This window comes from Cryptomeria japonica, chromosome 5 (genome assembly GCF_030272615.1).
Source record: "Cryptomeria japonica chromosome 5, Sugi_1.0, whole genome shotgun sequence".
NCBI lineage: Eukaryota > Viridiplantae > Streptophyta > Pinopsida > Cupressales > Cupressaceae > Cryptomeria > Cryptomeria japonica.
Window position 1 is genome coordinate 155,289,796 of NC_081409.1, and position 144,179 is coordinate 155,433,974.

General features: G+C 36.3%; 1 protein-coding gene across 1 annotated transcript; it reads left to right on the forward strand.

Annotated features, from left to right (window-relative positions):
- The first annotated feature begins 25,511 nt into the window (after positions 1-25,511).
- LOC131067633 (ABC transporter B family member 13) lies at positions 25,512-93,173 on the forward strand. The gene is made up of 11 exons (XM_058002725.2): positions 25,512-26,200; positions 41,639-41,693; positions 41,990-42,165; positions 79,705-79,905; positions 89,030-89,289; positions 89,403-89,716; positions 89,989-90,212; positions 90,303-90,682; positions 90,774-91,204; positions 91,361-91,602; positions 91,701-93,173. The coding sequence occupies exons 1-11, from the start codon at positions 25,880-25,882 to the stop codon at positions 92,916-92,918; spliced, it is 3,822 nt and encodes a 1,273-aa protein (XP_057858708.2). The 5' UTR covers positions 25,512-25,879; the 3' UTR covers positions 92,919-93,173.
- The last annotated feature ends 51,006 nt before the right edge of the window (positions 93,174-144,179 follow it).

A 144,179-nucleotide genomic window follows, 5' to 3' on the forward strand; every position in this document is an offset into this window, starting at 1 on the left:
ATGTGTTATTTCTCTAGAAAAATGAGCAATATTACCTTCAATATTGCCTTATTGAAAAGCCAAATATAAATTTTCTTGAAGGCAAATGAACAAATGCTATGATGGTGTTAGGGTTTCTATAATAAATAATATTTGCCATATTCAAATGAAAGAGCCTAATTTGTGCTCTCATGGTCGCAACCTGAGATAAATGTTTCTATTTATACAAGAATAAAGCCATCATAAATAAGAAAATGTATAGGGTATAGCCACGACCTATGATGGAGAACATATAGAAATTTTCCAAATGTTTTCACAGAACGATGAGCTCATGCTCATTTTGAATTTCTTACAACACAAAATCAATGGTAATACAAAGATTCAAATGATAGAGTCTTACCTCCATGTTTGTTGAGAGAAGAATACACATGAGGCCGCGGATTTCTCTAGTTTTCTTCCTTCAAACAAGGATCTTAAATGGTGGCCAAAGAAAAGGGAAGCATCCATAGAAAGACAAAAGCACAAAAATGCATTAGAAAACCCACAGTAGTTGAGGCCATGGAGGCTGAAAAACTTCAAGGATGGAGACTATTATTTAGATTTTGTTTCAAAACAACTTACCCGATGATCTTCTGAGAAAAATTGATAAGAAAATGGTATGAATGGATGACTTCCAGAGGTCGAAACCCTAAACTTCCATGGCAGCTTAGTGCAAAGTCTTTTCCCAAGGATGGTCAAATTTTAAATGAAGAGAGAAAGGGGTTGAGTGGAGTTTTGATATTAGGGTTTCCTTATGCCCTAATTTGGGTTTGGCATTTTATCACAATGTTTGAAAAAAAAATCAAATACCAAACTAATACCTTGGTGCCTCATGTTTTCCTTTTCATGTTTGCCAAACTTAGATTTTGAGAATTTGATTTATTTCATGACCTTGACAAAATCAAGTCGATGCCCTTGAGTTTGTCTAAGTGTTGAATGCCCTAGGTTGTTGGCATTATAACAGACAAGGGAGATTGTTGGCATTCCAATTACAATAAGAGATTGTTGGTATTTCAATAAGGATATTGAGAAGGTTGTTGATGACTATGGATATAACTGATTAAGGATGTTCATTGTCTTAATATTATTATTTTGTCATTGATGTCAAGAAATTGATTTTTTGATTCAGTATGATGTTGCCATATCTTAAGAAGTATGTTTTGAAAAGAGTTAAGATCTCGATAAAAGACACAGAAAGAATGTAATGAATAAGGGGAGGAATAAGTTATTCAATGGACAACTATTACCGAGTTAGACAATGATGAGATCATGATGTTTAGATTGTTTTGATATCCTACATATTCTATTGTTTGTAAGGTTAATACTATACTATGTTACCGAGCAAAGAACCTAGTCGGTAAACCCTAAGGTTATCGCTATCGGTTAATGAAGGCAGAATGTCTACCGAGTAAAGTTTAGTATTCACCAAGTTGCAACCGAGTAATAACAGAATGCATTGAATGTATAAAAGCATTATTTAATGAAGGAAGCTGATGAGCTGGAGTTGATTAAATGATTGGTAAGTCATGTATGAAGTTTGTTAAAGAATCTATGGCAATGAAAGATCGGTAGGAAGATCTACAGCTCAAATTGAACCACAATACCTTAGCACAAGTTCCAAGAAATATATGCAAGTTCCAAGGTGAGGTAAAACGTTTTCAGATCGAAGGATACATTGAACCTGGTCGAGTTTGAAGATCTGATGGCTATGATTGATCATGGGAAATGTGATCAAGGAGATTATGTGGTTGGCAAAATTGTTTATAAATAAAGAACTGTTGATAAACAATGTATGTGGGCAAGTGTAAGCACAAGAATGCTACATAGTGATTACCGAGCACAGAAGCTTGAAGATCTATTTTGATAACAGAGTATAGAGCCCAGCAAAGGGACAAGATAAGTCTTATGACTAAGATTGTATTGAGCAAATAAGAATCTGCTTTAGCATTTGTAGATGTGAAGTTGCAGATATATTTTATTACTGTTATTTTGTGAAGTGACAGAAAATCTCTTAACTGAGTGGACTTAACAGTCTTATTTGTAAAACCCTCTAGCAAGGTGACATTCAGATTGAGTGTTTGAAATCCTTTAACAATGTCACCTCTAACAAGGTGAAGATCCTAACAGATCTGAGGGAAATCCCTTAACCGGGTCACATCTAGCAATGTGTTTGTAATCTTTAATAGGATTTGCTTTTAACCAAGCATACTCTAGAAGAGTATATTTCTTAGTGGGTCCGAAATCCCACAGTGGTTTTTCCCTATTTGAGTTTCCATGTTAAATCTAGTGCTATATGTTGTGTGATCTTATCTGTTTATGAGTCTACATGCTTTACAGTTTTTCTGATAAGTTTACCGAGGTTGAATCTGTTGTTTTTATGGAAGATTAAGTTTGTATGATTCACCCCCCCCCCCCCTCTCATCTTGTTAGCTTGGCATCTGTACTAATCATATTAGTATCAGAACTATCATAGGTTTCCCTTTAAGCTTTGAGTGAAAATAATATGACAAGTGCCTAAAATCTTTTTATGATTTTTTTAGAAAAATCAAATATATTAAGGACCTTAGCATATTATTTTGATTTTTTTGCAAAGTATCAAAATTTTATCTTTAGTGCAACGATCAGGATAATTGGAGTCAAGTTGTAAAAAAAATCAAGACTAAGGTGAAGCTTGCTATATTGTAATTCTAAAACTGCAAATGATGTAAAACATCATTAAGGTAATGTTTCTATAAATTACCTTGATGTTTGTTATTTTCTAAATAATGCAGTTAGTACTTTTGAGTTCTCATTGAAACTTTTCATTTCTGAGTTTGAGCTCTTGGGCAGATTTGGAAAAAAGTGGGCGAACTAAACTTCTATTTTCAATTTTGAAGCATTTTGGGCATGATTTTGTGGCTCTTTAGGTTCAACCTTCTAGAGATAGAAAGTTGTTATCTTTGTCATGCAGTTTGGAGTAGTTTGGGGCACTATTTTGGAGGCTTTTCTTTTGAGCTTGAAAATTGGAAGAGGTTGCTATTCTAAGATGTAGTTTCAGCCAATTTTTTTTATTTTTCACTCTTGGAGATGTATCGGGAAAGAAGATTGTCTCTCTCTCTCTCTCTGGCACATTTAAAAGGAGGGTTGGTAAACATCTTAAGGGGATTTTTTTTGGTTTCTCTTTCTCTGGCTCTTTTTACAGAGAGAGTTGTGAACATTTTGTACTCAAGCCTTGTTTGGATACTCCTTCAGCTTAATAAAACAATAGAACATTCTTATCTCCAATTTAAGTCTGATTTTGCAGTTATAGTTTGATGTCGTTATTGTGATTTTGATGTTCAAAATCCTTTTTATGTCCTATTATTGCAAATTGTCTAGTGTAGAAAGTTCATATGATGCAAATTGCACGTTGTGTTTGAGTTTAAACCTTCACACAAATCAATTTTGTGTTATGTGTTCATGTGAGGTTGTGGGAGTTATTGTTTTCTAAGAGTTGTTTGTGAGTAAATTGTCAAAGTCATCTTAAAATACTCGTGAATCACTCTAAGTTTTAGGATTTTATTTTCAGTTACCTCTCTAAACCCTTATCTCAGAAAAGTATTTTAGATTAGGTGATCTTCGAAGGGAACCAACCCGCTTTGGAGATTCTCTCTCACCATATACCCCCCACAATTTGAGAGTGTTTCCATGTTTCAATAGGATAGTTAATATTATATTGGCTAAAGGTTCAATCCTAATTGACAACACCAATCTAGGACCTTAAAAACTTCCAAGTTGTTATTGACTCTATGCAACTTCACATGATTCACATGTTTGGGATTCATTATTTCAAGCTCGAGTGAATAGATTGGAAATGGTATCTTGAGACATTATTGCATGATTGCACTTGTCTCATAAGGGCTATTCATGGTTGTCTAAATTTTTTTTCTATAACATTTATTTTAAACCAGAGACAATATCCTCCTTGAATGCTTGGTATCACAGGTTTCAAATTGTTTGGTTGGCCATTCTAGAGTTGAAGCTTTCTTGTTTTGACTTATGTATTCTTTCCCAAGGTCTTCTAGTTGGCTCCAAATTAACTAATATGGGGATCCGAGGTTTGCAATGCCCATTTTGTGGTCATCTAGAAACTATCAAACACCTCTTCTAATTTTATCTTAGAGTTAAGTTTGTGTGGGCTTGGATTGATGATTTTTTCAAACCCTTTTACCCTAACCCATTCAATCACGAGGGGGGTGGCTTAGAATCTCCTCCATATATTCTTTTAAGGTAGAAATTATTTTTAACATATGGATGAACATGAATTCTACTTTTTTTTTGGATGTTTAGTTGATACCAACTTCTCACTTTACACTAAAGTTGTGATTTGTTCTAATGTACTTATGCAAATTTAAGTAAAAGACAACAAAGTTGCACACCTTCAAGTGGTCTTAAATCAGTGGAGTAATATCCCATGCACTATTGATAAAGTCCCTCTAAATCCTAACTCTCGCTAAGGTCATTCTTTGCCTCAAGGGCATTATTGAGGATGTAGGCCCTTTGCTTGTGATGAACAAAATGCACACTCTTATGAATCCCGACCTTGTGCTGCAAGAGCTAGGTATCAATCTCAAAGAGGATAGCTTTGAGACACCTATGTCCATTTTATCTCTCTGTAGGCTCATAGTTATGAGTCTGAAGGCTAACAAAACTCTAGAAAATTCTTTCAGCTTGATCTTGCTATATTATTTATTCATGACACTTAGCATCTAGGTGAAGAAAAAAAAGATTATAGATATATTGGTTTGGGAGCCTCTCATGGATACTCTAGACCTCATTGATATTTAGGGTGAAATAGATTATTGGGATCCTTCTCCTCCTATTAGTGTTTTAGCTTACTACACAGCGACCTATTATTGTATTTTTTTTGCGTTTTACCCTTGTTTGGACTTTGATGTGTGCCTTCTTCCATGCACCTATTCTTGTGAATACATATAGTATTATTTTATAAATAGTAATATAGACACTTATTCATCCAATAGATATATTTTAAAAAGTCACCATTCTTTATCTGAACATTTTTTAATTTTAATTTTAGTTTAAAATGGGAGATGGAGGTTGGAGTGAGCTATGAGGTCTAGTTAGAAGATGAACAATCTGTTGGATATTGTTGAGAAGTTTGTTCTAACAATGTTTTGTCATTGATGACAACATATTCATCTATGTGTTCTAGTGTTGCAGTCAGATTAAATGAGTTGGTTTGGCCAGTGTGTTGCAGATGAGCTATTGCGGTTTAAAGGGTTTTGAGATAACTATCTCCAGTTGATTTAGTAGAAGTTTCATTGGTCCGCATGATGGTTTGATCAAGTTATGAGGTCCAGTATTGAGGTTAGTTTTTCAATTGTTTAGTATTCTGTATTTTGCTCCGCATTGCTCCAAAATTGCAATATCTTGGTTTACGTATTTGGCAGTGTTTGAGACGTTCTGGTGTGTCCTCAATCTAGATGGTTCATGATTTGGAGGTCCGCAAGTGAATTTTTTAGTTTGACAGTCAGTTTAGTGAGTGTTCTTGAGGTTCGATGTAATGATGGTGAAGATTCTAGTAGGTGGTGATGTTGTAGTTGTTGTTGTGGTAATACACATTGCTTGTGGATGTTTCTAAATCGTGTTCTATCCATGTTGTTGGTCCACATTGATCGTTGTGCATGTTATTGATCATTTTCTTGATCCGGTGGTGTTCTTCATGTTATGCGACATTCATGTTGATTGTAGCATGTTGCAGATGTTAGAAGATTAATTCTTGGAGTTGTTTCTTGTTTGCGGTGTTGATTTGGGTCCAGACTATGTCTTTGCCGACATCATTTTGGTCTCCATGTGTTTTTGTAGCGTGTATGGTCATATTTTGTAATTTGTGTTGTGGGTTGAGCCAACCTTGAAATATATGTTGATGATATGTATAAATTGATGTAATATCTTGTTGCCAACAATTGGTATCAGAGCTAGATCCTCTAGAAGAAGCTTGGTCACTTGAGGAGATCCAAGATGACAACCTATACTTTCAAGAAGGATAGTCTGAGATTTGATGGAACAAATTACACTCTCTGGAAGAACCAGATGGAATGTCTTTTGAGATGCATTGGTGGAGATTACTAAGAATGTGTATAATGTTCCTTAGAATGGTCCTACTACTCCAGATGAGATTAAGAAAGCTGAATTACATATTAGAGCAAAGGAAGCATTGTTGAGTGCCTTGTCTGATTTTGAGATGACTAATGTAATGGATTTGTAGATTGCTCATGAGATCTGGAGGAAGCTAGAGACTTTATATGAATGTGATAGACATGTGAAAGTTGCTAAGTTGCAGAGATTGAAGGGAAAGTATGAGATGGTGAGGATGGGCAAAGATGCGAATTACCTCCTTTATGCAGAAAGTGAATGAGCTTGTGTTGAATATCAAATGTGTCGGTGGAGTATTGGAAGAATTTGAGATAGTTGCTAAGGTGTTGAGATCCTTACCTCTTGCTTACAAACATAAAGTTGTTTCTATTAAGGAGATCCAGACGGTGACTGATGTGACTAGAGACATGCTGATTGGAAAGATTGTTGCCTTTGAGTTGAGTAAATTTGGTGAATCTCTTCCTAAGTTTGAATTTGCATTCAAAGCCACTATTTCTGGGAAGCAAAAGTATGATTTGGGATAAAGTTCTACAAGGGTGTCCAGATATGAGAAAGAGATGAGAGAACTTGAAGAAGAAGAAAATGAGCTTGAGGATCTTGAAGCCTTGATTGCCAGAAGATTGCCTAAAGGTGTCGATAAGTATGAAGGTAAATTGCCTCTTAAATACTTTTCATGTAATAAGATAGGACATTTTGCTTCAAGGTGTCCGAAAAGAGTTCCTAAGAAGCCACATAAGCCTTACAAGCCTAAATATCAGAAGAAATGCTATTATGTTGCTGATGAAGGTGTGACAGATGATGAGTCTGAGAAGGGAAATTCAGGAGATGAGTGGGTGTTGATTGTTATCAAGGAAGATGATCTAGTGACTACTAATTCTACTAGCAACATTATTGAGGAGAAAGCTTTGGTTTCTAAAGTTGAAGAGAAAGATGAATGGGTTATTGACAGTGGTTGCTCTCATCATATGACAGGTGATAAGAGTAAGTTTGTGAGTATCAAAAAGTATGATGGTGGTGTAGTAAGATTTGGTGATGACAAAGATGGTATAATCCATGGTAAAGGTTGTATTTCTCTTGATAGTAAGCAAAACACTGAAGATGTCTTATATGTTGAAGGTCTAAAGAATAATGTTTTGAGTGTTGGACAGATGGTTGATAAGGGATATGATTTGCAATTCAAAAATGGCAAGTGTAAGATCTTGAGTGGCTTCAGAATTGAGATTGCATCAAGTACTAAGACTAAAGGTAATATCTTTCACTTGAATGCTGGTGGTAAAAGTTGTTTGATTGCTTGGGTTGATGAAAGCTGGTTGTGGCATAGAAGGACGTGTCATGTGAATTTTGATTTAATGATTAAGATAAGTTCTACTCAAGCAGTAAGAGATTTGCCTAAGTCGGTAAATCCTACTAATCTAGTATGTAAGGAATGTCAATTAGGGAAGCAAACAACAGTTACTTTAAACAACAAATAATATAGTTCTAATGGATTATTGGATCTTGTGCATACTAATTTGTGTGGTCCTTCTAGAGAGAGAAGCTTGCAAGGTGACAGGTATTTCATGTTGTTGATTGATGATTATTCAAGGATTATATGGGTTACTTTCCTAAGGGAGAAATCTGAAGTGTTGGAGAAGTTCAAGATTTTCAAAGCTATGGTTGAGACTGAGACTGGATTGAAGGTGGAGTGTATGAGATATGACAAATATGGTGAATTTACTTCTGGTGATTTTAATGCATTTTGTGAAAAACATGGGGTAAAGAGACAATTATCTACTCCGCGAACCCCTCAGTAGAATGGTGTTGTGGAGAGGAAGAACAAGACAATTCAGGAAGTTGCTAGAACCATGATGATTGAAGAAAATGTTCCACATATCTATTAGAGAGAAGTTGTGAGTAATGTTGTATATACTCTTAATTGGGTGAACATTAAAGGTGATACCAATAAGACTCCTTATGAGTTATGGTCTGGTCATGCTCCTATAGTTAGATATTTTAGAATTTTTGGTAGTAAATGCTATATTAGAAGAGATGGAGATCTAGGGAAATTTGATGCTAGATGTGATGAAGGAATCTTTCTTGGTTATTCCACTAAGAGAAAATCCTATCGGTGTTATAACAAGAGATTGAGGAAGATAGTTGAAAGTGCTAATGTGAAGGTTGATGGATGCAATGAAAGACATATTAGATCTTGTGGATATGATTTGGATGATCAGGATGTCAGTTTAGATAAAGGAAAGAAAGTGTAGACCCAGAATAAAATTTAGAGTGTTATGAAAAATCCAGTGAATAAAGGAGAAGGTACACGTGCTAGTGCAGAAGAAAGAATTCAAGAGTCCAAAAATCAAGAAGAATCATAAGACTCCCAGGTATGTAAGATTGAATCATTCAAATTATAGGTGATAAGAATAAAGGTGTGCTGACTAGGAGAAGAATTGCTGAAGAGTATTGCTTAATTTATAAGATTGAACCTAAAGATGTTGATAAATCATGGAAAGACAAAAATTGGGTTAAAGAAATGGAAGAAGAATTGAATTAGATTGAAAAGAACAATACATGGATTCTTGTTCCCAGACCTAAGGATAAGAATGCAATTGGAAATAAGTGGGTCTTTCAGAATAAATTGAATGAACAAGGTGAAGTTGTTAGGAATAAAGCTAGACTTGTTTGTAAAGGATATTCTCAGATGGAAGGTATTAGTTTTGAGGAGACTTTTGCTCCGGTAGCTAGAATTGAAGCTGTTAGATTATTTCTTGCTTATGCTGCTTACAGAGATTTTAAAGTTTATCAGATGGATGCCAAGTCAACCTTTCTCAATTGTGAGCTGGAAGAAGAAGTTTACATTGAGCAACTAGATGGTTTTCAGTTGACAGATTAAAAAGACATGGTTTGCAGATTGAAGAAAGCATTGTATGGACTGAAAAAAGCCCCTAGAGCTTGGTATGCTAGATTGGATAGGTATTTGATGAAGCTTGAATTCAATACATGTATTGCTAACAGTAATTTGTATTTCAATATTGATGATGAGAACATTTTGATTGTTGAAGTATTTGTTGATGACATTATTTTTGGTGGAGATGATAGTTTGTGCAAGAAGTTTGTTGATGATATGCAGAATGAGTTTGAAATGTCTATGATTGGTGAGATGAAATTATTTTTGGGATTGAAAAATTCTTAGTTAGGTAAAGGTATTTTTATATCTCAATCTAAGTATGGGAAGGAATTGTTGAAGAATTTTGGTTTAGATGATGCAAAGCTAGTTGGTACTCCTATGATGATCGGATGTAAGTTGACTAAGGATGATGATTCTCCGAAAGAAAATCAGACTAGATACAGGTCTATGATTGGTGGATTTATTTTTTTGACTCATACTAGGTTGGATATAATGAATGTTGTATGTCTTGTTGATAGATTTCAAGTTGATCCTAAAGAATCTCATGTTGTAGCTGTGAAGAGGATTTTTATATATTTGAAAGGGATTGCTGATTTTGGTTTGTGGTATCCTAAAGATGATGACTTTACTTTGAGTGCATTTATTGATGTTGATTGGGCAGGTGATGTTGATGACCATAAGAGTACTAGTGGTGGTGCATTTCTCTTGGGTAAGAGACCGGTTTCATGGATGAGTAAGAAGCAAAATGCTATTTCCTTATCTACTGCAGAGGCTGAATACATTGTTGCTACTAGCATCTATACTCAAGTAATTTGGATGAAGTAGATGTTGAAGGATATCAGAGTTGTTTTTGATGTGCCTACTGCTATATATTGTGATAATTCAAGTGCTATCAATATTTCTAAGAATCTGGTATTGCATTCAAAGACTAAGCATATATCAATCAAGTTTCATTTCTTGAGAGAGAAGGTGAATGAGAAGGAAGTCAGATTTGAGTATGTGTCTACAAAGGAACAAATTGTAGATATCTTCACGAAGTCTTTGCCTAAAGATACCTTTGAGTATCTCATAGGGAAGCTAGGGGTAGTTGCCCCTCTTGATGAAAACTAAGATGCATAGAGTTGCATCTCTGGTAGATTTCACAGAGATATCTTGTGATCCAGATTGATGTGGTGGTTGCTACTTAGGTGGAGTAGTCATAAATATTGGTGTTCAAAGGTTAAGATTTGATGTTCAGTTGTGGAGAGAGAGTTTTGTGCAGTATGTGTCTTTAGCATTGATGTCAAAGTGGGAGAGAGAATCATGTGAAAAACTGTCATATCATGTGCTGATCTTAGGGGGAGAGAGAGTATATATGTATTTATATGGGGAGATTGTTGGTAGTTGTTTTCTTTCTTTGCATTGATTTTTTTTCACATTCATATGTTACCATCAATACCAAAGGGGGAGATTGTTAGATATTGTTGAGAAGTTTGCTGGAACAATGTTTTGTCATTGATGTCAACATATTCCTTTGTGTGTTCCATTGTTGCAGTCATATTAAATGAGTTGGTTTGGCCAGTTTGTTACATATGAGCTATTGCAGTTTAAAGGGTTTTGAGATAAGTATCTCTATTTGATCCAACATAAGTTTTAGTGGTCCGCATGATGATTTGATCGAGTTATGAGGTTTGGTATTAAGGTTAGTTTTTCAGTTGTTCAGTGTTCTGGATTTTGCTTCGAAGTTGTAATATCTTGGTTTGTAGATTTTGAAAAGTGTTTGGGATGTTCTGGTGTGTCCTCAATCTAGATGGTTCATGATTTGGAGGTCTGCAAGTGAATTTTTCAGTTTGACAGTCAGTTTAGTGAGTGTTCTTGAGGTTCGGTGTAATGATGATGAAGATTCTAGTAAGTGGTGATGTTGCGGTTGTTGTTGTGGTAATTCACATTTCTTGTGGATGTTTCTAGATTGTGTTTTATTCATGTTGTTGGTCCGCATTGATCGTTGTGCACGTTATTGATCATTTTCTTGATTTGATGGTGTTTTTCGTGTTATGTGACATTCGTGTTGATTGTAGCATGTTGTGGATGTTCGAGACTTAATTATTTGAGGTGTTTCTTGTTTGCAGTGTTGATATAGGTCAAGACTATGTCTTAACCAACATCGTTTTGGTCTGCATGTGCTTTTGTAGTGTGTGTGGTCATATTTTGTAGTTTGTGTTGTGGGTTGAGCCAACCTTGAAATATAGGTTGATGATATGTATAAATTGATGTAATATCTTGTTGCCAACACAATCATAATCAATTGCTAACCCGCCATGACATTTCTCTAGCCTCTTGATTGGTCTTTGTGCCTTTCATATGCCTTGTGGATCAATTTTGTTATTTTGTGTTCTGGTTTGAATTTGCTTTTCTACATTTCTTTTTCCCTTTTTGTTTCTTGTTTCTCCAATTTTTGAATTGGTAATATCTGTTCTATTCACTTGAGGTTCCTAACATTCACATTTAATGCTCAAGGAAATGAGGTTTTGAAGGAGTCGCTCAAGGAGCCAAAGGAAAAAGGGAATTTGTTTGCCACTAATGCATTTGGTAGGTCCTTTAAGGAATCGGTTATAGATGAGGTTGATAAAATTCTGACCACATCTAAATTTGAATTTTGAATGATGAAGCATGGAGGTTTTGATCGAAGTCCAAAAGCCAAATGAGAAGAAGGTAAGCATCCCTCTTTTGACCTTAGCTCCTTGCTTGCCAAACGTAATGCTGATATGGTATATGCATGGAATAAGGAAAAATGTATAGCCTTAAGAATGTCACTATATTTTTTATGGCACTTGATAACAATAATACTCCTACAAGGAAATTTTTAGATGAAACTGGATTTATAATGTACAAGGAAAAAAAATTGAATTTCATCTTTCATTTTCTAGAATGGTGCAAAAGGGTTTATTTAAATTATTCTTCAAGAACCACTCCATGCAAGAGAGTGTAATGTCCCCATTTTTTGAAGGCAAAATAATTAATTAATTAAATTATTTAAGTTGTCCCAACTAATGATATTTCTTAAGGATAGCTTAATTGATTATTTTAATTAAAAGTATTAAGTTAATTATTTATAAAGTTATCAAATAAATAAAAATTAAAAGGTAACTTTATATTTAATTAATTTAATAAAGTGACTTAAATTAATATTATATTATAAAAGTCACTTAAGTGAAATAATATTATTTTTAGAAGCTTCTCGAAAGGCTGGAGAAAAAGTATAAAAGAAGGTCAAGTTAAGCTTCTAATCATTGAAGATTTGATATTTAGTTTTGAGATCTTGTTTGGAGAAGGAACTAGTTTGGGTTTCTGCCATTATTGAGCCTTTGGGAATAAAATCTCTCATAGATTAAGCAATTTTGAGGTTGTGAAACTATCAACTGAGATTATTGCAAATTGGGAAGGATAACTCAGTCCTTTCATTGGAGCTTAATTGGTGGCCAAGGGCCAAATATTGCTAGGGTTCGATTTGGAGAACATTGGAGACATTTTGAGGTTAGGAGTCTTCATCAATTTTACTACCTAAGAGTTGGCTGCATCTATCATTTTCTAAGTTCTCATCACAAATCATTTTCAGACTTTACATTAGCTGGAGGAATACCATGATTTTGTTCATATGGCCTCATTCAGATGTTGTTTCTTTGTGGGTATTTGAGCATTCATCTTGGGAGGTCCTAGCAATAATTTTGGAGTATCTTGGAGGAGATATTAGCTTGCTGATAATTAAATCTAGGGGTTTGATAAACCACTGCTAAGGTATCACCAAAAACATATTTTATTCATATCTTCACTTGGAGGCATCCTTTGGTTTTGGGTATTTGAGGAATCAATTGTTATTGTCCTGGCAATCATTTTTATACCAATTTGGAGACCTTTTATTGGTGCATTTATTTATTTTAAAAGTTTCCAGGCAAGAATAGGGGTGGCATATGTAGAGGCATAATTTGAGCTTAAGGAAGATGTTTGAGGACTATTTGGTGGCTATCATATCATCATTAGTATATGTGCTGCAATAAACCAAGGTTTTCATGTTACTTTGCATCCATTTATGATTACATTAAATAGTTGTAGCGGCTTCCATTTGTACTCAGATTGTAGAAGTGCCTTTCATTGTAAAGCCAAGAGTCTTGGTTATTCTAATCAGCACATTGTCATCTAATCTTGTAACCAATCCATTACAAACTAGTATTTCAATTTGAATAAGAAGGATTGAAACCAATTTTGCATGCCATATGTTTGTCTAAATGCCTATTGGTTGTAAAGTGACTATTTTCATGGAGTTTTACATGTCAAGACAAAGTGTTGTTGTTGTACCTTCATTTTGGAGTTGAATAAATAAATCAATTGTGAGCTTTATATGTGTTGTAATAAGTTTGGTTTTTAAATTTGAGGATGCAAGACAATTGTTTGACAAAATATCAATTAGTTGAATAGGACAATGGTATGCTTTCTTTATTAGTAATTCATTTCAGTTCATTGCATTCATATGTTCAATAAGCAAAAACCAAAGAAAACTATATCATAATCAATAACACACAGAGTTATGCAAAGTTGTCCAGTGTCAATAACATGCAGGGTTATCTAGTCTGAAAATTAGAACAACATATTGAAGGTTGGAAGATAACTGTTTGCCAATATTCCTTGCACATTTCAGTCTTATAACAACAGGGGATATTGCAGATAGAACCCTAGATAAGTTTTGAAATGTCGGTAGCTCTATGTTTAGGACTAATGCATGGTCCCTAGATGTCCTTAATGAAAAAGTCATGAACTTATTTGTCCCTAGGTGGGTTGCAATGAAAAAATTTCCACCACATTTATGGTCTAGACTACCTTACTTCACACATGGATGCTAGAGTTTTAATATCTCTTTCTCTCTAGATGTGGAATTTCTTGACCGAATTGGGGTTGAACTTAGGGGTAACTTGTTGATTTACGAATTGGAAATGTTGGGGGATTTAAAATTCTTGCTTCATGTGTAAGAAAGAGAGGCATCAAAAAATATTTTTCCCTAATCTTAAATCAAGACTCGTCGAAGACCCTAAGTTTCACATGAAATCTAATATCTCCAACCCTAGTTGTACTTCTAATGTGGCTTTTGCAAAAGACAATGAGTTAGTTGAGGTTGAAATTATTGATAAAGATAAGGTTGATCCAAATAACTTGGCTAACAAGAACCTTCCTACTCAAGACAATGCTCCTAAAATTGATAGCACTGGCACTACCTCAGAAAAACTTCCTAAGATGCCCAATGCCAACCCCAAACACAAAAAGAATGCTCATGAATTGGTATTAGACAAAATTAGTATGAATTTTGATGAGGCTAAAAAGAAAATTGTGCAAGACTTGATACAATAGGTAGAACCAAAGGGGATGACATGGTCTTTAGTTAATAAGTTCACCCTAGAGGACAATGTTGACAATGCTATGGATAACTCTCCATTTTCTAGTGAAGATGATCCTTTAAAATAAATTGATAAAAATATTTATTTAATTGAAGAGAAAGAGGAAAAGAAAAAGAGAGGAAACATTTGAGTAGAGGAGATAGTGACTCTAAATAAAAAAAGAAAGGTAAAGAAGATAAATTGCCTAAATGTTTTGATAAATTAAGGAATTCTAAAGAAGATGATCACACCCTAAATGATAATGATGTTGAGTTGCATTATATAGAATGTTAGGGGAATTGAGTCTCCTCGCAGAAAATATATTATCAGTTATTTTGGACTCAACACATAAGCATTGATTTGGTTTTTCTCCATGAGGTGAAAATAGTGGGTTTCACTCTTGAGACCAATTTGAATTTTATTTGGAAGGATTCAATCCATTTCTACACTAACCATGATAAGGACATACGATTGTTATTCCATTAAGTAATAAATGAACTTAATTTATGTTTGATATTGTGGTTTCTCCCTGCAATAGGTTTGTATGGGTCATCCTTAAGTTTGAGAAATAGAACAAATGGTATTTTTTAAATATATGCACCTAAAAATTACAATGAAAGGATTGAGCTTTGGAAATGGCTTTATAACCTTCCCAATATTCCTTGGATTGTTGGTGAGGACTTCAATATGATAGAGAACATTGAGGATAAAATTGGTGGCCTTGATATGGGGCGGGAGGGTAATGAAAAATAATTTTAGCTCAAAATGAGGAAGATATTAAATATTTTTGATCCTCCATAAGGTGTAAGAAAGGAAAGTAATAATATATATGGTTTACTTAGTGTAATTCATAAAAAGGTTCAAAGAGGATATATTGGAGGCTTTAATTGATTCTATGTTGACTAGTATTTCTTTAGTTTTGAGCAATCTATGGAGGGTTGAAAAGTGAGAGTGCACCCTTGATCTCTCTTTGACCACCACCCTATTGAAGTCAAGATTCAACTTCACAAATATAGACATAGATACATCAATAAGAACGTTAGTTCTATGCTTAATACCTTCTTGCTTAATTGTGAAGACTGTAATGATGTCATTTTTACATTGAGAGAGATTAATAAAATAATCTTGAGGAACAATTATGTAATTAAGAATTGGAATGCTAATGCCAACAGTTGAACTATTATTTTCCAAACCATTGGAAAGAAAAGGGCCATGAACCGTAGTAATTTTGAGAGTGAACTCCAAAATAGGTTATGTCTTTTGGAAGTTGAGTTGCAATACAACCCATGTAATGAAAGAGTTGATGATGAGTTGGTTATTGTTAAGCATAGCCTTAGCTCTCTTCAAACAAAAAAGATCCAAGATCTGAAAGTTAGATCTAAGTTGAACTGGCTTAGTTTTAGTGACAAAAGATCTAAGTTTTTCTTCATATTCATTAAGTAGAGGGACATTAAAGAAAAGTTTGATTGTATCTTAATTGATGGTGCTATGGTAAATAATTTGGAGGAGGTCAAGAATCAATTTTCATATTTGACAAGGCTCTTTTCTCCTCTTAAGGGGATATACCTAAGTGTGAAGCTACTAAGAATTATTGTAAAATGCTTATTCCAAAGAAAATTATAAGGGAAGATTTTGAAATGTTAAGTATGGATATATCAAAGGATGAAGTTATAAGGGTCATTCAAAACCTTAAGAATGATAAATATTTAGGTATTGATGATCTTCTTTCAAAGTTCTACAAAAAAAATGTTTAGTGGATCAATTAGGATTTGGTGCAACTCTGCTATGAAGCTATCAACAATGGATCCTTGGGGAGGATTATTAGACTCCTTCCAAAAGATGGAGACAAGTCCTTGATCAAGAACTAGAGACCCATCATCGGAGCCTTAATGCCTCCTTTAAGATATTTTCAAAGATCTTAGTCTAGAGGTTAAAGAATCTGCTTCCAACCTAATAATACCCAAATTTGGGTTTATTAGAGGGAGGTACATTTAGAAAATTTGATAGCAAGTTGTGAAGCAATAGAATGGGCAAGGGTTTGAAATCAAGAAGTAGGCATGTTCCATATTGATTTTGAAAAGCATATGATAGAATAGAAAGGTATTTCATTTTTATGGCTCTTGGGGCAATTGGTTTTCTTCTAAATTTTTGCCAAATGGTTAATACCCTTCTCTAGGATGTTGTTACTTAGGTTGATGTGATGGGTCCTTGTCTGAGTCCTTTTCTCTTCAAAGATCAATTATGCAGGGATACCCCCTTGCTCCTACTCTATTTTTCATAGCTTTCGATGCTATTTTTTACTTGTTAAGAGACTCTAGCCTATGCCATAGGGTTAAAGGGGTGATCTTTCCTAATTAGTAAGATCTCCTCAATATTTGGTTTGCATATGATACTACTTTTTTTGTGCTTATTGAAGAAAATTAAAATTTACAATCTAATGCATAGGCTTGATACGTTTTGTGAGCCTTGAGTTGCACTATTTTTCTTTGCTAAATCCTTGGTCCTTGGTTGGAAGGATTCCCCTCATAACCGACTTAGTAAGTTTTAACTTTCTGTGAGTGGCCCTAATAAATAGGTTAGATATTTTGGCATAGCTTTTGTTGTTAAACCCTCTCTTAAATACATGTAAAATTGGATTAAGGACAAGATTAAAATTAATATTGCAAAATGGAATAGGCAACATTTGTCCTTGGCTAGAAGACTTCAAGTTTGCTAAAAAAATTCTCTCCTCATATAGCCTGTATTACTCTTTTGTTTGGCTTTTCAGTAGTTTTCAAGTTAATGTTATTCGAAAAAAAGTAAGAGCCTTTTTGTGGTTTGATGGTAAAGGTAAAAGGAAAAAATATGTTGTGAAGTGGGATTGGTATTGTCTTGGTAAGAATATAGATGGTTTAGGTCTCAAAGACCAAAAGGTTCAAGGTAATTTCGTGACTACTAAATGGATTTTAAAGGCTTTAGTAAGTAATGAGCCTTGCAAAGTTCTAAATAAAAATAAAATTCAGTTGGCCTATCCTAAACATACTAAGTTATGGAAATATATTCACCTGTATGATTCCCTGCTTGGAAAATTCTTTGTCACCCCCTTTGGTTCTAATATTTTTAAGGGTATCTAGAGAGTTTGGGAGCTTGTAAAATGTTTAGTCGATGACTGATACTTTTATAATAAAGTGGGAAATAGTTTTGTTGTTTGAGATCTATTTGGTGGAACTTAACACATAAGGATAAGCCTTTGACACTTTTGCAAGGTTGTTCTTCTATGTTCAGAGAAAAAAAGGCATTGATGAGCTTAACGATATTCTTGAAAATGATAAATTGAGATCTTGGTCTTCTTTAAGTACAAAGTTTGAGGTTCCTCACACTCATTGGAGAACCTACTATGTGCTTAGAGAAGCTTGTAGGATTTTGCATTTTCCTATGCATGGTGTATTAGATTTAGATAATGATTAGTAATGCTAAATGGCGTGATAGTACTATGTTACACAAAGTTGATCTAGCAAGTTGGTTTATAACACTCTTGTGAACTCCTAGGAAGTGTTCATGCATCTCAAATTGTGTTGGAATTTTAAGCTTGACCCTAAATTTTGTTCTAAAGTCTTTAATCACTTTTGGTATGAGGTGCTTAAGCCAAAAAAAATCCTACTTTAAATGGTTGTTTCTTTTGAAAAATCCACCCCTGTCCATGTCTTCTACAAATCCTAATTTTTTTATTTGTTCTATTTACAAGGTACTTGAAAGTATTGATCAATTTTTTTTTATTGCTTCTTTGCTAGATAATTTTTACCTCTCTTTTCTTGTTTAGATTGGGTGATGGGGAATAAATGATAATCTATCTAAGTTTCAAATCCTATTTGGTTTTGTGGATAGCATGAGTAAATCTTGTAATTTTTTGGCATAATTATCTATCTAAATTCTTTGGTCTATATAGAAGTATACTTATGAGGATTGGTTCCAAGGCAAGAAGAGGTTGCTTATCGAGTCTTCTCGAAGATTCATATTTCATATTATTTCTATGCAGATTACTATTACCATGGAGATTTCCAAAGAGAAATTCCAAGAGTTGATTGACACATTTAGGCTATCTTCAATAAATCATAAGTCAAATATGCCAAACATTGGCCATTTTCTAGGGAGGGTAATGAAGAATTTGTGACAAAGTGACTATAATTTTAGAAGAGATTAAACAAGTATTCCAAGAAGGGTTTGATGGAAGATTTGGGTTTCAAAGACAAACTATTTGCTTATGATGATGATGTAGCAATAGAAGTTGCTAGATCAAATGATGTATAATATTTGAAATCGATCCTCTAATTGAATGGAATAAAATGGATATCTATAATGAAACTTGTAATATGTAATTGTTTCATTGCTAGGCTTATGTGGGAACTATATGGCCTATATGTAAACTTCCATTTTGAGAACCTCTATTATGCTTTGACTATTGATTTGCTATTGTAAGCAAACATATCTTTTTAAATCATTTTAGTAATCTATTACCAATTAAAAAATTAGTTTCATTTCTTTGTATTAATATATATTTTAAAATTTTGATGTCTTTATATTTAACAAATAATAACTTTTCTACTAAATAAAAATTAAATAATTTATAATATATTTATTATTGATAAAATAGAATAAAAATATATTTTATTTTGTTTTATGTTTATGTGTTTTATTTCTAAATTAACCATGTGAATTATAATTTATTTTTAAAAATATATATTAATTATATTTTAATTTTGCATATACGACTTCATGATATAAGGCTCCATGCCATGCTACTATTTTAACTAAATATTGTATTGATTTTAAAAGTATTTTAATCATTCTCATGACACTTGTTAAATTCATCTAATAATTTATGGCTTCATTTCTATGGTGGGTCATTTTGCTTTTGGAGTCCCCCAAATTATTAGTTTATGTAGCGCACACACTTTCACTAAAAGAGGTCAAATAACTAGACAATGTAAAGTGTAGATTCATTCCATATAGCTCGGAGTGAATCTTTTGAATATTATATGATCTTTAGAAACATCAGATTTCCATAGTCCATACTGATTAGCACATCTTTTTTGGATTCAAGTGCGTAAAGTTTGTTTGGATCACACTATGTGATCCATCATTAGAGTGAAAGATAACTCTAGGAGAAAAAGATAGATCATGGAGTATGATCTGAAACGTTGATCCAAATAAATTTTACACAACTGAATTCAGAAACAAGACGTGCTAATTACTATAAGACATGTAAAAAACTCCTACCAACAATTAACAAATACCTACTATAATTGAATATGTTTGTTAATTGTTGGTATGAATTTTTTACATGTCTTATATATAGAAAACAAGCATGTCAAATTATGCTATAGTGTTTGTTGACACTATAATTTTGGTTGTCAAGTTGTGCATGTGGATAAACAAGTAAAAAGCTACAAAAATTTTAATATATAATTTTTTTAGGGGAACTGATAATCATACGACACTAGGAAACTACAAAGCAATCATTAAAAATAATTAAATTGAAATGATAAATCCTTGATATATACAAAGTTTGTTAGGATTCCCACAGATACTGAGAGGCGGGGGGGGGGGGTGAATCAGTATCTAACCGGTTTGAGCAATTTCTTAACTTAAAACATGCAGAACATATTAAAACTATATATCGGTAAACAGAAAGTAATGCAATAAACAGAGATAACAACAACCACATAAAAGGCACACCATAACACAATATTTTAACGAGGAAACCCGGTGTGGGAAAAACCTTGATGGGATTTGTAACCCACAATATTCACTTATTGGCCAATAAGAGAATATTACTGCTACAATAGGGGCTTGCACATGCAGGAAGGCCAAGTGCCTAGAGCTCATTGCTCAATTACAAAATGGGAAGTCACACTGACTTACAAAATGGATTATATAAATCCAGTGTCTTGTACTGCTTCAAAATAGCATCTACTATGCCAGATCTAGTACCAGTTTCTGCTCTGCTTCTTACATAAACCCTTAACCTATAATTCGCATAATAGGTCTGCCTTATTTCGCCTAATTACATTTCTCCATGCTTACTTAAATGTTCTACAATGGTCTCTTATATATATGAGTCATTTTACAATTTGCAAAGTCGGCTTACAATGATTTTTCAATAATTAACAAAATATATTACAAACAAAATTCTTGTCAGCTTTTGTGCCGGTATGCTTCCTTTCATTGCCGGTGCCGGTGGTCTGTGTGCCAGTGTAGAATCTGATCTTGCTAGTGCCGGTGGATTGCCTTGCCGGTGTCATAGAATTGTAAGGTTGCCATCAATGACAAAACCTTCAATCACCTACAATGTCTCATTGGAGTGTGCATTTGCCAACAAAGTTTTATAATGTAACCTTCTTGTAGGCTTCCATGAGAGAATTAGTATGCAAAATGGGTGTTAAGTTCATTTCTTATGAGGTTATGATGGGGGACAATATCTCTTTTCTAAAAAGTCCATGTCATGTAGGAGAATATAAGGTTACTTGAAGGCCATATTAAAAAACAAAGTTGGTAAGATATGTATATGCAAATTGATATACGTAAATTAATATTGGAAAAATATTTTTATTAGTTAATTAAAGGGTTTGTTGAATCTTTACTTTTTAAAAATAGATTAAATAAGGTTAGGTTAAAATAAAAAGAAAAAATATTTAAAACAAAAATATTACATTTAAGTTGTATAAAAGATAGGAGGTTTGTTTATAATGAAAATTTGTATTTGAATGTGTAATCCAGTTTTAGTGGATGATACGTAGGAAGCAAAATTAGGTGTAGAAGCCAATCAAAAAATTACTTACATTGCAGCTATCATGGAACTAATTGAATAAGAGACCATAATCACACTTATTAAAGACACTATCAACATCTTTGCTTGGTTATATGTAAACATTCTAGGATAAGACCCATCCCTTGTTGTCCACTGTGTGGTACATCCCACTATAAATCTAGTCACACAAAATCTTTGTAAGATGAAACCACAAATTGCCCTCTTAGGAAACAAAGAATTGTAGAAGATTTTAGAGGTAAACTTCATACACCTATTTACTATCCAAATGGATCTTCAACATAGTCTCTATTAGAAAGAAAAAAAAACCCAAAGACATATAAATTTGCAAAAAAAATTAAAGACCTCAACAAATCACATCCAAAGGATGGTTTTCCACTTCTCAACATTGATATATTTATGTCAACCTCATAATAGGCCACATGATGCTTTCACTCATGGATGCTTCTCTAGATACAACCAAATTTAGATCACCTTCAAATATTAATACAAAAATATATTTTACAACTCCTTGGGGAACATTATGCTATTAGGTTATGTTGTTTGGATTGAAAATGTAGGTGCAACATATCAACAAGATGCTAAATTTTTTTCGTGATATGTTCTAGGACATCATTAAAAATTATATGGATGACCTTTACGAATATAAAAATAAGGGCCCCTCAAATTCCTGCGTGCATATTTAACTACTTAAGAGAATAGAAGGTATGCCTTGATCCAAAAAAATGTGTCTTTGGTGTCATATCAAGTAAACTCTTGGATTTCATTTTCTTCTATTGAGCATAAAGGTGTGCCCTACTAAAATTATGACTATGATAGAAATGCCACCTCCCAAAGATCTCAAGAAACTTCCTAGTCTCTAGGGTAAGCTTTAGGCCATCTAAAGGTTTATAACATAGCTAGTAAATAAGTGGCAACCATTCTCCCATATCCTAAAAAATAATAATTTTTTAATGGGATGAATCATATAGACAAGCCTTTAATAAAATTAAGGAATATCTCACCCCGTTGTTGATTCTCACGACACCTATGCTAGGTAAAACATTACTCCTCTACAAATCATCTACATCAGTCACCATAGGGAACTTCTAACATAACATGCCAACAAATGACGTGAATGTGTCATCCATTACATTAGTCAAACCTTGGTGAGCTAAGAGCTTAACTACAACACCATAGAAAGCATGCCTAGCTATTGTATTTAGCTTTTAAAAGATTGACACTACATGATTAACCATAAAACTAAGCTCATATCCAAAATCATAAAACTCAAGTATCTCTAAGTATCAATAACTTATCTCATAGGTTGTATGGCTAAATGGGTCACATATATATTTTTAAAGTTATATTGATTAATATGTAATATTATTTTTATTACTCAATTGAAAGGTTTATTGGGCTTTCACTTTTTCTAAAGTAGATTAAATAAGATTAGATTAAATTAATAAGAAATATTTAAAGTATAAAATATTATATTTTAGTTGTATTTAAAATTAATAATAAGCTAATGTTGATCTATGAGTCAAGGGAAAGTATTTGGTGCTACCAGTCTCTTCTTATGGGATTTAGGCATCAAAGATAGGAGATCTATGTATAAGAAGATTTCATATTTGAATCCATAATCTAATCCTTTATCTATGGACCAAAATCAAGGAGTTTAAAGATAAATGTATGATTTGTGGGTGAAAGACCACTTGAGAGGTCACCTTAAGAAAACTTTTGAGGTACACTACTCAATATTGGGGTAAGAGATGACTCTAATCTACTCCATGGATGTTTAACACATTTAATAGGAAAAGGAGGAGAAACCTCATAAAGTATATTCTCCAAAATGTTTAAGACCTTATAAATGGAAGTTGGGGATGCTAGAGAAAAATGAGAGAATGAGTAAACAAATATAAGTTGATGACGAGGCTTAGTTTTGAACCACATGAAGTACATTTAACACTCTTGGTTTTGCAAACTACAAGGGAGCTCTTAAAATTAAGACATGATTTCAACCAAACTAATCATAGGCACAACAAGAATATCACTAAAAAGCTAATACATTCATAATCAACAAGTTGTTTCCAAATGTGATTGTTGAATTTAAGTCAACACTCTTTTGGTAGTCCCCTAGAGATGTCCATTTGAATGAGAATACCAAAAAAAGTAGGATGAGAATGAGAGGCATTTTGTTAGAGAGAAAATAGATTCCCCAAGGTTGAAGCTTTGAATTAAGGAAAGGTTGGGATAAGGTAAAAAATATAGGGGGAGGTTAGGCAATCTAGCCCAAATAAGAACATGTAGGTCAACATATGCTTGATGTGGAACATCTCTTTCTTAAAAACCTCCAACCCCATATTTAGAATGGGGATTGAATCAAACTTCTACATGCCATATGCTAGAGGTAGAGACAGGTAGGGTAGCTTTTTAAGACGAGAATGTTTACAAAAGAGTAGGGTTTTGAATTACAAAGTCAGGTATCATAATTCAAAGGTCGTGAACATTAAATGATTTTAAATTTTGACCTAATTTTTATTCATTAACTTATTTTAGTGTAGAATCTTAATATTTGAAAATAGATTTGCTTGTCAGTCATCATCAATTCAAAAATTCCACATGTTATTGCTTAAATTACAAGTCCAACTTTTCTCTTGTGCTACAATTGTCATTGATCTTCTTGTTAAATTTATTGTACTAGCTAAATTTATTCAAAATAAGTTAATTCTAGCCTACTACTAGCTGCATGACCTCTAGATATACTTTCATGCACCCATTGTACATTTTGATTTGGCCCCTTTATGATTGTGGTCTTTTCTGTGGTCACACGGTTTTCCTCACCATCACAGAGTTGACCCTTTTAGATTCAAAATTTAAATTTAAATTTTGTTCAACTCTGACTAATTCATTTTCCATCTTGGGTTGACTAAATGTATAAATATACATAATTTATTGCTAGGTGTTTTTATTTAAAGGTATTTAATACATTCATTTATGGACCAAGAAGTATTTTCTCACCCTCTCTGATTCTAAGTTGTTGAACTTATGGACTTAATGCATTAAAAGGAGTCTAGATTTAAATGATCATCCCAAGAAATATGCATTGACAAAGAATGACGCCTTCAATTGTTTCATCAATTTGTTCAAAGATTCATCTAAGAGCACATTTCTCCTTGAAACACTAATGGAATCTCCTAATATTAGAGAAGACAAAAAAAGCTAAGGTGAACCAGATGAAGTGAAAAGTAGAGTTGCAAAAAATACTATATCAATTCCATAGGTGAAGGACATTTCTACAATTGTAGACTCAACTTTGATCCCCAAACTTGACCCAACATGAAAAAAACATAATACTTCAAACTCGAGGCAATTCGCAATATACATTATTGTTTCTTGATTTCAATGCATTTTAGATTTTATCATACTAGATTATATTTATTATTCAATCACGAAACTAGGTATATTTATTTTTTATTTACATTTCACATATAATTATTGTACATAATGAAAAATGTATACCAACAAATCTATCATAAAACTAAACAAAATCTTTCAACATTTTATTTAAATATGTATTTACGTGAGGAGGCAAGGAATGGAGCACAATGAAACAAGTATGCTAACATAAACTATTAAATGACCAACATACAAAAAGAATAAAAATACAATACAAATAAAATTTATGACACATAATTTTTTCTTAATAACTCTATAATATCATTGTACTGAAATAATTATTTACTTTAGTAAACAAAATAGTAAAATAACTATGCACTTTAATAAATAAAATAATAGATAATACTTCTAAAATAATTATATGATTAATGAAATAATTATGTACTTTAGGAAACAAAATAGTAAAATAACTATGCACTTTAATAAATAAAATAGTAGATAATACTTCTAAAATGATTATATGATTAAAATACAATGAATAATTTATTTCACATTACTGTGTAAGATTTATTAAATAAATAATTGTTAAACAATAAAATAAAATAACTCTAAAATAAATAAAATATCTCTCTACATTTTAAAGATAAATGTATTAAAGATATTTAATTTGAATTTCTTTTGACTATTTACACTTATTCCATATATAGAATTGTTTTTGTTTAAATTTATTTATTTATCTAATAATAGCTTTAAAAATATTATGTAAAACAAACTAACAAGTATTCCTATAGTTATGATGTAACTGAATCATTTGTTTAGCCACCCGTTAACAGGCCTTTTCAGTGCATTATATGATTTGATACTTACTTCTTCAAATTATCAAGAAAAATATTGGTATACAACTGTGATGGCAGAGGGGAAATCAGTCGCAATTGGTAAAGTGTTAGGTGGAACAATTCTTCTCTAAGATGCTTTAGAGCTGGCTAACAAAAGAATCTTGTCTGTCCATTAGATTTGCAAGTGATGCCAATAAAGGAGTGTTAAACTATATGGAGCTTAAAACAAAAAACATTGAAGCATCATCGTCAATCTGTCTGGACACATGGACTGTGAGCTTCAAGGCAATTAAATAATGGATTCCTCACATGCTCAGACATCTCACATGTTCTACGTTGGAGCTCGGAACGAAATAACGAATGTAGCTTAAACCCACTACACCAGAAGCATTTTCAGAGTTCCCTGCAGTAGCAAATGGAAGCTGCTGAAGCTCCCACTGACAAAACAATGGCTGACAACAATGTGGGCACCTTGGAGGTGGAAAAGGGTAGTGGAAAAATTCAAGATAAGGACGAGAAGTTTAAAAAAGAGACTGATTCAGTTGGAAGTGTGGCCTTGTATCAGCTGTTTTCATTTGCTGATGCACTGGACTATGTGTTGATGGCGTTGGGGACGGTGGGGGCATTTGCGCACGGGGCAGCCGTTCCTGTCTTCTTCATATTCTTTGGGAAGCTCATTGATGCCTTTGGTGCACACCCCAATGATCCCATCGCAATGGCATCTCTAGTTGGAAAGGTATGGAAGATTCAATATTCTCAGTAACTGTTAGTGCTTCTTAGTGACGAATGTAATGCACTTTGTAGCTTACAGCATCAGAGATGTCAGTTAATGTAATTTGATTATATGGATGTATTTTATTTCCTTTTAGGGGAATCATAGTTATAGGCATGTCTTTTGTGTGTCTTATATGTTCGTGCAAAGTGCTAGGAAGGGCCCCAGTCCTGAAAGTGCAGACTTGTTGGTATCTATGTGGGTAGCTATCCACAATATGTTGTGATCCTTTAGGTGGTTGATTTGTGCCACTACACAAGAAATTGTTTTGTATGCCAGCAAAATGAGAACAGTTTGCTTCACAATGGTGCTCTGTCCTAAGACGTTGCATTCCTGGTCCTCTGCTTCTGCTTTCTCTGTAACTATATCCAGTGCATACACGTGTAATATGTTCTCTACTTTTGGGCATCTATATATATATGCATAATGGTGCTCTGTCCTAAGACCTTGCATTCCTGTTCCTCTGCTTCTGCTCTGGCTAGAATTATATTCAGTATATTCACATATGGGTAATATGTTTCCCTCTTCTCGGAATTTCCACAAGCAGGGTCTCATAAGCCACAGTGGCGCCTGGCTTGTCCTTGGCGTAGAAATTTTTTTCTCACCTCTCTCCCTTCCTCTCTCTCTCTTTTATTATATATAATATACACACAGAGAGGTGCACAGCTGGATTATTTCGTTTAACTCATTTATTCTAGGACCTAGGCCACTCTTTTAAACTGCATACATTAAAGTGCATGAATAAAAGCAAGTTATTTAACTTAAAAGTGCTTTAAACAGCTCATTTTCAAAGCATTTGGATAAATACACTTAAAGATATGCACAGTTCTTAACCAGATTTTTTCATCTTCATTAAAAGCAAATTCAACTCATGCCTTATCATTCATCTTGCTTGAAGTTCGCTGAGATCTTTGTGAAAATGTCAAGGCCAAGGGCTTTGTAAAATGAGGGATGTGACAGAACTGCAGTGCTGTTTGTTTTGGGGTTGCTGTTATATTAGAGAGAGGTGTATTGGATATATTGTGGGAGGGTAGATGGATATTTTGCTTCTCATTTGGGAGGTTAGATGGTGTTTTGCTTCCTATGTAGGAAGATAGATGGGTATTTTGCTTCCTATGCAACTTGTTTGCCTTGGAAAGCCTTTTTTATACTCAATGCAACATGGTGGGTCTACTTTTGCATGTACACATATTCGTAACTAAAATATCAAACTAGGGTCTTTTGCATGGTAATTATTGTTGAATTTTTGTATCATTGATTTTTTCTGTGACTAGCAGCATGCTATCATTAGATTTAAATCTTTTGGGGTGTTTACAATCATTTGTTTTCATCTTGTCTTGGTAAAGCATATTTGTGCAACTTGTGCTTCTATGTTTTTGGTCCTAATGTTTTTCACATTTTAGTACTGTTGGTACCCAAAATTGCCACCCCCAAAAAGATTTAAAGATCGACATGTGTAGCTAGATGTTAGGTTATCTGTGTGTCATTAATTCAATTATGTTAGCTTTTCTTTCAAATTAGCCAAGTCCTTAGGTGTTGGTTTGTCTAGGGCAATTGTATGCAAGTTGCTCATCATGAAAATTACCAAGTTTTGAATCCTGACGGAAACACCAATTAAGACAGAGAAAAGAAAGAGGAAATTAAAAGAAACACTGCGGTGGTAGATGCGAGATAGAGGCAGGAAGGATTGAGGCTAAGGCAAATATTTTCCAATTCATTGAGATAGAATCATATATGGGAATTGTCTTCCAAACATAAAGTGGTCACTTCAAAGGGTCCAATATTCAAGACCAGAGGTTTCAATGAAGTTCAGAGATCAATTTTTTTTTAATAGAAAAATCTGCTTTTTGTTTTTTTTGTTGTGTCTTGGAGGGAGTAGATAAGCATTAAAATTACAATTTCTATTTTTAGAAAGTTGGTGGTGGATGGTAGAGATAAAAGATTATGAAGAAATGGATTTTAGAAAGATGAAGGCGATGATAAATGGAATTATTACTATATTCAATGTTTGAAAATGGAAAAATGGAATAAATTGAAATGAAATTCAAAGTTGTGAGTTAAATCATTTGAAAAACCTCTGCAAAAAAGCAAATGGGCACCTTGTTATGCCATTAACCCAATAACTATATTGGGACATGTGTAGCTGGCTTATGACATATGTAATCATTTCATTAGTCTCATTTGTAATTTATGCACTCAAGTTCGCCTATGTGATATGATTAGGTATCCAAGTTGGCTTGGGTGATATCCAAGGCATAGCTAGGGTATATATAGGATATAGTGAGTGTTTATTAATCATTAGAATGCAAATTGTGTTCTTATTGGAGATATTTGGAGGCTTGCCCCCTCAAAGTGGCTTATTATTCTTAAATATTTGTAGACTATTTATCATATTTTTGTCTTCTGAGAGTTTCATTACAATTGATATCAAAGCATGCTCTTGGCATCATTAAGGCAATTATCCACAATTTTTTTTTTTCAATTTTGGAGCTTGTATTACAAAGAGCAAATCTCTCTTGTTTTGGAACTTTTTTTCTTGATTTTTGTAGGATGTTTTAAGGCCATATTGGAGCTGTGACTGTCTAGATTTGAGGTCATTTGGGACGGATTTTGAGGAGTTATTGTGAAATTAGAGTTTTGACTAAATTTTCTCTAAGGCTGCAAATCAGCAAATTTCTTGTAGATTTTTTTAGAAAAGTGAGATCTAGGTCCAAGTAAGTTATAGCAAAAATTTCGAACTATTTGGATTTGTTTTGAGTGAGTTATTGTCAAAACTATTTTGGTGGCATCATGGCAAACTCTTCAACAAGAGGCAAGTAAAGGAACCATTTCACCTTAGGGAAGTCGTTTGAGAAGGGTGATCCAACTTGAACAAACAGATTCCATGGATATCCAAGCTTTTATAGATGTAGCAACTACCAAGGTTTAGGAGGAGCTCTTGATACTAATGGCTCAAAAAGAAGATATCAATGTGTAGAGTGTGAAAAATGAACCACTACGAAGGGTAATCAAACCCTTTGAGGATCCGAGTCCCAACTCTCCACTTGGAACAAACCCTTAGGTAACTACGACCTCTGAGCTTGTTCACTATTAAAGGGGATGAGCATTTAACCAACTAAACTAACTAATTAAACTATTTAGTTCAAAGAGAAAGAAAGTACATGCCACATAGACCTTCTTGATAGCTTTGTGAGCTCTCTATCCTAGACACACGTGTGGGTCAAGGACGACAATAGGTGCGCAAGCGTCCAGTATGGAGCAAACCCAAAGACTAGTACTAGAAAGAACAAAATGACATACACTACATTTTGTAAGCTAAATGCAATGAAAGTATAGAAAGTAGATATTATAGAATAGAATTAAAGCATTAAAAAGACTAGGAGGAAGGAAAGGAATGTTACCGAAATCCATGAAATGAAACTCCAGCAAGAACAATGGTCTTCTTCACTGGAACCTGCACACACAAGACCAGGACAAAATATTTGGGTGGCTGCGTTTAGAGCTTTACCTCAATCAAACTCTTGCTTTGGTGTTTCCACCTCCACAAATAGCCTATAGATGGGATTGTAGACAAAATAGATAATTTAGAAATGGATGAAATATATTGATATGCTAATATAAAGAATATGAATCAAACACAAAACTTAGAAAGTTACCCTCTGGCAAAACCAGAAGCAATGTGGCTTGTTGGAATGAGGAATGGCAACAACCTTCGAGTTGAAAGAGCTTTGTTGGTGGCAATGGCGTAAGGTGGTGGAGTTGTGAATGGGACAAGCACAATAATGGTGGATTGGTATGTTGGTGTGTATGCTCAAAAAGTATAGAATGCAAGAGAAAGTTACCAAAATGCAATAAGAGAGTTTTTCAGAGAGAGAGAATTAAGTTAAAAGGCAAGTTTTAAGCACTGGTAGTCATCTTGACATCGATGCAACTGCAAAGTGCATTACATTGCCAAAAACAGAGTGTAACGTCCCAACAACCACCTTTAGTTGTGGGACAAAAGTGTGGTGTGTGGATGTCTCCACGACGCACACATGTCTAAGCACAATCTGGACCTAATGGTTGGGGAATTAAACATGATGGGTGGCAAGGATGGTTTGTGAATTAGGATTAAGGTTAAGGTTTGATTATTTTCTTTAATTCAACTAAAGAAAAGACTCGTCATGTGGAATTGCACAGGGTGCAATTTATGACGTTACACAATGAAAAATGCACACAATCACCCTCTCTCATAACCTCTATGGATGCTTGGCAAGTAGATTCACGCCACAGGACTTGGGAAGATGTATTTTTGAAAGGACATGATTCTTTTAGGAAATATATCTAAAGTTGAATTCTAACCAATTCTATGGCTTGACACTTCACACCAAAGATCCAATTCTATGGCTTGAATTATTAGTGAAAGTTTGATGGAAAGAATCCAACCAATTGGTTCAGCCAAATGGAGCAATTCTGTGCTTATCATTATATTCCATGACAACAAAAGGTTGCAACGACATCCTTATATTTGGAACCAAACCGATTTATTTGGTATCATTGGTTGTGTGAAAAAAAGAAAAAGAGGGGATGTGTTGTCACATGGTCTATTTTCCAAGAGGAGCTCACTCCACATTATGGTGACAATCATATGGATAGTTACTTAAGCCAACTTGCTGAATTAAAGAAAATAGTGTATTATATTCATCAATTCCTTTAACGGTGGAGAATATTGTAAAGGAAAATTTGAAGGAATTATTTTGAGTGGGTTTAAAGGAACACATCAAATACTTCCATTCGGATTCTATGTCGCAAGCAATGATTATGGCAAGGCAAGTAGAGGAAATTTTTTGTAGCCAATAGAAGGCAAGGTTCGATAAACATAAGAGATAGAAGCACTCTTAAACAATCACTCCCTTAGCTTACAAAACTAACTCCACAACAAATTGAAGAGACGAGAGCTAAAGGGTGCTTTAACTATGATAGCATGTATAGTTGAGGACTCAAATGTATTTAATAGAAAGTGTTCTATGTTGAAGGATAAATTGAGGAGGAAGAGGAGGAAGATGAAACATTCAAGGGCACCAACAAGACATGTGAGGAATTGGGAGATACCAACTCAGCCATTTCTTGTCATGTACTTCCTGGAATTAGCGCACCATAGATTCTCAAGGTAGTGGGTTTCTTGAAGAGAGAGAGAATAAAATGTTGATAGACTTAGGAAGCACTCACAACATCATCAACAAGAAGTTAACTACTTGTCTAAATTGCTTTATATGTCTAGCTCTATAATTTCAAGTCCTAATTGCTGATGTGGGTATCATCAGTTGTTTAAAGAAAAATAATAGCATTAAATTATCTATGGGAGATTATCATCTTAATTGCCCAATGTTTGCTATCTCCATGGATGCAACATATGTTGTTTTGGGACTAGAGTGCTTACCACATGGGGGACTATTGAGATGAACTTCTAGTAGCTATTCATGTGCATTCACTTAGAAGGAAGGACAATAGAATTGAGAGGGGTGCATGCAAGACGGTAAACTCTCATCAAATGCAAAAGATGGAGGATTTATGGCCCAACTATTTTTATTAGAAAAATATCAATCAAAGGCTTCTAAAGCATTGAATAGTTTTTGGAGAGATGTTGATGCAGGAGCATTTGGGCTCACAAGCAAATCCTGCATCACCAAAAACATATTCTCTTTTTATTGGCTAATTTTGCATTTTTGGTGTAGGTTGGGCTTCAAGAGCATTTTGTGATGTGTTGTGAGGATAAGATCTTCATTTAACAAGACTTGGCTTCTATTTAAAAAATCAAAGGCAACTAGGTTGTTTGATGTGATTATATTACATAATTTCAAGGTTTGAAGGGTTGAAGGGGTCCATTGGCATGTTAGATGGAACCTGTAAAGAATTATTGATATTTTTCTTTTCAGTTTTGATGCCTAGAAAAGTTTTCATAAGAAGTGACTTTTGGCATTCCATTCTTGTCTTATTCTTTCAATTTGGGTGCTTAAAATGGAAGGAAAAGAGTGATTTTTGGAAATATAATTAATGAATTTTCAATTACCAAGGGAACATGGCTTGGTTTAATATTTTTTTCATTTTCCAAAGGCATCTATAAAACAAAGGCATTTTATATGGTGAAGCAACATTAACAGCACATTTTGGAAGCAAAACTATGTTTTTATTCCATTCTTTTAAAAGGAATTTCAAGGGTCAAGTTATGGGAAATGTAAGAGCAGATTGGTTAATTTTTGCATTTTTCGTGTAGGTTGGGCTTCAAGAGCATCTTGTGGAGTATTGTAAGGATAAGATCTTCCTCTAACAAGAATTGGCTTCCATTTTCAAAAATCAAAGATTACTAGGTTGTTTAATGTGATTATATTACATAAATAAAGGTTTGAAGTGGTCCATTGGCATGTTAGAGGGAACTTGGAAAGAAGAATTAATATTTATTTTTATTTAATTTTGATTCCTAGAAAAGTGTTCATAAGACAAGTGACTTTTGGCATTCCTTTCTTGTCTTGTTCTTTCAATTTGGGTGCTTAAAATGGAAGGAAAAGATAGTGTTTTTTGGAAAAATAATTAATGAATTTTCAATTACCAAAGGAGCATGCCTTGGTTTAATATTTTTTTCATTTTCCAAAGGCATCTATAAAAGCAAGGCATTTTATATTGTGAAGCAACATTAACAACACATTTGATTTGGAGGTGAAATTCCTATGTTTGACGTAGACTTTGATGCTTGAGGACTTGTGTTTGTCATACATTGGAACTAGGAAGCCAACGTAAGCTATTTGTTGACTGACACCTTATGTTGTAGGTTTGTCAAATGTATGTTATTTGTTGAGTGAATTGATGTTGTTGTTCAAGAGGAATTGGTTCAAGTCGTACAATGTAATTCAAACGATGAGACCGTTGTATGGTGATCTTCAAACACTATACAATGTAGAAATGGGGCTGCCATATGGTAAAATTTAGTCGTTGTTTGGTGTGTGGAGCTAGTCCTATGATGGAACAAAGTGCCTGCTGTACAATGAACTCAAGGAGCTGCCTAGTCGTACAAAGAATTTGCCTTGTGATTTTGAATTACCTTTGTCGTGTGATGTTTAGATACCTTTGCTTATGGTGTTGTACAATGGGGAAGAATGGAGGCAGTACAGTGGAATTAAAAATTGATGGTAGAAGCCATACGTTATGTGGAAGTTGAATGATTTTATGTGTTCCCCTTATTGAAAGAAACTTTACTTTATTTTGTCATACGATATGATAATAAAGTTGCTACTTTATAATTGGTCCTCATATAATTCTCACTAAGATTCAATATTTCAATATTAATTTTTTGCTTTTTCCTCACAACTTTATTATTTTCTAATTTTCTTTTCTTTTTCTATAAATTTTATGTGAATTTGATTTGAATTGACCAAAATTTGTATGCTCCACGTTAAATATTTTTCTCTTTATACTCTCTCATGTGATGCCGTAATTTTGCATGCTTTCATCGGTTGCTCTTCACTGAGATTGTAGCTTTGATAAAATTACAATTCGATGGGAATACTTTAATAATCCTCTATTTTCGCAAATGAAATAGGCCATGGAGAGAATTTGTTTCATCCTTCGAACATGATTGTAACTCTAGAATTCCTTTGTTGTTTGGTTCCATTGGACCTTGATTCTCCGTCCATTCTTCTCCAAAATTTGAATTCGATGAATTCTTCACTGACTGCTTGGTTTTTCAAATCAATTATATATTTCCGAACCGTGTTCTCAATGGAGACTATATTCTTTTTCTAGTCGCGATCAGCTTTGGTTGCTACCAGCCAACCCCAACCCAACAATGCATAGTACAGTTTTTTCCTTAATGAGATCACCACAAAGTTCATTAAAAATGTTTGGGTTCCAATAATTACCTTTTGTCCCATAAAACTTCAAGTACCTTAATACCTTATTGATCTGCACCCACTAGTTGAAAAGTTGGGGGCCAAATAGTTGGCTGGCCAAGACTTTTCCAAGTGTCTTTTGGAAGTATGTTCACAACAGACCTACCATCAACAATTGTATTGGTGAGATATCTTCCAATGATCTCTATATTCACCACCATTGGTTTCTTTGCTGTGTTAATTGTCAATAATAGTGGATCAATCACTTGGTTGTTTGACAATGGAGGTTTGATTATTGGAACTTCATTCTCACTAGATTCCAATTGGGTCTTGTTGTGACCATTTCACACATCGCCCCATCGCAAATGGGGACCCCCACATTTGCATCAGAGGGGTATAGGTGGTCAAAAGGCTAGGTGGATAACCTTGTGTGAGGTGTGAAATGAGTAAGTTAGAACCTTCATTTCATGTGCATGCCCTCAGGAATGTACTTCATGACCATCACCCTTGGAGCGAATTCTCTTAAAAAGCCTTATTTGAATGTGAATTAGAGCATTTGAATGAAAATAGTGAGCATGGTTTTGATTTGAGATCACCTCATTCTTTAGAGCGAAGTTTCTTTCATGTGCTCCATGATAGGAGCGAATTTTGCATTTTAAGTCTTCATTAGGTAAATTTGACATGTTTTGAGAATGAAAGCTTGAGAAATCTAAGGATTGACATTACAATGATGAAGGAAGGGTTTATTTTGGTTTTCAATTCACCTTCAAGGCAGAAGGAGCAAACTTCACCTTCATGAACTCAACCACATGAGCGAACTTCACAACTTGAAGAAGATGAGCGAATTTTACCTTGAACAATATAGAAGCAAACTTCACAAACTAAGAAAGGAGTGGTTTTAAGGGCAAGATCGAAGGCAAAGTTCAAGAGTCACTTCATGTGATGGATGATAGGATCTAACTTCATGTGCTTGGTGTGAGAAGCGAACTTCACAAATTCGAGTACATGAGTGAACTCAAAAATCAGCCCACATGAGCGAACTTCAGGAATTGAGCTACATGAGCGAACTTCATAAACTCAAACACATGAGCGAATTTCAAGGATAAGCCTACATGAGCGAACTTCAGGAATCAAGACATATGAGCAAAATTCATGTTTTGGCATACATGAGCGAACTTCATGAACTCAACAAGATGAGTGAACTTCATGATGGAAGGGGGATGAGCGAATTTCATATTCAAGCACCTATGAACGAAATTCGTGATGGAAGGGCAAAGGAGATTTGAAAGCATTTGCCTTGAGTTGATTCGATTTGAAACAAACTTCATAAAATCAATGACATGAGCGAACTTCAAGATTTCATATGGATGAGTGAATTTCATGTTCAAGCACTTAAGAGAGAACTTCACAACTTGAGCTATATGAGTGAACTTCACAATTTGAGGGACATGAGTGAATTTCACAAAATGGAGTATAAGAGTGAACTTCATGTTCTCAAGAGGATGAGCAAACTTCAAAAATGAAAATACATGAGTGAACTTCACAAATTGGACTACATGAGCGAACTTCATGTTTTGAGCTATATGAGCGAACTTCAAGGATTAATCCCCATGAGCAAACTTAAAAAATCAGTGCACATCAGCGAACTTCAATAATCCATGCATATGAGCGAACTTCATGATTAAAGGGAGATGAGCGATTTCAATGTCCAAACACCTAAGAGTGAATGCCATGAACGAACTTCACAAATTAGCCTAGATGAGCGAACTTCAAGGATCAACATAGATGAGCGAACTTGCCCAAAACAAGATACAAGGCAGCTAATAGATCATTTCCTAGAGCTAATTTGATACTTTAGCATGCCTAAAAGAGAACAATTTTGAATTTAAGATGATGAAAGGCGAGTAAGAAGTTAACTTCATGTTTGGAGCTACATGAGCGAACTTCATGTTTGGAGGTAGATGAGCGAATTTGTTAAGATATAAAGGATAGTTTAGTCTTGATTTGAAATCAACTTCAAGAATCAAGATTGGATGTTTGGAAAGAGTCATTTTGAGTTGAGAAGATGGAAGGTGAAAGTTCAAAGATCACTTCATGTGAAGCAAGGTCAAGGGGAACTTCATGACCTAGGGGTTAGAAGTGAACTTCATATACTCCACTCTCAGATCGAAATTCCTACAGAGGCCTCTCCTAAAGGTAGTTCGTCATGTTGTCATCAATTGATGATTAAAAGCTTTAAAGTTGAGCTCATAGAATGAAGATAAATGAATGAAAGTGAGTTCAAAGGCAAGTTAAGGGTAATTTCATGAACATTAGGGGGTGGAGTGAACTTCAAGAACTCCTCTCTAAGAGCGAAAATCAACTTCAAGTGCTCCTTCATGAAGGCGAATTCTCTCTAAATCCTTTTATCAAACTTGCAAAACACATAAAATCAAGAGATATATCAAGTGAGAAGAACTATCAAAGTTATATATTATGTATTTGATATCATGTTTGTTTTGTTTCGCAAATGAGAGAGGATGGTGATTACAAATGAAAGGAGAAAGAGTGTAAGATCTACATCACCATGCAACGAAGAAAACTTCATTTACAAGCATAGAATGCCCAAGAGGAATCTCAACTCTCACAACACCAGGGAGTCACAGAGAAGGAATTCCAAAGAAGAGAAGCAATGATGACATCAAGAGTTCGTTCTAAGGCACATCAATACTTCAAAACCAAGATCTATATCTTGCACCTTCATGATTGAAGCCCTCAAGAGAATGGTTCCAGAAGAGTTAATTAAAGTTAGAAGATCATCATCATCGCTGAAGGTGGATAATGTTGAGTATCAAGAAATATTCCTTCATGATGATCTATCAAGTCTACAAGTGCAAGTTAAAGGTGGATTCCTAGTCATCATCCCAGTCACCACTCGCTAATCAAAGAAGTTCCACATCAGCATGTCCAAATGCAATGTACTCGACTCACCCATGATGGCACCAACTTCGAGGCACCTACCCTTATTATCTATTGGTCATGCCAAAATGATGCAATTATTTCATTGGCCAAAACTGAGTTTGTTGTAACAAACCCTAATTAGGGTTTTCATTGTAAAATCTCGGCCATTGATCTCAAATTGATCTGAGTCATTGAATTGTATTGAGAGCACTGTAAAAGGCTCAAATCTCTCATTTGTAAAGGTTAATAGTTAGCAAATAGTGAATGGTAGTATGAGAAGAATAGGAGATAGATTAGAAGTTAGAGTAGATTAGGAGAAGGAAGAATTGTTGTTATGACTTGTAAATGAGATACTCTTTTCATTGAAGTTGTGGTGAAATTTGTTATTTCAACAAGCCTCATGGTTCTGCTTCTCATTTTGCTTTCATGTTGATTAGATTGAATGGAAGAAATTGTTGAATGCATTTGTATGGAATCCATTTTGTCCATACCACTAGCCTCTTGCTGATTGTAAGAGTGCCTTGCGTGGTCAACTGGAGTGATATGAGCTTAAATTAAAATTGTTATACGTCCATTGTTTATGCGTTAACTTGAATGGTGAGCAATGTTTGATGGTAATGATTTGAACATCTTTGGAATGTCCTTAGAAGATTGCACTGAGCTTGTGTTGAATTGTTCAAGTAGATGGTGAGACCTCGCTCAGTAGGATTCCATCTAATCATTCATCCATGTTCTTGTATTCTTAGGATTAGAATAGACTTTCTCAACCCTTCACCTTTTGCTCTTTTTTCAATGTCAAGTTAGTTTAGGATAGAAAAGTATCACTATATTGCAACATCAAATGATCAAGTTCCAGTGATTCAAGCATTCGAGAATTCACGTAAGTCCTTTTGTAATACCAGCAATCACATCAACCAATAGAGCTTATCCACAAGTCAAGACCTGACATACCAAAACCTTGGAGTTATCTCAAGTGATCCTTAAGCCAATCTTCAGCATTTGAGAAGCTTTATTCAAGAGAGGATAAGATACTTTTGGGTATTTTATTTTGTGTTCGCATGTGCGTAAAAAACACATCAACAGGTCTTAGCATGCATCATCATTCTCCCCTGATACAGTACCATTTCGAAGTTCATGAATACTTTGTAATAAATCCACTACTTTAACTGGTATTGTAGTTTCAAGTTCTTGTTTTGTAATATTTTTCTTGAATTGTAATTGACTTGTTATCGTACTCGCATTTGCATTGAGTCGTAGTGTATGTTATCCATAGTATTCTCCACTTCAACTCTTTCTTCACAGAGCCTTTCTTTTTTTGTATGTGGGTTTGGGTACATAGCCTTCTTTGCTTGGGCATGAGTAATGGCTAGAACTTCATTTTGTATGTTAATATCAATTAAGTTGATGCTAGCCTTTTGCTTCAGACATCAAGTGTACTCATGGTCTCCTGGTCCACACCATTTGCACAATAATTTCACTTTGTCCTGATTGTTTTGATAGTCTTTTGCAAAGTACCCCTATTTGCTGCATTGTATGATGGGTCATCCTTTGGGATCATATTGTATTTGATTTTTTTCTCTTTGATTTCGATAACCACTTGGAGATGCATTCTGTGGCTTTGATGGAGTGGGTTGCTCTCCCTGTGTATAGAGTACTCGTGTATTCCTAGTCTTCAAATTGTATGGACACTTTTTTATTGAATGATCCATAACTTGGCAAATCTCACAAAACATCTTTTTAGGATAGTTAATTTTTGTGTGCCCCTCAATTTTGCATTTTGCACGCTATAACATGTCCCTTTAGAGTGCTTGTACAGTTCTTGATACATTGTTATTGTTGTTGTCCGAACTTCCATCTTCTTCTATTTTTCTTTTACTACATGAGGACATTTTATCTCCACTTTCTATGTCCATTGTTCTATTGTAGGCTTTAGAATAGGACAAGGGTGGTACTATCTTCCATCTTTTTTCTTAATGATCGAAGTATACCTTCAAGTAACCACCGCTTTTTTATACCATCAGCCGGTTTTCTTTCCAGTTTTACCAAAAATTCTTTAAGTCTATGATTATAAGCTCATACATTTTCATGCTTACGTTGTTTTGTATTGTAAAATTTTGCTACTATTTCATTATCATCACGAAGCAATCAAAAATTTTCTTTGAAGGCCTTCTTTAATCTCTCCCATGTATTTATGGAGGTTTGGTCAATTTCTGTATACCAGTCAATCTCTACACCTTACAAGGTGGCTGGAAAAGATTGTAGCCAAATTGCTTTATCATCTTGCCCATTTGCTGTACAAATTGTTTCACAAGTGTTATAGTATCTAACAAGATCCTTTGATCCATTGCTTGTAAACTTGGACAACTTTTGCTTTTCTCCACTATTGCTTGCCATGGATTTATTCTGATGCAAACATACCACCGATAATCTACTTGCTCAAGAGTTTTGATTCAGACATTCTCGTGCTTCTCTTGCACTGTCAGCCAAGTAGGAATCCTCAAATCTTTCCTTGTCTTTAGCCTTCCATGCACTTGTTTCACTTTCAGATTTCAATGCCCCAAAGGCTACTCTTGTACAAGTCTATGAAGCAATGTGACTTCATCTCCCAACTTTCATCGTCTAGAGAAGGTTGTCTTGACTTTTCAACTTGAGTACGTTCTTGGAAAGGGCTCCAACCTGGGAATCATCCAGTTGTATTTTCCTCAAGTGTTTCACAGAATCTTCTCCTTCATTCCCTTTGCTTGATGATCCTTAAAGATCACCTAATCTCATGGTCCCAATGACCTTGTAGCCTCTTCTCGCATCTATTGGGATCTAAGGGAATGAATCATTCAAATCTGACCTGATTTCTTTAGTGAATGATGCCAAATATTTGCTTGCTAACTCTACTGTAATGAGTACCCCAGAAGTAAACAGAATAATAAATATAGATGCTAGTAGTACTACACAACAATTTTTTCATAAAGATCTTTTTTTTCCATGCATTCATTGAAATTTTGCAATAGATACAGGAATTCAGATTGGTCCCAACCATGTGTAGTTGTACAATGAGAAATATATAGAATCACCAACAGTTGTTGAGAACTGCCAACCATTGGCAACTATCAACTGTCGGGAACTAACTTTCCAATTGCAATGAAACTAATATGATTATCTATGTACTACAGTGGCTAGGATGCTTATTTAATTTCTTTCCATTACAAATTATTTGAAATTTAGTATATAATTCCCTGCCCTCCCTAATAGATTTCTTAATATACCCTGAAAATTCTTGAAGAAGTGTGCATTCTACCATAAATTCTGTCGTGATTTTAATTCATTTCTAAACTGGATGTGAGAGGAAAATCTAAAAATTCCCAGGTAGTGGAGGAGGCAATGTTGTTTCTTATGGAGAAAAGATTTCCTGGTGGTCTCCATAAGGAAGTAGAGGGTGTGTTATTAGGCAGGTTCCAAAGAGTACATATCTAGTTTACATCCAAACTCCTTTTGTCATCCTTGGTTGGCTATAGATGCAAGAAAATTATATCATATATGATTGCACAACTTGTATAATAGTCAATAGTAGATTGGGCATTCAGAAAGTGCATAATTTCTTTGAGATCACTGGATAGATTTCATAATAATTCTATTTTCTAGCTGTCCCTGCATGCCCAAACATCATCTCTGGAATTGGGACAGCTGGAATTGTCCAGAGGACATGTCCACATGGAACATAGACTAAACTGTATCTCATACTCATTTATGTTCATGTATAATATTCATTTTGATTTATATCAAACTCTTATTTGATGCATATAATATTTTTTTTATTACATATTCATATAAAATAATGAATAATCAACATTACTATGGAAATATAGCTAAAGCAATTTTGATGAATATAGACTAAACTGTATCTCATACTCATTTATGTTCATGTATAATATTCATTTTGATTTATACAAAACTCTTATTTGATTCATATAATATTTTTTTATTACATATTCATATACAATAATCAACATTCCTATGGAAATATAGCTTTATTTCAATTAAAAACAATAGCTGTGTCATTCTCAATGGCTGAATATATTTCTTACTTCTGCACTGCTTTAATGGAAATATAGCTAAAGCAATTTTAATGAATATTAAATTCATTGGGCATTATTCAAATACTTCTTTTATCTATTTAATATTTTTATTTTTTTGTAATGGAGTATGTTAAATAAATATGAATTTGCTACAACCACAAATGCTACTAGCTGACATATCTTGATTCTTAATTATATATCTATCTGAAATATGCCAATAAATTTCACTCTTTAGGTGCCTTTCACACCAAACTGAAAAATCCAAGTTAGGCACCTCAAGATTATTTCTGTATGTTTTTCAGGTAGATATATTTAAGATATCTGAGCTAGTATACAAAAATATTGATTATGTAATATCTGAGCTAGTATACAAAAATATTGATTATGTAATGCATTGTGAATTGTTGACTTCTTATTTTTTTAGTCAAATTATTGTATTTCTTGGTGAGGCTGAGGGGAGGACACTTCAATATATTTTTTTAAGCTGAAGACTGGGCACAATATCCTAATTTGTCTGACAAATTTTGCAGCATGCTCTCCACTTCTTGTACTTGGGACTTGTCATCATGGCAGCAGCATGGCTTGGTATGTTTCAATCTTGATACAATATTTCATCTCCAGATGGTTTGATAAGGGCTTGTTGGTCTGGATATTTTTGCAAGTATATAAAAGCAAATCACTGAAGGGTTTTGGGCACCCTATTTAGATTAACATATTCATAATTTAGACGTTGATGCTTGGAATGTAAAAGACATACATTAATGGAATACATTGTTTGCACCATTTATAAACTAGCTATTCTTTTAGGTGACCTATTGTACAAGTACATAAGCAACCATTTAGTGGCTAAACAATTTGACTAATTGTTTCATTTTCTCCAGAGATATCATGTTGGATGCAAACAGGGGAACGGCAATCAGCTCGCATGAGAATGCGATATTTGAAATCTGTGTTGAGCCAAGATGTTAGTTATTTTGATACAAATGCTAGCACAGGAGAAATTATCAGCTGTATTTCCAATGATGTAGTGGTTGTACAAGATACAATAAGTGACAAGGTATATATCATAAATTTGCAGAAGATTGGTTTAATTTATTTTCTAATGTTTATAAACTTGCCTTCAATTTGTTTAGCATTTTAACTCTCGATAAAAAATAAGCAACAACAGAGAATCTTTAATTTATTTCAACATGAAATGATCTGACAGTCATGCATTTGTGTGGCAAATATGCTAACACATATTCTTCTCCTTTATCTTGTGGCTTTGGGAAGATAACACTAGAAATTGATTTCAAACCAAATGGCAAAAACTAAAATCACTAATGCTAGATAACCTACTTATTGATGGAGAATCCCTCCTTTTTTGGTACAGATCTCCATAAGTTTAGATAAAGCTCTGATAATGCATCAAAAACAGAGTGAGATGGAAGAGATCAAGACCTAATATAAAATAATCAATCAATCACCATTGTCCTAAACTTTTCCTATTCTCAGGTTACTCTCAGCATTATATAGTAGCGTTATATTTCAGGTCACATTCACTAGCACAAGACAACCATCTATCATGACATATAGTGCAGATTCATTTGTCCTTAAATCTAGCTGTTTGGATCTGAGAGATGTAAATGCCACTACGCATTTTCCCTCATAAGTGCAGTCCTCCAGTTTCAGATCAACTTGTTCTGTTGTAGGAGTGGTGCTATATTTGATATTTCTTACGGTGCAAGCTATTTATCAATTATATTCATGATAAAGAACTTAATAGTTTAATTGAAGATTTGTTATAGCTCTCCTTGACTATAGTTCTCACTTGGACCATGATAACCTGATTTCATTTTTCTTAACATCTTAGTAGCCAGCTTGATCGTAAAGGTGATGTTGGGATATTCGGGCTCATGTGCAATCCTTCACAACCCAAAAACATTTCAAGAGCTATGTTTCTTTTTCTTGTTAAGTTTTGTGTGTATTTGTTGTTGGTTATTCGTGGCTTTGGACTTATTTTATGAAGTGCTACAGGAAGTTTTATGATTTGTGCTTTTAAATTATTGAGAGTGGTGTTGAGAATACATTAGAGTGTTGTTTCAATCAAGAATAAAGTAGCTACAAATGTATCTTTCATTAAATCTGGTTGCAATAAACTGGCGACAAGAACCTCATGAATACCTTGCACAAATTTGAAGATCATAAAAAAATGCTTTAACCTATAAAAATCTGCCAGTTGTAGATTGCTGATTTAAAGGAGTTCCTTCTAGTCTCTTGCTGAGCTAACATTGACGTATGGAAAATTGATTGCTTTTACCTTCAGCAGATGTAATGTCCCCTTCTCAGTGATGTGCATTCAATGGTCCATTGGCCTATTCCGGAGACCCGTAGGCTATTTGGAAAGGAGAATTAGGGTTTCCTATTTTCTAGGAGGATTCTTTGGTGTTTTCAGGGGGTATATGTGGGAGTTTGATAGTTTGTATTCTGGATTCCTTCTGGGTTTTCAGAGAGCTTCAGGATGGTTCGACATGCATTTGCATCGAGTGACTTTTTCCAGACTTACTATTTTTAGTAAGTGCAAGGGTTGCTCAGAATGTGGTTAAAATCACTTTGGAAACGCTTACTATTTTTAGTAAGTACTATTTTTAGCAATTCTATTTTTAGCAGGATGTCAGCAGGCCTATTCAGATGGCTATTTCCGGCAAGTCAATTTGAGTAGTTGGTCTTCCAACATTTTTTGGTGCTATTCTTGGCAAGGATTTTGTAGCTCAACTCAGTGGCTATTTTTGGCAGTATTATTTTGGCAGGATCTTGTATTCACTTAGATGACTATTTTTAGCAGTTCAGTATAGAGCCCCAACTCAGTTCAGTTTTGGTGATTTCCAGCACTTCAGTCTCCGGCTCAATTTGGCAATAATTGATATTTGAGGAGAAGGTATTTTTAATATATTAATACCTTAGGCATGAGGTATTAATATTTGATTATATTATGGATGGACGACTTAGGAAGGGAGTATATATTAATTTTGTCCTAAGTCTTTTTGGGCAAATTATTTCACCTTCTTTTTGGATGCCAAAGTGCAATTTCATGAATATTATTTTTTAAGCATTATATTTATCAAAAGTGGCGATATGGATGAAAATGTGCTTAAGTTATAATGTTTTTATGTTGCAAAGTGTGGACCAAGGGAAAAGTTTGAACTTGAAGACTAGGTGGTGGATTTTCATCTTGGGTGCCATATACTTGAAGGAAATGAAATGAAATGAAATAAATCGCCAAATGTGAGTGGAATGAAATGACATGTGATTTGGGCGAATTTGGAGGCATTTGAATTTGAATTTGAATTTGAATTTGAGCCTTCAAAATCTATAAATGAGAGGGTTGGGCTTCTCATTCATGATCTATGAAGAAAATTATAACGAAGTGCTGCCAAAATTTGGAGTGAAGCTTCGGGGAATGCATACCTCCTAGCTACCGCTTGGTTTCTTGCTTGCAATACATCAACTAATTGAGCTTGTGACTGCTCTTCATCCAGAGGAGTAGATTTGAGGAACAATATTGCAGATTTGTGTGTCAGATTCAGATATTTTGGAGTTTTTTTTCTGAGTGTTCATGTTGCTGGTTGCGGTGTGTGCTGAAGCGTGTTTTCGTTCGTAGCTCCTTGTGTGTGCGTTAGGCCATTCTGGGTATTTGCTCATTCATCTCCTATGTCATGGACAATTCATCTTGTAAGTTTTCGTTGGTTTTCTTGGAGTATTGAATTTTATTATGCAAGTCGAAGTTTTCTGCTGTAAACGCCTTATGCTGGGAGTGCTTTGGGTTGCGTGTTGAGTGTTTGGGGTCATATTGCTGCTGTTTCCCAGTTCGTACTTGGTCGCTCAATGCTTGTTGTTGGTTTGGGTGTGTTCTTGGGTGAATTGAGTGGGTTTTGAGTGAGTTAGGAGATTTTTGGTGTGGATTAGTGTTGCTGGTTATGCATTTCCAGCCTGCTGTCATATATATCAGATTTTCGAAAGTTGGATTTTGGGTGTGTTTTTGAGAGTGTGAGTAGATTGGGTGGTTAGGTGATGACTGGAGGTGTTGTTGCAGTTGTCAGCTCATAATAAGCACTTGATTATCAAATTTGATATTTATTGTAATGCTGGTTAGTAGTACTAACAACAACATCTTGGCTTTTTGCTGTCCCACTGCATAAGTGGAAGAGGCTGGCTTAGCTGCCTATCTTAGATTAGTAATATTTCTTATATTCAAAAATCATTGTAATGAATTTGTAAAGCTGATTAGTAGTACTGACAACTATCTTTCAGATTTCTTATTGGGTTCCCACTGCATAAGTGGAAGAGGCTAGCTTGGTCGCCTATCCTGAGTTTTCAATACTGTCCTCCCGCTGAATAAGCGGTGGAGTTGATATTAATTTCCACTTCTTGTCCTCTCGTTGCACAAGCGGTTGAGTGATTGCATTCTTTAGTTCTTTGGCTTGTCCTTGGCTGGTTTACCGCCAAGTGATTGCATTGTTTTAATATCCCGTTGTATAAGCGGAAGGGACTGGCTTGCCGCCCGAAGATTGTAATCATTTTCAGATATTGGCATCTAATGATCCCCTCGACACTGTATGCTCTCACCCTCCCAGATTGGGCTCTCGGTGATCAGAAAGTGGAGGGTTACTTTCAACAGCATTTGGTTTTCATTTCCTAACATTAGCAAGTGTTGTGTTGAATGTAACTTTGTGAAAAAAATTAACGGGGATATTACAGCAGAGTAAGTTGATTTCATGAAATTATTGCTAGTTTTAAGTGCAATTTAATAAGCTTTGACAACAAACTTTCCTGATTTCTGGTGTTGAGTCTATGTGCCTTTTTCTTGATTGCTTTAGATATCATGGAGGTTATGACTTGTGGCAGAATGTGTGGGAAAATTCTGGAGGACAAAATGATTGATTATTGGTAGGGACTAAAATAGTTGTTTTATTGTAGTCGGTCACATGGAGACATCTCAAGGGGATAACGGTGAGAACAAAATAGGGGAATGCGAAGGGTTAGTAGAGGAATAGGAAAAAGAAAGAATATATTGCAAGAGAGAGACAGGGGGAAACTGATTGAAATTTGATAGAGAACAGGTTTGAGAGAGAAATGGAAACAAGGAATGCTAAAGTTTTAGATTGATGTTGCTGATTAAAAAAATAATATTTTACAGTTCCTAAACATAGAGCATGTGAAGGCTTTCAGTGAATATGAATAGAAACTTTTGGGACTCAATTTGATAGTGCCAAAATTTGCTTCAGTTCTAGCTCCTTTATGCATTTGGCTCCATTTTTCTCATCACCTATGATCAATTTGAGGAATATTTAAATGGATTTCCCTTAGTCAAATTTGTCTAAGTGTTGTTCCTCATCATCTCCTATGTTGCTATTAGCTATTGGAAGTTGTAAAAGTGCTAGAAAGTTCTAAGTTAAGTGTTTTGGTCATTTTCTACCTTTTTTGCAAAGTTGTGGAGTTTCGGTGGACTGCCGGACATCTTCTATTTGTCCAACCTCATCTTAATTGTCACACTTGCATATAAATTCTACAAGGTGTATTGGGTTCTTTCCACTCTTCATTTCCTTCATTCCATCAATTTAGAGGTTTTTGACAGACTTTTGGACTTTTTCTTCCTTGTCCTCACCTCCCAACCTTTTGTCTTGTCTACAACCCTGCATTCTTTGTTTCTCTTTTGTAAGTTTGGAGTTCATCCAAACTTCTTCCATTTCCTTTCCATTTCTCAACCTTCCGTCCTTCTCGGCACCTGATTCCTGCAACCCTTGCGCTTCCTTGTTTCCTTCTTGTGGACTTGCGGAGGTTGTATAAAATTCTTCCAATCCTTGTCCATCTCCAAATCTCTCAACCTTTCGGCCTTTGGTCATTCCTTGTAATTTACCATTTTAGTGTTTTGCAGACTTGTGGGTTTCCAATAGACTTCATTTGTTTCCCCTCTATCTTTGGACATCAAAATCTCTTGTTCCTCAATCATTTCCCACATTTCTACCAGTTCCATTTTTGCAAATTCTTGTTGTAAGTCTAGACCTCTAAACTTCCTCCACTTCATCCTCCACTTCCCTTCACAAGTTCCACATTGTTTTCCTACATCCATTCCAATCCCATATGCAGAGTTATGAAAGATTTCTTCCATCTCGCCCATACATTTCGACATCCTTTCGTCTTGTTGTGGAGTTTTGATGGACTTCAATACTTCCATCCCCATGTCCAATTCTCATCTCTAGTCCTGCAATGAAACTTTTCACCTCCCGTCCTTTTGTCTTTTCTTGCTTATCCTTTTCTTGCAGATTTTCAATGGACTTTTGGATTTCCATTTCAATGTCCCATATAGACTTCCACTTTTGCATTGAATTCCCACAAAGGTTCCCAATGCTTTTTTTGTTTGTTTCTTCCTATGTGGCATTCTAGTTTACTTTAAGACCCAATTTTCCATACAGACTTGTATCTTGATCTCTAATTTCACATCTTTTTCCTGCATTTCTTCCAAGCTCTTCATTTGCCCACTTTATTTTTTTGTGAAGTTTCGATGGAATTCTAGTCTTTCTTCCCCATGTCCATTTCTAATCTCCAATCCTGCATCTTATCCCCACATTTCCTCTTGTTTGCCTCAACCACTCCCTAGATCTTCCTGGGATGCCATTAGTAACCTGATTTGATTCTTGCAACTACTCCAAGAGGATTTTCTTGCCTAAACACCATTATCCATCTCAAGGGTGTTGATACACATGCAATTTCAATGGTGGAAGATGAGGGTGACCATGTTGTCATTAATGAGATGGTTGAGTTCTATCTCCCAATGGTTCTCATGCTTGTTTTAGATTGTCCATCTTGTGGATTTTGTGGGATTTCAGCTTCATTTATGATCTCTAATTATTAGTGGAATTCCACAAGCAATTCGATGATCAAATAAAGTGCTATATATGCTTATTTGTTTGACGGATAAAAAGCAACATGTTTTGTAAATCACAAAGAGGTTGCCATATTGTTTATTGATGTCTAAAACCAAATGATAACCAAATATCTCTTTGGACATTTGTAGATCTTCAGGGAGTTTCTATGTGATGAATTGTGACATGTATTCTCGCATTAGGTTCTTGTCGTCACAAAAGCTTGCACCCTTGTTGAGCTATCAACTTAGCAATCCTGTGAAACATGGAAACAACCCCAAAATGTGGGACCTTGCGCAAGGGGGTTGAATCTCTGGAGAAGGCCGACCTCCTTCTCAATCCAGGTCTAGGTGTTGAACCAACTCAACACTTCAAATTCCACTTCTAAACCTATTCTAATAGCTTGTAGGAGAAAAGGGAAGAAGGAAATGCAATAAATGAAAGGAGGTGATGCACCAAGATAAGAGATGTTTCTCTCCCCACCCCAAGATGACAAAAGGAATCAATTGAAATACCTTGGAGATGCACAAACTTCAGTTGCATGAATGACCCCAAACGCATGTATGCATGTTAGAATTTGTTGAATGTCAAAAGGGGAGAAATTTTCCCACAAGTCACACTTGTTAACACAACATATGTGAGAGAAAGCCACAAAACGCAATCTTATCATGAAGGTAAGAAGACATACACAACATGCATAAGTCGAAGAGAGGCAAGAAGGATGATTTCAATTCTTTCTTAGGCCAAGGCCAAACTTACAATTGCAGAAACGCAAGAAAATATAAAAATATTCAAGAGAAGTGAAAGAGAAGAGAGTATCTCAAGCTAGTAGGGAGAGAACCCTTTACAATGAGGCTTAATAGCCTATATATAGCAAACTGGCCACAAAGAAGGCACCAATGGTCAAGAAGGGGAAACCCTACCCTTGGCGTACACAGTAGAGTGCCAGACTGAGAAGGTATGGAAGTGCATGGATCTGACATGGTTGTGCATGCAAGAAACCCATCCATACCCTGACAAGGCAATCCCAAGAAGAAAAGTATTTCTAGAAGGTAGATTGCCTGACATTCCAAAGCCGGAGCATACAGACCTGACATGAAGGGCATCAAGTAATCATAAATAAGCATGGTGTTGGTCTCCACTTGATGGCAATCCTGTAAAAAACATTAAATGCGCCTTTGTCATGAATGAAAGTAGACAAGTCGCAGGAGTTGGTGGAGCATTAAGAGCTTTGAGTGTTGATCATGTTATCTGGAAGTGTTGTAGTCACTGGAGGTTGGGCATTGGGCCTTCAGGTAAACGCTGCAAAGGGAGAGGAGTCGGGAACCCTGGAGTCTGAAGGGATGAGAGGGAGGAGATAGGACTTCGGATTTTGGGTTCGAGGAGACAAGATACCTCTTCCCAAAAAGGGAAAGGGTAGATTGGTTCCCGGAAACTTGAAATCTGGAAAGGAAGGGGAGTCCACGTTTTGGGGTTTGGGGAGACAGATACCTCTTCTCAAAAAGGGAAGAGGTAGATTGGTTCCCCGAAACCTGAAATCTGGAAAGGAAGGGAAGTCTAGGTTTCGGGATTCAAGAGACAGGATACCTCTTCCCAAAAAGAGGAGAGGTAGATTGGTTTCTTGAAACCTGAAATCTGGAGTTCCTAAGAAGGAAGAGGGAAGGAGAAAGGACCAATGGACTTCAAGGTGCGAAGGCAAGATGCAAGGGTGAAGGGAGAAGGCCTGAAGTCCGCCTCATGACAAGAGAACACTTAAACATTTCCTTGATTTCTTAACTCAGCGCTTGATCAGTTGGGGTAGCGTTGGTCCATGGAACATATCTCTGATCGGTTCTCATTGACGGATCAAGGGTGTCATAAAATGACAATAGTTTCCTCTTGTTACATTTGTTGATATGATTGTAATAAATATTTGACAAATGTCGTAACATTTTAAGTCATTACTATCTTTGTAATGGTCTCATCTTTATTACATATGGGCTTTTAGATTTTGGGAAGGGTATATTAAGTATGTTTAGTTGTTTAATACCATATATATAAAATATGTAATTGAATAGTTTATATTCCATTGTGATTTCAATGTGTTGTTTCACTTGGTAAATCTTGGCTTTATAACCAGATGTATATGGCATCAGTCTTAGTTTATGACCCACTATACACTCAAAATGAAGAGCATCTTTCACCAGTAGCTTATGAGTAGGATTAGTCATTTGTATGCATCTCATGATTCAGTGATTCGTCTAGGGAAGCATCTTTAGTGAGTCATAAGAGTTCTTGTTCTAAGGAATCATGTATTGCATACCTGTAGCTTGCATCTATGCAATGATGTTAATATCATCTTAATAAAGGTTTTATGTGTGGTAGGTTAGTCTTTGCTCTAGTGATAACCTTTGGGGCCAAGCAAACAACGGATACTATTGCCACACTTTCAATTTGTTTATTCGTAGTTGTGATTAAATGAAAATCCTATTAGAGAATACCTCTAAGAAGACCCTTCTAGGTTTAGCTGAGCCCGAAGTGAAGGATATATTATCTACTCTCAACAGTTGGCCTTCAATCCGTTACATTATATTGATGAATTGATCAATTCCCCTTTAGGATGACATTTCCTTGACCCCAAAGCGAATTTTTATCTCTAGGAGTGTGGGCCGCAATTTTATGACCCAACAAAAGCTATAGGAAGAAAGCAGTGAACAAGTGAAGGTTAATGTTGCAGATTTGTGTATGTAGAATATTAGTTTAAAAATGCATTGTATATGTGAATAGGCTGTCATAGAAAAGATTCAATTTCTTGAAACATTTTGTTTGAATGTATAAGCCAATAAAGGTTTAATTTAGTATTGTCATTTTGTTTCTGCCTCCAAATTTTTTGAGTTTGTTGATGTGTATTTAGGGCTACTAGATTGGGTAGTTTGTAATTAAAACCCGTAGTTTAGAATTGCACCAAGTGGTATCAAAGCTATTACTAGGCTGTGTTAAGAGAGGCTCTAAGAAAATTTGTTGTTGTAAAGTGAGGAAGAAGACTTGTAGTTGTAGAAAGCTTGGAAGAAGACATGGCACATTGAGGAAGGTAGAGAGCACCAACAATTTCTGATATAGCATAAATGTTAAGAGGATTACAAGAAGGTTGGATGCAATGGAGGAAACACAATAGAGAGAAGTCCAAGCAGAAAATGTTAGTGAAGTTGAGGAGGAAGTAGAAGATTGAGAATTGGAAATAGATTTTTAAGGGCAATTTCAAAGATAAGTAATAAACCAATATTGTATAACTTTTTCCACAGTGGTAGTTTAAATCCAAAGAATTTATAGACTGGATATTGAAGACGGAGAAATATTTTCGTTACAAATTAATTGAGGATCCAAAGACTCCTTGAGAGGAAGAGGTTATTATAGAAGTAGAGGGGGATTTATTGGCACATGCTATAAATGTGGAGAAGTTGGTCACAAGGCATTTGAGCGACCATAGGTACAATGGAATGACTCTTTATGAGTGAATGATGCAAGAAATTGTGTTGCACAGGCAGATGAAGAAAGTGAGGCTTCGCCCAAACATACAAAGGAATTGGAATAAGGATAATCATTAATGTTGAAGAGGGTGTTGTTGAAAGCAGAAAGGAAGAAGCAAGAACTAGTGCAAAGAAGAAACTCATTTAAGACTGTTTGTGTAAGTTAGGTGGAGAGCGCTGCGAGGGGATCGTGGATAGATGAGGCATTGATAATTCAGTCTCTCAAGAAATGGCAGAAAAAGTCAATTGAAAAAGATCAAGAAGACAAACTGTACAAGGTTTTGTGGCTACAGAAAGGACATCAACTTTTGGTGAGTGGTGTTTAGTTAATTTTCAGATTGGTAGTTAAAAGGATGAAATTATGTGTGATGTAATGTCCATGGATGCTTGTCATGTCCTATTGGGTGAATTGCAACAATTTGATAGAAAAGGTATGTGATGGAAGCAAGAACATGTATACCATTGTAAAGGATGGAAAATAGTATACTTTGAGTCCATAAAAGGATAGGGAAGTAGCAGACAACAGTCCAAGAGTGTGCTTGGTTTCCAGAAACAAATTTGTGAAGGATATGAGAAAAGAGAAGGAATTTTATGCTTTTATTCCAAGTCTCGTGGAAGGTAGGATAGTGGATAAGGTTGAGGAATTTCCACTAGAAGTGAAGTAGGAATTGGAAGAATATGCAAAAATATTACCAAAGGAATTACCAGATGGGTTGCCACATATGAAAAGCCTTAGTCACCACACGGACTTGATTCTAGGAGCTAGCTTACTAAACAAGACAGCATATTGGATGACACCCATGGAAGATAAAGAGGTGAATAGACAAGTTTAGGAGTTATTGGCAAAGGATTGATAAGAGAAAGATTAAGTCCGTTGGCTGTACTAGCAGTGTTAGAACTTAAAGAGGATGAAGAATAAAATAAAAACTGATTTGCTCTATAGATGATTTAACGGATTGTTTAAGTGGAGCTAGATCTTATACAAAAATTGAATTGAAGTGTGGGTATCACCAGATATGGAGAAGGTAGGATTGTACGAATAGCTGGTCATGTGTTTTAGGTTAATCATGCTCCTTCATTCTTTTGTAAGTTTGTAATTGTATATTTAGATGACATTTTGATATTTTTTAGAACAAAGGAGGAGCTTTAAATGCATTTGAGATCAATTTCACAAAATTTGAAAGAAGAGAAGTGGTCAGTGTAATATCCCTGATAATTCTTTTTGTTTTTAGCAATAAGAATTACAAAGCAAACACCATAACCCGTTAAGGTTAGAGAAATAATCCAAACAACTGAAAGGGAACCCTTCCACCTTTTGCTCACTGAGAGCCCAGTCTGGGAGGGTGAGAGCATACGGTGTTTTGGGGATCGTTAGCACCATAAACCAAACTGAAATTACAAAGCATGGGTGGCAAGCCAGCCCCTTCTGCTTATCCAGCAGGATAGAAACTAAACTTCTTGGTGGTAAACCAGCCAAGGGAAACAACAAGAAACTAAAACTCAATCACTCTACCACGTATTTCAGCGGGAGGACATTACATAAAGCTATCACTCTACCGCATATTTCAGCGGGAGGACAATACATAAAACTTATCACTCGACCACTTATTCAGTGGGAGGACTGAGTTACAAATACCAAAAAATAGGCGGCAACCCTGCCTCTTCCAATTGTTCAGTGGGTATGCTTATAGTTCAGAATTGGTTTGTAGTACTACTACTTAACCTTACAATATAAAATAGAGAGATAGAATAGAGAAGTAATGCTGTCCAATGCTGATAAATATCTTCAAACAGTTACTAACTCCCAAAAGATTCTTCAACATGAAATTATGAAATCCTAGGATCAGTAACACGCAGACCAACAACTTCAAGAAACTGTGAAATGCTCATTTCTCTCTCCAAACTCACCCAAATCACCCCCAAAACAACTAATCTACTCACACTACGAAGTGCACACCCAAACACCAACTTCTGGAAATCTGTAATTTTATGACAGCAAACTGAAATGCACAACCAACAACACCAAGACACACTAAAATGCATAAAAATCACTCACTACTCACACCTAACATCCCCCCAAACTCCCAAACTGCTTATATATTGAAAATGACCAATTACAATTAGAAAAGTGAGCTCCATATACCCCATTTACCACATCTTGCTTCCAAAATGCCCACACAAGAATGGCGCCAGGCTGGGAAGTTCGATTTGCAGAATAAATTTGATTACTCAAAGTTTAGTGCTGAAAACTTACAATTGCCATTGCCGAGGACATAGAAATCCAAAGAGAAAATACCCAGAATGATAGAATCGCCTGGCCAAGAGGTACGAGCAAAATATGGTTTCAGCAACTCCACAACCAACAACAAGAAAACATTCCAATCCCACACAAAACACTCCACAATCTGCAAAGCACTCACTGACAACATTGGAATTACAAGAACACAGCTAGGTACTATCTTCCAAGTACGAAACTGAGACTTAGCTAGGAAGCCACACTTTGAAGCTCAGATTTCAATTGCCAAACTGGCAGCATAACGATGCAATTTCATAAGATATCAAATGGGAGGCCAAGCACCTGTATTTATAGATTTTTCGCTTTGAAATTCAAATTTAAATGCTCCCAAATTCACCTCTCCAATTTGCATTTCATTTACCAAAGTGGACCTAAGAATGGCGCCATTCTTCAAGTCAAAACCATGCCTAGCCAACAGGGACCACGATTTTTGACATAGCATAAACTTTATCAAATAAAATAAAATCTTATTCAATTTTGGCGTCCCCCTTCATGACACACATAATTCGCCTAGCAAACTTGGGAGAAATAATGTTATGCACAATTCCCAATGTCATTAATTAGTAACAAAATAATAAAAATAATTAAATATTAAACCTTAGGATAAAGAAATAATATTTAATTAAATCACTTATGACTCCAATACTGATTATCAACAAAATCCAGGATGAAGCTGAGCAATGAAGACCATTGAACTGCTGTAGGATCAGGACCCTATCCAAACAACTAAAAATAGAAATGCTCAATACTGCCACTTACTAAAAATAGTAAGTCATGGAATACTCCTCCAAAAAACATCATCCAAACAGCCAAACCCTAACTTACTAAAAATAGTAACTTCTCACTTCACCAAAGAATCAAATGCATGCTATGCCGCCCTGGAGCTCATGAAAAACCCAGAAGGAAACCATAGACAGAACTGAAGAATTCCCTCCTGGTAAATCCTAAAAAGCTCGTGTAGAAGTCCACAAAAGTTGGAAACCCTAATTCTCCTTTCCAAATAGCCTACGAGTCTCCGGAATAGGCCAATGGACCACTTGTTGACGTGTCTAAAATCGCGGAACTTACAACTCCATCCGGCCAACGTAGAATAGAAATGCTAAGAATCCTATCCTCTCTTGAGATAAGGAAATCCCTAATGCTGTGTTAATTTGATCAATGGGGATGACCTCAATATTTCGGTTCTTAGGTCTTGACTGCAGGATTACTCAGTGATTGATGTGATTTGCTGGGAGCACAAGGTGTTACGATTTTGCAACTAGATGGTCTTCTGCGATTCTTGGATTGCGAAATAAAATCAAAAGGGAAGGGATAGGAAATCTAAAACTAACAAGACTGGTATGCAGGTAGACGGATTCAACATAACCAATCCTTGCTTGGCCAGAATAGCTCACAACCTTGCAGGAACGGTGCAATCTTCAAAGGGACTTGGAAGATTTTTAGACTACAAACGCACGACTAAGCACCCAATTCTGCCGCAACCTAGACAGACACCTGCAATTGAACTAAGCACAATTAAAGGCTCAGGTTAACCATACAAAAGGATACACAATCAGTATATCCTCAATGGTATGAGCCTGAATCTATCAAATACCTGCACACCCAAAACAAAAAGATCTATCTAAAATGCTGAAAGAAACCATGCAAATAGGATGAAAACAAGACAATAAACACCAAATCAATGTCTATATATTGATTTCAGCTGCGTATTACAACAATTTCTGTAGCATCTCTATGCTACTGCTAAGATCTAACCTATTCTAACTCTAACTGCTAAAAATTCTAACCAGAGTCTAACCCTTTACAAAAGAAAGGCCTTTTATAGATCTTTACAATATTGAATTGAAGGCTAGGATGGACTGCATCCAAGGGTCCTGACCTGCCTTCCAGAAGTGGGCAGCCTTAGCCCATTCCCATTAAACTCTCAGTCATCTATCCAACCACTATCTCAACTACCCACAACTATTTTGGCATTTAATTTGAATCTATTCGGTAGTTGGACATAACTGTTCACAACTGACTTGTTTCCCCTTTCTTTCAAAATATCTGAGTGGGGCCCACAAACAGTTTTACAATAAAACAATTTCAGTTGTTAAAACTGAATTCTTGGAATTAAATCCAGCTGTGCACTTTTCCTGAGAACGCATAGACTTGCCACATTCAGAGTGTTCTTTGGTCTTTGGTCCCGATGGACTTCAGCTTTGTTCAACGGCATGCTTCCCAATGCTCGGTTGTTCTCGCGCTCCTGCAGCGCGTTCCAGCTGAAATATCCCTAGCCAAATTTTTTTTTAAAATTTTTGATCAACTCAATTACAACAACTATATGAGTGATCAATTAGTTCTGAGAAAAAGTATTTAATTTGCTGAAGCAACCCTAACCAGAATGGCACCGTGTGGATGAGCATTGGTCAGAGGATCTTAGTTGCTTATGAAAAGAACTCTAACCAATATGGCGCCGGGATGGCGAGCATTGGTCAGAGGGTCTTAGTTGCTTATGCAAAGAACTCTAACCAGTATGGCGCCGGGATGGCGAGCATTGGTCAGAGGGTCCCTGAAATCTAGAACTGGAAGGAACTCAACGCCAAGTATGTGCTACCCACTCCAGACGGATAGGGGCTACCATATGACGGAGTGAAACTTAAATGCTTGAATTTAATTGATTGCAGAAACTGAAAAGACACTCGACATCCAGGATGTGCTTTCAATCCCAACAGGGAGAGGAGCTACCATAGGATGGAGGTAGATAAGATAAGTTTGGTTAGCTTGACAATTACAACCAAGATCACAGTTCAAGATTGCCAGTACTACTGGTCAGATTACAATCAAAAGAAATTCTTTCACAACTCCCCTTTTAGAAGAGAGTTTCTGATTCAACATAAATCTGCACATTCAGCCGCGAACCCATGGATCACTGCCAACAGCTCATTTCTTCCTCGTACAATCTGCTTTCCTCCGGAAACTAGTTGCAAAATGCCTTGGTGACGTGGAAACCTGCGAAAGACTCAAACAACACTGCAAAATCCTCACAATGAAAAATGGCACGATTTCCAATGCATTTAAAATGGTACGGCTGGCTGCAAAATACGATTTGTCATTAAAAATAAATGCATGAACCAAACTTGCTGAAACCCAAGGAAATGCAACGCCTAGGTGAGGCAAATGCAAAGAACTAATACCCACAATGCAATTTTTTTGTATTTTCTGGTTGTGAACAAAACATGAAATTAGTCGCGGGAATTCTGGATGCAGAAAACTGAATGAACTATAAGCCTAAATGATTACAATGAAAACTCTGATGATAAACTACGGCTAAATGCAATTACATAGAGAATATAATCACCCTAGTTGCTATTTTTCAAGCAAGAAGAGATGCCTATGCTAGAAGGCTTCCATTCCTTGAAGCATGTCCAGAGCCAGACGGCTGCCCAAATACAAATTCTGCCGAAAGATCCCTTCAATCCTCCCAAGACTCCAATAAATAGCTTCACTTGCCTCCTCAAAACCCTAATTCGATTTCCAAGGCAAACCCTAATCCCCTCCTCAACATGGCGCCATCACACCTAGCCAAAAAGTCAAATGAAATAATATAAAAATATCACCTTGGTAAGTTTTCGCCATGTTTTGACTTTGGCCAAGGATAAAATATTAAATAAATCCTCCATGAGGGCGCCACCCATAAAGTCCCCCTTTTAAGTGATGTTTTTAAGTTGTTGGACTAGGCCAAGGGGGGATAAGCAACTTTATAATTATAATGATTATTTAATTAAAATAAAGTTACTTGACCACACAACTCCAAAATCTGAAGCTAGAACCTGACCATGCTCCTGGAGTTAACTGAACAGGATGTAGAGATTGCCCGATGCCACGCGAGCCCTGCCAAAAATAGAACTTACTAAAAATAGTAAATTCTGAAAATTGCTCCAAAAACTGAGATGAAGACATCGTTGCGAAGCCCTCTGAACCATCAGAAAAAGCCGACGATGAACCCATCCAAAAAGACCTCCTCAAAAATAGGAAACCCTAATTTTACCCTCCGACTGGCCTCCGAGCTTCCTAGAAAGAGACCAACGGTTGCAGAAAGGATCAGGTTTGAGAAGGGGTCATTACAGTCCGCCCTCCCCAAGATTGCTTGCCCTCAAGCAATCGCAACCCAGGATGCTGCAATATCTCATCATTTTCCCATGTTGCATCCTCCAAAGGTAGGTTCTTCCACTTCACTAAATATTCTCTGACAGTTCTATTCCTCAAAGAACGTTCTCTGACATCAAGTATATCCTCGGGAACTAAAATCAATAGTCCTTCTTCGTCCAACGGTGGCAACTGTGAAGAAGCAACCACATTGTGTCCAAGTGCCTTCTTGAGGCGAGACACGTGGAAGACGTTATGCACTCTGCTATCTGAAGGTAGCTCTAATTCATAAGCTACAGCCCCAATCTTCCTGATGACCCTAAATGGTCCATAGAAGCGCGGTTTCAGCTTCTCAGCTCCACTCTTCTTGAGAGTAGACTGTCTATAAGGTTGTAACCGGAGGTAGACCATGTCCCCAACCTCAAAAGAACGCTCTACCCGTCTCTGATCAGCATATAACTTCTGCTGATTCTGTGCAATCTGCAAATTATCCTTTAAGGACCTCATTATGTCTTGACTCTGCTGCAATAAATCCTTGGCTAAAGGGGCTTTGCTATCCCCAAACACCAAATCTGCAAAGCTGGGTGCTTCATACCCATAAAGTGCCAAGAAGGGAGACATTTTGATTGACATATGATAGGTAGAGTTGTAGCAATACTCGCCTATATGCAGCCACTTAACCCAAGCTTTCTGCTGCTCTGACACATAATTTCTCAAGTAGCCTTCCAGCCACTTGTTCACAACTTCAGTTTGCCCATCAGTTTGGGGGTGATAACTTGTGCTTGGAGTTAGCACAGTACCACTCATTCTAAAGACTTCCTGCCAAAATGTACTTAGGAACTTACTGTCCCTATCACTTACAATATTCTTTGGCAATCCATGAAGCCTAAACACTTCTCGAAAAAATAAATCTGCAACTTGGGCTGCAGAAAAAGTACTAGTAATGGCAAAGAAATGAGCAAACTTAGTTAATCTGTCAACCACCACGTAAATGCAATCCCTCCCTTGGGCCTTGGGCAGCCCAGTGATGAAATCCATTGAAATGCTTTCCCATTTTTGATTGGGAATGGGAAGTGGTTGCAGCAATCCGGCGGGCAATGTATGCTCATTCTTATTCGCTTGACAAACAGGACATTCCTGAATATAGCGTTGCACCTCCTTCTTCAGACCTTTCCAAGAAAACCTTTCGCGGATCTGCCTATAGGTCTTAAAAAAACCTTGATGGCCAGCAACTGGGATGTCATGAAAATTCACAAGGATCTTTCTTTTGAGCTTAGAATCAGCCACCAAAAAGATTCTTCCCTTATAGTGAATCAATCCCTCAACCACCTGATACTTCTCATCATGGAAAGTACCTTCTAAAATGCTGGTTGCAAACTGATTTTTGGCATAATCAGCAAGCAACATGTCTCTCCAATCTGCAGTAAGCTCACACAATGAGCTAAGATGAGGCCGTCGGGAGAGAGCATCAGCCACGACATTATTTTTCCCTTTGACATATTCAATGTCAAAGTCGTAAGCTTGCAGCTTACTCACCCATTTCTGTTGCCTCTCATTTAAATCCTTCTGGTGCATAAAATGCTTGAGGCTATTGTGGTCTGTTTTTACCACGAACTTGTTTCCCACCAAGTACTGCCTGAACTTGGCTAATGCATGCATAATGGCAAGCATTTCTTTGTCATAAATTGAATAGGATTTCTCCACACCCCTCAATTTTCTGCTCTCAAACACGATAGGGTGTTTGTCTTGCATCAGGACAGCGCCAACTCCTTCACCTGATGCGTCACACTGCAACTCAAATGGTTTGGAAAAGTCTGGAATGGCTAGAACTGGACACGAGCTCATGATTTTCTTAAATTTATCAAACACCTCTTGAGCTCTTTCGGACCAAACAAAGGCCCCCTTTTTGGTGAGATCAGTAAGAGGAGCTGCATTCTGGGAATACCCCTTAACAAACCTCCGATAAAAACCACATAGACCTAGAAATCCTTTTAATTGAGTCAAGTTCTCGGGAGGTGGCCAATCCATTACTGCTTTTATTTTCTCCGGATCCACTTTTACTCCCCCAGCACTGATTATGTGACCCAAGTACAATAACTCCTCCATTCCAAATTCACATTTGGAAGCTTTTGCAAACAAACTTTCTGACTCTAGGGTACTAAGCACTACCTCCAAATGTTTAAGGTGCTCATCCCAAGTCTTGCTGTAAATCAGGATGTCATCAAAAAATATCAGCACAAATTTCCTTAACTGATTCTGAAAGACACGGTTCATGCAAGACTGGAAGGTGGCTGGAGCATTAGTCAACCCAAAGGGCATGACTAGGAATTCAAAATGGCCATAGTGGCATCTGAAGGCTGTCTTTTCCACGTCAGATCCCCTCATCCGAATCTGGTGGTAGCCCGACCTCAGATCGATCTTCGAAAAGAACTTGGCCCCATGTAACTCATCAATGAGTTCATCAATTCGGGGAATGGGGTATCTATTTTTGATGGTGCTTTGATTCAAAGCACGATAGTCCACGCACATGCGCATGGTCCCATCTTTTTTCTTAACAAGCACTACTGCTGAAGCAAAGGGACTCTTGCTTGGGCGAATGAAACCCATCTCCAGGAGTTCTTGAATATTCCTTTCTATTTCATCCTTCTGCCTCTTTGGATACCGGTATGGAGTTGTGATCACTGGTTTAGCTCCTTCCTTGAGCTCTATAATGTGTTCTGAACCCCGTTCAGGGGGAGGTCCAGGAGGCAAGTCGGCAAAAACTGCACTCTTCTTTGCAAGCAGAGACTGGATATCAGGAGGTTGATCACGCTTAGCCTCAATGGGACTTGCAGGGAGGATCATACATTCGGCAACCCATTCAACTTGATCATGACGGATCAGTCTTGCCATTCTTTTGAATGACACCACTCGCGGACCTCCATTAGACATGCCTCTTAGAACTACTCTCTTCCCATCTGATTGAAACTTTAACTCCATAGTTTGCAGATTCAAGGAGATCTCTCCAAGAGATCGCAGCCATTGAATACCTAAGACAGCATCAGTATCCCCAATGTGTACTACGTAGAAGTCATCCTTGACTTCGTAGTTTCCCAACTGCATGGTCATGTTTGAAATCTTCTTGGTGCAAGAGATATGAAATCCATCTGCAACCATGACCTTGAACCCTTCAAACTCTTCAGTTTGCAGCCCCTTCTTGGCTACTACAACTTCATCAATGAAGTTATGTGTTGCTCCGGTGTCGATCAAGGCAACAATTCGCTGCCCTTTGATCATCCCACGAACCTTGAATGATTCGTTTCTTTGAAAACTAGAGAGCTGGGCCAAGACTCCACCACACTCCTTTTCATCTCCAGATTCTTCTGGGGCTCTATCACCTTCACTTTCTTCATAATCAGATTGCTGGTCGGATAAATCAGACCCACTTTCACCAGCAGAATAATATTCAATCTGATTGAACTTAACCCCCTTTTGGCAAACATGATCTTGAGACCATTTTTCTCTACACCGAAAACATAACCCTTTCCTTCTGAGTTCATTCAGGGTTTCTGGATCCAATCTGGTAACATTTGGATTGCGGTTCTTGAACTCTTGGTGTTGAGGTCTCAAGGGTGGTCTATGCTGAGGCCTTTTTCCCTTATCCCTTTTCTGAAAGGGGGAATTTGACTGAAACTTGGCCTTAGGAGCAGCCCACTCCATGTTCCTTGCCTTTTTCATGGCTTCTTGCAGTGATGGAGGGTCAAAGGCTTTGATCCAACCTTTGAGAGGTTCTGTCAACCCTTCACTAAACAAAATCACCAGTCTCCTTTCCGTGATTCCAGTCACCATGACTGAGAGCCTTTGAAACTCTGCAATGTAGGCCTCGACCGTACTATATTGTCTCAGTTGAGCAAGCTCTCTGAAATGGATTTCAGGATCCTTCTTCTCAAACCTCTCGATGAGCCTAGTGGTGAACTCATCATACGTTGTGATAGATCGATGACCAAGAGTAATGAGGCCATGGTACCACCACTCGTGCGCTACTCCGTCCAGGTGCAGCGTAGCGAACTTAATCGCTTCTTCTTCTGCCATTGGCCTAAGAGCTAGATAGTTATCCAGCTTCTGAATCCAAGCTCGGGCTGAATTAGTCTCACTTCCGTCAAAGTGTGGAAGGATAACTTTGTTGACAGCTTGGTACAAATCCCCTTGATTGAATGATCTCCTTTGGTCATAATACCTCCCTTGTCCTTTGTTTTTCCTTTTATGATCCATAAAATCATTATAGGACATATCCATTTTGATGTCATCAGGCAGAGAATCATACTCTGCTCTACCGAGTCTCAACTGCTCCACAAATGAAGCATTCTCCTCGGGATCTGGCTGGTTGATTGTAGGTGCCAGGAAAGTGGGTTTAAAGGGCCTGGAAGATATGTTGGTATTATTAGGGACTACCCGGCCTGCATGTTCATCTTGGGGTTTGGAGGCACTATATTCTCCTCTATGGCCTGAGTTATTCTGAGGAGTGGTGTTCTGACCCACTCTTCCCATCATGAGGGATACCATGTCCATTAAAGCATCCATCTTCCTTTCAAATCTCTTCCCAGGACTCAGAGATCTTTCTCTTTCCTTTCCACTATCATCTCTGTTGCGGGTGAACCCCTCATTTCCCCCGATTGACCTTTCTCCTTCAGCCATGTTAGATTCCCCGGAAGATTCCCAGTGAGCCCTTAAGACTTCTGAGGCTGTCTGACCCTCAGGAGGTTGATGAAACTGGAATTGTTTCCCAACCTTCTTATCTTCTCTTGCCCAGTATCTTTTTTCTCTGTCACTCATATACAGACTTGCTCACAGGATGGCAGGATCTTGGCTCTGATACCACTGAAATATCCCTAGCCAATTTTTTTTGAAATTTTTGATCAACTTAATTACAACAACTATATGAGTGATCAATTAATTCTGAGAAAAAGTATTTGATTTGCTGAAGCAACCCTAACCAGAATGGCACCGTATGGATGAGCATTGGTCAGAGGATCTTAGTTGCTTATGAAAAGAACTCTAACCAGTATGGTGCCGGGATGGCGAGCATTGGTCAGAGGGTCTTAGTTGCTTATGCAAAGAACTCTAACCAGTATGGCGCCGGGATGGCGAGCATTGGTCAGAGGGTCCCTGAAAATCTAGAACTGTAAGGAACTCAACGCCAAGTATGTGCTACCCACTCCAGACGGATAGGGGCTACCATATGACGGAGTGAAACTTAAATGCTTGAATTTAATTGATTGCAGAAATTGAAAAGACACTCGACATCCAGGATGTGCTTTCAATCCCAACAGGGAGAGGAGCTACCATAGGATGGAGGTAGATAAGATAAGTTTGGTTAGCTTGACAATTACAATCAAGATCACAGTTCAAGACTGTCAGTACTACTGGTCAGAGTACAATCAAAGAAATTCTTTCACAACTCCCCTTTTAGAAGAGAGTTTCTGATTCAACATAAATCTGCACATTCAGCCGCGAACCCATGGATCACTGCCAACAGCTCATTTCGTCCTCGTACAATCTTCTTTCCTCCGGAAACTAATTGCAAAATGCCTTGGTGACGTGGAAACCTGCGAAAGACTCAAACAACACTGCAAAACCCTCACAATGAAAAATGGCACGATTTCCAATGCATTTAAAATGGTACGGCTGGCTGCAAAATACGATTTGTCATTAAAAATAAATGCATTAACCAAACTTGCTGAAACCCTAGGAAATGCAACGCCTAGGTGAGGCAAATACAAAGAACTAATACCCACAATGCAATTTTTTTGTATTTTCTGGTTGTGAACAAAACATGAAATTAGTCGCGGGAATTCTAGATGCAGAAAACTGAATGAACTATAAGCCTAAATGATTACAATGAAAACTCTGATGATAAACTACGGCTAAATGCAATTACATAGAGAATATAATCACCCTAGTTGCTATTTTTCAAGCAAGAAGAGATGCCTATGCTAGAAGGCTTCCATTCCTTGAAGCATGTCCAGAGCCAGACGGCTGCCCAAATACAAATTCTGCCAAAAGATCCCTTCAATCCTCCCAAGACTCCAATAAATAGCTTCACTTGCCTCCTCAAAACCCTAATTCGATTTCCAAGGCAAACCCTAATCCCCTCCTCAACATGGCGCCATCACACCTAGCCAAAAAGTCAAATGAAATAATATAAAAATATCACCTTGGTAAGTTTTCGCCATGTTTTGACTTTGGCCAAGGATAAAATATTAAATAAATCCTCCATGAGGGCGCCACCCATAAAGTCCCCCTTTTAAGTGATGTTTTTAAGTTGTTGGACTAGGCCAAGGGGGGATAAGCAACTTTATAATTATAATGATTATTTAATTAAAATAAAGTTACTTGACCACACAACTCCAAAATCTGAAGCTAGAACCTGACCATGCTCCTGGAGTTAACTGAACAGGATGTAGAGATTGCCCGATGCCACGCGAGCCCTGCCAAAAATAGAACTTACTAAAAATAGTAAATTCTGAAAATTGCTCCAAAAACTGAGATGAAGACATCGTTGCGAAGCCCTCTGAACCATCAGAAAAAGCCGACGATGAACCCATCCAAAAAGACCTCCTCAAAAATAGGAAACCCTAATTTTACCCTCCGACTGGCCTCCGAGCTTCCTAGAAAGAGACCAACGGTTGCAGAAAGGATCAGGTTTGAGAAGGGGTCATTACACCAGCATCTTTTTCTTTTCTAGCTTTCAGCGCCTGGCTCCTTGACGTTTCAGGCCTTCTCTTGGTTCTTTGCGATGACGTCCTGCGACCTGCAAACAATTAATCTCATTTTAATAAATTAATTTGAAAAATTAAAATTAATTTAATTAATCAAACATTAAATTTTAACGTCTAGCTCGAGAAGCTCTTTGTGAGATGTATCGTATCTTTTGAATGTTTTTGCTTTCTCCTTTGGAAATTCAGGACCTTTAGGCAAGTTGAGAGATTTTTTCTCGAGTTAAGGCCACCTCTTTTGAATTCATTAGGGCTTCTTGGCTTACTGGTGAAATAGTGACTTTGCCCTATTGTTCAATTTCGGCCTACAAGTTGGTTTTGAAAATATCTAAGTTAAACTCTTTTCACATGATTCGCGATTTCGGCCTGAAAGAACCAAATGTAAACTTTAACTTTTTGGCCTCTTGGGCGTTTTCGTGAATTTCGGCCTAAAAAAGGGTTTTGTAAAGTTTAGTTTTAAACGCCTCCCTCATTTGCTTTCATTTGTGGGCTAGAAGAACAAAATGTAAACTTTAACTACTTTACCTTTGCCCACTTTTGGGCTAGAAGCATAAAATGCAAACCTATAAAGTGACTTATGCCCTTTTATCTATTTCGCGACTTTTATAGTGCTTGCCCATTTCGGGTAAAAAGGTCCCTTTGAAAAGTTTTCAAGTTTAACTTTAGAAATAACGTCTTACATCATCTTCGGCAGGGGAGGCATTTTGAAAAGTTGAGTTTAACGCCTTTACTTCTCTCCATTTTCAGGCTAAAATGAAGACTTTATGCGATTTTCGGGCAAATGAGTGAAATTGCGCGATATTCTACTCTCATTTTCGTTTTCGGCCTGATTGGTGAGACTGTGCGATTTTGGCCAAATGAAGGGTTTTGATTTTTTGGCTCATAGAGCTATTTTGCAAAGTTCGTAAGTTAAGCGTTTTCCATCACGTGATTTTTGGCCTGGAAGGGTCTTTCGCAAGGTTTATATTTTAATAAAAACGCTTTCTCTCTCCCTCCTTTGGGTTTCGGCCCGAGAGGCTCTTTTTAAAATATTTAAGAAAACAACCTATCACGCGATTTTCTACATTTGGGCCTAAAAATGTAATGTCCCCTTTTATAGGTGACATGAGATGAGCAGGGGTTGACCTACCATTCGAGTTCTCGTAGGTCAACGACATGGTTAGGGGACTCATTTTGAGGGTCATGGAGCTTTGCAGGGGCTCTGTGAGCCATTTTGGACCTTCAGATTACAGTTCCTATTTTTTAGGGAGAACTGGCAGTTGACTGAATGACCACCTGGGGGACCAAGGAGTAGAGCAGGATCCTTTTGAGCAGTTATAGGTGTTTGGAGAGAGGTTCCTACTTTTTAGGGCGATTCCCTACTTTTTAGGAGGTTGTGGCAGTTTCCATATTTGAGGTTCCATGGGACCATACCATGGTTTTAGTTTTAGGAAGATTGGGTGTGTTTCCTAGTTTCTAGGAAGATTTTAGGGATGGGACTGCTAGTTGGCCCATCTTGTCCAGCATCAATCATAGATAGGTGACAAAGTCAGATTCATGTTTGGTTGGTTATTTTGGGCTATTATTGGATCTATGGAAATATTTTAATATATTTAAATATTTCCTAAGTTAGCGATTAAATAAATTAAAATAAAGCTATGTATATAGCCATTTCGGAGTAATAAGGGATTTTTGGCTTCATCTGGTTTGATATGCCTATGTGTTATAGCTCGTTGGAAAGGTCTTGAACTTTGCTACATGATTCTCACCTTCTAGAGTCTTTTTGGATGCTTGAAGCTATTTATTCGCAATAAAGTGATAGTTTTCTCTAGTTTGACGTCATAATTGGGAAAGTGTCGCTTTAATTATAAAGCGCAAGCTTTATTATTCTTTAGGGTTCGACTTGCAAAGGGAAAGGAGTTATAAGGAGATGAAAACCTAATTGATAGCATCTTTGATCATTTTGAAACTTCCGAATTTGGGAATTGCTCTGGAAGAGTGATTTTGGTATGGGACGCAAACCCTAGGTTTGAGCTTGCTGGGATATAGCCCTCAGCAGGAGTTGACAGTGGATTTATCCAAGATTGCATAGAGATTGTCAGAGGTAGAAGACACATCTTCTTGTCCTGAAGATTCAGCGTGCATATTGGGGGTTTCAACAGGGCGGCTGGTCTATTTCAGCTGGCACGTGATTTGCAGCAGCTTCCACCCCTCCTTCGCAACCACGCCTTGTTTGTATGTTGGCTTGAAGGGTTGTATTCAGCTTATTTGGTCTTCCTTGTTCGTTGCCAGTAATCTTCCTCCATTTGGCATCAATCCAGATTGAGAACAACTCCAAATAAATGTATGGATTCTTGCTGAATACAAAACTAGGTTATTTGCCTGGTATGATTTGCAGTATTTTCAGATTGCTTAAGTGTTCTTACATATGAACATTGTTTCCTATTTTATTTTACAGTTGTTGCTATTTATCAATTACTTTACTTATAACATCAAAACCCAAAAAGAAACAATCCCTTTCTGCAACTTCTGTCTATTCTATAAGATCACCGGAAAATTAAAAAAATATAGTATGTTTAATTAAGAATTTACAGCAGCAACAGCAAAAGGATCCATTTGGGATCTTTCAAAAAAGGTCTTTCGCAAGGTTTGAAAGTTAAACGTTTTTCTCTCTAACTCACGTTTTCCATTTTCGACTTACTAGCCGACTTTGAAAACTTGGTATTTTCAGGCAAGTTGAAACATTTGAGAGTTTCGTCCACTTTCGGCCCACAAGCCCCTTTCACGAACTTCTCCTACTTATATTTCCGAATTTCGGCCTACTTAATGTTTTGTGAAATTCACAATTTTATCTCTGTCCCCTGATTTTGCCTCCAGATGCCGAACTTCGGCCATTTAGACCCTTTTGAAAAGTCGGGATTTTGACTCAAAATGCACGATTTAAAGTTTGTGAGTTTTAAGTTTGAGCCCTCTTCGGTGATACCGCACGACAAGAATCTTTCAATCATCTTCTTGATTTTCACCTGTTTTGCCTCGCGTTTTAACCTTGCAGGCTGAAAATCGATTCTAAGTGGGATTTTTACTCGAAGTGGGCGAATTAGCCTCCTTGTGGCCTTTGAAGGGTTAAAAGCGTGATTTTGAGATTTGACCATGCAGACGAAATTCAGGGATTTCCTCCCCTATCGGGCAGACAGCAACCACGGGGGTCCCTATTTGAGGAAAATGGGGCGAGGTGTGCAAAACGCACAACACCACTGAATGCATATCACTGAGAAGTAGACATTACCGTTAGTCTTAAAAACTACAGTTTTATGAAATAAGAATTAGTATATTTGGGGTTTTTTATTTCCCAAGATGTTATATAGATTACATATAGTGAAGATTGTCTTTAAATCTAGCTGTTGAGTCTAAGAGCGATAAATGTAACTTGCATGTTTTCCCTCAAAGTGCAGTCCACTAGTTCAGATCAACTTGTTCTGTTGTAAAAGTGGTGCTATATTTCTTCTGGTGCAAGGTGTTTATCACACAATTATTCTCAGGATAGAGAACTTAATAGTTTAATTGAAGATTTGATATAGCTCTCCTTGAATTTTGTTCTCATTTGCACTGTGATTTTGTTTTTCTTAACATTTCAGTGGTCAATTTGACTGTAAAGGCCTCCTCCAAAGACATAATGATTCAGTTAGGTCTTGTCTCCTCTTTAAAGCCCTAATTATGATTTTCTTGCATGAGTAACTAAAATAGTGGCTAGAATCGACAATTCCCATAGAAGTAGGGGGTGTTCCTTCTTGAACTGAAACCAAGTGAGCGATTATGGCATAACCAACCCCAGGCCCCTACTATTCGAAGGCTCTCTCTACTCTCTTTATCTAGTTAGTAAGCTAAGTGGGTATTGCCCAGGCAGGGTAGTCTTTTTATTGATTTATTGGGAAGCCACTACAGAGGTAGGGGGTAGGGCCGGGGGTAGGGCCCCTACTATATAAAGTGCAGCATCAATAGTTAGTCTAGGTTTGGTTGAGATCGCAAGCCGAGAAGGTATTCAATAAGGTATGTATGAATGCCTAAAATAGGGGCAATTAGAATCCCCTCCCATTGCCATACTATGCCCCCCATCCCTTTAGAATAGTAGGGGAGATACCAACTAGACCAACTATAGGGAGGGTGGGCAGCAATAGTGTAGAGGATCTTAGTTGGGGTTGGGTGGGAGATATGGTTCGCCTGCTAGAATAAAGTGGAACCCCCTATAGTGCTGGTTAGTCCGATAGCTGTATCCTAGGTAGTCCCTGTAATCCAATTCTTTGATATCTCATAGATACAAGATCCAAATGCTATAGAAGTCCTACGTGCCCTTAATGATTGTTGTTTTTGTAGTCCTTTTCCTTTGTGTATGAAAATTGGGCTATATATTATTCCCTTTTCTTTGACATTCCTTAAAATGCTTGTATAAAATTATAAATAATGTTTCTCACCCTGATCTTTCTTTCCCCATGGCTACTAGTACATTCCAATAAATATTTATTTAAATCTTTATTCCTTAACAATTGGTTAACTCCAAATTTTAATTAACCAATTCCTGGCAACATAGTGTACAACTTTTTTTTTGCTATATAGAAACCTGGTTATAGGCTCTAGGAACCAATAAATAAAATTTGTTTGGGTATAGCCATTTTCTAAGGAACTTCACCCCATTATGGTCCCTTAATCTAAGATCCTTCCAATCAGATCTAAACTATTTTAACTCGCAGTCATTCTATTGTTTTTTTGTCAGTTACTTTTCTTTTGACTAAGAACTTGGGATGTAAAATGTAAAATTAACTACTTTTTCATGCTGAAAGTTGACACTGTAGACTTCGTTGTATGTACTGAAAGTTGGGTATAGCCATTTTCTAAGGAACTTCACCCCATTATGGTCCCTTAATCTAAGATCCTTCCAATCAGATCTAAACTATTTTAACTCGCAGTCATTCTATTGTTTTTTTGTCAGTTACTTTTCTTTTGACTAAGAACTTGGGATGTAAAATGTAAAATTAGCTACTTTTTCATGCTGAAAGTCGACACTGTAGACTTCGTTGTATATACTTAATATGTAGAATCTATTTTACCTTTTCATGCTGAAACTTGATACCATGGACTTCAGAACATATACTTTTATTTGTAGAATCTATGTTATGGCTCATTTGGATTGTTCCCCTCATTCTTGCATTCATAATTCAACTAAGGCATATAATAATAAATAATGCATAGTCCAAATATAAAATCAATTATACTGCCACTATCTAGCCTTGAAATGGATGCATGGATGGGGAGGTTCTGCCAGATCTTTAATGAATTATTTGCATTATGACCATCAATAAATCTTATCATAGATGGGCATCCCTTGACATTTATTATTATCTCGATCTTAAGGTTGAAGCTTGCCAAATTGTGACTATATTTATAACCAACTCCACTATACATGAATAGCTTTAACAGTTATCACAATATTGGAAAAAAGATTTGAATGGTTTTGATACATGTTAGCAAGTCCCTTTACCCTAACCCACACCATGAAGGGAGAGCTCAATGTTGAAATCCAGGCCTACAATCTAGGAGATATTTCACTGACAGAATATATAAATATATTTCCATTTTATAACCTGGAAAATGTGAAAAGGCCAGGGAGAATCTCAAGGTTGGCAGACAAAGATTAGGTCAGGAAGAGCCTCAACATTGGCGAGTTAAAAAATTAACAACAGTATGGCAGGGTTTTAAAGGATATCCACACATTCATCTTTCCCCATGGTTTCCATAATATCTGAATTACATAGACACAAATTCCAATGTGATTACTGACATGCATTTTGTGTCATGAAATTCCCAGATCTCAGCTGCTTCAAAGAATATGATTTAAATACATATCTAATCATGGATAATTTAAAAATATGAAAAACTCCAAACGAGAAGCACATCCTCTAGTACCATCAAGAAGGCCTGGATGCTTTAGGTGACTTAACTGTCACCCTCAACGAATTGTAATTCCAATCTGTAGCTAGTCCTCCACCCAATAAAAAACTTTATAAGATGTTAGGACTTTATACCAAAACTATTGATGAAGTTAAAATGATGTACTAGGTATTGATAGTAATTAGTTTTCCTTGTGCAAGGCGCTGCCTTTTGGTCTTTTGAAAAATAATGTGGGCTTCCTTACGAAAAAATAAATAATGTTAAAAGACAATATTGTAACTTCATTTCACTGTTTTGATGTATCTAGAAATGCAACAAAATTATAACAATAATTCGTTAATATTAAAAACACCAAAATTCTCTATGTTATTCTTCGACAAATGAAAAAAGATACATAAGATTCTTTGCTTTAAAGTGAAGTCTTCCACTCTCCTACTGTATCTTAGAATAACCAAAATCTCTAAATTTAGAAAACTACTTATTTTTATTAATTTTGTATTTAAATATACATGGACCTAAAATATATACCATAACTACTACACAACTGAATGAGTCAATATAATTAATTATGACTTAATATCACATCCTATCACTAAAATATAAGTTACGAAATTTTTTACAAAGTGAAAATAAAGATTAAATTGAAAAATTTGGGCATTAGATGGTCAAATCTAGCCCTTTTTTGTTTTTTTGAAGTGGACTATTGTAATGCCCCCATTTTCGGGTTCTCTAGTAGTGTTGTCGTCGCTGACTTTCTGGGATTGTGTTATCTTGTTCAAAGGGGTAAGTTGATGTTACTAGTGATCTCGGATGAGTCATATGTTATTTGATGTTACTAGAGGAGTCATAGGACGCTTTCAAATGTTATTTCCTACTTTTCGTCTAGGCTCCAAGATTCTTAGAGGGAGCGCCTATTTTTAGTAAGTGACCTAGTCAGGCCGTTTATCATTTTTCATCATCAAGATAACTCCTATGCAATCAGATTTCAATTTCGATGCATTTTTACTATTTTCGTTAGTTGGGTAAATTATTGACCTATATTTAATTATTTTCACTAAGGTTGCTTTTTTAATTAAATTTATTTGTCAAGCACCTTAGTGTTATAGCTCGTTGAAAAGATAATAGAAAGTTTTAAATGATGGAACACTTAAAAGTGAAAGTGCCAGAAATGTTTTAAAAGTAAATTAAATAAGTTTTTGGAGTTAAAAGGTGTAATAAAGTGATTTTAAAAGGGAGTTTATGGAAAGTTCCCTAAAAGGTTTATAAAAAGGGTAATTGAGAGCTTATTTGGTTTGTTGAGTTTATTATTTCTAATATTCTCTTAGAGAAAACCTTGTGTGGTTTTTTGAGTTAGATTTGGTTCAACTTAGGCTTTGTGAGGACGAAAACCCTTGCATATAACATCTTCTATGTTGGTGAAAGATCCAATCTTGAGTATTACTTAGTGATTTTACATAGAGATCATAGTTGCGCATCATCGTAAAAGATTTTGGTTGTATTTACAGCTTGCAAGCTTATTTCCTTTATTTGCTGTTTGGAGGTGTTTAGGGTCTGCACTACCATTTTTATCTATTTCATGACCTTTGGAGAAGTTATTGAAAATTGACGTTCAAACTACAAGTGCTAGTTAGCTAATTTCAATACCACTTTAGTCTATTTCATTGCTTCATTTTTTGGGTATGTTTGAAATACATTTGTAATTCTATTTTATGAATTGGGTTGTTCATACTTTGATAAATATTGTATTATCAAATCAAAAATTAAATATAGAACATTTCAGCTTTGTGGGTTTATGTAGATTGTCAATTTCTTGAGTTGCTTAATTGCTGCGAAAATTATATTTTTTGCACTTTCTATATCATTTAAAACAATTGAAAAACTCAGACCAAAACCAAAACAAAAAACTCTCAAGGCAAAATAGGGCAGAATATTACAGTGGTATCAAAGCTATAATATGCTGCCCTGTTTTGCCTTGAGATATTTTTGTTTTGTTTTTGTTTTGAGTTTTGCAATTGTTTTGAATGATATAGAAAGTGCAGAAAATATAAATTCTTGCAACAATTAAACAAAGGAAATTGACAATATATAGAAACCCATAAGGCTGAAATATTCTAGATTTAATTTTTGATTTGATAATACAATATTTCTCAAAGTATGAACAACCCAGTTCATAAAATATCATTACAAATGTATTTCAAATATACCTAGAAAATGCAGCAATGAAATAGATAGATTTGACATTGAAATTAGCTAACTGACACTTATAGTTTGTACTCCAATCTTCAATAACTTCTGCAAAGGTCATGAAATAGATATAAATGGTATTTCAGACCCTAAATGCCTCTAAATATCAATGGAAATCTCTTCAAAGCCCAAGCATCACCTTCCTCTATGCTCACGCCACTCACTAGGTTGTACAACCAACAAATAAAGGAAATAAACTTGCAAATAATTCTTTCAATCTGCTCCTTCAAGATTATAAATACAATTGAAATCTTTTACAATGAAGCCCAACTGTGATTGTAGACGACAAATATACCACGACTAAATAAATAATACTTTGTTTTGGCAATGTAATGAATGATAGTTCCCGTAGGGGTAGTTGGTAGTTGCCGGTGGTTAGCACTCTTAACCAACCGCCGAGTGGTATATATATCACATCTTGTATTAGGAATAGGATGGTCATTATTGTACACATTACATGTTTTGGAATAAAGGATAAATCATTCTGCCATATATTGTTGTGAATTCTGGATTACTTTATTCCTGTTACAATTCCTGTTTACTTTCAGTAATAAAGCATATACCCCGTAGGGAGTAAAAAATGATCTCTATGTGAAATCATCGATTAATCGTCCAAATTGGATCTTTCACCAACGTAGGTGGTGTTCGTTGCAAGGGTTTTTGTCCTCACAAATCATGAGCTGAACCAAGTCCAACTCACGAAACCACGTAGGGTTTTCTTTGAGAGAAATATTAGAAATAATAAACTCAAAATACCAAATGAGCTCTCAATTCCCCTTTTTACAAGCCTTTTAGGGAACTTTCCAAAAACTCCCTTTAAAAGCACTTTATTAAGCTTTTTAACTCCAAAAAGTGATTTAATTTACTTTAAAAATATGTATGGCTCTTAAAGTTTCTTTTAAGTATTCCATCATTTAACATTTTGCATTCTCTTTTTAATGAGCTATAACATTGAGGTGCCTGATAAATAAACTTAATTAACAATGCAACCTTAGTGAAAATAATTAAATATAGCTCAATAATGCACCCAATTAGCAACAAGTTCGACATGCATCGAATTTGAAATTTGACTGCATAAGAGTGATCCCGATGATGGAAGATGATAAAGAGACATGATTGGGTGGATTACTAAAAATAGACACTTCCTCTAGAAATCTTGGAGCCCAAACCGAGAGTTAGAAATAACATTTGAAAGCATCATATGACTCCTCTAAACCATTTGATCTCACTAGTAACATAAAATTACCCCTTTGAACAAGCTGACACAAACCCAGAAAGTCAGTGATGAGTGCACTGCTAGAGAACCTAAAAATGGGGACATTATAGTTTGCTCTTCCCAAAGGTTGCTTGTCCTCAAGCAGTGTCAACACAGTCCCACAATCATCAAACTGATCCAGATTGAAACTAGGAATGATTCTTGGGTCCCATGTCAACCTAGGAGATCTGTAGCACCATTTGCACAAGGCACTGTTCTGCAAGGTACCAACACAAGAGACCTCCTGAAAAACCTCTTGTAAGTAGAGCAATCGGATATTGCATAGACTTAGTCAAATACTCATAATACTGCTCTTCAAGAGAGCCAAATCGATGCACCATAGGAGTAAACCGTAGAAAGTCAACACTATCTTTCTCATCTTTAACAACCGTTGCACTACAAACCAAAGTGATCCTAGTGTTCAAAGTCAGCTTAGCAAAGGAACCACCATGATGATGCTATGCTACTTTGATCATAACTATTAGATTGCTATGCCCAAACTGCACTCTCCTCTCCTAAAACTCAATAATGAAATATATCTTGCCAAGGCATTTCAGTGAAATCCAGCACAACAATCATCTGCCAAACTCGATCCTGAGCATCAAAAAAGAGAATTTGCTGAGCCATAAAGAATAAAACTCAACATATCCCCTCATGACATCCCAAAAGTGAAGTAGACCAATCACTGTCACAACTTTGCAATCTGCCAACTAGGGAATGCCTCTGTTGCTGCAAAATCATATCATCAACACTTAATCAAAGATTCCAAACACATCAACACACCCAAACCACTGCAATCAATAAGGCATCATCTGAAAACATGCATACAATCTCCATGCAGTATCTGCAATGACCGTCACTCACCAGAGTGGAAACAATAAATAAATGAATTTTGTTTGCGAAAACACTCACAACTAGTTGCCCTGAAGCTTGCCAAGGCTCAAAATCAATTTGCTCATAGAAAGATGTCACCATAATCGATTTGGATATGTAAGGACAGTGGTAACCAATCTGAAATTCTACTGAAAACATAGGAGAGATGAGTATTGAAGTAGTTGTAGAGTCATCTCCTATGAGCAAATCACCTCTACCAACCAGCCACAACCTTAAATCACTCAACTGCTGGTTTGAAGGAGTCATCAACCTCATGTGCGGCCCAAGAAATGAAGTCATGTATAGGCTGATCGAAAAGTGGACAGCAGTACTAACACTAGGATTTTGCCCACAACCTCAATCCTCGGTGTATCTCCTCAAGATGTCATGCAGAGTCATAACTGTCAAATTAAACTCCTCCAATCTTCTTGCTAAAAGGAAAACAATCCTTTGCAAGAATTCAACAATCTCACCAACATAACAAACACCACATGGATCTAACGTGTCTCCTTAGTGCTAATCTTATACAATCATGAAGACTTGTGAAAATTCTCACTTTTTCAACTCCAAGGGTCTCTGAAAAATAAACCATACCACATGGAGGTTTTCTGTCTTGAATGTACTCCAAGACTAATCTATCATAGTTTACTTCACAACCCTTCATAAGATGAACTCTTTGAGTTTGGAAGGTCTAATAAAACCTGATTTGAATGCTCTACGCAAGGGACAATAGCAATACCCAAGTACAAGCATGTATGCTTAGCATTGTGTTGCATGCAATCAATTCAAAAGTGGCTGGAAAACACTTCTAGGCAGTCTCCAACTGAAAAAATTCACTTCCTTGACAAAGAATAATGAGCCAACTTCCCTGAATGAGAGAAAACCAAAAAAATGTAGTGATTGGGCAAGCTCAAAACTGAAATTCTGATCCATTCTTTGCCAAGTAACACTCCCAAGAGTGACCATTTGTTCAATGCTTCAATCCTTACTTGGAATCTCTCTCCCATTCATTTGTAGATGAACAAATGGAATTAGAATATCGATGGTAAGGAAATGAACAACACTACAATTCTGAAGTTTTGATCCTTATCCCTCTAAAAAGCATTTCTACCATTCCCAATAAGCTCCATCAAACCTTGTTGAAGATCCCAAGCATAGATACCCAACCAAGATTGATCTCCAGCATGTCTAGAAAGATGTACATCACAACTCCAAGTGCCATCCATAACATCAAGCACATCAAGGAAGTTTGTGCTCTTTCTGGTAATCTCATGTAACCAATCCATGAAAGCATCAACAACTAGGGCGCAAGGAGAAATTGTTGTCTTCAAAACCAATCCCAAAGAAAGATTAGTATAAGATAAAACAACATTCAACCCAAAGGATGGATTGTCAAACATGTAGATGTCATGTTTAGGGCCTCCTTTCTCCCAAGCTTCAGAAGTAACAAGCTTGAATCCTCCTTTCCTTGCAGCTGTTCTGAAAATTTCAGCAAGCTCACTAACAATGTTTGAAAACTTTTCAAAATCTGAAATGTAGAAGTCTCCATGAATCAATTTATCCCATGAAGAGGATATATTACCAACTACAATTGAGGAGCATTCATTACAACTCAAAAACTCAAATAGTTTGTGAAAAGTCCCACTTGTTGGCCAACTCCAAAACACAGAACCAAACTTCATGCAAGTATGATGCAAATGAATGCAAGTACCAACAAAGAAAGAATCTTCATCTGAAATCATCAAATTGCATAACTAATTTACCTTCCAATTCCTTATGTGGTAAGGAATGATGATGCCTCTTAGTGTATTATCACTCCCTGTAGTTAAACAATCTTCATCTATCTCCTCATTTACATGTTTCATATCTGGTGGTCTCCAAGGAGGATAACCAATCACCTCATAATGTGAACTTAGATCATTAGTAGGCTAAAAACCATACTCCAACTTAGGTTCTGAATCTTCTCTTGGATCCCATACCTTACTATTTTCACCAAGTGCAACACTACAACCAATAGTTGTTCCATTATCCAACTCAAAAAGTGGATTGTCATATGTCATATCATAACCCATCTCAAACAATGGGTTATTAATGGATACATCAAATTGATTCTTCCAATCTTTTTCATGCAACGAAAGTTCACTGCTGCTGTGATGAATACCAAAACCAGACCCTATGTCATATTTGTCATTAGTAACTCCATAGCTGTCCCATGAATCATGTGCCTCTTTAACATCAACTTGATGAAGATGCTCAACAATAGGATTAACAATCTCATCAAGCCTTTGGTCAGAATCAGCTCCAAGCAATAACAAATTAGATTTGTTTTCAAGCCCTTCATCTGAAAGACTGTTAGGGAACTTATCACAAGAAACAGCATAGTAGTTATTAGTCTTAGAATCATCACCTGAAAAATCTGAAATTGGACCCAAGGCTGCTATCATTTCCTTTTCTTCATGCATCAACTCATCCGAATATTTTTTTTAATGAACCTCTTCTTTTTCTTGCTTCTCATTGGTTATTGCATTGGAAGAATCTTTTTCATTTGCTTCTTTTTCTAGAAAGAGAAACCTTAACCACTCGGGATGCTCACACAATTGCTTGCGCAATTCTTTTAAATTCTTGCCATAATCTTGCCAACTCTTACTAAAATTTTAATAACTTTGCTTCAATTCTAGCAACCCTTCTAATAGTTGCTCTTCTAAAGTCTCCATCTTTCTTACTCGACCCTTTAGGATGCCAGGATACATCTACCATGATACCACTGTAATATGCTGCCCTGTTTTGCCTTGATTTTTTTTTTGGTTTTTGGTTTGAGTTTTGCAATTGTATTGAATGATATATAGAAGGTGCAGAAAATATAAATTCTTGCAGCAATTAAACAACTCAAGAAATTGACAATATTTAGAAACCCACAAGGTTGAAATATTCCAAATTTAATTTCTGATTTGATAATACAATATTTCTCAAAGTATGAAAAACCCAATTCATAAAATAACATTACAAATGTATTTCAAACATACCCAAAAAATGTAGCAATGAAATAGATTGAATTGGTATTGAAATCAGCTAACTAGCACTTGTAGTTTGGATGTCAATCTTCAATAACTTCTCCAAAGGTCATGAAATAGATAGAAATGGTAGTGTAGACCTTAAATGCCTTTAGATAGCAATGTAAACCTCTTCAAACCCTAAGCACCACCTTCCTCTATGCTCATGCCACTCCCTAGGTTGTATGACCAACAGATAAAGGAAATAAACTTAAAATAATTCTTTCAATTTGTTCCTTCAAGACTGTAAATACAACTGAAATCTTTTGTTATGAAGCCCAGCTGTGATCTCTATGTGAAATCACCGAGCAATCCTCTAGATTGGATCTTTCACCAATGTAGCAAATGTTCCTTGCAAAGGTTTTCGTCTTCACAAAGCCTGAGATGAACCAAATCCAACTCAAGAAACCACACAGGGTTTTCTTAGAGAGAAATATTAGAAATAATAAACTCAACATACCAAATGAGCTCTAAATTCCCCTTTTTATAAGCCTTTTAGGGAACTTTCTAGAAACTCCCTTTTAAAATCACTTTATTAAGCTTTTTAACTCCAAAAAATGATTTAACTTAATTTTAAAACATTGTTGGGACTTAAAGTCACTTTGAAGCATCCCGTCATTTAAAAATTTCCATTCTCTTTCCAACAAGCTGAGTGTTCGATAAAAAAATTTAATTAAAAAGGCAACCTTATTGAAAATAATTAAATATAACACAATAATGCACCCAATTAGTGACAATGGTCGAAATGCATTGGAATTGAGATCTGACTGTGGAGGAGTGAACCTGAAAGGTGACTTACTAAAAGTAAAAGCTCCCTCCAAGAATCTTGGAGCCCAAATTGGAAGTCGGAGATAACATTTGAAAGCATCATATGAATCCTCTAAACCATCGAAGTTCACTGGTAAAATCAAATTACCCCTCTAAACAAGCTGATACAAACCCAAAAAGTCAGAACCTGGAAATGGGGACATTACAACTATAAATGGCTAGGATGGGTTATGGTTACATGGAGCTCTCCTAGATTGTCATTTAGAAAAGAAAAAGGAAGCTCAAGCAGCCACCGAATCAAAAGTTATGACCTTTGGAGGCTCCTACATCATGTTTAAATTAATTTTTCCCAGTTTTGTATTATATGAGAACATTGTGCTTGCTTGGTATTTCTTAAAGTATTGATGTGCCCATCTTTGTTGCATAAAATTACCTTATTTACAGATCTGTGTTTACTCAGAATATAAGATAAAATTCAATTCTCTGTTACAAAATAATAAAATATTATTTAATATACAAACTCAGATTTATATGCTTTCTCATTGTTGCAGAATTTTTTGTTTAATCAGCAAATAAGATCAAGTCAAAAGGCTGTTACAATTTTTTTCAATACAAGAACTTGAATGATGCACAAAACTCCTTCAATATTGTTTAAACTATTCTTTCCTATTGATTTATATGCTTGTTCATTGTTGCAGAAATCTTCGTTTAATCAGTGAATAAGATCAAGTCAAAAGGCCATTACAAAATGTTTTTCAATACAAGAAGTTGAAAGATGTGCAAAACTACTAAAATATGATTATGCTATTCTTCCCATAGAGTAAATGTAGACCTGATAACACGTTTGTTGAGGAAGATGGACTGATGTTTGACTTTTAAATTTTTGTGAGGTTGCAGATGGGCCATTTTTTGCATTATATAGCTCGATTCATTGCAGGATTTGCAGTGGGCTTCTCCTCAATATGGAAGCTTACATTACTTACAGTTGCAGTTGTTCCCTTGATGGCTATTGCTGGGGGTGCATATGCTGCAGCCATGACTGGTTTGTCAAAAAAAAGCCAAGTAGCATACGCTGAGGCTGGAAAAGTGGCAGAAGAGGTGATTATCTGCCTTACCTTACATTTGAAGGCTGTATTCTGAAAACTGTTTATTCTGTCATAGACATGATTTGCACATCACTCCATTCATTTGTATATGAATTTTCTTTGTTCCTTAGTTTCTTATGTGGAAAAGTGGAAACAATGCAAAATTAAATAATAATTTTAAAGTGGCATAAATGAGACTTTAAAAATCAATTTATTATGTTTTGGAAGTATAAATGCCGTGCATCTTCTTATTTGCATCAACTAACTCAATCATGTAAAATGTTGAAAACAAGAGTACTAGTCTTTGTTCAGGCAGTTGTATTTGCTGTGGATGTGCTATAATACCTTGAAATGGAATTCTCGCTGCAGTTAAATGACTGTTAATTTTAGATCTTGATTGAAAAAATTATTAGGGCATGTTCATGATTACTGAATTTGTACTTCCATTTTGATACTTTTCTAACCATGTACAATGTATACTAAGTTTGACACTTTTGTAACTGTTACGCATAAGAAGAATAAGGGTCTCAAAAATCCCACACAATCGTATTAGAAATAGAAATTTCTAATAATCTGGGGATGGATCCGTTCTTGTTATGCACGCCATTATATGAATCTTCCAATATCAAAATTCTGAAAATTTGCAGTAAACGATTTATAGCCATTCTACAACTGTGCAGATTTGCTACAATCTAGATCATTGCTTTGTCCAATTGAATACAACAAACATTTTCTTCGTAATATTGTAGGAAGCTTTGGATATAGAATTTTCTGCCCTGTTTTGGTTCAAAGAAGTAACAACTTCAAAACAAATGAATCATGCAATGAAGTTGAAATTACATATAATATATTCAGTATCCTTATTGGAGGAAGGGTTTTCATTTCGTGCTTAGAGACGTGAAGTAAAGTTGTAATATTGTAGTCAATGCTGTGGTGGTGGAGTTAAGCCATGAAGTGAGTCGGTTTCTTGTAGGGTATCTATAATTGTAGAATGGCACAAAATATGAGATTTATAGAAGTTATTAATTGGCTATAACACTATTCTCTACTTTCATCCCAAATGAGGGGCCAATACAAAAAAAACATGCTCCAGAAAGCATATTTCTGCCAAAAATAAACTTGTAGAAGATGAGAAATTCTTGTTCTTTAAGATGTTTGATTTTTCAGATTTATTCAAATAGATCAGACATTTGAGTATAAATTCCAGAATCATGACCTTGTTCTTCTCCACAGCTAACCTATCTCACTGTCTCACTGTCTTTGAGTTGGAGGCAGAGCCTCTACCCGATCGGTCAATGCATCTCCCTTATGGTTGAGGTTTTCCCTCTCCTGACAAATGCACTTGATAGATCAAATCAAGGTGTGAGCAATAGTTAACCACTTGACCTTTGGGTGGAGTGCACAGATTAAACATTGTTGGTGTGAGGCTACGAAGGTATGAAAGGCTGTTGACCAATGGGAGGGGACCTTAAACCACTATTATGCAGAATTCAGTTGTTTTAAGAATATCATGGATAATATATGCAAGTGCTGTCTTGCATGATCTTGGTAATACTTATGGTAGTATTTCATTAGCATATTTAACATTTGGCCTTGTTGACCCTAGAAGGGGTTTTGCATTTTAATTTATCACTTTTGTGACAACACAACAGTACAATGTGTGAGGAAAAATCTTCTCTTCAAATTAACAAAGGAAGCTTCTTGATTTAATCTACTTCTAAAATCTAAAACAAGCGAACTAGATTAATTTAGTTGTTTTAAAGAATTATCATGGATAATTATATGCAAGTACTGTCTTGCATGATCTCGGTAATACTTATGGTAGTGTTCATGAGTATTTTTAACATTTGGTCTTGTTGACCCTAGAAGGGGTTTTGCATGCAGTTAGCATTTTAAATTGTCACTTTCGTGACAACACAAAACAGGACAATGTGCGAGGAAAAATCTTCTCTTCAAATTAACAAAGGAAGCTTCTTGATGTAGTCTAGTTCTAAAATCTTAAAAAATGAACTAAATTGCTACTTATGCACACTGCACAATTTATTCTTTGGGGATTTTGCATGTAAACAAAATGCTTGGAAAACAATTTAGACCTGTCTTCTTCAATCTTGGTGGCAGGAGCACAAGACTAAAAATACTTATCTCACCATGAGAGATTTTTTTTTTTTGCAGCTAGACCATAACTAGATTTGATCACCAAATTCAAAGTGGCAAAGATCCTAGGGAACCACATCATAAGATCAATCAAGTCCAATTGATTATGTCACATATTTTCAACAGTTGAACCAAGGAAAGTTGTGCTCTAATGGCAACGATGGCATAAATATGCAATCAGTGTAAAAGTGTCCAAGTATTATGAAATTTTGCTTATTGTAAGTGGTTCAACCAAGGAAAAGTACGACCAAGACCATTGAACGGGCAGAAATCTGCAACAAGGTAGAAAACAACTTTAAGTGGTCACAATTTTGTCCTAGCATTGCAATCCAAAAAGGGTGAAAGTGCAAGCAATGGTGGTCAAAAAGTGCAACCAATTGATAAAGGTTAAATTACAAAGTACAAGTCACATTCTCAAATTCTCAATGGCATTGCCAGTTAAAAATGGTGACTCAACTAGAAATCCATTCACAAAACCACAACTAGGCATAGAAGAATCAACGATAAGTTATTCTTGCACTTTTCATATGGCAATGCCACTTAAAATTGTGATGATGATGGCAACAATGGCAAAGAGATCTGCCGAAGAGTAAATCACATAACAATAGGAGGAAAATTGTATTTCTCATGTGGCAATGCCACTTAAAAGTGCAACCCAACTGATTTTATGAAGAATAAAAAGTGTGACTAGTTGACTAAGTTGCTTAAAGGTAATAGCATCAAAATTGAGGGATTTAAAGCAAAGTTCCTAGACTCAGACTCGGCAAGGCCGACTTGACTCGTGACTTGGCTATGACCTGGCAAAATAAAAAAAACCCTTGAAATTTATAGATTTTTAACGATTTAAAACTTGTTTCATGCACCCATTATTGAAGAAAGCTTAAAGACACTATAACATCATCAAATAGAAGCTAATTTGATCACATACATAAACATAATACATCACATACGTAGAAATGTAAATTGTAGCTGAAGGAAATAGAAAACATAGATATATAGAGTTATAAATGTTGTCAAATGTATATAAAATCCATGACATCAAATGTTCCCAAACATATATGTAACTGTAAGCAAAAACAAGTCTATGGCTCAGGCTCTAGCTCATCCTCAGCCTCAGCCTTAGAGTAGTCTGTTTGCCTCCTACAAAGGTGTCTAAGGTATGTCCTGGATGACTGAGTAGCCATAGCTCCGCCTGTGAGGTGCCACAATGATCAACATCAGTTGTGCCTATGCCGGATCGTGCTCTATCCTCCTCCTCTGCCATAGCCACAACCTCAGCCTCTCTGTCTGCCTGGTCAACCCACTCATGGTCCTCCTTAGTGAAGACAGGATTGGTAGACTTAGTGATCCACTCAGACTCTGGATCGATCTCTGCTGGAGTGATCGAAGAGGAGTCAGTGTCCAAAATCTGTCTGGTCCTAAGATGGAGGTTGTAAAACAAAAACAAGATCATTCAACCTCTGCACAGACAATCTATTACGCCTCTTTGAGTGGATGTGCTCGAACATGGACCAATTGCGCTCACATCCAGAAGCGCTGCATGGCTGACTCAAAATACGAATGGCAATTTTTTGAAGGTTTGGGGTTGAGGGCCCAAACATTTGCCACCATCTATTTGAAATAACGAAAAGAAAAAAAAATCAGTCTCATTTCCAACTTTAAGGCTAGATTATAAAATAAAAAATTAAAATGCATAAGCCATAAACTTAAGAATCTTAAGTTTACATATATTTCTACCTAGCTACAATTGTGTCCGAGCCTCTATGGACATGCTGCTTGCGAAGATTGCCCCTTCTTGATTATTATATTTATCCAGCTGGAGCGTTGTACTTGAGGCTGTGCCATCAGTACACAACTTCTGTACCACTATATACAGCCCACTAATAACCTCCTCATTCGCCTTGAAGTCATCACGGAATCGAAATGCCGGATTGAGGTAATAGGCTGCTGCATGGATGGGCTTGTGAAGCTGGTTCTACCATCTCCTATCAATAATCTCCCAAATGGGGCCATACTTATCCTCATCTCTTGCATATATGGATCTAATGGCCTCTTTGGCCCTATCCATACCCTCATATATATAGCCCATAGAGGGCTTCTCCCCATCAACAACTCGTAGGAGAACTACAAGGGGCTCAGTGACCTACACATAATGTTAAACAAAAACAATTAAGTCACAAATTAAAAAAAAAGAGCAAAATTGCAAAGTTAAATTGTTAATAAATTAAAAGTAAATTACTAAATAGTAGATACTAAATGTTAAATTGTAATAAATTTACCTGCATGATTTCTCCACAAGGGGTCCAAAAACCTAGCTCATCAAAAATGCAATTTACCACATCTATCCTTGCAGTGGTCATAGCATAGGATGAGGAAGTCCACTCCTCACCAACAAACATATGCCTCAAAGCCACCTTTGATTTCATCAAGGATTTTAGTGTGAGGAAGTTTGAGGCAAATTTCGTGATACCAGGACGAGCCAACTCCTTTTGCCCTGTGTATTGCCTCATAATGCTAAGGACCAATGCATGATTGTAGATAAACTTGCCGATATTTTTGGCCCTTTCAACTATTGATTTCACCCATTCAAGCATACCAATAGCCTCCAACATGAGGTCAAGGCAATAGGCTGCACATGGAGACCAAAAATTTTTCGGGTGCCTCTCCATCAAAAGTTTACCTGCAGCAATTTTAAATTAATTAGAAATTTTGATGTGTTAAGAACATTTTAAATAATCATAGATGCCTCTCCATCAAGACTTGAAAAATTCAAAGTTTACCTGCAACAACATAACTTGCTGCATTATCTGTCACCATCTACACCACATTTTCTTTCCCCACCTCTTGTATGACTTCCTCAATAGCTTCACATAAGTATGTGGCATTTTTCACATACGAGGAAGTATCAATAGACTTCAAGAACATGGTGGATCCTGAAAATAGAGCAAAATAATTATCAATTATCATGTATCAATCAACAAATCAAAATTTAATTTATTCAATGCATTTAGGGAAGTAGAAATTAGAATGATCAATCACCTCTGTAGGAAACAAGAAAATTTAGGAGTGTTCTATTCCTCCTATCCGTCCAACCATCTGTCATGATGGTGCAACCCTTTTGGCTCCAAGACTGTCGGTGGTCCTCTAGCTCAACTTTCATATCCTCAACCATTTCTAACAAGAGGGGGCCACTTAACTTAGCATCAGTAGGGGCTTTAAACCCCACACCACAAATGGTTATGGCATCTACAATGCCTTGCCAATAAGGAGACCTGTCACAAATAGATTATGATTAGACAAAGTAGAGTTCAACTTCAAACTATAAATTTACTTTTAAACTTAAGGCAATCAAATAAAAAAGAATTACCTGGCTGCAATAAATGGAATGTTGCAAAAGTACCAAAACTTGCAAATTTGTTTTCTTACAGCATCATGAACCTCCTTGTTCCAACCCATGCTGTCAAGCGAAGGTTGTGCCCCAAGAGTACTGCGTGGCACAAAATAACTGTCCAACTTGGATTTCCGGACTCTAGGGCCAAAGGTAATAGTGCCACTAGGAGGAGTAGAAGTAGAAGCACTAGGACGAAAGGGAGGCATGGAAGAACCCTCTCCAACACATCCTGCGGATGTGGATGCGGATGCGGATGCGGGTGCATGGGAGCCAATAGCACTTAACTCTTCCAATTGCCTCTTCTTAGTTAACTTTTCTTGTTCATGTGCTTCTAATTGGACAAAACATACACGTTTTGCCTCAGCCATTTGTTTTTTACATACCTCAATATCATGGCTAGGTATGCCAGCAATATGGTATTTAAATCTATTGATGCCACCAAAATTAATTCTTTACAAAAAAAACATTTTGTTTGACTTTTTGGTCTACTAGGAAACTCTTCAGTATATTTCCAAGCCTCATCCTTTTTAGGCATTGTGAAAAATGAATGTTTTTAAAACGTGAGGGCTACTGCAATAAGAAAATTTTATAAAGTTATAAACTAATAGAAAAAATCAGCAAACCCTACTTTTTTTAAGAAAAAATTGTAAATACATGTTTACAAATTTTTTCTAAAAAAATGTAGGGTTTGTACTTTGCTATTATTCTACTTCTCTCATTGAAGTTAAACTAAAAAATAAAAACATTCAAGATTTGGAAAGTTAATTGTTAAACTAAAAAAATTTAGCAAACAAATGAAAAAATCCATTAACATACCAAAATAAACCAACAAAATCTACAAAGTTTAACACTTACCTCTTTCAAATGAGTTGAGAAGTTTTGCTATGGACTCCTTGATGCTCTCAATGCAAGCCTATGGCCTCCCCAATGTGATTTGTGGCTCTTTGATGCTCTTCTTCCTTGTTGGTTGCAAACCTATGGCCTCTTGTTTTCCTTCCTCTCTCTCACTTTTCCTCTCTTCTTCTCACAACTAGCAATTAGAAGACCTTTAGGGTTAAATGAAAAAGAAATACAAAAAAAAACATGTCAAACAACATTTTTTTTTGTTTTTTGCAAGTCAAAACGTGACCTGCTGCGGTGCGAGTCTTGGAGCTCGGACTCGGCGAGTTTGTCCATAACTCACCTGACTCGCGAGTCATGCGAGTTATGCGAAAAAATCGCAGAGTCCGAGTCACGAGCTACCAAAACTCGCCGAGCTTCACTCGACTCGCCAACTTGGGAAACTCGCCTGATTCGCGGCAAGTTTTGATACTCTGATTTAAAGAATAAAAGTAACCAATCATGAATGGTCTTTGACATAGGCAATTGATAGATTAGAAAAACTGATTTTAAAACAATAAAACATGCATCTTAGCCAAAGAAACAAAGCAAATCTTAAAGCCAAGGAAAGCCTATTTCAGGCTACCAAAGTATTTTATTTCCTCTATGGCAAGGATAGAAATTAGGACCGCATTTTTTTAAATTTTTGGATTCATTATGCACAACCAAGGCTGCAGTAAGTATATATCAATTTGAAAAACAAGAAATGCATCAGCCCATAAATAGGGGTGCATCTAGATTGTCCCCAGCTAGGAACAATTACATAAGAGGAGCCATTTTGGCCAAATCAAAATGGTTACTGTTGCCACTTACAGTAACAAAACCTATGCTACGCTAAAGGCAAGCAAAGGTGGTTAGACCCACACAAACTTGCAGCTTATCAGGACCTCAAAGCTATTTAACTTTCAGGATTCTTCTCTTTCTTGGAAGATCTTAATGTCATTTCATGGGATGGTTTATTCTTCTTCCTCTCTACTTTTGTCCAAGCTTGGGCTGATTGAGGGGAGCCCACAGTGATTTGTTCTTTGACTGTGATGCTGCGCATATTATCCCTCCCACCAGCCCATTCACAAGAGGCCGAAGGCTCAAGAGAGATCACAGATCAATCCAAAGACTTGGAATTATCAAGCATCTGAGAAGTATCGAAAGCCGCAAGAGTCTAAATAGAAGCATTCATATTGTGAGTCCTACTCTCATTGTCGCTCCCGAAAAAAGCTCCAGCCACTGACACAAATGAGGTTGGCAAAGTCTGAGGGGAGGGTTGCTTAGAATCAAGCACCTTCTCAGCATGTGCAGGATGAGCAGTCATGTAGTGATGTGGGTGGGCGTCTACCCACCAAGAGCCTTGATGATCAGCTTTAAACCTGGGCCTGGAACAATTATGAACAGTATGACCAATTTCAAAACATCTTCAACATCTAAAGGGAAAGCCTTCATAATCAAGTGCTTGAGTCCAACTGTTACTATCAACCTTGAAGGTGATATCAGCAAGGAGATCCTTGGAAGTATCAACCTCCAAAAGAATGCAAGAAAAGGTGATTTAAGTGAAATTGGATGTGTTAGTATCTATTGCAAGAAAATTAACCAAAGAATCTCCAATTGCTTCAAAACAAGCATTGCCACTGATTGCATATTTATGCCATCGTTGTCATTAGAGCACAACTTTCCCTTGGTTCAACTGTTGAAAATATGTGACAATCAATTGGACTTGATTACTCTTATGATGTGGTTCCCTAGGATCTTTGCCACTTTGAATTTGGTGATCAAATCTAGTTTTACTTTGAGGTGATTCTAGGCTGCTCCTTTTGTGCTTTGCCTTGCATTGATATGTCACTTTGAGGAAATGCTAGCAATTCAAGAGTTTGATCATCTTTATTCCTTATCTCCTCTCCATTGAGCAACCTGCAAACATTATCAGCTTTGACAAAAGTAGACCAAAAGTTTGACAACTTGGTGATTTGACTAAAAGGATACTTAACTGGCCTTGATAACATGACAAGAATGATATAATTACTAACTATAATCTTGACTGCACATGAAATTTTTGTAGGGGGACTAATTTTGGTACTAACACACAAGGTCCTTTTACTCTTGGTCTTGGTAACTGTGCAAGGGTGTTTAATTGGTCTTGATGGAGACATGGTGGTCATACAATTATTGCTATTGAATTATGAAGAGTCATCTCAACTATATTGAATTTATGGATTGTATGATTATGGTGAGATAGTTACAGGGAAGCCTGAGTTCTAATCCTTGACAAGATTCTGAACTTCAAAGATGCTACTTATGTATGATGTCTTTAGTGATGCTCATGATTTAATATTCACAAGAGGTTATGAACCCTCATAAATCTTAACTTCTCTAGATCTGAGTTTTCACTTAAAGGGAAGCTGGTCCATGATATCTATTTATATTATTTGCATTGTGTATTACTTCATCTGATTTTATGACATCTTATGACCTCAATAGGAGACTCCATTAAAATTTCGGAGAGTTTTTTCTCTATTCATAATTTTATCTTTCCACTTCTCTTGTGATCTACATAAGAATCACTACTAACGTTAAGTTTGAAGTTGGTAGATTATTTCCTCTGTTATCCTGTTTTATTATTTGCTTTAAGGAATCCTCATCATTGTCATCAAATTGATAAAGAAAAGGCACTACTGCAATATAAAACAACTTTGTCATGACCATGTTTTTTCCTCAAGAACAGGCAATATCTCAAGTGCGTACTGTGTATTCATTTGTGGGAGAGACCAAGGCTATTCAAGCTTATTCAAGAGCTCTTGGAACTACTCTAAAGTTGGGGAAGAAAGGGGGTATTGCGAAAGGATTGGGTGTAGGATTTACATATGGATCAGTGTTTGGTGCATGGGCATTGCTTCTTTGGTATGCGGGTGTCCTTGTCAGACATGGAGAAACCAGTGGTGGTGAAGCATTCACAACCATTTTCAATGTCATTATCAGTGGAATGTAAGCTTTTAGAAATCTGGAATAAAATCCAGAATTCATTGAATAACATGATATACGATATTTTTGCATGCTTATGTCTTCTCACTTTTCTTCCTTCTTCAATGCGTATCTAGTGCTCTTGGTCAAGCGGCTCCAAACTTGGGTGCATTTGGCAAGGGGAAAGCAGCTGCATATAACATTATTCAAATGATCAAACAGAAACCAACAATGAGTTATAACCTATTGGAAGGCGAGACTTTATCACATGTTGAGGGGCATATCGAATTACGCAAGGTCTGCTTCAGTTATCCATCTCGACCTGATATCATCTTTCAAGATTTTGACCTTTCAATTCCTGCTGGAAAGACAGTGGCGATTGTTGGACATAGTGGGTCGGGGAAAAGCTCAATTATATCCTTAATAGAGCGCTTTTATGATCCTTCTGCAGGTAAATTACAACCATTTATTCTAAACATATATTTGCATCCATATGTTCCATGATTGGTTGCTAAGAATATATTGAGAGGATATTTCACAATTTCTGGATACCAGCAAATAAAATACATTTTCATACCACATGGTTGTGATTTAAAAAAAAAAAATCTGGCTCAATTGGAATGAATCTCAAAATTAGATGCAGGGAAAGGAAATAATTTCCTTGTCTTTTAAATCAATATTTAAGTAGATAATGAAATCCATTTACATATTACATTTATGTAGGTGAAGTGCTACTGGATGGGCACAATTTGAGGAGCCTGCAACTGAAGTGGTTACGGGATCAGATTGGATTGGTCAGTCAGGAACCAGTATTATTTGCAACTAGTATAATTGAAAATATTTTGTATGGTAAGGACAATGCAAGCATGGAGGAGATTAAAGAAGCTGCAAAGGCTGCTAATGCTCACTCCTTTATAGAAAATCTACCCAATGGCTACAATACCCAGGTGCAATTACTAGCAAGACAATTTCTTTTTTCTATTTAAGTTCCAGTCTCCAGGCAAGCTTAGATCTGATTTAAAATATCTGAAAAGTAGGTGGGTGAGAGAGGAACACAACTTTCTGGAGGGCAGAAGCAACGAGTAGCTATTGCTAGAGCAATGCTGAAGAGTCCGAAAATTTTACTTTTGGATGAAGCAACAAGTGCATTGGATGCAGAATCAGAGCAGATTGTTCAGCAAGCTCTTGAAAACATTATGATAGGCCGGACCACAGTAGTGGTGGCTCATAGACTATCTACAATTCGAAATGCTGATACCATTGCAGTGTTACAAAACGGCAAAGTTGTAGAAAGTGGTTCACACCAGGAATTGATTTCAAAAGGGAAAGATGGGGCATATTTTTCTCTTGTGCAGCTGCAAGAAGCGACAGAAAGTGGACCTGCACGGGAAGAACATGAAAGTAGCAGGAAATCCAGGTGAGAATTATTTGGTTTTGCTAATTCTGTAATTTTTTTGATTTCAAATAACTTTTTTTGGATAAATGACCTTTTGTATGGTGTTCTGTAGGCAATCCCTTGAATCCTTATTTTCCTCGCAAAGTTTTAGATCTGGAGTTAATAGCATTAGATTTGATTCTATTGGAAAAGAAAATTTGGATATCAAGGGATCGAAAGGTGAACAACCACCATCATTTATGAGGCCTTCAATCTGGCGACTGCTTAAACTGAACATACCAGAGTGGCCTTTTGCCATACTAGGCACTCTAGGGGCAATAATGGCAGGTGTGGAGACACCACTTTTTGCTCTTGCCATTACACATGTTTTAATCACCTTCTACTCTCCTGACAAGCTGCATATCAAGCATGAAGTTGAGAAAATTTCTATTATATTCAGTGGAGCAGCAGTTGCTACTGTGCTGATATATTTATTGCAGCACTATTTCTATACCTTAATGGGGGAGCAACTCACTACACGCATCCGAGAAATGATGTTCTCAGGTATATACGAGTTTATTCATCTTGACTTTACACTTTAGTAAATTGAGTAAAGTAATTTGAGTTTATTTACATGAAGAGGTGTTCACAGAATCTAATTGACATGGAAAACGAATTTATACCTTGATATGATCATCTTGTAACTTGCATGAATTGCAGCAATTTTACGGAACGAGATAGGTTGGTTTGATTCAACTGAAAATAGTAGCGGAATGTTAACATCATGTTTGGCAACCGATACAACATTAGTTAGAGGTGCTATTGCTGATCGCATGTCAACAATTGTGCAGAATGTAGCACTTACAGTGACTGCATTTGTCATTGCATTCATGCTTAATTGGCGTATAGCTTCAGTTATCCTTGCAACATTTCCGTTTCTGATTGGTGCTTCTGTAGCTGAGGTAATTCTCCTTTTCAGTTTTGGTCATGTCCAGAGATAAAGAAGATTGATTGATTCAATTGTCTCATGAGTTTAATAACTTCTTTTATTTTATTTCAGCAACTTTTTATGAAGGGATTTTGTGGAGATTTCAACAGTGCATATTCTAAAGCAAGCATGGTAGCTGGTGAAGCTGTGAGCAATATCCGCACAGTTGTATCTTTTTCTGCACAAGAGAGAGTTATTGGTCTTTTTGCTCAAGAATTAATTGAACCAAAGAAAAAGAATTTTTTGCGAGGCCAAATAGCCGGGTTAGGCTATGGCATTTCCCAGCTTTGCCAGTTTGGGTCTTATGGCCTTGCATTTTGGTATGCATCTTTGCTAGTTAAAAACCATGAAACTGACTTTGGACAAGTGATGAAAGCATTCATGGTTTTGGTCATCACAGCATTTGGTGTGGCTGAAACTCTTGCTCTTGCTCCTGATATTGTGAAGGGATCTCAAGCTTTGGAACCTGTTTTTAGGATTCTTGACCGAAGAACTGAGATAGAACCTGACGATCTTACGGAAGAGGAGGTCACAGAAGTCAAGGGTGACATAGAATTGAGTCATGTGAAGTTTCGCTATCCTTCTCGACCAGATAGTATTGTTTTCGAGGATTTAAGTTTGCATATTCAATCAGGAACAAGTCTAGCTCTGGTAGGTCCAAGTGGCTCAGGCAAGAGTTCAGTTGTATCCCTTCTAATGAGATTTTATGATCCAATATCAGGGGCAGTCTTCATAGATGGTAATGATATCAGGAAACTAAGGCTCAGGTCTTTGAGACAGCAAATTGGTCTAGTGCAACAGGAGCCTGCTCTTTTTGCAACAACCATCTATGAAAACATTCAGTATGGGAAAGATGGGGCTTCTGAAGCTGAAATAATAGAAGCTGCAAAATCAGCAAATGCACACAACTTCATCAGTGGCCTACCTGACGGTTATCAGACAAATGTTGGTGAGAGAGGGCTGCAGCTATCTGGAGGGCAGAAGCAAAGAGTTGCCATTGCAAGGGCAATCTTAAAGAATCCAGCCATACTTCTTTTGGATGAGGCAACCAGTGCATTGGATACAGCATCAGAGAATGTAGTCCAGTCTGCTTTGGATCAATTAATGCATAGTCGGACAACCATTGTTGTAGCACACAGGCTTTCGACAGTTCAAAATGCTAACATGATTGCAGTGCTTCATGGTGGACGGGTAAAGGAACAAGGTACCCATTGGCAGCTTATCAATAATCCTGATGGTGAATATGCTCAATTAGTTAGATTACAGCAAGGAACAAAATCTGAAATCTAATAGCTGATCTACTAATGCTTAATAGTTAATATCCATCATTGCCTTATACAATCTGCAAAAATGCACTGCAGATTTTGCCTGCTTGAATTTCCGAATTAGAGATTGTAAATAATCCTCAAAGGTTGTTGCCCTGCAGGTTTTGGTCATGACCATTTCCTCAAATTAGTGTTTTTGAAGTAAATAGGTACCGTGTAGGTTCATGTATTTTTTGAGGAGATTCTCTGATCTAATAATTAAATGAAAATATTTGTTATAGATTCCTTCTCATAGAAGATGACTTAGATGTGTGATGCACTCATTTTAACCATAATTATGTAGTTTAATGGTAACATGAATACTGGGACAGTTTACCCCATTAGGGCTTGACCAAAGAATCTCTTTGTTATATGCACGGGTTATACATACAAGCAAACAAGCATCCTGTATTGGAGATTTATATGAGCAAATTCAGTACAAATGTTGACATTGTTTTTATACCCCAAATTCCTATACGTGTCCCTAGGTCAGACTAAATAGCTTTTTTTAAATGGGAAATAGGATTTCATTTAAAGTCATCATTACGTAACTCTTCTTTCGCATTATATACTTAGAGGTCGCCTCTTCATAGTGGCTTATATGGAATTTCAACATATCAATTAACATTTCTTATTTCAGATCAATGTTGTTATAGCCACATGCTGTGTTGTTATTATCATATCGAATAAAATTGCCACTTTCACCAAGAAAATTCTACTAATCCACTTGCATTTAGAAAAGAAATATAATTACAATTGACATCAGAACAATATTTTCTATATAGATAGTTTCTTTAAATCCTCAATTCCAACCTTCCGGTAAAAGAGAGACAACTGTAAATGAAAATTTTGTTCTTGCTTAACTCATTGTATTTTGACATTTACTAAGGAAAAATCCACCCAGGTGCCCATTTCTCCCTTTCCAAATCATTACTGTGGAGGTAGTTTTATTCTTGATTTGCAGGTTTTTAGGCAAAAAGGTTTAAATTTTGGCTCTAAAAGTTTTTTTACTGCGCCCAAAACCACCATGGCTTCCAGTGGTTATCAGCATTTTTGGGGGCTGCCTCGAGACTTTGCTTGTTTAGGACATTCTTTTTCTGGAATTCTGCCTATGTTTTTTTTTTTTTTAAGGATTGATAAAATTGTAGAGGATTAGATAGATTGTTGGACGATTGGATCATTTTACCTTTGGCCCTGATATTTGTAAACATCTTCTGCGGCCTAACAAACTAAATTGGCTTGCTTGGAGGATCTTCAAAAGAATCCAAACAGAAAAAAACTGACTGTAATAAATCATGTTTAATATGAATCCTGTGGAAAAAATGTGCTGTTAATCTTCATATGTTTTGTAATGTTTAAATTGTTTAGGTGGTGAGAAGTCATAAGAGTAATCTTACAAAGTGGAGAGCACATGATTATAGAGGGGGGAGAAGAAATTCTAGTTGGTGAGAGGAAGAGCTTATCCGGGTGGGAGGACGTTGGTGAAATAGAAATTCTACTCCCTCCTCCCTTTGAGATAACTTTCCCACTTCCCTTTGAGATAACTTTCCCACTTCCCTTACTTTACTTTCGATATAAAATGGAAAGAAAAAATGTTAATTGCTCAGATTAGAACCGGCTCACATCAACTTAGATGTGAAACTGGAAGATGGATGATACCTAAAGAGGAGTGGGTAGATAGAAAATGTAGATATTGCACCCAAGGGGTTGTGGAGACAAGATGACACTATATCATGGAATGACCAGCTTACAAGGATATCCGGATCCACTACATTGACATGCTAAATGTAAACACCTTGAGCAATTTATTTGAAGAAGAAAAGATAACAAGAGTCACAGATTTCTTGATCAAGTTACTTAGTTTAAGATCCAAGATGCAGAAGGAAAAGGAAAAGGAGGTTTAGCAGATAGCTCTTTGGTCTTTGCATACTCTTCTTGCTGGCTACCCATGGGTCCCATAGACTATTTGGCCTCGTGGACGTTATTAAAAGCATTCAATTCAATTCAATTCTCCCACTTTCCTTCCAATTTATCTTCTCACTTTCTTTCTCCTCACATGAACAATATTGGCTTTTCACCCCTCAAACATTTTTGTATCTGCTCACTAGAATTATAAACCAACCCTTAATCTCCCCGACATGCAAATATCCATCCAATCCAAATACACTATCCTCCACCACTATCTATCTTCCTCCAATTACTTATTCCTCCCACTCTTGCCATAGCCAACTTACCTATAGTCTCAAGTGAAGCACACTCTACTTTCATCCACATTGGTGGCGAAAGCAACCTAAAGACAAAATAAACAAACTTTTTACTTTTCAACACTTAATTAATCAAAATAGCAATACTTCAAAACTTAATCAATCACAATTGCAAGATCAAAAGCAACCTAAAGACAAAATAAACAAACTTTTTACTTTTCAACACTTAATTAATCAAAATAGCAATACCAAAACTTAATCAATCACAATTGCAAGATCAAGTAAGTAGAAACACATGAAGAACACACGATTTACATGGAAACCCTTGCGGGAGAAAACCATGACAAAATATTGCTTTTGTATTAGAAAACTTCTTACAATCTTTGTAGGCACGAACCCATAGGAGACATTGATCCCCATAATTAAACACCAACTCAGCAAGAGACACCGATCTCTTTGAAAATGAGGCACTGACCTCCAAAAGATTACCTCCAAAAGAATAAAGTGATTAATTCATGATCTTGTTCTTGAATAAGATTTGATACTCCACAAATATGTTCAAAAAGCTTCTTGAAATCTGCTTATAATCTTCAACATTTTCTACTTATAGGTCAACAATAATTTGCTCTTAGGCTTGCAAATTTGCCATTAAATTTTGCTCTTAGGTCTGCAATAATTCACCTTCAATTTTGCTTTTAGGTCTATAATAATTCTTGTTGAACACACCTTAGGATTGAGAGGGTAGAGAGAGTGGAATCAATATTGACCTTAAATCACTAAACTTAAACTTTATTTTTCCAAAACATTGTCAAATTATCTTGAACCTTATTAGCAGCAATGAAAAATAGAACAATGAAACACAATGCACAAGATAACACCAAATTTACGTGAAAAACCCAAACAAGGAAAAACCACGATGAGAGTCAGTTCGCAATATAAAATGATTACAAATCTATTTTAAGTTCACTGCCAATGAAGCATACTGCCATCTAAAGGGGACTTGCAAGTTGAGATGCACTATCTCAGGGTGAGATAATACATAGGGACTTGTAGGCTAAAGTTCATTGCTCCAGGGCAAGATACAAAAGGACTTGTAGACTGAAGATCACTTCTCTAGGGCAAGATACAATATCACAACATTTGAATTAGTAAGATAAAGTCTTCTCCAAATATGAACTTGTATTTGAACCATTGTTACAAGCAACCAACTCCAACAACAATCACCACCACACCTCCACTATCTTCACATCACAAAATTTTGCAAATGATATGATCATGAAAGCATACCCACACATATTTTGATTTACAGACTCACATCACAATGCCACACATCATAACTCAATTCCATATTGATTTGATCCTATATATATCAATCTTTAAGTCTCAAAACATCAATTAGGTCACCCAGAGTAGGGGATGAGCGTATGTCCAATTAAGCTAGCCACCAAACATAATTGTGGTGAATGCAGTCCAATCCAGGAGATAGATAAGACCAAAAACATCATATTGCACTTCTCTAAGTAGCTCCAAATAGTACACACGTTGGCACACATCATCCAAGGTCAGCAACAACCTAATGTGTAGACAAACTATGTAGCACATAACCAGTTGGCCGAAAACATATCATCCAGACGAATTAACTTAATGTTGATCCACACACGCCAAAGGTAGGACCCAAATACAACTTAACACACTCTCCAAAGTCAACACATATAATTAGAATCATAGCACAAGCTGAAAAATAAAACTTTGTTGGCCAAATCACATCAATTACCCAAAAAGACAATACCAGACACAATGCAACACCAACCTAAACATCTAGCACCATGCGGAGCACACAAGGACATTCCTAGATCATCCAACAACATTTCCAAATATTTCTCACTGTCACATTTGTACATACCAACACAATGCAAACAGATACAAAACACTTCATTGCTAGAGTGCAAGGAAACATAGTCCTGAATAGAACATCAATAATTCTTCTTGTAGAACACCTCAACACCTGAAACTGGAATTGAGAGAATGCATAAACATTACAAGCATGTCCTCCAAGTTATAGCACCTAAAACATCAATGTGGAGAAATGAAGAGCATTTTTCAGACCAATCAAATCCACTTCTGATAAACAACTAGATTGTCAACAAACAATAATCACTAGCTACTTTAGCTGCAACACGAAAAAAATAAAAAAGATAGTAGTGCATTGTCCACAGAGCATAAATATCATGTTCAAATCTGCAAGACCAAATCCTCAGCTGCTGATAAATGCAGAACATTCTTCCAACCAAACTTTAAATGCTCTTTTCTACATATCACATCTCATCATCCTTCAAACATTAGCCTGAACAAGAGTGTCAGGGCCAAGGAAAACACGTCCTAACCATCATCATCATCCTACAAATCCACAACTTATCATCATTACCATCAACACATCATACTAAATATAGACATTAGACACCAAGAAAGGTGGACATCCACAACCGATTACAACTGCAACCATCAACCATTAATATTGTATATCTTTCTCAACAAATCATGACAACACAACAAATTCAATGACCACACGACAACTGCCCAACATCAAGGACAACACATATTGTTAGACATTAGGTTGACATCAATGACAACACATATTACCAACAATCTCCCCCTTTGTCATTAATGACAACACCATATATAACATTACAAACATATGCACAGACTCTCCCTATCAACAATATCTCTCTTGCTTAGGTGTATCTCTCATTCTTTGCTGATATTTCTCCTCCTTTGACATCAAGGACAAAGGACACATAGATATACATTATTATCATTCTAACATATAACTCTCCCTTTAATTTTGTATCCAAAAATCTCTTCCTTTACAACAACAATATACCAGTCACCAGCTTCCCTTGAGAGCAACACTCCACATCAATCGAGGACTAAGGATATATCTTGAAATTCTCTCCCTTGGATGGATGCACCATTATATGCATCTTAGTTGGAAGGAGGGGCAATAACCCCTAGCTTGTGTCAAAGATACTTAAATGTATCATTTGAAAGTGCCTTGGTGAATATGTTTGCAATCTAGTCCTTAGTGGGCACATACTTTAATTCGACTTCCTTCTCTACAACTTTCTCCCTTAAGGAGTGACACCAAATAGAAACGTGCTTGGTTCTTGAATTCATCACATGATTCTTTGAAATATTTATTGTACTATTATCACACATAATAGGAATGGGTTCATCATAAACCACCTTGACATCTTCTAAAGTCTGCTTCATCCACATCACTTAAGTATAGCAGGATGTTACAACAATTTATTCCACTTCTATAGTGGATAAAGAGACTAAATCTTGCTTCTTGCAGAGCCAGGAGACCAATCTACCTCCCAAGAAAAATGCACCACTATTGGTACTGTTGGATATTGTTGAGAAGTTTGCTGGAATAATATGTTGTCATTGATGTCAACATATTCTTCTGTATGTTTCAGTGTTGCAAACAAATTAAATGAGTTGGTTTGGTCAGTGTGTTGCAGATGAGTTGTTGCAGATTAAAGGGTTTTGAGATAAGTATCTCTAGTTGATTCAGCTATAGTTTTAGTGGTTCGTATGGAGATTTGATCAAGTTATGAGATCCGGTATTATGGGTGGTTTCCCAATTGTTCGGTGTTGATCAATGTTTTGGATTTTGCTTCGCATTGCTTCGCGTTGCAATATCTTGGTTTGCAGATTTGGCAGTGTTTGGGACATTCATATGTGTCCTCTATTCAAATGGTTCGTGATTTGGAGGTCCGCAAGTGAATCTTTTTGTTTGACAGTCAGATCAGTTAGTGTTCTTGAGGTTCAGTATGATGATAATCAAGATTCTAGTAAGTGGTGATGTTGCGGTTGTTGCTATGGTAATTCATGATGCTTGTGGATGTTTCTAGATCATGTCTTACCTTTGTAGATGGTTCGCATTGATCGTTGTGCACGTTATTGATGATTTTCTTTGATCCAGTGGTTTTCTTCATGTTCTTGGCCAAAATGATGATTGTAGTGTGTTGCGGATGTTCGAGACATAATTCTTGGAGGTGTTTCATGTTTGAGGTGGTGATTTAGGTCCATACTATGTCTTAGTCGACATTGTTTTGGTCCGCATGTAATGTTGTAGCATGTATGATTATAACTTTGTAATTTGTGAAGTTGATCCGACCTTGAAATATAGGTTGATGATTTGTATAAATATATGTAATAATCATGTGAGAGAGGTATCGGTGTGTGCTAATAATGTATTAATCATTCGGTAGTAGAGAAGAGGTGTGAAGAAGTGCGAAAGAGAAGAGTATTTGATATGTGCTTAATCGGAACTGTAACCAGGGATGAGGAGATGCTATTCTATTAGTTCATAATCTTTCGAATGTAATTGAATGTTTCTATAAGATAGTGAGTCTTCCCAAGGGTTGTAGCCCTCCTTGTTATGTGTTTTGAGCAGTGAGTTCTAGGCAGTGTGCCTGAATGCATGTGCATTTCCCATTGTAATATTTCATATACTTCTAACAAGGTATCATCATATTGTGGGTAGGTTCCCACCGTGGTTTTTCCCTTTACCGGGTTTTCCACGTCAAAAATCTTGGTGTTATGTGTTATTGATGTGGTGTTGATTTGTGCCTTCATTGATTAACTATAAGATCTGAAATTGAGTTTGAGCTAAGTAAAGTTTTTGAACAAACTGATTCACCCCCCTCTCAGTTTGTTGCCTTGTTGCTAACAATTGGTATCAGAGCTAAATCCTCTGAAAGAAGCTTGACCGCTTGAAGTGATCCGGGATGGAAATCTATGCTTCCAAGAAAGATAGTCTGAGATTTGATGGAACGAATTACACTCTTTGGAAAAAAACTGGATGGAGTGTCACTTGAGATGCATCGGTAAAGATTACTAGAAGATTACTAAGAATGTTATAATGTTCCTCCGAATGGTCTTACAACTCCAGATGAGATAAAGGAAGCTGAATTCGATATTAGAGCTAAGAAAGCATTGTTGAGTGCCCTAACTGATTCTGAAATGACAAATGTTATGGATTTGCAGATTGCTCATGAGATTTCGAAGAAGTTGGAAACTTTGTATGAAGGTGACAGTCATGTGAAGATTGTCAAGTTGCAGAGCTTGAAGAGAAAGTATGAATTGTTGAAGATGGGCGAAGATGAGAACATTACTTCTTTTATGCAGAAAGTGAATGAGATTGTGTTGAATATCATATGTGCCGGTGGAGGGTTGGAAGGATCAGATATTGTAGCTAAAGTGTTGAGATCGTTGCCTCCTGCTTACAAGCACAAGGTTGTTGCTATTGAGGAGATCCAAACCGTGACAAATGTGACTAGAAACATGCCGATTGGAAAGCTTGCTACCTTTAAGTTGAGAGAATTTGGTGAAACTCTTCCTAAGTCAGAATTTGCATTCAAAGCTATTGTTTCTGGGAATCAGAGATATGATCAGAGAGAAAGTTCTACAAGGGTGTCTAGATATGAGAAGGAGATGAGAGAACTTGAAGAAGAAGAAAGAGAGCTTGAGGAGTTTGAAGCCTTGATTGCTAGGAGATTGTTGAAAGGAGTTGGTAAGTATGAAGGAAAAATGCCTCTTAAATGTTTTTCATGTAATAAGATAGGACATTTTGCCTCAAGGTGTCCGGAAAGAGTTCCTAAGTCCAAACCATACAAGCCTAAATATCAAAAGAAATGTTATTATGTTGCTGATGAAGGTGTGACAGATGATGAATCTGATAAGGGAAATTCAGGAGATGAATGGGTGGTTATTGCTATCAAGGAAGATGATCCAGTGCCTACTGATTCTACTAGTTACATTAATGAGGAGAAAGCTTTGGCTACTAAAGTTGAAGAGAAAGATGATTTGGTTATTGACAATGACTGCTCTCATCATATGATAGGTGATAAAAGTAAGTTTGTGAGTATGGAAAGGTATGATGGTGGTGTAGTAAAATTTGGTGATGGCAAAGCTGGTATAATTTGTGGTAAGGGTTCCATTTCTTTTGATGGTAAGCATAATACTGATGATGTCTTATACGTAGAAGGTCTAAAGCATAATCTTTTGAGTGTTGGACATATGGTTGACAAGGGATATGATTTACAATTCAAGAATGACAAGTGTAAAATCTTAAGTGGTTCTAGAATTGAGATTGCATCAAGGACAAAGACTAAAGGTAATATTTTTTACTTGAATGCTGGTGGTAAAAGTTGCTTGATTGCTTAGATTGATGAAAGTTGGTTATGGCATAGAAGGATGTGTCATGTAAATTTTGATTGCATGGTTAGGATAATTTCTACTCAAGCAGTAAGAGATCTTCCTAAGTTGGTAAAACCTACTAATCCAGTATGCAAGGAATGTGAATTAGGAAAGCAGACAAAAGTTACATTTAAAAGCAAATAGTATAGTTTTAATGGATTATTGGATCTTGTGCATACTGTTTTGTGCGGTCCTTCTAGAGTAAGAAGCTTGTAGGGAGATAGGTATTTCATGTTGCTGATTGATGACTATTCAAGGATGATGTGGGTTACTTTCTCAAGGGAAAAATTTAACTTTAGCCTTGGAGAAGTTCAAGATTTTCAAAGCCATGGTTGAGACTGAGATAGGATTGAAGTTGAAGTGTCTGAGATTTGACAGTGGCGGTGAATTCACTTCCAGTGAGTTCAACGCTTTTTGTGAAGAGCGTGGAGTGAAGAGACAGTTATCTGCTCTGCAGACCCCTCATCAGAATGGTGTTATGGAGAGGAAGAATAGAACAATGATGATTGAAGGAAATGTTTCGCATATCTATTGGAGAGAAGTTGTGAGTACTGTTGTATATACTCTTAACCAGGTGCATATTAAAGGTGATACCGGTAAGAGTCCTTATGAGTTATGGTTTGGTCATGTTCCTACAGTTAGATATTTCAAAATTTTTGGTAGTAAATGCTATATCAGAAGAGATGAAGATCTAGGGAAGTTTGATGCTAGATGTAATGAAGAAATCTTTCTTGGTTATTCTACTAAGAGCAAGGCCTATCGGTGTTATAATAAGAGATTGAAAAAGATAGTTGAAAGTGCTAATGTGAAAGTTGATGAAGGAAATGAGTATTAGCCCAGATGCTTCAGATATGATTAAGAGGATCAAGGAAAGCAAATGTAGACCCAGAATAAAATTCAGATTGTTCCGAAAAAGCCCAAGAATGAAGGAGAAGGTGCAAGTGCTAATGCAGAAGAAAGAGCTCAAGAGTTTGAAAATCAGGAAAATCCTAAGACTCTGAGGTATGTAAGATTGAATCATATACAAAATCAGATCATAGGAGATAAGAATAGAGGTGTGATGACTAGAAGAAGAATTGTTGAAGGATATTGCTTGATTTCTAAGATTGAACCTAAGGATGTTAGTGAAGCATGCAAAGATGAAAATTGGGTTAAAGAAATGGAAGAATAATTGAACTAGATTGAAAAGAATAATACATGGATTATTGTTCCCAGACCTAAGGATAAAAATGTAATTGGGACTAAATGGGTTTTTCGAAACAAATTGGATGAAAAAGGTGGATGTTAGGAATAAAGAAAGACTTGTTTGTAAGGGTTATTTTCAGATGGAAGGAATTGACTTTGAGGAGGCTTTTGCTTTGGTGGCAAGAATAGAAGTTGTTAGATTGTTTCTTTCTTATACTGCGTACAAAGACGTTAAAGTGTATCAGATGGATGTCAAGTCAACTTTTCTTAATGGTGAGTTGGAAGAGGAAGTTTATATAGAGCAACAAGATGGATTTTAGTTGACAAATTAGGGAGATATGGTTTGCAGATTGAAGAAAGCATTGTATGGAGTCAAGCAAACCCCAAAAGCTTGGTATGTTAGATTGGATAAGTATTTGTTGAAGCTTGGATTCAATAAAGGTACTACTGATAGTAATTTGTATTTCAAAATTGATCATGATAACATTTTGATTGTTGAAGTATTTGTTGATGATATTATTTTTGGTGGAGATGATGGTTTGTGCAAGAAGTTTGCAGATGAAATGCAAAATGAGTTCGAGATGTCTATGATTGGTGATATGAAATTATTTTTGGGATTGCAAATTACTCAATTGGATAAAGACATTTTTATATCTCAATCCAAGTATGTAATGGAATTGTTAAAGAAAATTGGTTTAGATGATTCAAAGCCAGTTGGTACTCCTATGGTGATCGGATGTAAGTTGATGATTCTCCGAAAGCATATTAGACTAGATATAGATATATGATTGGTGAATTGTTATATTTGACTCAGACTAGACCGAATATTATGAATGTTGTTTGTCTTGTTACTAGATTTCAAGTCGATCCTAAGAAATCTCATGTCGTAGTTGTGAAAAGAATTTTCAGATATTTGAAAGGGACAGTTGATTTTGGTTTGTGGTATCCTAAAGATGATGATTTCACTTTAAGTGCTTTTACTGATACTAATTGGGTAGGTGATGTGGATGACAAAAAAAGTACTAGTGGTGGTGCTTTTTTCTTGGGAAAGAGATTGGTCTTATGGATGAGGAAGAAGCAAAATACAATTTCTTTATCTACTGTAGAAGTTGAATATATTGTTGTTGCTAGCAATTGTACTCAGTTGGTATGGATGAAACAAATGTTAAAAGATATTAGAGTTGTTTTTGATGATCCTACTGCTATATACTGTGATAATCAAGTGCTATCAACATTTCTAAAAATTTGGCGCTGCATTCAAAGACTAAGCATATATCAATCAAGTTTCATTTCTTGAGAGAAAAGATGAATGAGAAGGAAGTCAGATTTGAGTATGTATCTACAAAGGAACAAATTGTAGATATCTTCACGAAGGCTTTGCCTAAGGATAGTTTTGGGTATCTCAAAGAGAAGCTAGGGGTGATTGCCCCTCTTGATGAGAACTAAGATTCATTGAGCTGCATCAATCCGGTAGATTTCACAGTCATATCTTATGATCTATATTGATGAGTGGTGGCTGCTACTCAGGGGGAGTAGTTAGTGTGGCGATTCAGATGTTCAGATTTGTTAGTTTTGATGTTTAGTTGTGGGGAGAGAGAGTTTGGTCAAAGGGGGAGATTGTTGAGAGAAGTTTTGCAATAATTGCCTTTAGCATTGATTACAAAGGGGGAGAGATCTATGTGAAAAACTTGTGTTGAGCTGTGTGCATGATCTAAGGGGGAGTTGATTATTTTCTTTATTTGCATTGATTGTCTTTCACATTCATATGTTGCCATCAATGCCTAAGGGGGAGAATCTTGTTGGATATTGTTGAGAAGTTTGTTGAAATAATGTGGTCATTGATGTCAACATATTCCTTTGTATGTTTCAGTGTTGCAGATAGATTAAATGAGTTGATTTGGTCAGTGTGTTGCAGATGAGTTGTTGTGGATTAAAGGGTTTTGAGATAAGTATCTCTAGTTGATTTAGCTATAGTTTTAGTGGTCCGCATGGAGATTTGATCGAGTTATGAGATCCGTTATTGTGGGTGGTTTCTCAGTTGCTCAGTGTTTTGGATTTTGCTCGGCATTGCTCTGTGTTGCAATATATTGGTTTGTGGATTTGGCAATGTTTGGGACGTTCATATGTGTCCTCAATTTAGATGGTTCGTGATTTGGAGGTTCGCAAGTGAATCTTTATGTCTGATAGTCAGTTTAGTTAGTGTTCTTGAGGTTCGGTATAATGATAATGAAGATTCTAGTAAGTGGTGATGTTGTGGTTGTTGTTGTGGTAATTCATGATGCTTGTGGATGTTTCTAGATCATGTCCTATCCGTGTTGATGGTCCGCATTGATCGTTATGCGCATTATTGATGATTTTCTTTGATCCAGTGGTGTTCTTTATGTTCTTGGTCGACATGATGATTGTAGCGTGTTGCAGATGTTTGAGGCATAATTCTTGGAATGTTTCATGTTTGAGGTGGTGTTTTAGGTCCATACTATGTGATGAGCCTAAATAATGGCTCCATTTTGATAAGTTTTTGTCATAGTATTCCTCCCTAGGTCTTGTGATTAGATGATGTTTGGATCGAGATACTCTCCTAGTTAATGCCTTTCTAAGTGTTTCTGGAACTAATTATTTTGATACTTAAGGTTGTCATATAATGGTTTGTAAATGGTTTATCTATGCAAAATATCTAAATCAATCTTAAGTATGGTTTAATTTATGTTATGTTAACATTAGTATATACACATGTTTTTTTGTGCATGTTAGCATCATGATGCAAGGTCGGCTAAGAAGAGCTAAGAAGAAGGAAAGACCAACCTGGGGATTTAAAGGAACATCAAGCATGTCGCCACAATACAGATCCAATCAAGGAAAAGCAACATTAAAGAAGATCAAAGCCACTTGACCGTTTCTTTAGCAACATGGTTTATGAGACATTTATAGCTGTTCTTAGTGGAGCTTAGATCTAGGAAGCAAGTCATGCTATATCTTCTCAGCTACAAGACAGATGTTGATTATGTTTTCCTGCGCTGACTTCTTCTTTTAAGTATAATAAACCTGTTTGCCTATTCCGTTGGGATATGTGCTTATTAGTTAGGAATCTGTTATAAGTTTCCATATAAATAAAAGGTCTCTATCTCCTCTCGAGGACACAAAACGACCATAGAATTTGTAATACTCAACTTTCAGACTCATGTATTTTTGTAGTCAATCTGGAATAAAGAAATTCATGTTATCTTAAGCTTATCAATTGTTATTTGAGAATTCTGGATATAGTCACTCAAGGAGGGCCCACTTGGCGAGTAGTCCCTTTGTGTTTTTCAGTTAGTTTCCATCTTGCAATAGTTGTTGTTTCAGAGTTTGACTGTTCCTGCAGCCATTGGAAACAGATCCTGTGAAAGCCACAACGGGCAGAGTAGTTCCTATCTGTTTGCCAGAACATTATCATTTGATAGAAGTTGCTTAAGTTACTTTCAGTTGTGAGTTCTAATTAAGCATTAGTTCATTATGTTTTTGCGTTTATTTTAAAGAATTTCCCTTCTTGCAGTAGGATAGAATGGTTGCAATATGAAATTAGTGCACATACCATGCTGGCCTGTTTCAAGTATACGTCCTTGGTTGATAAGTAAATGAGCATTTGCTAAAGGAAAGCTAGTTGTTTAGTAAGGATGTCCAATCCCTGAATTGAGTTTTTGTCACCTAGTTGCCATTCCGATTGTAAGGACCAACACTATGTCTTAGTCGACATTGTTTTGGTCTGCATGTAATGTTGTAGAGTGTATGATTATAACTTTTTAATTTGTGATGATTGTTAAGTCGAACTTGAAATATAGGTTGATGATTTGTATAAATATATGTAATAATCATGTGATAGAGGTATCTGTGTGTGCGAATAATGTATTAATCATTCAGTAGTAGAGAAGAGTTGTGAAGAAGTGCTAAAAAGAAGAGTATGTGATATGTGCTTAACCGAAATCGTAACCAAGCATGAGGAGATGCTATTCTATCAGTTCATAATCTTCCGGATGTAATCTGAATGATTTTGTAAGACAATGAGTCTTCCCAAGGGTTGTAGACCTCCTTGTTATGTGTTTTGAGTGGTGAGCCCCAGGCAGTGTGCTTGAATGCATGTGCATTCCCCATTGTAATATTTCATATACTTCTAACAGGGTATCATCATATTGTGGGTAGGTTCCCACTATGGTTTTTCCCTTAACTAGGTTTTCCACATCAAAAATCTTGGTGTTATGTGTGTTATTGATGTGGTGTTGATTTGGGCTTTCATCGATTAACTATCAGATTTGAAATTGAGTTTGAGCTAAGTAAAGTTTCTGAGCAAACTAATTCACTCCCCCTCTCAGTTTGCTACTTTTTTGCCAACAGGTACTTCTTCTATTATCAACATAACCAACCTACTCAACATCTATGTAAATGATGCAAAGGGCTCAAAGACGTTAAAAACAACTCAAAACCATTCCCCAAAAGTGCTCACAAGATTCCAAAAGGACATCTTTCTCCCAACTCACTATTCCTTCACACCTTGACAACAAATGACCCAAACTTGAATGTTAACTCAAAGTGGATCCAAACTTCATGGGCAAGCCACTAAAAAGGGTTTTGACACCACAACAACACCCCTCAACCACTAATATGAACCCTCTGACCTAGTTCTTCAGTACTTCCTTCACAACCATAACACTTTCCTAGTAACTCTCCAAATTGGGTTTTGGGCACATAACTTTTCATACAATGATGATAGATACAAGAACAAAACATATTTAGATACCCATTAAGGCTTTCTAAATCATATCTCAAAATCTCTTTAGGTGGTGTAGTCACAGTTAGGAGGGATGCCAAGAAGATCAATCTAGATTGTGGAAGAGGAGTAATACACAACGGAAACAAGACAAGATGATGGAGGCAATGCATAATTGATTGAATTATATCATGAAAACCAATTACAATCTGCCGACAACATGGAGGCTACAAGATTCGGCTCACAAGCCTAATACATACATGCTCAGTTACAATGTCGGTCAACTCCAAAGCTCCTAATCTCCAGATAGATCTTCTATGTTCTAACAACTTATATCTACAAGCTTAATTACATTGATTTATATGATCAAGAGGGATCCACGTCAGCCCAAGAAGAATCAAATGCCGATGAATAAGATGAAATGTGTAAAACCACCAGGTCAGCCTCCGCCAAAGAGAATCCTCCGAAAAATCCGAAGGATGAAGTGCAGACCAAAGGGAAGGTTGACCACATGCCAAGGAACATTGGAAACAACAAATTGAAGCTCTGCAAGCTAAGAAAAGGATCCACAAGATTCACCAATATTAGAATAGGTCCAAGCAGTTCCGTTGTTCTAATTCAAAAAATCGTCTTGGATTTCAAAATCGATAACTTGCTGAGAAAAGATCCAAACGTCCTGCAGACTTAGGGTAAGGAAGATAATCATGACCACAAGAAAAATCCAGCTCCACAAGATCCGGTGAGAAAATGCAGAAAGAAATGCTAAACTGTGAAAACAGGAAACAAACTGAAAATAAATGTTTATGGTTGATGTCAGATTGCCAAGAACCAGGGATGCTCTTGCATCATTAGGTCACTTTGGATCAACTCTTCCAAAACAAGGCTTTTATGATGTCCCACTAGGGCAATTAGACCACTTTTACAAAGGAACCTATCTTCAATCTCCTCTTCAATTTGATAACTCTGTCCAAACCTACTCCATAGGCCTCAAATAGCCTAAATCACCAGGTTTCAAGGCTTAGAAATTCCACTAAGTCGCCATCTTAGCAAACCCTCATTTTTAGCCCTTCCTAGGAGGGTTTATTGGAACCACTACTTCCAAGCCTTCCCACACTTCACCAACACCCCAAACACTTTTAATTGGGTCTGCACATGCTTCATGGATCCTGACAAGGTCATTCAAAACAAGGATTCATCAAACCCTATTACCAACATCTCTCTTATCACTTAAAAGCACACAACCATCTTCAACATACAATCTTCATTGCCCAACTTCTCCAACTTAAACATACAATCTTCATTGCCCAACTTCTCCAACTTTCTTATTCAACCTTTCAAGGGTCCTTTATATCCTTCTACAATATTTTCAACCAACTTCGACTAATATTTAAACCATATAGCTGTTGGTTTCACACTTTGACAACTTTACATGATGACAACTTTTGATTTGACAACTTTAGCAACTTTTTCTTGTTGCTTACAAAACTTAAAAAATGATTTGAAATCACATAAACATGCCTAAAAGAGGTCAAATAGACCTTGGAACAAGATTACATCCATGAATTCATCATTGACACACATTTGACAACATTGTGACAACATTTGTCCATATAGGCTTATTGAACACCATGACCCTATAATTGAACTCAAACTCACACAAATGGTCCATAGGACCTTATTGGAAGATATTTAACTTGAACCAAAACTTAAAAACTCAAATTTTCGTTATGAAGGCATGATCTCCTTGGGTGCTCCTACACCATACACCTGAGCTTGAAAACTTTCCAAGTCTCTTCGAATCTAGATTGTACTTGTCCATCTCTGACCTCCAAATGCTTCTTTCCTTGAACTTGTACCAACATTATACTTCATCTTCACTCTTGGTCTACCCATTCTCTTGCTTAGGTATTTGGATTTGTCAAGGGGAAATTGTTGCCTTTGCCAATTTGCTTTTATTAATACCTGCACTGGGACAAATATAATAACTTCATTGTGAAAAACAATTTGATTAGTATCAAGGCCATACATGAATTCTTTGTTTTGTTTCTCAAATCTCCTTGGTGACTCCTACCATTCCTTGTCAACAACAACTTGATCAACCTTATCGTCCACCCCAACACTATCACCCCTTTCTACTAGTTCATCAACGACAACAACTCTATCAGCAAAATCAACCTTCATGTATTCTTTTTCTTCTACCATCATCACCTCAACTTGTTCAATTCCAACCTTACTATTCCATTAATTATCAATGTTTGCATATGTTGTCCATAAATCTTCTCCTTTATCGTCCTTTGTTTGTTCATTACCTCTTTCCATCAAAAGTTCTTTTGTCTTCATGTCTGATTCGATTTCTTTCATTTGCCTTCTCTTTTGCATTAGCCTTTGAATAGGTCATATCACTCTCTTTTTAACTGTCAAATGGCAACTTTGTTGTTGCACCTCAATTCTTCTGTCCAATCCTCCATGTCTTTTCTCAGTTGTTCCATAGCTTGTCTTATTTCTCTTATCTCTTCCTCAAACTCTATTTGCCTCATCTTTTCCTCTTTCATCTTTCTCTCTTTTTCTTCTCCTTTCTTTTCTTGTTTCCTTTATGTTGAACCCTCAACCAGCAAATACCTCTTCAACACATCCATTTCTTCAAGCAAGCCCCTTTAACCTTGCCTCACCTAGGTCTTTCTCTTCTCTACCTAGTCTTTTGGCAACTAGGTTCTCTTTTCAACTTGCACAAGACAACACACAAACACCAAACTCTCTTGCCCAAACCTTTTGAGCTTTGATAATACTTGATGCAGAGGGGTCAAAGACGTTAGAAACAACTCAAAACCATTCCCCAAAAGTGCTCACAAGATTACAAAGTTTCTCGCAACTCACCTTGCCTACTCACCATCACTTCACACCTTGACAACAAATGGCCCAAACTTGAATGCTGACTCAAAATGGATCCAAACTTCATAGGCGAGCTGCTAAAAAGGGTTATGGTACCACAACAACACCCCTCAACCACCGACATGAACCCTCTGACCTAGTTCTTCAATACTTCCTTCACAACCATATCACTTTCCTAGTAGGTCTCCAAATTGGGTTTTTGGCACATAACTTTTCATACAAAGATGATAGATGCAAGAACAAAACATATTTCGATACCCATTAAGCCTTTCTAAAACACATCTCAAAATCTCTTAAGATCACTTTGGATAAACTCTTCCAAAATAGGGATTCTACGTCGTCCCACTAGGCCAATTAGGCCACATTTACAAAGGAACCTATCTTCAATCTCCTCTTTAGTTTGATAACTCTGCCCAAGCCTACTCCACAGTACTCAAATAGCCTATACCACCAGGTTTCAAGGCTTAGAACTTCCACTAAGTCGCCATCTTAGCAAACCCTTATTTTTAGCCCTTCCTAGGAGGGTTTATTGACACCACTACTTCTAGGCCTTCCCACATTTCACCAACACCCCAAAAAAATTTAGTTGGATCTGCACATGCTTCATGGACCCTTGCAAGGGCATTTAAAATAAGGATTCACCAAACCCTATTACCAACATCTCTCTTATCACTTAAAAGCATGCAACCATCTACTCAAGACATCACCATACAATTAGTGAATGACCTCCTCTGCTCACAAAGCATTCAAAACATTTAATTTACATATTGTTGGGCCCATTCCACTTAATTACAGAAGATATAGTGGGTGGAATGGGCTAGAATCATGTTTTTACTTACAAACCCTCTGTTTAGATTTCACAAACCCATGGATAGTAAAATCACCATAAAATGCTTGAAACTTAATGAATTTACACCAAATAAAAAACAATAGATTCTCAACTCATCCTACTATCAATTCTAAGTGTTAATGGTACAGATTCAGGTTGTACAAGACCGTACTAAGGTCTATTACAGAGGTTTTACCAGAAAATGCAGAGAAAGATGTATAGATATGATGACTTCAACGCACAATCTTCATTGCCCAACTTCTCCAACTTTCTTATTCGACCTTTCAAGGGTCCTTTATATCCTTCTACAATATTTTCAACCAACCTCAACTAATTTTTAAACCATATAACCACTGGTTTTACACTTTGACAACTTTACATGACGACAACTTTAGCAACTTTTTCTTGTTGCTTACAAAACTTCGAAAATAATTTGAAATCACGTAAACATGCCTAAAAGAGGTCAAATAGACCTTGGAGCAAGATTACATCCATGAATTCATCATTGACACACATTTGACAACATTGTGACAACATTTGTCCATATAGGCTTATTGAACACCATGACCCTACAATTGAACTCAAACTCACACAAATGGTCCATATGACCTTATTTGAAGACATTTAACATGAACCAAAACTAAAAAACTCAAATTTTCGTTATGAAGGCATGCTCTCCTTGGGTGCTCCTGCACCAATAAACCATGAGAGAGAAATCACTCTCTTTATACCATAGACCATAATGCAAAGTCCCTTACAAGTATTTGAATATTCTCTTGATTGCCACATAATGAAATTTCTTAGGATTTGGTTGATATCTAGAAACCATACATGCTACATGCATTAAATTAGGTGTAGAAGTAGTCAAGTACAACAAACCACTAATCATAGATTTATACCAAGTCTGATCAACTTTTAGGATCCATCATCCTTACTCAAGTGACAAGTATCGATGAGGGTACTCACTAGTTTAACATTCTCCATACCAAATTTCTTTAATATCTTCTTAACATACTTTGCTTGAGAAATAAATATTCCATTATTTAACTAGGAAAGAAGGATAACTCACCAATCATTGATATTTCAAATTCCTTTTGCATTTCCTCTGCAAATCTTTTCCATGCCTTATCTTCTCCTTCAAAGATGATATCATAAGCATATATAACTGCTATCAATAATATTCCATCCTCAATTTTGAAATAAAGATTGCTATCAGCTGTACCTTTCTTGAAGCCTTGTCGTAGTACATACTTATCCAACCTAGCATACGAATCCCTAGGGGCTTACTTGTGACCGTATAGTGCTTTTTTCAATTTGCATACCATGTATGAATGTTTTGCCAACTAAAATTCATTAGGTTGTTCTATGTAGATTCTTCTAGATCTCCACTCATAAAAGCTAACTTGACATCCATTTTATATACATTATGCTTGCCTCCATTCTAGTCACCAGAGAAAAAGCCTCCTCAAATCAATGCCTTTTACTTGAGATATCCCTTACACACCAATTTGGCCTTGTTCCTTGTCACTTCGCTTTCTTTGTTCAATTTTTTTTAGAATACCCATTTGATTCTAATAAAATTCTTGTCAATAGGCATGGGAACAAGTTCCCATGTCCAATTCTTCTCAATCCGATCAAGTTCTTCTTCAATAGCTTTCATCCATCCTTCATCCTTGCATGCATCTCAAAACATTTTAGGCTTAACTTCTGATAGAAGACAAATATTTACCCATTCACTTGCCTTAGCAAATCTCCTAGTTTGCACTCCTTCATTCTTGTCATCAATAATCTGATCTTCAAAGTGATTCTTTTGAACATATCTTGTTGGAGTCTTGGGGGACTTTTCTAATTCATTTTCTCATGTTTGACTTTCTTGTTCTTCCTTTTCTTTTTCTTCCTCTTCAATGTAGGGAGCAGTATTAGATCTGCAATCCCCAGGTTCAAGTGCAATCTGATCCCAATCTTCATCTACTTTGACATTTGCTCTTTCAACTCTCTTCTTGAGTCTTTTGTTGAAACATATGTAGACCCTACTTCTTGCTGAGTAACCAAGAAATATTCCTTTATCAACCTTGAATCAAAATTTCGAAGATCATCTTCATCTCTTTTGATACAATATGTGCTTCCAAAGATTCTGAAGTACCTAACAGTAGTAGGTATTTTATACCAAAGCTCATAAGAGGTCTTAGTATCATTAACTCTCACCTTCACTTTGTTAAGAATATATACCACAATATGCACAACTTCCTTCCAGTAAACATTCGGTAGATTAGCATCTTTCAACATTGTTCTAGCCATCTCTTGAACAATCCCATTTTTCCTTTTAGCAATCCCATTATGTTGTGGTGTCCTAGGAGCATACAACTGTTTTTTAATACCATGCTCTTCACAATATCTTTCAAACTCATTTGATGTAAATTCACCTCCTCTATCAAACCTTAAGCATTTGATCTTAGCATCCATTTCATTTTTAACCATATATTTAAAAATCTCAAATCTATCTAAAGCTTGCAATTCTAGAATAATCGTCAACAAGTATCATAAAATACCTTTAACCATTAAGTGTCCTTGTCCTAGTAGGTCTTCATAGATCAATATACATCAACTCCAAAGGTTTTGAAGTAGAAAAATCCTTGCTCTTGAATCTTGTCTGTTTCTTTTCTCATCTGATATGTCTTGCGTAATGTGTTTGCAGGCTTAGTAATCTTAAGAGGATCTCTAACAGTATGTGTATCACTAATCTTCACCAAGTTACCAAATTTTTTGTGTTCCATCCTCTTGTGCCAAATCCAACATTCACTACTCTGAGAAATTAAATAGTTGCCATCTATAGCTTCCTTGATGTAATACATATTTCCATTAGTTCTTATTCCTTTTGTTTTCTAGTGTTATATTTTCTGATCTCACAACCCTTATCATGGAATATAAGTCTATATCCTTTACTACACATCTGACTAGCCTTGAGAATATTGTGCTTCAAACCCTTAACATATAGAACACCCTCTATCTTGATCTTCCTATCAATGGATATTTGTTCCTTTGCCACAAATCTGAGTAGATTCTACACCACCAAACTTGACTGATCCACCATTTTTCTTTTTAAAACTGATAAGTTTTCTTCTGTCACCTATCATGTGGTTTGAACAACCAGTGTCAATCACCCATGTATTTGGCTCCTCCTTTGCATGTAGAAAAGATCACACAATTAATGATGTTTCATTGTTCTCATCAAACTACTAGATATTGGTTTCCTCATCATCATCAACTCTCACAGCCATAAACACAGTTTCATCACTAGAATCATCATAGTCCTCATCTTCAAATGAATGGCTACTTTCTTTGGAGTAGAAACTTATTTTAGGGTTATCTCCTTTGTCTCTGTCATATAGCCTTTTGTTTCTATTATCTCTTCTTCTATTGCTTTCTTCTCTATAAGGATATATAACTCCCAAATGGCCAATCCTTCCACAATTGAAGCATTTAAGAGGTAACTTACCTTTGTATTTATTGGTGCTATTCTCACACAGTTTGCTTTTGCTTCATTAAGGTGGTTATCTAGGTCAACATCTTCTTCTTCCTTCTTACTTGCTTTGAATGTAGCTTCCTTCTTTGGTTTATCTCATTCAATATTTCTTATATCAAAGGCAAAGAGGGATCCAGAGAGTTGATCCATAGTATATCCAAATATCTACTTTCTTCAATCGAAGACACTTTAGGAACAAAAGATTTAGGAAGAGTCTTAAGTACCTTCCTCACAACTTTATCTTCTTTTATTTTTCCACCAACACCTCGAATTCCATAAAGTATTTCCATTACCTAGTGCATGTAGCTATCAATACTTTCACCTTCTAATATTCTTAAGTTCTTAAAACTACTTTTCAGATTCAGTAACTTGACTTAATTTATCTTCTTGTCTCCATAATTCTTGCTAAGTTTCTCATAGACATCCTTGGCGGATTTGTAGTTTGTCACCCTCAAGAGTTTAGTATTAGTCAATCCGCTTATATTTGCATTCCTTGCCTTTCCATTGTTCACATGTGCCCTGATTTCATCTGGAGTAGTATGCGGAGTAGAGGGACCAGTATAACCATCTATAACAGAGTTCCAAATTCAATAATCCATAGAGTTTAGATAAGATTTCATCCTTATCTTCCAGAATGAGTAGTTTAATCCATCAAACTTCAGAATCCTATAAGATCTATCTTGTGATGTCTTGGATTTGCCTCAAGTGGTTAAGCTTCTTCTAAAACAACTCGGCTCTAATACAAATTGTTGAACACACCTTAGAACTGAGAGGGGGGGGGGGGGAATCAATCTCGACCTTAATCACTAAACTTAAACTTTATTTTTCCAAAACAATGACAACTTATCTTTAACTTTATCTACAACAATGAAACACAATGCACAAGAGAATGCTAATTTTTTACATGAAAAACCCAAATAGGGAAAAACCATGGTGAGAGTCAACTCACAATATATGAAATGATTACAAATTTGCTTTAGGCTCACTGCTAAGGAAGCACACTACCACCTAAAATGGACTTACGGACTGAGATGCACTATCCCAGGGAAAGATACATAAGGATTTGCAAGTTGAAGCTCACTAGTCTAGGGCAAGATACAAAAGGACTTGCAGATTGAAGATCACTTCTCTAGAACAAGATACAATATCACAACATTTGGATTAGCAAGATAAAGTCTTCTCCAAATATGAAGCTATATTTGAACCATTATTACAAGAAACCAGCTCCAACAATAATCACCACCACACTTCCACTGTCTTTGCATCACAAAATTTTATAAATGATATGATCATGAAAGCTCACTCACATATATTTTGATTTACACACTCAGATCACAATGCCACACATCATAACTCCATCAATCCATACTGATTTTGTCCTATATATACCAATCTTTAAATCTCAAAACATCAATTAGGTCGGGCAGAAGAGGGGATAAGCATAAGTCTAATTAAGCCGGCCACCAAACATAATCGTGATGAATGCAGCCCAATCTAGGAGATAGAGAGGACCAAAAACATCGTATTGCACTTCTCTAAGTAAACTCCTAATAATACACTTGTTGGCACACATCTTCCAAGGTTGACAACAAGGTAACATGTAGATAAATAATGTAGCGCATAACCAGTTGACCCAAAACATATCATCCAGATGAATTAACTTAATGCAGATCCCTACACACCAAAGATAGGACCTAAATGCAATTTAACACATTGTCTAAAGTCGACACATATCGTTAAGATCATAGCATAAGCTGGAAAACAAAACTCTATTGGCCAAATCACAACAATTACCAAAAAAGAAAACTTCAGACACAATGCAACACCAACCTGAACATCAAACACCATGCAAAGCACAAAAGTATATTTCTAGAACATCCAACAACATTCCCAAATACTTTTTTTAACTGTCACATCTATACGTGTTGATGCAACACAAAGAAATACAAAACAATTAATTGCTAGAATGCCAAGAAACACAGTCTTGAACAAAACATCATTAATTCTTCTTGTAGAACACCTCAACACCTAAAACTAGAATTGAGACAATGCACAAACATTACAAGAATGTCCTCCAATTCCCTGCACTTGAAACATCAATGCAAAAAAATGTAAAAGATTTTCTAGACCAATCAAATCCACTTCTGATAAACAATCAGACCGTCAACAAACAAAAATCACTAGCCACTTGAGCTACAACACCAGGAACTAAAAAAATAGTAGTGCAATGTCCATAGAATATAAATATCAAGTTCAAATTCACAAGACTTGTAGACATATAAAAATGACCACTTTCCTAAGTGAATATTTAATATTCATTTTAACCTCATTCCTCTATTTAATTAAATTTTGTTTAATTAAATTATTCACATTCATCTATTTGATTAAATAAGTTATTCAATTTAGTTAATTAAATTCACCTAAGCCTTTCATAGCATTTAATTAAATAAATCATTTTATTTAATTAATTCCCCTTTCTCCCCTTTTTTAAATTTACATTTAATTAAATTGTTCATTGCAAATAATTAAATCTAATTTATTTATTTAAATCCCCCACTTGTATTTATGCAAGTTGCATCTATTTTAGTTGAAATAAAGTAATTTATTTTAATTAAAATTACCCCCATCCACTTGCATTCTTCTACATCTCCCACTTGCCTCCCTAAACCCCCTTCTAGATTCTTCTAATCCCTTCCAATTTATCCTAACCCATCCCCTAAATATTGTCACATCCCTAAACAAAGGGAAGTCACTTCTCAAACCCTCAAAGTCTTTGAAAACCATTAAAGGTTTTATGTCTTCAACAAGTTAACCTTGAAAGTCTTCCAAACCATTAATGGTTAACTCACCCTTCTTACATGGTTAGAGACTTTTTGCCTAACTCAACCCTCATCTAACCCAAGGGTCTCATCAATCATTCATTGCTTTGACCATGGTTATTCCTTTAACCCTTGCACAAGAGTTTATCCTTTGGGTAAAAGCTTTATCCAATGGATAACCTTAACCTAACCTTAACCCTTACCTCCTAAGGTAACCATGAGGTCTTCTCAAGCATTTAATGCTTCTTACATCTCCTCTCAAGCAGTCTCTTATTGACAATTGTCACCATTTCATTGGTGAAAATTGTAAACATGGATTGATAACTTTCAATCCTGGCCCTTGTTGAGATTATTCAATCTTGACCATCCATTGCCCTGTTTTTCCTATAAATAGAGCCCTCCTTCTCTCATTTTCATATCCAAGTCTTTAGTACCAAACTTATAGACATTTTACTAAGCATCTAATCTAAATCATTTTAATCAAGCATTTAGCCTCTCTTTGAATAGAAATCATCTAAATAAGCATTTTTAGAAGCATTTCTAATTATCATAGCATTATCATATTAGACTAGCATAACATGTTAGGATAGTTGTTACTAACCATTTCATCTTATTATCATATCTATGCTAGTTTAAATCATGTTAGATCTAGTATCATGCATAACTAGGAATGCATTCATGCTCGATCAATCAATATCCCTCGTTCTCATGGTTGTCATCCCTAAGTCACTTTGCTCAATGATTTGAGAGCAAAGGCATTGGCTTGAGGGGTCTTGTGAGATAGAGAACAATGGAACATCCCTTGGGAAGTTGAGTTATTCAATATAACTCCATAACTTGCACCAAGAGTCCCATTGGTGTGTGTGCTAGTTTTGAAATCACATTTTCCATTTCATCCCCCCACTTTTCTCACACACAAGACCAAATCCTCAATTGTGAAGAAATGCAGAGCATTCTTCCCATTAGACTTTAAATACTCTTTCTGTTCATCACAACTCAATATTCTTTAAACATTTCGAAAGCAACATTAGCCTGAGCAAGAGTGTCAGGGCCAAGGAAAACACATCCTAACCATCATCGTCATGCTACAAATCCACAACTTATCATCATCATACTATCATCATTACCATCAACACATCATATTGAATGTAGACATTAAACACCAAGAAAGGTTGACATCCATAACCCAAGGCAACTACAACCATCAACCATCAATACTTTATAACATCTTCCTCAACAAAGCATGACAATACAACAACATCAATGACCACACAACAACTGCCCATCATCAAGGGTAACACACATTGTCAGACATTAGGTTGACATCCATGACAACACATATTGCCACCAATTCTCCAGTTATGCTCTTATATTCACCTTAGATCTTCTTCTAAGGTGTGCTATGGGTTTGCTATGAATAGGAAGTTATTCGTTGAATTGCTTGATATAAGTAACCTTCAAAGGTCTTCTATATATACCCTTCAATATGCACCTCATTACCAAAGGATACACCCCTTTAAACTAGGTCGTCCAAGAAAGTAGGTATATATATATTTTTTGCTTCTATTTCTTTGCCCAAGGTGGGCACTAGCTTCAAGGAGGTCAACTCAGTAAGATAATATTTATTTGCTTTAATAAAATCCATCAAGGAGGGGTACCAAAAGCCAAGGGTCAGCCTGTGTTAAATAAAATAAATTTATTTAATTTTTACTACGCAATTTAAAGTTGGCCCACACAAAGGATAAATTTTTTACTTGAAAGGCAAATAATATTTCCATTTATATTTAATATTGCTATGCATAAAAATTCTACATAAAATCCTCCTTAGCAACAACTTGACATCAATGACAAATTTGTTCAAGCCCCTTTGACATCAATGACAATATTTCCACCACAGTTACATGATTTTTAGGTTTTGTAAATCATAGATGGAATAAATTTATTACAAAGTTATTGGTATGATGGTATAATAGTTTTTTTTTCTAGTATGGGAATATAAACATTTAAATTATAAATTATAAGAATGGTGATACTCATAATTGCCAATAAATAGAATATTTAAATACCAAGTACATAATTTTCGAAAACGAAAATACTCAAGTCTCAAAAACATCAGTGCTCCAAAATTGAAAGTTACACTCCTTGCAAGGACATGATTATGAGTAACACTTTATGATAAACGACAATCCACTAAACTGCATATTTCTATAGTGTAAATTGTTGTGATTTCGACAACCTTTCTTATTATAGTGGAACTAAAGTCATGAAAATATAGTATTCAAGATGAATTTTTTTATGTAATTTGATTTATATATAATGAGCAGCACATAATCATTGATTTTATAGCTTAGTTGAGGTTTTATGTATGTCTTTGAGTGGTTAGATGTTGAAGTAAATTTGCCATGAAGTTGTTAGAAACTTCTTTGGAATATCATGAGACAATTATTAGTTCCACCATAAAACCTTCAACTTCTTTAGACCCTCAATAATTTAATGAATTGTAGACTTAAATTATGGCACCCACAATTGATAACACCAGGAGGAATATGAAATGTTGCACTTGAATACAAATATGTTGTGAAACCTCTCATATATTTTATATTTTTCTAGAATATATCTCTCTTTTGGAAAGAGCTTTTTATTTAAAAATGCCCTTTTTAATGTTAGAAAATATTTTTTTGGGCCCACCAACAGTGGGTATGTGGGGTCCTAGGTATGCCCAAGGTATTGCCGAGGTGATCCATAGGGAATTAAAGCACCCAGGCAATACCTTAGGCATAGTCAAGGATGAATCAATAAAGGATCAATTCTAGGAATCAAACCACACACAAATCAATATCAAATTAGGACTTATAACGGATTTATTATGGTTTAAATGTACTATGTTTGGCTTTCAATTAGTTGATTCAGTTTACTATGTGTATTTCATACCCTAGAGCTTGTAGTGGGACATATTTATTAATGTTTGTTTGTGAGACACTAACTTTTTGTTTTGTTTCATATACCTTTGTGATTTATCTTGTGTGTAGAAAAAGACGTACAAACCTTATAGTGAATTTTAGGGAATTGATAATAGATTTTGTAGTTTGAGTATTTTAGACTTATTGTTGGTTTAGGACTTGCAGGTAATTTGAATTGAGACAATTTGTAAACATGTACTTTACAGATTCTTCATTAGTAACTATGTGTTAATATTTTCAACAATAATGATATTTAAATTGCATCAATAGTTTTCTTTAATTGTTTGTTTTAGGTCTAACATAGAATATTACAAGATCTTTTGTAGTTAAATGTCATTTTATGATGAATGACAAAGAAGATAGAGGTCACAGAAAACCATTATCCATAATAGCATTTTAATTGATCCCTAGGATTTGTGTTTTCTTTCCTTGCTTATTTAGGGAGAAAACAAGTTATAGCATCAAAGCTTATTTAAATATTTGAAATACTACTTAAATTGATTCATTTGTCCTTGAATGAATCAATTCATTAGCTCTTAATTTTTTGGCCTTTTCTTGGAAATCAAAATAAAAGTTTTTTTTTTTTTTTTTAAACATTGTTTTGTCTCATTTCTTATGCAAAGCTTGGAATAACAAAATCATGCTTGTTTTATTTGAAGTTTTTGATCACATTTGTCATTGAGAATTGGTTGCCATGGATAAAATGTGATGGGATTGTTTGTTGAGGGGAGAAGATCCACCAATTGATCATGTTCCTTCATTGATTTAATGTCCAATATATTTAATATTATAACACTATTAGTTGTGAGTTTAAAGTTATTAGTGTTGGTCATGAATAGTGATAATTGAAAGAAATGTCTTCCTTAGATCTAAAAAGAAACAAATCATGTCATGCCACATCAATGCACCAATAAAGCTTGATTGAGTGCACAATTATTGGTCTCTCTTTTTTTTTGGACCATTTAGAACACCTCAACAAAAAACATGTTGATTTGGCACCATATTTAATGGTGCTGATTGAAACCTTGGTTATAAGCAAGGGACTTTCTAAGTAAGCCATGGTAAAAAATTGGGAGTGATTTGAAATTACCACATAGGATTTTGAGAGCCATGAAGTTAGGATGCTTGACTACTAGGTCCTCTCCTCTAATGTGTTTTACATTTGACTTGGATTTATTTAATTTTGAAATTACTGGGATTGTTCAATCCAAAAATGGAAGCAAGAGATTTTAAGGATTGGATCTTTAATTTGGAGAGAAATTATGAAAATGGCTTTATTTTTTATGAATACTTCCTATTTGACCTTATATTAATAAAAGATAAACTCTACAATATTGACTAAGAAAAGGTAGGGTGGTAGATGACACATGCACATAGTAACAAAAGATCCAAATACTAGGGTCCAAGCTAGCCAAGTGGGGGAGGAGGACCTTGTTCATCAAGATTCTCTCAAACATCATTATGGGCAACATTATTCATCAGCTCCTAGCCAATGAGAGTGAAAACATCATATTCATTCTCCTTTGGAGGTTGTTGAGTACGTAATATAAAAATGGTGAGTTGCAAAGAAGGAAATTTGCTACTGTCTATCCAACTAAAATCCTGCCTAGGAGATGGTGGATGTAAAGAGTGAGACTGTTATCCACAATTAGTAGAGTCCCTAAGACTTTGAGGCAAGGGGCCACGAGAATGAGAACCACAATCTTTACAACTTCCACACTTACACTTGGATCAACAGTTGCACCTAAATTGATGTCCTCGAGGGGAGGTGGATTCAAGAGGAACCTACGCAACAATGTGAGGGCATTGCTCTAGTGGTCCAACAACTCTTAGAGATGAGTAACTTCAAGTGCAATTTTGTTAGCTTGCAATAGAATCTACATGACAACATTAGAGAAAAAGATCGCTTTAGTGTAGAAGGGAAAAAAGTTATTCACTGCATAGTAACTAAAAAAAGAAACATTCCTATCTTTTCAAATACTAAAAATGTATTCCCGCCATGAAAGCATGCTAGATTTGGGTGTACTTGTTCTATTCTACTAAAAATGGGTAGGCTTGAAAGGTCCAAATAAATCATGAATTCAGTTCCATTAAGCTTGGGGAAAACCCAAAAGAGATATTTAAGGGATTCAAGCTAACCATAGAAAGTACAATGGGGATTGACAATTCCCTTGCAAGCAAGATGAGTTCCCAAAGGAAGGCTTTTGCATAAAAAGCACTAGACAAAATGAGCCAATTTGGGGTCCAACATTGTAGACAAACACCTTGAAATATTTTTGCTAGGTTTTCTTAAGAGGACTATAGCTACCAAAAAAGATTGAACTAATCCACCATATGCATGTGTGAAGACAAACAAGAAAAACCTTTTCAAGGGTTGTAATTTGAAAATGTGGTGTCTAAATACCACTTCAAGTTCTACCACCATGGTTTGAGGCATTGCACCCCAACATTGTGAATCGTTTGAGGAGGGATATCATCAATAAATGACCAATAGGTCTCTTATTCCTAATTAGTGAGCTTGAATTTTAGTTTGAATTCGAGCCAAGGAAAAAAATTGGTGGCTTGGAGAATGAAATATGGTAACATTTGCTCTCCTTGTTTGGAAAACTTCAAAGCTTGGATCCAAGGTAAGCTAGTAAGCTATCTCCCCTGAGAGCTAATAATTGGATACTACCAAATAGAGTGTTCGTTAAAGGATGAACCATTACAAAAATTATTTCCATCCTAATGCGGCTAGGACTTGATGGTTTCCCAAGCCTTCTCAATACTTTTGATAATAAAAATGTCTTGAATGAAAACAAATTTTTTCATGGTTAGAAGGGTTTCTAAGTCCAAAATTTTCTAGGATAGACAACCTTGAGGTGTATTAGTACCGATGTAGTTGTAGACAAGAATTTTTCCAAGCTTCATTACCTTGGAGAGCTCAGGTGATCCATTTGGCACACAAAGAAATGCTTTGACGGTGAATGAAAATCAAACCAAGTTCCCTAGAATCATGAGAGAAACAACAAAGTTCCCAAGAAACACGATAGAAGCCTTGATGACCGATTGAAACACAAATCATATCCATTTTATTTCATTTCTCAAAAGTGCTTGTACTTATGAACTAATGACATGACAAGAAGTCACAAAATGACAAATTAAAATGTAAATAAAATTTGCATTTGTCCTTCCCTACTTAATTGTTAGGAAACAAAAATTGGTAAATACTTTCCATATGCTCTGCATATTACCTATATCACACATGATAGCGGATACATTAATTGCTATCATCTTATATTCTAACATTGATAGCTCATCCAAATAGTTGATCATCTTATATTCTTATATTAATAAAAAACATTGATAGCTCATCCAAATAGTTGATCGAATTATCAACCACCTTCTTTTCATCTTTAGTGACGGTTGCAATAATTGGGACGATGATCTGTGAGAACTCTTCTCACCATTCTCTTTGGCTTTTATATGATCCATCTTTATTATAGAATTGTGGCATAGGATATTCTTTCAACTTTTCAAAATGATTCATCAATTTGACAATAACCACATGAAACTTTTTTATGTTGCTTTAACTTATTCTAATCACCTTGAAATTACCACAAATGTCTATCAAGTGCTTTAAATAATCTATGTCAAAACATGATTTCTTAACAAGAATATCAAAGATTTTTATTCTTGGAGCCAAACTCTTCTCCCAACATTTCAACATTACTTCAATCCTCAATTGTTTAGTAAATAGATCTCTCAATGCATTATATTTCTCCCAGGTCATGTCAACATGCACGAATGAACTTCTCAATTTTTTGTTTATCAAGCCTATAACAAGGTCAAATTTTACTTGTTTCAAATATTTAACAAGTTTCTCATCCCTATTTGTGCTCTCACTTAATTTTTTGTAATTTTATTTCTTTATTAGAGGGCAATGGGAGATATATTTGAGCATGGCACCTATGGCATTGTATTGAGTCTTTCATTCAATGATAAGATCTCTCTATTCAATTTTTTATTCTCACTCACTATCTATCTTCCTATTGCCTTTGTGAATATGGTTGAATGTATCATTATTCTAGGATATTCAATAGGATTGGTGTCCTCTAACATGTGTACAATAAGATTACTCACCAATTTGTTGGGGTCTTCAATAACTACTGGCCTATATTTTGTTGAATAAATTGACCAAATGGCCAAAGCATTTTTATCTGGATCAAAAGTTGATTCAGGGTATAGTTGATTAGATCTTTCTTCATGAGTATTTAACTCAATTACCTCATGTCTTTTGATACTATCAAAAGAAATGGCAGAGGATATATCCCAACTAGGCAAAAGCATACAAGCACTCTTCTTGACTAACTCCCTTCCTCTTTGAGGAGTTATTCCTTCCCATTTTTGACTTCCTTCTAGAAGTTTGCAATTGCTTGTTGTTTATTCACAAGAGTGATCTCCTTCAACTTATTTTGAATTTCCTCTTATTTGACTTTATAAATAAAGTCCCTAAATTTTGGGGTATTAATGATTGTGTTATCATCCATAAATTGGGCACTGGCCACTATCCTCACATCATCAAAGAATTGATCTAGAGTTTCAGAACTTATAATTAATCCTTGTTCAAGAGGGTTTACCTCTAACATTCAAGGCACTTGCATGAACTCCATGACATCTGAGGTGTGTATGGCTACACTTTCATCAATTAAAAAACTTGAAGCAAGGGAAGGCTTAGAAGATACTTGATGAAAAGATGTGACACGCCTTGGGCTGTATGACCTTGCAGCTTGCCTTGATGTTGAGGGGATTGATGCAGGAGGATAATTGGTACCTCTTTTAGTTATATTGGAAAGAAACCTTGCCTCATTTAGAAACATTATTCTAACTCTCTATAGGATCCTCAATATCTATAAAAGCCTCTTCATAGGAAGGCTCTATCTCTTTTCTTATATTTTCGGCAACTAGGATCCTTTCACGTATTTCCATTTCCCTCCCCACATGGTCGTCAATCAAACAATTTATCACTAGGTCTTCAAGAATAGATAATTCATGCTCATAGGTATCAAACTTGTTGGCCACTCTACCATTATGTATGAAAAATTCTGGATCAACCATCCTTGCTTTATCCAATGACAACTTGAATTAATGTAACATTGATATAATAAGTTCTAGCCCTCTTTAGAGGTGATTTTGAAATCACAAAAGGTAATAGTGGAGGGAAATAATGATACCTTCCTATCATTTCTAAAATGAACATTATCTGATTCATTCATTTGTGATGCAGGAGCATCCCCGGTTCTTGGCAATCTTGCATTAACCAAAAATATTTCTTTTTAGTTTATTTTTTGTTTTGCAGTTTTAACATTTCTCTCTGCATTTTCTCATCGGATCTTGTGGAGCTGGATTTTTATTGTCAACATGATTATCCTCCTTATTCCTGAGTTGCGAGACGTTTGGATCATTTTCCAACAAGTTATCACTTCTTGATTTCGAGATAGTTTTTTGGCTTAGAACACTAGAGCCGCCTGGACCTATTTGCTACTGACAAATCTTGTGAATCCTTTCCATAACTTGCGGAGCCCTGACCAGTTGACTCCAATGTTCCTTGGTGTCTAGCCGATCTTCTCTCTAATCTGCACTTCTTCCTTTGGATTTTTCAGAGGATTTTCATTGGCGGAGGCCGAGCTGGTGGTTTTGCACGTTTCATCATGTTCATCATTGTTTGATCCTTCTTGGGCCGACCGAATCCCTCTAGACCATATAAATCAATATAATTTAGCATCATAATTCATTTGAGAGAATATAGAAGATACATCTTAAGATTTAGAGGTTCGAAGTTGACCGATTCTATAAACGAGTATGTATGTAGCAAGCCAGAGAGCCGAATCTTGAAACCCGAAAGTTACCGGTAATTTGTAATCAATTTTCATGATCTAATTTATTCAGCTCTGCATTGCCTCCATCATCTTGTCTTGCTTTTGTTGTATTTACTCTGGCTCCACTGTCCAAATAGATCTCATTGAGGTCCCTCCTAACCGTGACTGCACCAAGTGGTATCAGAGTGAGATTTTGTTTTGGAGACTACGTTGTCCTGAAGATTTTTTTGTGGGGTGGTGGACTGTGGATTCAACCCATAGCTATAGAGGACTAGCGTGAAGATGGCGCAAAGAGGAAATCAGAATGGTGTGTAAAGAAGTTAAGTAGCGGAAACAACTTCCTACACTAACCTTGAGAGGAGGGTAATGCAAAACTTTTTCAGATTGTTACAACAGTTACAGAAAAATAGAAATAGATATAATAGCAATCATACCACAACACAATGATTTACGTGGGGAAAACCCTTTCGGGAGAAAAACCCCACACTCCAAAAGAAGCTCAATATTTTATTCAGCAATCAAAAACAGATTACAACATACTTGCAGAGCAAGCTCTTCGCAGGAGTACCATTAATCAGAGATTCAGAGGCAACTCAATAGCCATAAGACTCTTACACACAACCTCTATCTCACACACCTCATAAATAGGAGATACAATACAAGAAACCGTCAAACGGTATTACAAAACCATGGGCTAAAACCACCCAATAAGGTGTAGCCGACCTTATCTCCCTTCTAGATGCCCTATGACATGTTAAAGCACACATCAACATGTGTCGCTCCCTTTTACAGCTCATTTATGTATTCGATACAAATTATTTTTCCTATTTCAGGAGTACAAACTTCCGGAGGCCATAACTTGAGAACCGGGTGTCCGATTAACGAACCGTTTGAAGCGCCGGAAAGCTCGCGAAGTGCTCTATCACCTTGTAACCCGCTTCGCCGGTTACGGCCACTTTTCAGGGCATTTCGGAGCCTCTAAAGTCCCCAAAATTAAGTTTAAACATTTTATTGCACCCCTCCAAGACGAAAACTTTAATATCTTCAAAACTAGCTGTGACCTTGCGACGCAACTTTACCGGAATGCTTATCTAGCCAACCAGAAGCTTTAGGGAGAGTTTCGCACCATTTCATGCTCAAATGAAAACTTACTATAAATAGTAACCTCACATAAATGCAAGGTTGAGACACCATTTTTCCCAACAAATCTCCCACTTGTCGAACACCTTGCATGAGCGGAAGGGAATGTCAACACAATGAATTAATTGCTAGGGGCCATAAGGCCCATAGAGTCTGAACACCATCTGAACTTCTCTGTGCTCACAGCCTTAGTTAAAGCATCTGCAACATTCATCAATGTTTCCACCTTAACCAGCTTCACCCTACCATCTTCGACCATATCTCTAACAAAATGATACTGAACATCAATATGTTTGGTCCGGGCATGAAATGTCGGGTTCTTAGCTAGGCTAATTGCACTCTGACTGTCACTGTACCTTGTTTTATTCCAATATCCGAACACAGTCTCTTAAGCCAAATGGCCTCTTTACAAGCATGAGTAGCTGCCATATACTCTGCTTCAGTAGTGGATAAAGCAACCACAGCCTGTCGCTTACTCATCCAACTAATTGCACCACCAAACAAAGTAAACACATATGCACTGGTGGATCTTCTGCTATCAATATCACCTGCCCAATCTGAATCCACATAACTATGGATATCAAGGGAAGTCATGTCTCCAACTGAATTACCATGATAACACAAAGAATACTCTGAAGTACCCTTCAAATATCTGAAGACTCTTTTGACTGCATCCCAATGAACTCTACCAGGATTAGACATATATCTAGAAAGTACTCCCACTGCTTCGGCAATATCTGGTCTAGTACAGACCATAGCATACATCAAGCTTCCAACCGCACTCTGGTAAGGCACTCTGCTCATGTCTTCCATCTCCAATGGGGATGTAGGACAATCTGAAATAGATAGTTTCATTCCAACTGTAAAAGGAACACTCAATGGTCTACAATTCTGCATGTTGAACCTCTGTAACACTGAATTCACATACTTACTCTGGCCTAGCCATAGCTTTCTGTTCATTCTATCTCTTCTAATTTCCATCCCAAGAATGTGCTTTGCTGCACCAAGATCTTTCATTTCAAATTTAGCAGCGACCTGAGACTTCAGTTCTGAAATCATACCTTTCCCTTTGCCAATGAATAACATATCATCAACATACAATGCAATGAATAAGAAATGATCACCATAAGATTTATAATAAACACAGTGATCTGATTTAGAACGTTCAAATCCCAAACTCAACACATATGTATCAAATTTCTGGTACCACATCCTAGGACTTTGTTTGAGGCCATACAAAGATTTCTTCAATTTACAGACCAAATTACTTTTGCCTTTCACCACATAGTGCTCTGGCTGTGTCATATAAATATCTTCCTCCAAATCACCATGAAGGAAAGCAATTTTCACATCCATTTGCTCAACCTCTAAATCATAAGCAGTAGCAATAGAAAGCAAAAATCTAATAGACGTCATTTTTGCAACAGGAGAAAATATCTCACCGTAATCAACACCCTCAACCTGAGAGTAGCCTTTTGCAACCAACCTTGCTTTATACTTCTCAATGCTTCCATCTGAACCAATCTTTTTCTTGAACACCCATTTACAACCAACAGGTTTTCGTCCTTCACGCAATGGTACAAGATCCCATGTATCATTCTTTTTCAAAGCTGCCATTTCTTCCTCCATAGCAATCTTCCAGGATTCTGCATCATTCATACCTAATGCCTCTTCTACAGATTTCGGTTCATCCACACTAGTATTCAGAGCAAAAATACATCTCCAATCATCAGGTGAATACCTTTCAGGTGGTTGTCTATGTCTTGTAGACCTTCGAACAAGCTGAGTTGGAGGTTCTTCCTCCTCTTCTGAAGATTCAGAGCTAGACGAGCTCTCCTCAAATTCTTGCCTATCTAGGGGTCTCGATTCAACTCTTTCAGGTGTAGAAGGAAGTTGAATCACATCTTCCTTTTTAGTTTGTTCTGGCTGCAATGTAACAGAAGGAGACTTAATTTCTCTAAAAATAACACTTCTACTGTGAATTACCTTTTGTGCAACAGGGTCCCAAAGCTTGTATCCTTTCACACCATAACAATACCCGATGAAGATACATTTCACAGCCTTGTTCTCCAACTTTGTTCGCTTCTCCTTTGGCACATGTGCATATGCCTCGCAACCAAAAACTCTAAGATGTCTCAATGAAGGCTTGTGACCTAACCATGTTTCCATAGGCGTTTTATCAACAAGAGCTGATGTAGGAGACCTGTTAATCAGGTAGCAAGCAGTGGCAACAGCTTCAGCCCAAAACTTTTGTTCGAGACCAGCACCACTCAACATACTCCTAGCCTTCTCCATCAGTGTCCTGTTCATTCTTTCTGCAACTCCATTCTGCTGTGGAGAATACGGAGTTGTCTTCTGCCTGTTAATTCCACATCTTTACAGAATCTATCAAAATCATTAGAGCAAAACTCACCACCATTATCAGTTCTCAAACATTTTATTTTCTTTCCAGTCTGCAACTCAACCATTGCTTTAAATTCTTTAAAACAACTAAAAACTTTAGATTTACTCTTTAGAAAATATACCCATGTCCTTCTACTAAAATCATCAATAAATGAAACATAATATGTGGATTTTCCAATCGAAGAGACATCTACTGGACCAAACACATCAGAATGGATAAGATCCAAAACACCACAAGTTTTATGAGAACTCGAGTAAAACTGAACGCGGTTTTGTTTTCCATAAATGCAATGCTCACAGAAATCAAAGTCAAGATTACAATCATTCAAACCTTCAACAAGATTTTTATTTTTCAAGGTCCTTAGACCCTTTTCTCCAATGTGGCCAAGTCTCTGGTGCCATAACATAGTCTTCTCTGCAGGTAACTTTGCTTCAGACGAAAGAGCACCCTTAGGTACCCAAAAACCATTTCCATCTGCTGAAGGTGAAACCTTCAAATCTTCCAATGAAGTATCCATAGATTTACTTTTTACAGAAGTGCTATTACATTCAATAGTGTATGCCTCAAGCTTATACAAAGTGCCAAACCTAACACCTCTAGCAACTACCATAGCACCCTTAATCATCTTACATCCTGTTTCAGAAAAGACTACCTGCACACCCGCATCTATCAGTTTGCTCACAGATAACAGGTTTCGTTTTAATCCAGGGATATGCAACACACCATTAATCCCTTTTATTCTACCATCAGAAAACCTAATTCTAACTTTACCTCGACCAACAATGTCTAGAGGTGAATCATCACCCAAGTACACCTTACCTCCATTAAATCCTTCATATTCAGAAAACCAATCTCTATTGGAAGTCATATGAAAAGATGCACCTGAGTCAATTAGCCAGGCATCATTACCTGCATGAGTCGCCAAAGCCGCAATAAATGCATCGCCATCTTCCTTGTCGGACTCAGAATCAGAATCGAACTTTTTCTTTTTCTTCTTCTTCTTTTCTTCTTTGCAGTCCTTACGGATGTGACCCGGTTTACCGCAGTTCCAGCAAATGACTTTAGAATTTCCAGGAGATTTCGATCTCCCTTTGGATTTGGACTTGTCGCGCTTCTCATTCTTCTTGCCTTTCTCCTTAGGTCTTCCACGAACAGTTAGGGCTTCCTTTGAACTGATGGATACCTTCCTTCGCATCTCTTCACCAAGTAGGGCACCCACCACATCTTCAGATTTCAAAACAACAGAAGTACTACCGATAGCCATAACAAGAGAATCCCACGAATCAGGCAAAGAGCAAAGCAAGATCTGACATTTTTCCTCCTCGTCCATCTTAACACCGACGGATACTAATTGACCCACAATCATATTGAATGCTTCTAGGTGGTCTGCAATTCATCCACCCTCTTCCATCTTCAAGGAATACAATTTCTTTCTTAAGAAAATTTGATTTAATAAAGATTTCACTTGATACATCTCACCAAGCTTAGTCCATAGCTTCTTTGCAGAGTTTTCTTCATGGACATTGATTAGAACAGAGTCTGCCAGGCACAGTCTGATTAGACCCTTGGCTTTTCGGTCCATAACATCATACTGAGCTGCCGCAGTAGGATCTGAGGGCCTTTGGACATTCGCATCAACAGCATCCCAAAGATCTCGATCTATTAGCAGATCTTCCATCTTCAGCTTCCACATCTCAAAATTACTTCCATTAAATTTCTCCACCTCTATTCTCCCTGACGAACTCGCCATCTGAATATTCCTGCAACAAGATCACAAAGTGTCTTCTGCACAAGCTCCCACTCAAATCTGGATTAGTTCAAAAAACCCAACTGCTCACAATTGAAACCAAAGGTGATCAGGCTCTGATACCACTTGTAAGGAAGTTAAGTAGCGGAAACAACTTCCTACACTAACCTTGAGAGGAGGGTAATGCAAAACTTTTTCAGATTGTTACAACAGTTACAGAAAAATAGAAATAGATATAATAGCAATCATACCACAACACAATGATTTACGTGGGGAAAACCCTTTCGGGAGAAAAACCCCACACTCCAAAAGAAGCTCAATATTTTATTCAGCAATCAAAAACAGATTACAACATACTTGCAGAGCAAGCTCTTCGCAGGAGTACCATTAATCAGAGATTCAGAGGCAACTCAATAGCCATAAGACTCTTACACACAACCTCTATCTCACACACCTCATAAATAGGAGATACAATACAAGAAACCGTCAAACGGTATTACAAAACCATGGGCTAAAACCACCCAATAAGGTGTAGCCGACCTTATCTCCCTTCTAGATGCCCTATGACATGTTAAAGCACACATCAACACGTGTCGCTCCCTTTTACAGCTCATTTATGTATCCGATACAAATTATTTTTCCTATTTCAGGAGTACAAACTTCCGGAGGCCATAACTTGAGAACCGGGTGTCCGATTAACGAACCGTTTGAAGCACCGGAAAGCTCGCGAAGTGCTCTATCACCTCGTAACCGGCTTCACCGGTTACAGCCACTTTTTAGGGCATTTCGGAGCCTCTAAAGTCCCCAAAATTAAGTTTAAACATTTTATTGCACCCCTCCAAGACGAAAACTTTAATATCTTCAAAACTAGCTGTGACCTTGCGACGCAACTTTACTGGAATGCTTATCTAGCCAACCAGAAGCTTTAGGGAGAGTTTCGCACCATTTCGTGCTCAAATGAAAACTTACTATAAATAGTAACCTCACATAAATGCAAGGTTGAGACACCATTTTTCCCAACATGGTGGAGTGCATGGAAATGCAAACCCTACTATGATGGAAATGTTGAGAGGAATTCTAACCCCGTTGGAAGCTATTGAGACAACCTAGAGAAGAGGTCGACATATTGAAGATGTGAGCGAAGATGATGAAGAAGCACCGTCATAACAAGTAGCAAATCCATCGACGATTGATCTAGATGAAGAGAGGTTCTTGAGGGTTTTAAGTAGGGCGAACACTAAAACACATTTTACACCATCGTGTTGGCTTGATGACGATGATAGAGTTGTAATAGGATATTTGATGACTTTCTATGTGTTGTCATTAATGGAAACCATGTTTTTTTAGTCATCTAAGTCATCTAGACCAACTGGTATAGCCTAATCGGTAGTGGAATCAGTTAGACAACAATACTGCTAAGTTGTTGTCATTCGGTAAACAAGAACAAAGCGATGATAAAGTGACCGGTACAGAGGATTGGAAAAGAATTAGATGTTACAGCTTTACATGAGTGTTGGAGACAGGCACATGCACCTAGGTTCCAAACCACATCAACAAATTTGATGTATTGAGCGACTTATGGTGGATTTACCAGTCATAGTCAGGAAGAACAGAAAACCGGTATAGCAGAGTTTGTTTGATTGGTAACCGGTAGACTTATTCTTATGTTTTGTTTTTCCTACATAAGAAAAGTGTAATGAGCAGTAAAATGTAAAAGGTGACCATATTCATTGAATCTAGATAATTGTTCCAAGGTTCTTAGCCGACTTAACAAAGTTGTTTTAAGGAGATGAAAGTTGTATGATTTCATGGATCAAGAGTGAGAATTTGATCATGTGGTGGAAGAAGAAGTTAGGGTTTGATGTTTAGTCGGTGATAGAAGCTGAGCAGAAATAGATCTAATCAGGTACAAAGGTGCTAACTTTAGATCAGTTGAACTTGTTGTCTTCCTAACAGTTGCAACAAGAAAATCCTCTAACAAGGTCACTCCTAACAGGGTGCGGTAGGATCCTAGCGGGTCCGAAGGTGAAATCCTCTAACAAGGTGACACATTAGCTTGTGTTTGTAAATCCCAGTAATGTGGGTAGCTCCTAACAGGGTTGGGTCCGAACAGGTCTTATTTTATATCTCTTAATTGGGCTAAAACACTCTTAATCGGGTGTACCCCTAATAGGGCACATTGTATGACCTTAACCGGTTAGATCTCTATACTGCAGTTAGTTGATCTTTGTGGGTACTAATTCCCACCGCGGTTTTTCCTATTTGGTTTTCCACTTGAAAAATCATTGTGTTATGGTTTGCATGCTTTGTTGGATGTTTGCTTATGTGGTTATGTTTCTTGCATGCTTATTGATTTTCAAGTTGGTGAAAGGTGTTATCAGATTTATTAAGTTTTTGCTTGCATTGATTCACCCCCCCTCCCAGTGTCTTATAAGTTTATCAATTGGTATTAGAGCTTAATTCCCTTAAGGCTTAACCGCTTGGGAAGGATCTCTAAGGCTAATAGGGGAAATGAGTTATAAAGAGCTTTCAAACAGGCTTGCAAAATCTAAAGAAGCCCTTGGTGAACTAAGAGTCAAGTACAAAGCTTCATTAGCTAAGAGGAGAGAGTTGGTTGAGCAGTTGATGGAACTTAGTGAAAAGAGTTTATTCGAGGAAGCAAACATTGATGCCTTGTCTAATGAGGTGGAAAATTTGAATGATGAAAAGTCAAATCTGAGGAGAGAGTTGGAAGCCCTTACCATCAGGATGAGCCAAGAGTTGGAAGCCAGGAGGACAACAAAAGATAAAATAAGAGAAAAGGAGGATGAGATCTTAAAGTTGAACCAAGAGATTGGTACCTTGCATGCACATCTTCATGAGGAAAGAGAGGAAAAAGAGGAAATACAAGCTGATATAGACATAGCTATGTCTCTTAGAGAAAGTCTTACAAAGAAGAACAAGGAGCTTACCAAGGAGTTGGATGATGCAAATGAGTTACTAGCTGAATTCAAAAAGAGAACTGCTTTGCTTAATGATCAGATTCAGATACAAAGGCAGAAAGGAGATACACACGACTTGGGATACACAACCTTTGAACAAGGAGAGCCATTCGGTACCAAGGACACCATGCATGAAGCCAAATCTACACCTAAGATCAAGAAGAACACCGGTAAGAGAACCTACAAACCAGTATGTTTTAACTGTCATAAGGTAGGTCAAACTGCAAATGTTTGTAGAAGTAGATCCAGTACTTTTGATGGATATAGACCTAATAAATATGAAGGATATAAACCTAGTACTTTTGATGGATATTGCTTCAACTGCAACAAGTATGGGCATAGAACCGTTGAGTGCATGTAGAGAGTGAACAATCAGAGATCTTACATGGATCAGAGGTCTAATGGTGAATGGCAGAGATCTTACAATGGTCGGAGAAACCCTACTTGGCGGAGACCTTATGTGAATTGGTCTAGTCCTTATGAAATGGAGAATAGATGCAATCTGCCATGTTCAATCTATCACAACTATCGTCATGTAGGTATTAATTTTTGGAGAAGTACTGATAGAGGCAATGCTGGACCCTGGAGAGCATCTGGAATGGCATGTTTCCACTGTCACAAACCGGGACATATTGCAAGGTTTTGTAGAGCTAGAATGAACCAACCAGTTAATTAGTCTGTTGACTGGAAAGGAAAGAAGAAGGTAGATGTGGAAGAAACCAGAAGTGAGATGAATAAGATATGTAGAAAGAAAAGTGAGGATAAACCATCAGAGGACTCCAATTCTTCACCTAGTGTGGAGAATCCCTCACTGGAAAACTAAGCTATGTATGAAGCTTAGGGTGAGCATATTGTCAGATCCATTTTTGGACCCCCTAAATGGTGTGCGGTAAGTCAAATATGCATGTTTTGATGTAATATGATTTTATGAATTAATTTTGTGTTATAACAAATAAATTGAATTTGATTTGTGAACTGGTGGCAAGTTTTAGGATTGAACGATGATTAGGGTATGTTCAACCAATTTAGCATTAAATGCAGTTGGTAAAAGGAAAATATAAAATGTTTCACTTAGCATTTTCAAGAGCACATTTGGAGAGCGACATAAACATAGAAGAGCATTTGATTGCTACTTTGGCGAAGTTGATAGCAGATTGTGAAGATTTGTATCAGTGGAAGAGCTGCGAAGAAGTCAAAAGGTATTTCTGTGTGATTTGAGTTTGCGTTTGAATTTTCACGATGGATACACCACATATTGTTGATATTACTAAAAGACCTAGACCAAAGTTTAAGAGACATCCTCATAAGTCCACGGAAATAGATCCAACTGGAGCCCTATCAAGCGTACCTTATGGTGTTTTACATGTTGAGGACATCCGATCATACATTCATTGCAAACTGGAAGATTTGGCACATTTGCCACCTTTGATCAATACTTATTACTATGTGATAAACAAGGTGTGAGGAAGGATGATTTCAAAAGGGTAACCGATAAGGGTTTTCACCATGCTGTGAAATTTATAGATGGTTTTGAAGAAGAGCATGTGAGATATATTCTGAGAAGGATTCATGATCAATTCATGTGGTTAGATAGACCGTATAAGATCACAAAGGAAGCCATCCATGTTGTCATCAGATTATGCGAAACTGATGAAGTCCCTATTCTAAGATCAATCCCTAAGGATGAAGTTATCCAATTGACAAAGTCGAAGTGGGATGGTTTTGTTATGACAACAAATGATATAGATGATCCAGCAGTGAAGTTTGCATCCATGGTCATCGGCTACAAAGTTTATCATTCGAGTTGGATGAATAGCATTCTCGGAGCTACTATCCACATAGGTTATCGAATGTTGAAAGAGAATGTTGATTATGACCTAGCATAAACTTTGAGAGCACAATTGATGTTCAATCTTGAATCAATCAAGAAGGACAAGCGACAAAAGTTCAAGTTTGGTCAATTAATTATTGGATTGTTTTTCTATTTCCAAAATTTCTTTCCCTGTATAGGTGATATTCAATGGTTTGTGGATACACCGGCAATGTTGCAAATTAAGAACAACATTAAGATGCTTTGGAATGAGTTTACAAAGACAATTTGGGGATACTTCAAGGATTTACATAAGAGAATACATGTCAGAGAAAGGATACCAGAGCATGTAGTAAAAAGGTATGAAGACTCCATTTGTTTTATGGTTGATACTGATACTTGTCAGATGGAGGCTACAGATCCAAGAACTTCATGGGTCATGCCTATGGGGTATGAGGTAGAAGCAGATATATTGATTATTTATGTTGATCATCTTCTATCTAAACCGGTAGATCCTAATGTATCTAAGTTTGGCACCTTCAAAGAAAAATCTATACAGGTACATGTTGAATTGGCCACACCGGTAATTGCCAAAAAGGTCAGGAAAGAGGTTGAGGAGTTTGTTGTTGCACAAGGTTTCACAAAGGAGACGATTGATGAAGCAAGAACCAGATTTGAAGAAAGGAAGGCAGGAACCTCTAGTGCACCCATCGGTAGACAAACAAGGAGTACAGATGTCAAGAAGGAGAAGCCCCCTCCTCCAAAAATGCAAATCAAGAGAAAAGAAAAACAAGATGAGCCTCAAATATCTAAAGTCAAAAAAGCTACAGGAAAAAGAAAGAAAGAACAAGCACAAAGGGTGTTTAAGGTTGTTGCAGAGGAAACTAAATCAGAAGGAGGAAAGAAGGAATTGAGGGCTAGTGGCAAAAAATCTAAAGTGGCTGGCTCACCCACTGTCAAAACAGTTAAGCCACAGGTAACTAAACTTACTATACTTGAGAACCTGTTGAAGAATATAAGGAAGTATGGTATATTGATTGGTGTACATAAGAACTATAACCATTTTGATGAGGAAGAGTAGAAACAAATTGAGGATTCAATTGTTTGGTTTATGAATCACTATAGAAAAGCATTGATTGAACTACAAGGACATATACTAAATTCTTTGTATAGTAAATTGGAAGCTAGATGGCAAACTGCAATTAGGCAAGATAAAGAAATAATTGAGTATGTAGTTATGCATTTACAACCGGAGACATCCCAGGAGGAAGTACAGGAGATTTTTAAAAAATCAAAACCATTATTTTGCACCAAAAAGAGGTTAACAAGATTGCTTGTTGGTGACTCCCAATCTATGCAAGCTGAGACTGGGGTGATTTTGAAAAACAATTTAGGACTTGAGAAAAAAGAGGAACCAAAGATGATAGAAACTTCCGAGGAAGAAGATATCCCCGAGGCACTGGTAATTGAAGGAGAACTACCAGATGTGTTTGAAATTGATGAGATATTTACTCAAACTGAGAAAGAGCCAAAAGGTGGTACCGCATCGGTTCCTATTGCCACATTAGTCCCTACTGAACAACCAGTGTTACCGGAAGTCATTCCAACTGGTAAAGATAAAGAGGAGATAGATACATAAGTGAATGCACAAACAGATGATGTGCAAATCAATGAGCCACCGAAGAAAGATGAAGAAATGCAGAAAGACACTCAAGAGAGTGAACAAATTGATGTTGAGAAAACAAAAAAGTCACCGGAGAAGGTAGAAGAGAAGAAAGAAGAAGGACAAGAGCAAAAAGTGACCCCCTAGTTATTTACTTCAAAGACAATCATTGATGATGATGAAGATGATGATACAGTATAGATGAAGATTGCATCTACAATGCAATCCAAGGCCAAAAAGAAGATGATGAGAGCTCAGAGGAGAGAAGCTCAAACTATACAAACAACAGTTGATATATTTTCTAGTCTGTTACCGGAGACTGACACTGATAGTCTCACAACTCCCATTGAAAAACAAGACCACTTGGTCACATCAGCAGGGGAGCAAATGAAGAGTCTTGGAGAGGCAACTCTACACAACGTAGAGGAAGAATACGAAAAGAAAAGAATTGAGATGCTGATCAAGACAATTGACAAAGACAGAGAAGGTCTTATTGTAAATATGGACCAAATCAAAGAAGCATTGAAGAGTGGAGGTAAAATTTTGTCTACTATTTGCAACTTTTCATTGTTCCTTGATGATATTGATAAGAAGAGAAAAGAAGCTTAGCAGGAGCTAAGGATTTTGAGTGAATCATTTGATCCATTAAATGATTCAACAATAATTTTTGGTAGATCGGTCATAGTGATACAACATAAGCTTAAGGAAAATGAGGCAGAAAAGAGTAAGAGGACTACATCATTACATGAGTTACAGACTCACTTAGTCCCCAAGTTACAAATTTTGCAGAGAGGATACAAAGAGACACAAGCAATTTTGACTACACCAGAAATGAGTACACTTGATGTTATGGAAGAGCTTGCATACCAGATTTGAACACACATTGAGATTACATCTACTCTTTTGGAGACATGGGAAAATGACTTGAAAGTCTTAAAGACTAATTTTGCTGATGTTTTTCTCAAAATGTAATTGTAAACTTTTGAACTCCTATACATTTGGTAATGCAAATTTCGATGTATTGTATTCATTTATTTCAAATGTATTTTCTTACCTTTGTCATTGCTATCAAAGGGGTAGTAGTATAAGTCAGAGTCAAAATTTTGTAATAGCATATAATTGGTAAGGGGGATTTTTGTATTTGAGTTGAGTCATGAGATTAATGATTGTTGTAATGTGACAGAGACACAATTTTTCCTAAGTGTTGCCATCAATGCCAAATGGGGAGATTGTTGGCTTGATGATGATGATAGAGTTGTAATAGGATGTTTTATTACTTTACTTGTGTTGTCATTGATGACAACCATGTTTTTTTAGTCATCTAAGTCATCTAGACCAACCGGTATATCCTAACCGGTAGTGGAATCAGTTAGACAACAAAACTGCTAAGTTATTGTCAACCGGTAAACAAGAACAAAGCGATGATCAAGCGACTAGTATGAACGATTGGAGAAGAGTTAGATGTTGCAGTTTTATAGGAGTGTTGGACACATGGACATGCACCTATGTTCCAAACTGCATCAACAGATTCGATGTATTGAGCGACTTATGGTGGATTTTCCAGTTATAGTTAGGAAGAACAGAGAATCGGTATAACAGAGTTTGTTTGATAGCTAACCAGTAGACTTATTGTTACGTTTTGTTTTTTCGACATAAGAAAAGTGTAATGAGCGGGAAAATGTAAAAGGTGACCAGATTCATTAAATCTAGGGAATTGTTCCAAGGTTCTTAGCTGACTTAATAGAGTTGTTTTAAGGAGATGAAAGTTGTATGATTTCATGGATCAAGAGTGAGAATTTGATTGTGTGGTGGAAGAAGTTAGGGTTTGATGTTTAGTCGGTGATAGAAGATGAGCAGAAACAGATCTAATCAGGCATAGAGGTGCTAACTTCAGATTAGTTGAACTTGTTGTCTTCCTAATAGTTGCAACAAGAAAATCCTCTAACAAGGTCACTCCTAACAGGGCGAGATAGGATCCTAGCAGGTCTGAAGGTGAAATCCTCTAACAAGGTGACACATTAGCTTTGTTTGTAAATCCCAGCAACATCGTTAGCTCCTAACAGGGATGGGTCATAACAGGCCTTATTGTATAGCTCTTAACCGGGCTAAAACACTCTTAACTGAGTGTACCCCTAACAGGGTGTTGTATGACCTTAACCGATCAGATCTCTATATTGCATTTAGTTGATCTATGTGGGTACTAATTCCCACCGTGGTTTTTCCCATTTGGGTTTCCACGTGAAAAATCATTATGTTATGGTTTGCATGCTTTGTTGGATGTTTGCCTATGTGGTTATATTTCTTGCATGCTTATTGATTTTCAAGTTGGTGAAAGGTGTTATCAGATTTATTAGTTTTTGCTTGCATTGATTCACCCCCCCCTCTCAGTGCCTTATAATTTTATCACATTAGAGTATGATGGAAAGTTGGATTCAGATGAATTAATGGATTGGATCTCGAAGATGGAGAAGTACTTTGATTTTGAGAACACTGCAAAAGAAAGAAAAGTGAAATATGTTTGTACTTGGTTGAAAGGTCATGCATCTCTTTGGTGGGAACATTTACAGGTTGATAGACAGAGAAGAGGTAAAGAGAAGATTAAGTCATGGGTGTAGATGGTTGCCAAGTTGAAATCAAAGTTTATGTCAGTTGACTACCAAGTAAATATGTTTTAGAAGTTATAGAACTTGAAGCAGAAAGAGTCTAGTGTGAAGGAGTATACCGAAGTATTCTACAAGTTGGATATCACATCCAGACATATCGATGATGAGGTTGAACAAGTTGCGAGATATTGAACGAACTGTGGATGTCTATACAAGATAAACTCAGTTTGATCAAGTTGCAGAGTGTTGAAGAAGCTTACCAATATGCCTTGAAAGCAGAAGAGAAGTTGAACAAAAGACATGAGCAAAGACAGAGGGGTAGAGGTGGAAGGTTTTCCAGAGGAAGATTTCAAGGAGGTAGAGGATATTCTAGAGGAAGATGAACCTGTACAGATCAAAACAAGGACAAATAAGTAAGCAAAGATGGTAGTTCATATCGGAAGGATGATAGAAATTTCTACCGGAGAAGAGAACCTGATAGTTACCAGAATGAATTTTTGAAAAGATGATAGAAGACAAGATAAGAGAGTGTTTAGAGGAACCTGGACATCATGCTTTCGAATGTAGGAAGACAGAGAATACTAGGAGAACAACCTTGGTAGAAAAAAAGGCCCAGTAGATCAACTAACAAACCGAAAGATGGAGAATTGTTGATGATGAGGAGAACTTTGTGTCCTACTGGAGAGGATGAAGAGCCCTTACAGAGAAGAAAATTGTTCAAGACTAGATGTAAGGTTTCCAGTAAGTGTTGTAAAGTAGTTATTGATAGTGGTAGTTCGAATAATCTTGTTTCAGAAGAGATGGTGAATAAATTGAAGTTGAAAAGACCGAAACACCCTAAGCCTTACCAAATAGCTTGGATTTAGGAAGATCATAAGTTGTTAGTAAGTGAGAAATGCTTGGTGAAATTGAAAATTGAAAATTATCATGATGAAGTTTTGTGTGATATTATGCCTATGGATATTTGTCACCTTTTGTTGGGTAGACCTTGGTATTTTGATAGACAGGCAATACATGATGGAAGAAATAACATATACACTATTGTAGCAAATGGGATGAAACAACCCTTATTACCCTTTGAGGAGGCCTTGAAGAGTGAAGTTTGTACGAATGCTAGAATCTGTTTGATGGATGGAAGGAAATTCCTAGATGGAATGAGACATGAGAATGTGTGTTTTGCCTTAGTTCCTAAGAAGACTGGGAACTTAGAGTATGAAGAAGAACAACCGGAGGAGATAAAGGAGTTGTTGATAGAGTATGCAAACATCATTTCAGATAATGTACTTGATGGATTACCACCTATGAGGAGTATCAGTCACTGCATGGACCTGATTCCCGAAGCTAGTTTGCCTAACAAAGCTACACACCGGATGACACCGACAGAGAATGCATAATTGAATACACAAGTGCATGAATTGTTGAAGAAAGGTTTGATCAGAGAAAGTTTGAGTCCTTGTGTAGTACCAACCATGTTAGCACCGAAGAAGAATGGAGAATGGATGATGTGTACCGATTCCAAAGCAATAAACGAGATCACAGTAAAGTACCGATTTCCTTTTCCTAGGATGGATGGCATAATGGATTGTTTGAGTGAAGCCAAATACTACACAAAGATAGACTTGAAGAGTGGATATCATGAGATTAGAATCAAAGAAGGAGATGAGTAAAAGACATCATTCAAGACAAATGAGGGATTGTATGAATGGTTGGTGATGCCTTTTGGGTTGACTAATGCACCAAGTAATTTCATGAGATTGATGAATGAGGTATTGAAGAAATTCTTGGATAAGTTTGTTATTGTATATTTGGATGACATTCTGATTTTCAGTAAGACAAAAGAGGAGAATCTGTTGCATTTAAGACAAATTTTGCAGAGGTTGAAAGAGGAGAAGTTGTTGATAAATCTTGAGAAGTATACTTTCATGAAGGAAGATTTGGTCTATTTGGGATTTGTGATATCTGCGGATGGATTGAAGATGGACCCTGAGAAGGTAAGAACAATTCTCGAATGGCCTACACCGGAAAGCATTGGAGAGGTAAGATCATTTCATGGATTGGCTAGTTTCTACTGGAAGTTTATCAGAAATTTCAGTTCAGTTTGTAGCCCTATGACTGAGACAATGAGAGGAGATAGGAAAGAATTCAAATGGATAACCGGAGAAAATAAGAGTTTTGAATTATTGAAGCAGAAGGTCACTGAGTAGCTTGTGTTAGCTTTACCAGATTTCAACAAAGTATTTCAAGTAGATTGTGATGCAAGTGGGAATGCAATTGGAGTCGTGTTAAGTCAGGAACGAAGAGCAGTAGCTTATTTCAGTGAGAAGCTGAATGATGCAAGGAGATATTCAGTGTATGATTAGGAATTTTATGCCATAGTTCAAGCCTTGAAGAAGTGGAGACATTACCTATTGCCTAAGGAATTTGTGTTGTATACTGATCATCAATCCTTGCAGTATTTGAACAGTCAGAGTAAGTTGAATCAGAGACATATGATATGGGTGGAATTTTTGAAGAGTTACACCTTTGTGTTGAAGCATAGGAGTGGGAAGTCAAACAAAGTTGTTGATGCATTGAGTAGAAGGAGGAATTTTCTGGCCGAGATGAGACTGATAGTGTTAGGATTTGAAGAGTTGAAGACCTTGTATGATGATGACCCGGATTTTGCAGAACGTTGGAAAGCATGTAGAGCACCGATTATGGTAGATAGAAGTCAGTTGTTAGATTATTTCATTCAGGATGGGATGTTATTAAGAGGAGTTTAGTTGTGTATACCTAATAGTTCTATGACGAAGAATTTGATAAAAGAGAAGCATAGTGGAGGATTAGACAGACACTTTGGTGTTGATAAAACAATAGCTTTTGTGAGTGAACATTACTTTTGGCCTCAGATTCATAAGGATGTCAGGAAATTTGTACAGAGTTGTAGAATTTGTCAAGTTGCAAAAGGTAGTAGCCAAAATGTGGGATTGTATAAGCCTTTGATAGTTCCAAAGAGACCTTGGGAGGACATAAGCATGGATTTCATTCTTGGATTACCTAAGACACAGAGAGGGAATGATTCTATATTTGTGGTCATGGTGGATAAATTCTCAAAGATGGCTCATTTCATACCTTGTAAGAAGACATCAGACACAGTGCATGTTGTTGACTTATTTTTCAAGGAGGTAGTGAGATTACATGGATTACCTAAGAGCATAGTTTGAAACAAAGACACTAAGTTTGTTGGTTATTTTTGGAGGACACTTTGGAAGAAGATGAAGACAGATTTGAAATTCAATTCTACTTTTCACACACAGACTGATGGATAGACAGAGGTAGTAAACAAGAGTTTGGGAAATTTGTTGAGATGCTTAGTTGGAGAGAAAACTGGAAGTTGAGATTTGATCCTTGCGCAAGCAGAGTTTGCCTACAATAATTTAGTGAATAGGAGTACCGAAAGAACACCTTTTGAGATTGTTATTGGAGCACACCCTAGAGGTATATCAGAATTGAGGGATATCAGTAATGAAGACAAGAGAAGTGCAAAAGCATAAGAATTTGTAGATCATATGAAGGCCTTACATATTCGGGTTAAACAATAATTAGAGGATATGACCAACAAGTATAAGGAGAAAGCAGATGAGA

Excerpts from the sequence above, each read along its gene's own strand:
- LOC131067633 (XM_058002725.2), top strand. The coding sequence starts at position 25,880 with ATGGAAGCTGCTGAAGCTCCCACTGACAAAACAATGGCTGACAACAAT. Across the intron at positions 41,694-41,989 it reads CATGGCAGCAGCATGGCTTG|AGATATCATGTTGGATGCAA; the intron begins GTATGTTTCAAT and ends CATTTTCTCCAG. Across the intron at positions 89,717-89,988 it reads CTTTTATGATCCTTCTGCAG|GTGAAGTGCTACTGGATGGG; the intron begins GTAAATTACAAC and ends ACATTTATGTAG.